General features: G+C 45.3%; 3 protein-coding genes and 1 long non-coding RNA gene across 18 annotated transcripts in view; 1 reads left to right on the top strand and 3 right to left on the bottom strand.

Moving 5' to 3' along the window:
• Positions 1 to 10,647, top strand: part of LOC110477732 (uncharacterized) — a 14,896-nt gene extending 4,249 nt beyond the window's left edge. The window contains exon 4 of the long non-coding RNA XR_002466627.4: positions 9,196 to 10,647. This is a non-coding gene — a long non-coding RNA (uncharacterized LOC110477732). The remainder of the gene's footprint in view (positions 1 to 9,195) is intronic.
• Positions 10,648 to 33,875: 23,228 nt separating this feature from the next.
• On the bottom strand, positions 33,876 to 41,287 carry LHX3 (LIM homeobox 3). 2 transcript variants are annotated; one of them, XM_085556274.1, is made up of 7 exons: positions 41,174 to 41,243; positions 38,490 to 38,661; positions 38,098 to 38,300; positions 37,768 to 37,919; positions 37,510 to 37,681; positions 35,587 to 36,032; positions 33,876 to 35,542 (listed from the first exon to the last, which is right to left on the bottom strand). In XM_085556274.1, the coding sequence occupies exons 1-6, from the start codon at positions 41,241 to 41,243 to the stop codon at positions 35,614 to 35,616; spliced, it is 1,188 nt and encodes a 395-aa protein (XP_085412400.1). In that variant the 3' UTR covers positions 33,876 to 35,542; positions 35,587 to 35,613. The 2 variants fall into 2 exon arrangements, with proteins under 2 accessions (XP_085412400.1, XP_021399471.2); XM_021543796.3 differs by having other exon boundaries at positions 33,876 to 36,032; positions 41,174 to 41,287.
• A 2,480-nt stretch (positions 41,288 to 43,767) lies between these two features.
• QSOX2 (quiescin sulfhydryl oxidase 2) lies at positions 43,768 to 67,812 on the bottom strand. Of its 4 annotated transcripts, none has more exons than XM_085556269.1 (12): positions 67,518 to 67,812; positions 62,938 to 63,038; positions 61,720 to 61,768; positions 60,494 to 60,603; positions 60,226 to 60,315; positions 58,817 to 58,962; positions 58,144 to 58,287; positions 56,279 to 56,408; positions 54,345 to 54,467; positions 53,097 to 53,247; positions 49,467 to 49,655; positions 43,768 to 47,351 (listed from the first exon to the last, which is right to left on the bottom strand). In XM_085556269.1, the coding sequence occupies exons 1-12, from the start codon at positions 67,798 to 67,800 to the stop codon at positions 46,801 to 46,803; spliced, it is 2,067 nt and encodes a 688-aa protein (XP_085412395.1). In that variant the 5' UTR covers positions 67,801 to 67,812; the 3' UTR covers positions 43,768 to 46,800. The 4 variants fall into 4 exon arrangements, with proteins under 4 accessions (XP_085412395.1, XP_085412396.1, XP_077644082.2 ...); XM_085556270.1 differs by having other exon boundaries at positions 60,226 to 60,310; positions 60,495 to 60,603; XM_077787956.2 differs by having other exon boundaries at positions 60,494 to 60,600.
• Positions 67,813 to 70,450: 2,638 nt separating this feature from the next.
• Positions 70,451 to 102,743, bottom strand: CCDC187 (coiled-coil domain containing 187). Of its 11 annotated transcripts, none has more exons than XM_085556257.1 (25): positions 102,503 to 102,743; positions 101,799 to 101,868; positions 100,754 to 101,361; positions 98,876 to 98,974; positions 96,320 to 96,448; positions 95,330 to 95,997; positions 94,877 to 94,968; positions 94,117 to 94,775; positions 93,579 to 93,678; positions 88,366 to 88,541; positions 82,491 to 82,588; positions 81,983 to 82,093; positions 81,593 to 81,705; positions 80,966 to 81,099; positions 80,369 to 80,481; positions 80,077 to 80,246; positions 79,067 to 79,154; positions 78,129 to 78,343; positions 76,801 to 76,984; positions 76,456 to 76,615; positions 73,385 to 75,729; positions 72,681 to 73,022; positions 72,209 to 72,352; positions 71,652 to 71,777; positions 70,451 to 71,371 (listed from the first exon to the last, which is right to left on the bottom strand). In XM_085556257.1, exons 1-25 carry the CDS (start codon positions 102,672 to 102,674, stop codon positions 71,186 to 71,188), a joined length of 7,302 nt encoding a protein of 2,433 aa, XP_085412383.1. In that variant the 5' UTR covers positions 102,675 to 102,743; the 3' UTR covers positions 70,451 to 71,185. The 11 variants fall into 11 exon arrangements, with proteins under 11 accessions (XP_085412383.1, XP_085412386.1, XP_085412384.1 ...); XM_085556260.1 differs by having other exon boundaries at positions 73,385 to 75,195; XM_085556258.1 differs by having other exon boundaries at positions 80,369 to 80,478; positions 102,503 to 102,742.
• Between the last annotated feature and the right edge of the window lie 549 nt (positions 102,744 to 103,292).

The following is a 103,292-nucleotide window of genomic DNA, read 5'->3' as shown; positions in this document are numbered from 1 at the left end:
GCAGGGTCAGGATGACCCCTCTGTGGTCTGGGGTTAATGATCCACATTTGGGGATAATTCAGGAGAGCTGAGAGATGGTGAGAAGATGGGTGCTGACCCCACTCAGAGTGTCCGGGGCAGGGCTGGTGATGTAACTGGAAGTTTTAGATGTCTCCTTTCTGGAGAAACTCAAAACAGCTCTAAAAGGCTCTTCTCACACCAGGTTGCTGCTGGGAACACTGGCTGGGCCATTGGCACTGTGGGGTGGCACATGACAGGGTAGGGTGGCACAGGGCAGGACGGGCTCCTGCCCACCTAGGAGATGTCACACTTCTAAAGTGAGTTTTTTCTTCTATTTCATTGTGCTAAATAATTAAGTCTGTTCCATCTTTACCTAGTGACAATGTGGCACTTAATTAAGTAGTTTAATTAGAAGCTGGCAGCTTTAATTAAGTTTAGGACTGTAGAGGTGATCGGGAGCCTCCAGCCGAGTCGCAGAGCCTTTCCCTGGGGATGTGACGTGGTGGGGGAGAAACCTTTGTTCCCTCGTCCATCGTCCTTAGACACACCAGGGAAGGAACCAACACCAGCTGCAGCCCCCCAGCATCTCCCAGGCACCGAGGGAGGGGTGGTTTGAGCACCCTTTGGGAGAGCTGAGCTCACTGGGCCCATGGAGCAGGAGGGGTTGGCCAGGAGGATGGACCAGGTGGGACAGCAGGAGGGGCTGGCTCTGCCCAGAGGGTGCCCAAGCCTCCTCACCCTGGTGAACCTGCTGAACATGTGGGAAAGGTGACTCTGAGCAGGACAGGGTGAAGGCTGTGGTGGGCTCAGAACAGCATCTGCAATTCTACACCATGCCCAGGACTGTCTAAAAGATGTATTGCTTTTTAATAATGTAAATATGTAAATATTACCGAGGTGCCATTAATCCTCATTGCCTCAACATGATACCACTCTTAAGAACAAATGTAATAAGAGATTATTAATATGCAAAGTAATAGGACATTAACCTGACTAACGCCAATAAATTCCCAGCTTAGCACAAAGCCAGAGGCTGTTCACGGAGCAGCCTGAACCCCACTTGCCTTGGGGCACCCCAGGCTCTGCATCACAGAGGAATCCCAGTTATCCCTTGCCTGGGGATCCCAAACAACTGGGGAGGAGCAAGGAGGCCCTGGGAGAGGAGGAGAGTAGGAGCAGGCTGGGTTAGGCAGACCCTGCTCCTTGTTTTGAACCCCAACTGCTGAGGGTCCTTTTCCAAAGCCTCACATTTTCCCTGAGGGATTTCTTCACCCCTTATGGCAGCAGATTCATTTTAAATTCTAAACATGTATTAGGAAGGAGAGAAGCACAGGAGTGAACCCAGGCTTTGTGCCAGAATTCCTGGCTGGACTTGCTCAGACATGGCCAAGACTCCATCTCCTTGGTGGCTGGAATTTTCTCCCAATTTTCTGCACCTCTATTCACAGCCCTAAACCCCAGCTCTGTTAAAGGTTTCCAGCCTCCAAGCTGGGTCCAGTGCAGCTCCTTTCTCACTGCCTGCCTTTGCTGGTGTGTTTCCTCTTGGAATACAAGCACATCCAGGGATTACACATGGAAACAAGTGCCCCAATTTGCAGGTTCCTGTCTCTTCTCCTTGGCTCTGGCAGGGCAGCCTCTGCCTTGAGCTGTGTGAACGACAAGTGGGATCAGAGGGAGGACACACAGCAGACCAAAAGGAGCAGGGGATGCCATAAAGTCTGAATTTAGGGCTTGAAAAGGAAATTATTCTGTGCAAATGGCTGCTTCAGTTCAAATCAGCCCTGCCTTGTAAATCCTGCTCGTCCCTCTCAGGAGGGAGACACAGTGAAACAGCCAATATTTCAGGAGCACAGACACCCAGAGACCTTCACCTCTGAGTGTCCCCAAGCCCCACACCCAGGCACGGGCCTGGAGAGCAATTCAGGCACGAACATGGTCATGGTTTATGCAAAAATTAACCTGTTGCCCTTACTTGGGTCAAAGCAATTCCGTTTAATTTGGTAATCTGGGTTCTTTAACATTAATGAGTCCTTGGGGGGTGGGGGTCAGAACATCTCTTTTTTGGCTGAAGAGAGCAGCAGAGATTACTGTTAATATTCAGGCTGTTCAATAGAGCAGAAAGACCTTTTGCTATTGACAGTACTACTGGTTTTCATCTCATTGGTGAAGGGAAATTGCCAAATTAATCTCTCATTGGATCTGAAATTAATCCTCTATTTTGTGGTTAATGAACCTCAGAACCACAGATTTACCTGGGTAGAGTATATTGAGAAATTGTACACAGTAGTTGTCTGCAAATAATCAAGATAATATTCTAGGAAAAGAGTAAAACATAGTTTACTTTCTGTAGAAGAATTAAGTGGAACACAGTAAAATCAACAGGCTGATTATTTTTCCCCCCAGAGCATTACAGGATGATGGAACTCACTGCTGGAGGATCTGTGTAAGTTTTCTCTATGAAGGACCTAAAAAAAGCTATGCAAATTTATGCATTATATGTGTATCTACTGCTTTTAACCCAGGAGTCTCTCATCAGCAGTTTGCTGAAGGCTGCAATATCAATTAAACCACTCCAAACTCCCATAGGTAAGGGTTTAGGCCAACCAGGAGAGCTCCAGTTTATCTGCCTGAGCTGTTTTTGTCTCTGTCCCTCACCAATGTCCTCCTTGCTTGCTCTGCCAGAGCCCCTGGTGCTCCTTTCTCCCCTTGCTCAGCTCACTGGAGCTGCTGGTTGGAGTTCACTGTGCTCAACTGCACTTCCCTCTCCAGAGGTGAGCCTTCCCTTTCCTTCTAGGGTTTTTTTCATGCATCACCACTTTAGCAGGCCCTTTTGTACTGGAAATCTGTTTGCCACATGTTAGTTGGAGCTCATCTGCTAAGATCCCCAGTTAAATATTCATGGGGAGAGAGCAGTTGAACTCAGGTTACACAGCAGAGATGAGAAGGGTGCTCTGGCAGAAGAGACCGACTCCATATCAAGTTAAAAACCCTGTGGAAATGGTTTATCCCACGTAAGGCCTGGAGAGGTAGGAAAACATCCCAGGGCATGGAGAGGTAGGAAAACATCCCAGTCACGCCGTGCTGCTGAGGTTCCACCTGTAAAGTGGCAGTCTGGAGCCCTAAAGCACAGCTCTGGTGTCAGGTGAAACTCTGCCTGAGCTTGTGGCTGTTAGAGAAGCCAGAAGGATCTTCTCAACAGGTTGAGCTTTTAATGGGATAAGGAAAATGAAGTGTCCTTGCATTGCATGTGTCCATGCCCAATGGGGAATGGAAACGGGTTGGATGGGGAATAGCATCAAACCTGCAGTGCCAGTCTGAAAGGAGTGACTTGCAAACAGGTGATGCTTGGGCAGGGCAAGGTGCAGAGCAGTGCTGCCTGTGACAGGGCACCGTGCCTTTGGAGAAGTTTGGGGACAGAAGAGTGGCCTCAGCCTTTGGAGGCATGGCTGGGGACAAGACAGGGCCCTGTACCTTCAGAGGAGGAAGCTGGGGACAGACCACCCAGCCAGCTCCTCTCTACTGGCTCTTAACTCCCACAACGCGACAGGAACAATAAGGGCAAAAGGACAAGAGAGCAGAAGTCAGTCTGGGGTGTCGGGTAACCGGTTACCTGAGCTCTGCCTAAAGGTAACTTCCTCATGAATAGCCCAGGAGCGTTCAGCCCAACAGCGACATGCGAGGCTGGTGAATTATGCAGGGCAGGGTGCTGAGCAGATGGCATCGCTGCCGTAACCTGAGCGGCCGCACGGCACAACACGCAAAGCCCAGCAATTAACCTTTTCCAAGGTTTCCTCTTGTCTCGGGGATTAAACCTCCTTCAACCCCCTGCGCTCCACTCCTGCCCGAGAGAAACGAGTAATCCCCCAAATAAATAAGGGAAATAGATTTCGATCCCTCCGGCAGCCCTGGGAGATTGTCGCACGGCTCCCAGCCCTCCACGTGAATAGTGGTGGGTCTGGAGAGGGAGAGCTCCGGGCTGCCTCTGGCACTGGCCCTTCTCAGACCCAGAACAGTCCCACCCCGCTGGGCTAAAGACGGGAAAAAAGTGAATTCCGTTCTCTGTCACTCCACCTTGGCAGCAGCTTGGTGACCACACAGCGTGGCGAGGAAAGGAAACATGAACGTGGGCAATGATTTACTACTTAGATGAAAAAATATTTGCCAAATGTGAGGCATTCACCTAGGTGCATGACAAAAGCTATTATTTTAACTATGATACTTGATCCTCTTTGTAATTAAACTGATTAATTCACAACAATAGAGTCTATATCGCCTAATACTTTTAATTAACAAAGTGTTGTACATATACTGGCAGAGCATTACTGGCATGCTTCCTAGGCAATACACTTAATTCTGTAATAAATTATTAGGACAAATGACTAAGATACATTGCACCCTGGAAGAGACTGTCAAGAGAGGAGGACTTGAGACTCTTGGGCACTGGTTGGACCATCGTGGAGCAGAACAGAGCCTGGGGAAGGTAAATGTGTGCAAGTACAACACTGACAGCTACAGCACCTCCAGAACGAGCTGACTGCAGAGCCAGTCCTGCTCCTGCCAGGTCCCAAGATTGGGGTCACTAGCTACTGTAGGGACACCCTAGGAAGGAAAAGAGTGGTGGCACCAGGGGAAGAAAGCAGCAGAATGGAACTAATCAGCAGGATTTGACCCTTGGCACGTGAGGGACTTCAGTTCTTAGAGGTGACCAAAGTTTTAAAGATCGGTCATTAAGTATAAGAAGGAAACCATGTCTTTAAAGCAATGATATGGAGGTTATGGGAAGGACCCTATGTTTTTTCAGGTTTATTATGAATCAGTTAAGAGACAATACCCTGGGGACACATGCAAAGCAAAATTCATTCCTGCAACTTTTATTGGATCACAGTTGAAGAACCTCACAGTCACAGGTCATGTGTGTTACTCTAAGACACCATCCCTGGGGTCAAGATAATTAGCACCAGGGATCACATCACAGGCTTTTCCCTTTCCTCTTTGTTTCTTTGAGTCCTCTCTGACCTCTGGCCAGAGCCTCCCAGTCACCACTTGCCTCCAGTTTTCTGCCTGACAGACCTGTGGCTTGGCTCAGACACTCAGCTGAAGAAACATCCAGGTTTCTTCCTCTTTCAGTCCAGTTTGGAACCAGACAAGAGACAATTCATGGCAAACACACCTTTATCCCTCTATCCAAATTATGGGAGCCATTTGCTGGAGAGACTTACCCATAACTGATACTGATTGTAAGAGCCCCAGAGCAATCACAGCTGAAGGGTTTTTAGCAGCAGCCACTGGGGCTGAGCACATTCCTTCCCATCCCTGGGCAATGTGGGCCAGCACCACTTCTCTGACTGGCAGCTCCCAGCCCGTTGTGCTTGGTCAGCACATCACAAAGATGAGTTCCATGCAAAAGCTGAGCCTAGCCTCTACCTCATAAATTTGTTATGCATTACATCCAATTAATGTAAATTATTACAGTGGCTAAATAATGGCTCTGTATCAGATAAGGGAATAATCATAAGTGAGCCTGAAAAGTCCCAAGGTCCAACTGTGTTAACTCTTTCCCCTGACTCCACTGGACCTGGTGTGAGCATTGGGAACCAGCCCAACTCCTCTGCCTTTGGAAAAGGGGACATAGACCTGTAGTCCTGTCTCTGAGGCAGATTTAGTGTGGGCTTTGGGGGGATCTGTGGTCAGAGTGCCCCCGGCATCGAGCTTATGTTCATCAGAAATGCCTCCAAGTGCCTGTGCTGCTGAGACCTGGAGGGACCCTGGTGTGTTTCTCAAGCAGAAGTGGTCATCAATGTTTGCAATAATTCCTGGGCTCAGATTAAATGGAATAAAGCCCTGAGTTCCGAGCAATAAATAAATAGTCCTCTCCCTGCCTCAACGTGCTTCTCATGGATTCATTCTCAGGATTTCCTGCCTGTTCCTCCTTGCCTTGCTCGTGCCCAGCTCCTCGTGGTACCTGTTTTACCTTGGCAGAGCAGCCCACAAATCATAGTGACACACCAATCAAGAGATCTGGAAATTTTTACACCACTCTGCCTCTTGAAAGATGAGTCACCTTCTGCACCACGTTCCTGGGCATCCAGATAAATCTGTCACAAACTTCTCCTTCCCTCAAGGTGCAAAATTCTCTCCCTCTTTCAGCAGAGCTGTATTTCTTCCTTTCAAGCTCCTCTTTCTTGCCCCAACACACATTCCCACCCCTCAGCCATCTCAGTGTATTTCTCCCTTTGTTCCTGTTTCACTGACAACTTCATCCTAATAGTCTCCTCAAAGGAATGATGAATGCATAAGCTGCATATTGATCACTGCAGTGATTGATTACTGGATCTCTTTGACAGATGAGCCTACTAAGGTAGTTGCCAATATGGAGGTATGGATGGCAGGGCCCCCTTGTACAACAGTCTAATGGTATCTGACCTGATAGGGCAGAAAGGCAACTCCCTCATTTCAGCAGGAAAAAAGGCCTCTTTATACTCTTTATAAAATAATTCATAGGAAACTTAAAACACTCAGACACAGAGAGATTGCAAATGGGGAAATATGATGGATTATGGGTTGAAAGGAGCCGACTTCTGGAAGTTAAATTGATCCCCAGGAAAATGTTTTTGTCTGCTGTGAAAAATGGGCAATATCTCAGCAGCTCTGGAGGGCTATAATCTGGAAAATAATTTGCTTTTGATTTCCTTTAGTTTCATGCAGGTTTTTTTTTTTTTTTTTTAAGTTGGTTCCTTGCAGGTTTTGTTGCTCAGCTGGGAGAATCAGTGATGAAACAGGCGAGGGATAAGCCATGGACAAATACGAGCTGAGCCTTACTTATGGTTATAAAGCCCTCACCCCACCCAGTGTCACATATTCCACAGGAGATGTTACACCCCCTGCAAACAGCACTCTGCCTAGGAAAAAAAGCAAAGCCAAGCACAGAGTTGGGCATGAGTGTATCTGAAATAAATTAGAGAATCCCTGCCCGTCATCCTGCAGAGTCCTACAACCAAATGTGATGAACACACTCCTTTCATAAATGTCTCCAGATTGCCTCACTAACAAAGAGGAGTAGATTGCACAAGGTTTGCTCAGCCTCCTTACTCAGTCCTTGCTCAGTGAGAAAGCCCCTGTGTGTGATCCTGTGAAATGGGAGGCACAGTTTTGGGAGCACTGCTGGCACCAGGCAGGCAGGGAGAGAATTCCATGAGCTTATTTACTGCTTCTGCCCCTCACCAGGATGTCCTGCCTCTGTAATTTAGGGGCTGGAAAGAGAGAGAACATAGGGGTGGTCAGTGAAGCACATTTAGAAGCTTCTCTTCAGCAGAGGAGTTTCCTTTACTCCCATTTTTTATTCAGCTTCCCGCTTCTACTGCTAATAACGAGAAATGTTTTGGCAACAGCTAGAAGAGTTTTGTCCGAGTTCACAGTGCTAAGAATAAAATTTATAGGAATAGTTACAGCCTCTCTGTGCCTGGAAATTCCTTGGCAGTAGGCTTTTGCTCCAGAGAAATATTGAATCAATGGTGTGCTAACAGCTCAGGAGCCTATTACAATAACACGCATACCTTGAGTCCAGACAATCAATAACTCAGCGGGATGCAGCTACCAGAAAACAACAACAAATTAGTTAGATTTCCATAGACTATACATTTGGTGAGTAATAATCTGTAAGTGGAAATGAACCCAGCCTGGAGAGACCACTGAGGCAAATGGAGATCTTTTATTCATGGCTTCAACTATTCACCGAGCAGGATGTTTGGGGAGGGCTTCAACCTTCTAAATATACATGTGCATGTTTGGCTTTACACATATTCCTACTGAGCCCAGCCACTTTATTGCTACACTGGAGTTCTGTTTGCAAAGGTTTTCCAGTGTAAGTCAGGATAAAGGCTCAGTAGTGAAAGACTGGCAGGCTTAAATTTAATGTATCTTATTATTTGCACATTCCTATTTTGAGGTATGGCTGAAAATCCCTAAATACAGTCCAGAGGTCAAATCTTTCTCAGGTTACATATTATTGCTGCTGACTTATAGTCTTCTAAGTCAGCCAGGATTGACCTCTGGCTGTATAAAGCACTCGAAGTATAAGAGCTTTCAGAAGAGCAGAACCACAAATCACCAGGTCTAAGTACTACAAACAGTTTCAAATCTATTTCCATGGTTTTTCCATGGACAAACTCCCGTTTCCTCTGAGACATCCAAGTTCATTTTTCTCCCTCTGGAATAATGAACACTTGAATTAATTTTTAATCATCGGTGCCTATCAAAAGTTGATTAGCCCTTTATTGCTAGAGCTTCTGTTAAGTAAAGCTAAATGATAAAGAAAAGTGTGAAAAAGCACAGGTGACATCCACACCTTTGCTACTGATTTATTCAGGCCACAGCTGTGCCTGTCCTGTTCCTCACAGATCTGGATCCCAGCTTTTACCCAACACCTGTACAGAAGAAAAGGGCCCACAGAAAATTATTTAAATTACTTGGCTAAATTCAAAGCAGCTCAACTTGCTCATCTAAGTGTAAAATTAGATCAGAAAGTAGCCATGGAGTACCAAAACATTAAATGTTTCTCACGCTCACCTGGCAGGCAGTTTCTGAGGAGGCAGATCTCACAGGCTGGGAGCTGATTTTATCTGCTCAGGCATTAAACTCTCCTATTCTTGGCAGATTTTAAGGAGCCCTTTTCTGAACACCAGGTTTTATTTTGCCAGCTGAAACACAAATACCAAAGAGGATGTGTTACAGAGATATATTTGCTTATTGCTTTTAGTAAAGTCTAAATGTCTGCTGCAAGCTCTCTGGGGAAAGCACATCTGCATTAAAAGTGGCCTTTCCAACAGGAGAGACCCTTCATAGCTACTGTTATTAGCCATAAAACTTTTAATCACATAGTTCTGACTGGACCTAGAGAGTGACTACATCTACAGGTAACACAAATTATTTTCTTCTGATTGTGCAATTATCCTTCATTTATAAGAAACACAAATTTTCAAAGAAAATAAGAATACCTATAATAACCCCAAACTTCTGGATATTTCCAACCCTGCACCACACTCCAATCCAAGCTGAGAACAGACAGGAAAGAGTCTCTTAAATGAATATATAAAGATAAGGCTGTGCCTATCACAAGAACATACATTAAATCCCTCCAGGAACATATGTACCTGTGGGGGTGTCGAGGAGGGTCCAAAATTGTGAATTCCATTTCAGGGAGACATTTTCATATGGATGTGGGGAAGCATTCAGCAGTGTCACGGAGTGATCTATGGCTATTGCCAACACAGGCCAGGCACAAGCACTGCAGTGAACTTCCACACTCGTGCACGTGGAACTATTTTTCATGGATCTGATGAATTCTGCAGCGACGTTCATCGCAGTAGGACACATTATTGCTGCAATATATGACTATCAGTAACACCTACAAGCCTTTAATATTCTGCAGCTGAACTGTGGAAACAGAAGAAAGTCACTTGTAAATGCCTAATTCACAGCGTAAGTGGGTTGTCTGTCAAAATAATGCTCAGATATGAAACTTCAAGTAGGAAGCCTAAAAATCAGAAAAATGCAAGGCACCTCTTGATGAATGTTAAAAGCAGTTTAGAGAAGGAGAAAACGACCAGAATACTTTTCTGTTTTCGTCCTCATCACGGAGTTGCAATTAGCTCTGTCTGTACAGGTATCTAATCACAGGAATTTCTGCAGTCTTAGCAATCATCCTCTGGAGGGTAAAAGAGGGTTGTTTCAAGCAACAGGGCTTTGAATATGGCAAAATGGATTCTGCCCTTCATTTTCCCCCTCCAGGAAATGTCTCCTGCTTATTTCTGTCTCCCAGTTCATTTGTTTCAATAGAAGTGCTGGTTAAGTGTGCCGTGCTCTAGGATTTACACTGCACTCCCTGTTCCTCTGCAGATGGAGTCTCCTTCAGAGCACCCAGTCACTCATGGGAACAAGTCCTCAACCCTACCCCTCCAAGGACATGAAAGTTAGGTGGTGGCAGGAGAATTCAGAATTGGAGAAAGAATGGACTGAACAGAAGCATTACAACATAAAAAAACGCATTTAAAAAAATGGGCATTTTGTGTTACGTGACGGAATCGTCCTCTCCTGCCTCGCTCCAGTGCCAAACGTGCTGTGGGATTTGCAGGCCGTGAGTCCATCAGACTTTGCCTGTTGGTGCAAACAAGGAGCAATAGCTGCAGAAACTGCAGCGCAGGCTGAGGGCAGCGCCCCTCTCCTGGACCATCCAGCGGGACAATCCTGGTTGGCATTCCCGTCACCGACAGCTCTTCCCATGAAACATCGCCCCGGGCTTTGGCAGGAAGTTGTGCTTACCGACAGACTCTCATAGGAGACGCTTGATTATATTAGACAGATAATTATTGATCCAGCTATAGTTTATCCTTGCTGCCTAATTTCAATAAACAACAGCTTGGGGGAATTAGCAAGGGATTCTGTTCCCCCTCCCCCTGCTGCTTCAGGATTTGTCAGAAACAAGATGATTTATGTGTATTCCAGTAAGATTCTCGTTTGTTGGCAGGCTGCAGGGATTGTTTGGGGTTGGAAGTACTAAGCTTTTATATTTAAATGCTTCCATGCAAGTATTCATGGGCCTCACTGCCTTGCATTGTAATATCTGAATAATAACTGTGACTTATGCAAACCAGTTTTCAGCTGTTCATCGGGATCAATTTTTCATTTTAAGCAACTCCCTGCCATTCCAGGGAAAAAAAATAATAATCTGATAGGCAAGAAGAGTGAGACCCAAGGAAAGCAGCAATACTTTTCCCTTTTTAAATAATGTACAACTCATTTCTGAAGCACTTTCAAATGTGTTGCTTTCTATTAAGTATAGATAATATTTTGAGGATGTTCCCCCCTCCTTTCAGGTGAGGTTTTTGGAATAGCAAAGGTCCACAAAGCACAGGCAGGATGGCCAAATAACTTCAGTTCCTTCAGGGAACACCTCAGTGTCATTTCTCCTTTTTTAATAAAAATCTCCCACTTGGACAGTGAAACAAAATTCTTCCTGCTAATAATTAGATTTCTGCAGGTAACTAAGTTTTTAAAAAACACCCCAATTTTATTTCTACTTCCAGGCTCGTTTGGGAGTCCCAGTTGCTAGAATACCGCTTAGGATTTAGTTGTCTCTTACTGGCACAATTTGGAATCTTGCTGTTCAATAAACACTTCATTAAGCACCAGACTGATGAGCTACAACACGATTTACAGATGAGCACTTGGGAATGATCTGCTCACTTCCAGGCCTGGGCTTCCCAATGGGAACCAGATCCCAGCTGGTGCCTTTCTCAGGGCCAGTGAGATTGATGCTCTGGTATTTCAGCTCTGTCCAAGAGTCAGAGTAGCCAAAATTCTTTCATTAAGTACCAGATACAAAGGTCACACAGGAAGTGGCTTATCCATGAAAAATCCCTGATTTGGCAATATCCATGTGCTCGCAGTCTGTGCGGTTAGGAGGAGCCTGGAGTTCTTGCAGGCGTCAGCAAGGAATCCTTTTGTCCAGGAAAATAGGAGGTAAACAGATTCTATATAGGGCACACACTATTTCATACTGTCACTTGATTATTTACTTTACTGTCAAGAAAGGTTTCAGGATAACCTTTAAAAACTGAAAACTAAGAAAAAAAACCCTAAAAGAAACTCAAAAAACTCAACCCAACCTACTTCCCACCTTAGTTCCAAGACCTCCTTGCTCCTGAGTCACAGTCCCTATTATAAATTGTAAATTTTGCCCAGAAAAAAAGGTGAGGTAAATACCTATTGTAGCTGGGAATCCCAAAATGAACTGTAAATCTGGAATGGCACAGCCTGCCCATTTCCTTTGGCCTCCCACAAGAGGAATAAAGCCCTTTTCCAGAAGCTTTTGCAATAGTGGGGCAAGAGAACAACCTTCCAACAGACACCTGGCCTGGTTTTAAAGACTTTTAAAGACATCCCCACAGCCCATGGGAAGAGACCCCAGCAGTGAATCACTAGCACAGCTGAGAAAATTTAACAGGAATTCTTGAAGTGGGACAGTTTTCACAAAATATTGAGGCTTTTTCAGTAGAGACCCTCTATTCTTTTTCACTCTCTTGCAGCACAAGCATCCAGGATCTCTTTTGCTGCATATTTAGTGAACAGCATCTGCAGCATCTTAATTACAGTAGCTGTTCTCATCTTAATCTCTTGCTTCAGAATAAGGTTAAGTGTAATCTGTCCTAGATTCTTATACAGATGGTTCGTTTCTTAAATACTTGAGAGGAGTTTAGTCGATCTTTAATTCCTTAATCTGGGAACCAAGACCAACCAACCTGATTCTGACTGATATTTTAGCTGATTTTACAAGAAAAATGTAGCACACATAAACACGGATTGATTCCTTTTCAATATTTTTTCTTTTGTTCTAATGAAAGTCACTGGGAGTGAGAAGATCCACATGACTCTGATTTCCTCCCATTTAACTCAAAGAACTACACAGCATTATGGATAAAGAGCACCTGAATGTCAGAAGAAGCCAGCAAATATTTTTTTCTTTAGCTGAAATATAGGAGTTTCTAAACAGTTCAATAATAGAATCAGTAGATTTTTTTTTTTTTTTTTAGTCTATGACCAGATTGCTGTCATTGCCAAAAAATACAAATCCTGATTGGACATAGATTTCCTTTCTGCAAGAAAGCTGTGCCTACCCAATTATGGTCCTGACAGGGAGCAAACTGAGACAAACAATGACAGTTTTCAGTCTGGTTTATATTGAAACACAGCAGTGAAAACTGATGTAAAATTTTAAACCAGGATTTTGGTTTTTAGTTATTGGCCCGAGTCTTGAACCAAATTTCTTGACCTTCACACAACCATGAAGAAAATCAAAGGGTAGATTTTTTCACTCAGACTAAGGGAATGAAAACCTCAAGGGTTCACTACAGTTTTTCTTGTCTGCTTCAATTTCCCTTTACAAGCTGAATTGCTCTTTTATTCCCAGTATCGCACCGAGGGAACCCAGCACAGTTTCATCGCTCCACACTTCCTGTGAGAATCAATGACAGCTCCCAAAAGCAGCCAGAGGAAGTTATGAAATGAGAAATCACCACCCCAAAATCCTGTGGCAGTGTCAGCCCAGGATGCTGCATCCCTGGAGTTACAGCACAGCCCTTCTTTTCCAGAGGAAATAACTGTTCACCTCTTTAAGCTAATAATCACGTCACCATTTTAATTCCCCAGCTCTTGGCTTGCGCTTATGATTTCAAGCTTTGCATTCAGTAAGACCCTAAAGAAAGCTCAAGAAATGAGCTCCCCAATAGTCACTTCTCTTGGTGGGCTCTTCCAGAACAGGCTCTGCCCACGCTGACCTCTGGCAATCCTCCAGGGAAGGCATTTTGACACCCTTTCCAGCAATTCTGGGAGCGCCATGTAAGATAATTGAGATGTTTCATTTCCCCTCAGCTGTGGAGTGAGGATTTTTCTGGGAGCATTTTAAAAAATAGCCATGATGGGCAAAGAATCGTGGAACTGTTAAGGTTGGAAAAGACCTCTAAGATCATCAAGTCCAAACGTGCACGAGGAAAACCTGCTAGGAAGATGGAGAAGGACTTTTCATAAGAGCGTGTAGTGACAGGACAAGAAGGAACGGCTTCAAACTGAATAAGGACAGGTTTAGATGAGATATTAGAAATAAATTCTTCCCTGTGAGGATGGTGAAGCCCCACACAAGTCACCAGAGAAGCTGTGGCTGCCCCATCCCTGGAAGTGTCCAGGATTGCTCCTAAGAATGGTGACTCCACTACTTCCCTGGGCACCCTGTACTTATATTTCCACAGAGATCTTTTTCCTAATATCCCACCTAAACCTCCCCTGGCACAACCTTAGGCTCTTTGCTCTGCTCCTCTCACTTCTTTTTGTTGCTCCCCTTTGAGATTCCCAGGACTGAAGCCAAACGCTGCAGGATATCTGCACCCACCTTGCAGGGTGAATGAGCCATTCCCCTAAAACCTCATATTAAGGCATTGATCCGAGTTAACAATAATCTTTATTTATGCCCTTGATAAATCAGCAGCTCCTCAGGCCCAAGCCTCCCAGCAGGACCCCTCGAGAGCCGGGTCTCCCCACACAAGCTCTTTGTCACAGCCCCTTCCCCCTGCCCACACTCGACTTCCCCAACTTCCTAATGTGCCTCTTGGCGAGCCGCAATTTTTCTCCGGGATTATAAATTTCCGCGCTTGCCCTGATCCGGCAGCTGCCGGGCTGCCAGCGCGCCGCGATTGCTCCCGGGTGACACGAGCAGATCGATTTCTCGCCTCGCAGCGCGCGGGCGGATTAACACAGTGATAAATGGCCGGGGATTGATTTGCACTTAATTGACAATTTGGTGAACCCGCTCTAAAACCCCGAGGTTTGGCCCCGGGTAATGGAGCGGCATCGATCCGTGAGGGGAGCGCGGCGCGGGCCGACAGGGGGCGCCAGAGGCTGCGGCACCGTTGGCGCGCGCGGCCCTGAGGGCTGAGGGGGGCCGGGGCGGGCGGCGCCTTCCCGCCTCTCCCGCCTGTGCAGCCGCGTCCCTGACGGGTTCAAAACACACGGATATGGCCCCTGGGGACACGGGGGAGTGGTGATCGTGGGGTGCTGCTGGCGTGATCACAGAGTCACGCGATGGGTCGGGTTGGAAGGGCTTTAAAGCTCGTCCTCTTGCTGTTGGCGGGGACGCCTTCCAGCCTGGTCTGCGGCAGCCGCAAATTCTCTGGGAAATCTGTGCCAGGGCCTCACCAACGTTTTTTCTTTGTAATATCCCATCTAAGCCTACTCTCAGTTTGAAGCAATTCGTCCCATCACTCCAGACAAAAATAAAAGAATCTCCATCTTTCTTGTAGGCTCTTTTCACGTATTAGAAACTCACAATTAGCTTCTCCAGGCTGAACTACCCCAATTTTCCTCAGTCTTCCCTTACCCAGCTGCTCTGGGAGCGGTTCCAAACTCATTACCTCTGACTTTACCTGTGGCATTATGTTTATCTTAAATGTAACATAAACTCCCCCCAGGATCAGTCACCTGTGACTATGGGGCTTTATGGACAAAGCAGGAACGGGCTTGCTGGCAGGAGTGAAAGTAAAAGCCAGGGAGGAAGTTAATTAACAAAAACTGTAACCTTAATTTGCCTTCTCTGTCATCTTTTGTTCTTTCCTTCTGTTGCGCCAAATCCCACAGCTTTTACCCAATAGCCCCACAACACAGCCTGCATTATATGATAAAAGCTCTGTGCAATTCACGACAGCAGAGCAACATTATCCTCCAGTATTTATCTATTATTTATCACAAAGAACTTTAGAGTTGACAAGAGAAGCACTATGGAGTCACCTGTTGAACAACATGTTTCATCCCCACCTTGTGTTTGAGTTTTCTGAAGGGCTGTGTAACTGCATGGCTGTGTCCCCATAGCAAGCACAACTCAGGCATCTCCTGAACATAAAGGATGTCTGAACTGGGAGTTTTTCCAGTAACTTTTAAAATTCCAACGAACCAGAGCTTCAGTTCCAACAACAGCATCCACAAGCACCTCTGCATTTCAGTCTCTAGGTTACAATTGCTGCGTCTGGTAAAAAAAAATTGCTAAGATAAGTCCTTCCTATTGGAGAATACTTTAGGCTTCACCCCTTCTCTTCCTGCTCACCCCAGTGCCACCTTCTCCTGGGAAGCTGATAATGAGTTTCAGTTTGTGAAACAAATGCAGGATTCCAGAAAGCATGAGTTAATGGTTTGACAGAGCAGAGCAAATCCTGCATTCCCACAGTTGTGTTTGCACACGTGTAGAACCCCTCTCCCTGGGACTGCAGAGCTCCTCCTGAGAACAATCACACAAACTGCAGCACACACTGCCCTTGCAACAAACTCTGACCCTGCAAGGCAGCCCTTCTTTGAGGAAAATCAGAGTTTTTCCCAACTCCAGGACTTGTCTCCAGCTCTGCTTCAAGCAAGGATGACCAGTACTACCAAAAAACTCAATCCACCTTGCCTACAAGGCAGCCTTCCACACTATTTTCTTACACTGGTTATATAATGGAAAGGAGATAGAGAAGGAAATTAATTGCATGGGATAAAGAAAAGATCTTTTTAATGTTACCTGTAGCTTTGTGGCATCTTCATACTGATTACAGCAAAGGGAAAATGGATTAGAAGCCAAGTCAGAATGCACCACCAATATGTTTCATTGGAAATGAAAGAACAGGTTTCCTAGTTAATTAAGAACCATATCAAAAGGCAGCTAAAATTACATGGAAAGAAAATCTTGAAATTTCTCTGGCCCCAGAATGACCTCCACTCCTGCCTGCAGCTCCCTTTGTATGCCCCTTACCTGGAGAAACAGGAAAGTAGCTGAGGGTGCCAGGAAGCAAAATAACAGTGGTTGGCATAATAAATAAATGCAGAGTTATAACTCCTGCCATGAAGAGGGTTTAAATAATTGTACGTTCAATGATTTTATCTCCTTGTGCAAGAATCAGGAAGTAAAATAAAACCTGATACTGCTAGAATGAAATAGCACCTTCTGACAATTCCAGTGTGGTAAAAGCTGGTGACTGCTGAGCATTCGTGTTTTAATTATTGGACACACATAGATCATTTATTACACATTGATTTGTTTTTTAAGAATGTTTTGGTAGTGTGAAAACAGCTGGTAATTACCTTGTGATCAGATAGATTCAGCCCCTTAGCATCATCTGAAGGCTTATGTTTACCAACCATTTCACTTTTAACTCTAAAAACAAGTCCAAAGCTCACAGGTTCTTGCTGAAGACATGGAAATGATTTTGTGGAAAGTCATTAAAAATTGCAAGGATTCTCCCTGTCTGGAAGGAACCAAAAGTAAAGATCTCAGATTCATAAGAATTCAGATTGTGCCTGTGATTTTTATTAGATTCCTAAGCTGTATCCAGAGGAACAGCTAATTGTAAAAGCAATATTAGAAGAAATAGCTGAATCCTTGGTACAGCAGAAGTCTGGCCCTTGTCCTCAGTGTCCTTCTGCTGGCTCCAGTGGGTCAGGGTTTCACCCAAAGGCTTGAAAGCTTTTCAGCAGAGAAATTGTTTTATTTACAGCACTGTTACAATGAAACTCTTAATAAAGAGACTTTACTCTAAAAACAAGCAAGGAGGAACGGAAATGAGCTACTTTGTAATCAGCCAAGTCAAAGCAGCGAATGAACCTGGCTGGTTTGGGTTTCTCATTCGGATGCTATTCAATGCCACTGTTATTTCTGAGCACGATGGTGCAGCCAAGTCTGGAAATGGAGGGATTTGAAAAACAACAGGAAGACATTCCATATCCCCTACCTGTCCTGTGAAATGCTACAGGAGACCCGTGGATAATTACTGCCCACGGCAATCTGGGTCTGCACCAGGGGACAGAGGGTTAAGCCCAAGTTATTTTGAACAATAGATTTCACTTTATTTTCCTGTTTCCTACTTTGCAGACTTACATTCTGAGGCTTTACTACTTAATCCCCACTGTAGTAATAAAAATTTTTAATCCTGTGTTTAAAATATGAGATTTACTTGTCAAAATCTGGATATACAGCGTGGAATTATAATCGCTGCTCAGCAAAAGCAATTCCCCTCAAGTTCAGGCTGCTGTTTGGGACAGCCTGTCAGGTGCTTTGTGTCAGCACTGGAGGAATGTGCAGACTGCAGGGTCACAGCAGCTTCCCCTGAACACAAGTTCACACACATTTCATAGGTACCAGCTCAGATTTCCCAGTTTTAGTCTCTGATTTTGTGTTTTAATCCCCCTATTCTTGCTGGGGTGTTAATAGCAAATTTGGCTCCCTCAGCCAGCACCTGCCAGGCAATTACCACCTGGCAATTAATGGGTAAAGCACTCATCCAGCACAAAAAGAAGAGCAGGTTTTTCACAGACATCACAACCACAGCTGGGCACTGCTCATCTCTGCACAGACTTGAGTCAGGGAATTTTTGGCACCAGGAAAACCTTGGAAGCTTCAGCAGGGATCACTCCCCTGCACTGGGCACCCTTAGCAGGCCCAGGATGCCCAAACCAGCCAGGCACTGCCCCAAAGGGTCGAGGTTAAACTCCTGAATTAAAGCTGAGATGCTGACAAGGAGCAGATGTGGGATCTAACACAGATTAACATCCAATTGCCAGCTCTGCCTCTCTGCGAGAGGGAATTCCAGGCTGACCTCACCACTTTATTAATAAACTTGAAATATATTCCTCACTGGAACAACATTTAGTTTCCTCACCCAATATTTATTCAGAGCAGATTTGGAATGTGCCACACCTACCCATCTTGTGTTAAAATAATATTACAAAAAATATTAAACTCCTTGTGTTTTAGTGTGGTAAAATCAATGCCAACATCCCTGAGCTGTTTACTGGATTCTTAAACAGCTCTAAGCTCTCACACAGGTATACAGATATTGGAATAATTCTGTTTCCAACAGAAGCATCTCCAGGAAAAAGTTAGATGCCAATTTATCAAAGGTTATTCTGGATTTTCTTACATTTGATTTGATACAATAAGCTGGGAGTGTTGTATTTATCCCAGTGCCACTCCTCCCAATGTTAATCTTCTCTCAGCTGGAGAAAAAGAGAAGTTATTGCTCGGATTATTTTTTTTTTCCCTTTAAATTGCACCATTCCCTTTTGCAGCTCATCTTCCTTACTAATTACAAAATTTGGTGATAGGAAAGGAACATAAAATGAGCCAACTTGTGGCAGGCAAGGGTCATTACTCTGGGATGTTTTCAGAGTACTTGGTTATTTCTAACCAATCGCTCTTTATCTTGTTCAATGGCAAGAACACTTTCCCTTCCTGGCTAAAAGAAGGTTTAAATATTGGTGAGGAAAAGGAAACCTATGAATAGTCATTAATTTTTCTTAATGGAAAATTATAACTATCAACTAAATCATCCTTCATACTAGAGATGACAGACTTAAGCACTTTGAAGTGATTGATTTTTAAACGATATTACGATTTCATGGTTGAAGCAGTAATACTCCTTGCTTTTCCAGACCCGGTGTATCATCCTATTCCTTACCCAGAGGAGACACCATTAAGTAGCAATTTGGGGCATTTATTACTAGAGATGGAGATAAAATTATGTTCTTTTACTTGTACAATAGCCACTTGTTTCTGCCACACCAGGTGATGTGCACACCCAGGACATGGTGCTGCCCTGCTTTTTTGCTGTTTCCCTGGGAACTGCTCCAGTGTCCTTTTTCTGGCCAGAAAATGAGGACAGAGCTGCTGCATGGGCCACCCAAATGCCACCTGCAGCCAGCCCTGCCTTTCACCCTGTTGGTTAAACCACTGCTTCATTCAGGGGAAGAAAATCTTCAAGGAGCATGTCAAAAGCATTTAAAATGCAATCAGCCCTCAGCCAAATAGCTCACTTAGTTATCCTGACTTGAAAACCCGTGCTGCAGAATCAGAGCTGGGTTCCAGCTCCAGTAGCTGGAATAAAAGATAAAAATAAAGATATTCTCTCTGCCTTGTTGGACTCAGCACAGACTCGCTTCCCAGCACATCTTTGTCCAAACACTGTGACCTAAACTGCTACAAATGGAGCCAACCTTTCCATCAAGAAAGCCTTAATTTATGGTGAGCAAAGAACAACAAATCACAGCCCCTCAGATTTATGGCCCCCAGGATCTGAATTGACCATACAGCACAGCAGCCTTTCCAGCACTCTAGCCATTTCTTTAATAAAGTTGAAAATATCAAATCTGCATGCATGCAGAGCCACCCCATCTGAATTTTATGTAAAGTGCACAATAAGTTTATGGATGGTAGTAACATATTACTCCTTGTAATTTCATTATGTAAAAAGACACAGTTGGGATCTCTTAGGCCCCTATTTCAACATTTATGAATTAAATAACAGAATGTATGCAAGGCTGGAATTGGAGAACAACATTTTCCAACACGCAGAATTGATGAGGAAAGGTTCTCAGTATTTTATGAGGCTGTAACAAACTCTTTGCTGCCTAATTAGAAAGAATCTGACAGAGAAAAGGAGGAAAAAAAACCACAAAGGAAAGCAGAAATCTGTCAAGGTGAGGATGAAGCAAAACTTAGTGCAAATTAGGACCTTTGAACAAACCCACCCTGACCTGCAGATAGTTCTAGTGTCAGACCTGGGTGCAAACTTTAGGACTCATGTCTGTCAGCAGGAGAGCTGGCATCTCCTTAGTCGATCCAGAAGCCCTAAGGGTTACTCCAGGACCTGAGTGGATAAACCTTTGCTTTGTATCTTATCAAAACTATAAAAATGTGGTCATGCCCTGGGTCTGTTCCTCCTCTCACTCCCACTCCCAGAAATCTTGAGTTTAATTTCATTAAAAGTTCACCAGTTTGGTCACAAAGGCTGCACAACCAAGGAAGGAAAAGCCTGGAGTAGTTTCTGAGTTTATGGTGTTATGCATGGGACACCTCATGCTCTGAGTTAAGTAAACTCTAACATGTTTGGGCAATGCCTTTTGGTCCATAGAAATGCCATTATTTAGACTATCACAATCAATAAATTGGATTTTTCTTTTGCAAGTGAAAGGGCTGTTATTTTTCATACAGTTTGTCAATAGGCTCCAGGTTAGGAGATATATGAAAGATATTCTACACAGACCAGAGAGTTATGAGCTCTCAGGCAGATGAATTATTTAAGTTCTTTTCACTTCTATAAAAAAATAAATACAGAGATGGCCAAAACACATGCCATAAATTGTGGATTTGATGTAGGATTTCCATCTTTCCTTGTCTGTTCTAAAAAGCCTGGCTTCTTTGTGCTGAAAATCCTTTTACCATTTGCATCTGTGCAGTGAAAGACACTATTACACACTGAAATAGTGTCCTGTGAACTGGACTTACAGGTGAAGACTCACTGCACTCACAGCTGTTGGGTCAGCCAGGGAACTGAAGTAGCCAAGGATATTTCATTCCCTCCTGCCCATTCCCTCCCTGGTCTGGACCCCAGGAAAAGGCAGGAGGGCACAGCACCTTCCATTTTTTTTCTGACATCCCTGTAATTCCTGCCTTTCTGCCAGTGTAGCCATTACCTGCCTCCACAAGGTACTGTAAAGAAATGGCAAAGGAAACTAATTAATTGTGAGGATTATTTGAAAATACAGCAAACTCTGTGTGATCTGCACAGAGTTCCTATGTTCCAGTGGTCTGAAATCTGCCTTCCAACCTGCCCCTTCTCTTTGCCCCCAGTCTCTCTCAAACCCTCACACCCCAACTCAGCAGAATTTCTGCCCTGCCATTCCACTCTGCCACGATCCATTATTTAATCCTAATGTGCTCTGTATACCTCATCAGCATGTTCAATACATATATTTTCATTTACAAGTCTGCTCTCAAGAGCCAGGACAGAGAGCAGGGCCTCTTTGCTGCCAGATGCTGCAGGGATGTTAAAGCAGAAAGGGAATTCTTACATCCAATCTCATGTATTAGGATATTGGTTCCTTTTCCCCACCAGCACATGCTTGGAGCTCTCTAAGCCAGCCAGCTCTGCCCTTGCTGTTTCCTTACCCAATCCACTCTAGTTAAATACCTTTTTCATAAGGAGTTTTAAATTATAAGTCTAAATGAGGCCAATAAATTATACTTCATAAAATCCTGTGCACATCATTTCCTCACAGAAGAGGCTCCAAAGAAATATTTTCCATGCCACCACCTATGTTCCTATCCCTTTGCAATATAACATTTATTCTAATATTAAAATGGCAGCTGCTCTATAAATTGTGAATCATTAGCACTCTTCATTGATTTTTCCCTCGCAGCCTGCAACCCTGGGCAGCGACTGCGTGTGAATATCAGTCTATTGGATTGAGATTCATATCCTATTTGAGGGTCAAAGACCAAGACCTCGTGAGCTTGAACTTCTATCAGCCTAAAGCTGATCAATACCTGGAGATGTATTTGATCCTGGCTGCTAGCACGGATTAAGTGGCCATAAATACAATCAAAAATGTGAGGCTGCTGGGGGAGCAGGAGCCCAGCCACAGGGATGCCAGCTCCAGTGGGATTTCTGGGAGCAGGGACAAAGCTGCAGGGTTGGGTCCTGTAATTTTGGGGAGGCTCAGCCCAGCATGCAGCTGCTGGAGGAAGAAAGGAGGATTTGCAGCAGACAGGACCCAGTGGTGTTTTCAATGGTGTTGGACATGGGACCTCTTCAAGTTCCCACACCCCAGGTATCCCAGCATGTGAGGGGACTGCTCCTGACATGGATCAGAGCCAGCTGCACAGCCACTGCTCAGCTTGGCATGGACACCACGGGTGGAAATACCAGGAGGATTAATTGAAAAAAAACATTAAACAGATCAAATAAGTCCATTTTTTTCCCTGTGCCCCCTCTCCCCCTCTATCTCCAAGTGAAACTTTAAATATATGATTAAAATGACCTATTAAAAACAAGAGACTCATTCCATTTGAGTATATTAATGGTGATTCTCTGCTGGCTGAGGAAGAAAAAAATCCATAATCATAAGCCTTATTAAAGAGCAATATCCTTCGAGAGCTTATTGTTTTCCCCTTTAGAGAGTGCGAAGCCTTGAAAAATAGACCTGGAAACAGAGAGAAATAAAGACACTGTGCTGCACTGCTCCAGACACCACAGCACTCAGGGAAATTACCTCCCTATTTTTAGGCATGTTTATAACAGGCCTATTTGCACTATTACCTTTGATCCTAAACCCTAATTTAAATTATTCTTTGAAACGCTTGGGAGAGCAAGAGGGGAAATAATCAGAAGTGGCAGGAAGTCTGAAAAAGAAAGAGGAACTTCTCTGCAGAAGGTGGCTGTGAGATGAGGTGGAGGATGCAATTCTGGGCAAGCAGCAGAGGGCACAAACCACCCTTGCTGTGTGTGGGGGCACCAAGCAGTGGCACCATCAGGGCACCTGCAGGATGCAGCTGCTGATTTTAGGAGAGGAGCCTCTGTCTGGCCATAGTCAAACACAAGCTGGTGTTTATATTTACGTGGTTTCATGTCCTTGCAGTGTCCTTGGGGGGAAGAGACTTCATTATCATAAAGAATATGTTTTTATTCCACTACATAAGTACTACTTATTATAGTCTCATATATTTTCTGACACTACCAAGGGGTCTTTATTGTTGTACATCAAGGTCACTGACAAGTAATATATTCAATCTATTAAGTTATTAGGGAGATAAATAATTTGGATGCAAGCTGAACTCTGAACTTTTACCTTTTCCCCTGACAGCCGGGTAGTTTCTTGGCATTCATACTAATCTCAGCTCTGCTTGAATAGTAATTCCATTAGGGTTATGGCTGCAGTTATACATATGCAATGACCTCAAACACAATTTCTTTATGGACATGGGCAATAGGAATATTAAAATTTTAAGCCAAAGAGGATGTAATGTAACTTTACATTATTTATTGTAGACACAAATCCTTTATAATATTAAGGGATAAAGAATTAATAAAAGAAAGATCCCATAAACAATCCATAAAGTCAAATGTAGTTCTTGATTTAATGCAATTGCTTTTTAGTGTCTTGTGGTTACAGACTTGCACTTCATTAAAAAAAATCTAGTCAAGAATCAGGAGCATCCTGGTAACTCAGTGGTCCCTGGGTGGTTTGGAAAGCAGCTTTAACCCTCTGGTTCTGCTTGTGTCAATCTACCCAGGGATGGTCATAAACCAAGGAGTGGGTAAGCTTAATCCAGAGTTATTGCAGTTATTTTAGTCCCTGAAACCAGGACTAACTGGTTATTTCAGTCCCTGAAACTTGGATCTCTGCAGCTGCTAAGCAAAGTTTCACTCTCTGTGAGACCCACAAGCCAGGTCTTCCTGCTGCCAGGACACCTTGGGATTGGCAGTGCCCCAGGGAAAGTCTCAGAATCGGGAATTGCTGTTTCTCTCCTCCCAAATATCCCACCAAGTAGTTTTCACTGCTGACAAACCCAGCTGCAGGGACTGTGTGCCTCTGAAGCTGCAGAGAGGGACCATTATGTGCCAGACCCTGGGAAAGGAAATCATCCCTGGACACTGGAGCAAGGACATTTCTTCCTCCAGGCTGATGTGGTGTGGTCCTGGTATCCACTTTAACTGTGCAAAAATCACATCATATTTGATAGGTGTTGACAACCAATGCATTAAAACTGCTTTCATGGAAATTCTCTCTAATTTAGACCTCTAATGTCAAGAGAATGTAAACCTTGCTGAAAACACCAGTTATCTAAATAATTAGCTAAACTTTGGAGGGAACTTTCTCTAATGAGAACAGAATTAAAGTGGAGAAAATAAACCAACGAGACTTTCCTACTAAATTTCATATTGCAAATACCTGCTGCTGTAACATGTGGCAAGAGAACAGCGATGATTATTATGATTATTGTTTTTTTCCTGTGTTTATTTGGGATTGGAGTTTGGGAGTGTTCTAATTACCTCCTGGGCATTCTAGAACCACACCTGTTAACTAACCTGGATTCTCTTTCCAGAGAGAGGAATTGCTGTGTGATCCTGCCTCTAACTGTCCAGGGAGATGTTTTATTTTTTATTCTTGCTGCTGAAGACAGAAGTCAAACCCATCTGGGGTATAACACTGCTACAGTCAGAGTTCAAGCACTTCTTTTCACATTCTCCATTCTCACTTCTTTTTTTTCCTCCTCCCTCATCCATCATCCCCTGCCCACACCCTTTCACCACTCCTCAGTGTCTTCTTCCGAGTGGGAAATCTCTCAGGGGCTCAGGGCAAGTTGTTCCCCAGGCACCTGCAGCCCCCATCCCCATCCTGGGAACAAAACATCCCCCCCAGCACCCAGCCCATACAGAGCTGCCCAAATCCCTCCTCAGCCCCAGGGCAGCAGGAGCTTTGCCCACAGGGAATGTTTGTGTATGGGGTTTTCACACTACAATGTGCCAATCAATGAGCTTGATCCAGATTTGATGTTTTTCTCCATTTTCCTTTTTCTTTTTTTTTCGGTTGTACTTGTTGGGCGTTTAGGCTGCTCCAGCTCTGCTCCCAGGCTTTTGCCTTGCAATAAATAAAATTCAATTTACAGCACCACTTTCAACACAAATCTCTCATGTGTGCTATTAATTTAGATTGAATAGAAGTATTGCTGATTAAATAATTACCTATTGATTGTAATAGTGAATTGGGGGTTACTAAACTTGAGAAAAGAGCCTTTAAAGCACATAGATTGCAATAGTGAAGCTGTTCTGCCCAGTGGGGCTGGTGACCTGCTCATGAGTGGGCACAAAGCCAAGCAGAGTGAGGAGCTTTGGAACTTCCCCCCAGCAGCTGCTCCCTTCCCCAAGTCTGCTGTTCAATAAATCAGTGATGGATGGGTCTGTCAGGTGGGCACAGCCCTAAAGAACACCCCTGAATTCTGCAGAATGGCTCTTGGGATGCTCCCAGGAATAGAGTTTGGCCCTTCCAAATGAGCATTCCAGGCTGAGGAGGGGTCCCTGCAGCCAGGGTGGGCTGGGATATTCCTGCAGCCTCTGGGGAGCACAGCCCCCCTCTGCTCAGGGAGGGACACACGAGGGTTTAGCTCTGCTGCTGCAAATCAAACGAATGACATGGATTTGTGGCCTATCATCTTGACAGCCTCCTTTAAACTGCTTATTTTAAAACAGGATAAACAGAGGATTAATAACCTTGCAGAACACAGAGAGCCTGGTTCCTCCCAGGGAAGCCTCTGTAACATCCCTCCCCAGCAGCTGGGCAAGGATCTCGCCCTCCTCCTGCCCTGCACCCTGGAAATTGTGTCCCCAGGAGTGAGCTGTGTCCCCCTCAGCCTGTAAAAATAATTCAGGATATGCCCCTGATTCAGTTATAGGAATAAGGTGATACCAAAAGATGATTTTCCTCTGCACTGCTTGATTTAGGAGGGAAGAGGTCTGTGTAGTAAATCTGAATATTTTCTTAATCATCAAAATAAAATTATTTCAAGGCCAACTCATGTTCCCACACTGATGAACAGTCTGTTCCCCCCACCCCTCACTCAAGTTGGATAGAAATGCTCTTCCAAAACATTCTTGGAAGTTAAAGCTGTTGAAAAATTCACAGATTCCTTCCAAAGGAATCCTCTATTTACAAATACACCTGTGTTTACAAGTGAGTAACTCCACTGAGCAGCACAGGGGGGATTTTATCCAAGTCCTCCTGTCACTCAGTCATTTCAGGGCAGGTTTTCCATCCATGGCTGCTGGACAGCCCCACGGATCCTGTGGGTGAGCAGGGAGCACCAGCAAGGTCCCTTTCACACTTCTTCCAGACCTCACTGACTTGAAAATGCCACATTTGCAGCAAAGCAGCAGCACATCTAATAAATCACATCTGCACACTGCTTTATTCACAGGCACTGACAGTTTAGGATTGACGACACCCAGGGCAACCTAATGTCAAGCACTCCTAATGAAAACTATCCCATTTTGCTCCAGCAGCAGCAGCTGCCAACAGACATAATCTACTGGCATATGGAGAAGGCCATGCTAATCCCTGCAAGGTCATTAACAAGAGGGTGAAAATTACATGCAAAGCACCAGCTGTGGCATCCCCCCTGCCTCACACTTGCTGTAGCAGGGGCAACAGAGGTGAAAACTGCAGCTCCATCTGAGCAGGCCCAGAGCTGTGGTAGAGCAGAGCTATTTCCACCCCTTCCTTCCCCAAAGCAGGGGTCAGTGCTGCTGAGATTCTCCCTGGGAAAGGAGCTGGGAGAAGTTCAGGTGTCACAATCTGCAGTGGCTCAAGGAGAGAGGAGCTGCAGGATGGCTGGAGCTCACAGCAGAGCAAGGAGGTCCCCTTGGCACACGCGGGCAGGAGCTGTGTGCCACCTTCCTGACGGTGCCCTCGGTGCAACGGATGCAAAGAGCATCTTCACACCCATCTTTCCAAGCAAACCCATGGAGATGTGGTGCCTGGGGAATGGTTTAGTGGTGGACCTTGGGCTTGATGGTCCTAAAGGGCCTTTTTCCCCCCCCCATATAGCATAGAATTCCAAATGTCTTCCCAGCAGTGAGGGGCAGCATTTCACATGGAAGGGAAGCAAAGTCTCCAACCTCTCTTTCCTCCAACCCTTAATCCACAAATGAGGCCCCTGTCACTCCAGGCTCACCTCAGGTTTGTACATTTTAATGTTTACATGCACATGAGATCTGCCTCCATAATCCCAAACTCACCCCCAGAAACTATCCTACTCCCATATTTACATGTGAATTCAGGATCTCAGTTTATCTTTCCATTAAATTGCACAAACATTGTTATAAGCCATAAATCAAAAAGTCTGTTAAAACCTCTCAGCAACGACTACCTAAAACAAATCTTTTCCAATTTAAATCTCAGCCTGCATAATGATCAATCCCATAAGCCCTCTAATTGTTAGCATTACTTTGGGTAATGTTTAAAAACATTAATTTCAAAAAATGTAATAGGAAAAAAGCTCTTTAAATTGGCAAAAAGATAAATGGTCTCTAGCAGCATGACCTTTCCCCATACCACAGTGACATTGAATCATTTTAAAGTTATTTACATTTTCATTCTTCCCTGGAAAAACGTTGACAAGGCTTTCACCGGCCATAATGGATACTCAGTAACATCTGTGGGAAGTGTGACTGCATCAAGAGCCCTTCCTCGATTCCTCGTCACACCAACCAGCTTTAATTAATACTGGAGAGGTGATTCCAGAGCGAGTTGGGCTGGCTGAGCTCCGGGAGCTGCCACGAGAGGGGTTTAACCAGCAGTGTCTCCCTGCCTCAACTCTACTTTTCCCAGGTGAATTTGGCTCATCGGCCCCATCAGGCTGCAGGTTGGGCTGTGACAGCACAAAAATTCCCGAGATAACTTTTGGCTTTTCTTTCCAATCTGTAGTGGAACATCCCCCTGGGCAGAGGCTGTGTCGTGGTGTGCACACAATGTCCTCAACACACAAAACACACCAAAAATGCTGCTGCAGAGACCCGTGACCTCAGCGAGCTGTTCCCAGGGTAGGATAAAATTTGGCACCAGCCCTGCAATAATTCCCAGCAGGAGGCGGGATAGGCTTAAGGAAAATGAAAGGAACTTGGTTTTCCCTTCCTCCATCCTCTGCTGAGCACTTGGGGCTTTAGGAAGGAAAACATCCACCCTGGTGGAAGCAGGAGGTGACTCCTGAGTGAGCCCTGTCCCCACAGACACAGCAGGGGTGGTGTGGCCAGGCTCAGCCCTGGCTCATGAGCTCTCAGCAGCTTTCCTTGCTATTCCAGCAGCCTTCCCTGACATCCCTGCTGCCCGTCCCAGCCCTGGCATCCCAGCCCTGGCATCCCAGCCCTGTCCCTGCAGCCCACGGCAACTTGAGCCCTGCTTGGCTCCTTGGAATATTCATGACAAGTAATGTGCCAAGCCCCAGAGGCACCAAGGCTCGTGTTTCAGCTGTGCCCAAAGGGGTGACACAGGCTCACCTGGGCTCCAGGGTCATGCAAGGGACCAAGACAGGTGCCAGGCCTCAGGGACTCGTCCTGTGGCTGCACATCATGGCCAGACTGCAAATGTTATTTTGGTGACAGCTCCTGCAAACGCTGGCACTGAGGGGTGGCTGCATCCCTGTGCTTGGTCCCAACACTTCAGCTCACACACAGCCCTCATGATGAAGTGGGACAGAAATATCCCACCTGATCAAAGCATGTCAATTAGCGTTCATCTAAATTAATGAGATGCTTCAACTAACACAAGGGAATTTGTTTCAGAACATAATGGTTTTTCTGTTGGCAAATGTAGTGATAAAAACCTGCACAAATCTGTATTTCAATGGAGCTGGGCTACAGCCTGGCTCCAGACTGGCTCAGGGTGGTTGTGATGCCCTGGTGCTGTGGCATGGCAAATATCAGCATGCCACAATTAGCAAGCAGCTTATTAATCCCCGCAAATAAATGAGCCTGGTCCTCCAGTCCAGAAAAACACTTGGGGGACCAATTCTTTATTTCTGAGTGTATGATTAGTACAAATTAAAACCAGAATAAGTTTTAATTTTGCCACATCAAGCAGGTTCATCAAAACACCCTTAACCCCCAGAGTCAAATCCCAATAAAGGCATAACAAGGGGATGTTTCAACTAGAATGATTAGGATAGTCCAGGAAAATTAATTTTGAAGTCCATGGCAGCCTCCTGTCAGAAACAGGCCATGGTGAGGAGGGAATGTTTGGGAAATGAAAATGAAAAGGCTATGCTAAGTACTGCTGGTGGCAAGGAGCAGGCAGGACCTGGCTCTGCTCCTTCTCAACACTCTCATAAAAGATTCACATCCTATGAAGCCAATTCAACGTGATACACTCAACAACTGCAGCCCAATTCCCAAATACAGAGCCCTGCTGCCCAAATCCTCCCTCGTTTGCTAAGGGCTCCCTGTGGCTCTGATCTGGGCTGCTCAGAGCCATTGGAGCAGGTGCTGCTGCAGAGGGGCCCAAGAGGCTGCACATTGACCAACACAGGGCACTGAGATGTTCAATTCCACTCTCCAAAAAGCACAATTCAAACCAGTTGCCCTTCAGCACTGCTGCCTTCTGCCCCCCTGGCTCTGCCCAGCACACACAGCCTTGCTTTCCTCTATCAAACCCACGAGGCCCCACCTGGGCTGTGGGACCCAGGGATGGTTCTGGTGCAGGGATCCACAGTGCTCAGCCCTCCCTCAGCCCCAAGGAGAGCACCAGTCCTCCTCTTCTGCACACCCAGACACAGCTGGGCTGGTGCCTCTGTGTGTCAGCACCCCCCTGTCCCCAGAGACCAGGCAGCAGCAGACCCAGAGCAGGCTTCCCTCCAGGAACAGGAAAGCAGCAATTTCAGCATCTATCCTCCAGGCAATACTGTAACTCCTTGCAAATTATAATTCACATTTGAGAAAACAAATCCTAGTACAGCTTGTAGCATACAGAAAGAAAAGCAGCCACAGCTCATGTGTGGCCTCAGAAAAAGGAAGCAGCAAACAAGTTCAGCCTCTCAAATCAGGCTGTGTTAAAGTGAAGGCTCATTATACAGCAAGCTGAGATCATCTAAGCTTTGGGGGTTTGTGATGTTTGTTCAGTTTTTTTTGGGTTTGGTTATTTTTTCCAGAAAAGAATCAGGGGTCCCCCTTATCTGTTTTATTTACGGTCCATACAAATGCCAGGACAAATCCCGGGGAAACACCAAACATCCTGAGATTAAATCAATCCCCCACCTCATGATTTTGCAACCATCTCTCCCAAACACAACCAGCACAACTGACCTTCAATCCAGAGGGAAGACTCAATCCCAGATCCTATATGGTCAGAGAGTGACCCCGTGATTGTTGAGAGAAATTAGGAATCAGCAAGGACACAACCCTGGCTAAGGGGAGCCATTAAATAAATCCCCTCTGGCCTCACCTGTGGAGCCTGGGCGGCCTTGGTGAGACCCATCCCTTTTTCCAGGCAGATTTGGGGGAATCAGCTGTTTCAAGTGGGAATCAGCCTTCCACCCCAAACCCTGCCAGCCCTGCGTGGGTGTCTGTGGGAGGGAGGCCCTGTCCCTGTGCTTCCTTTCCCTCCTGTGCTTTGCACTTCTGTTCCCTGCCTGGATTTACCCCGGCACAGGCGAGGGGAGCCCGGCCTTGCACCCCATCCCTGCTGCTAATGAGTATTCCAATGGGCTGCTCCCTAGATTGAGAGCAACATCCTCCCTGGGCAGAACAGAAGTGATTCCTGAATTAATTTAGATTTCCCGCTGCCTTGTTAGACCAGCTGGATATGGCACGCTTCATCTTCCCTGCAAACAGTGCCGCCGTCCCTGGGGGACACTCAGCACTTTATAAACCTGTCAAGCCCTTAAAGCTGGTGGCCGTGAGGCTTCACAACAAAACGTGGGGAGGTTTATGGCCACACACACACCAGGCAGCCCCAGAGAGGAGCTCCGGCACGGATGGGTTGGGACTGAGGGGATGTTGTTTTGTGCTGCGCTTTCATTTCAAAGCAAGCAAGCAAAAAAAGAAAAAAAAAAAAGCAGGAAAAAAAAAAGCGCCGCATGATTTATTTTAAAGCATCCAAGCTGCTGCAGCCTGCGGTGCTTTGAGAGCGTGTGTATATACATGGGAAATGGGAGATTGTCTCCAAAGTAATTTGCATTCATTCCCCTCTCCCCCTCCTCCATGCAGGGAGTGTTTTAGTGTTTTTAAAAGGCCCTATCCTGCAAACGGCTGAATACCTTCAACTTCGGGGTGCAGAGCGCCTGATCGAGCTGGTTTTTATTTAGGAACCATATTATCCTGCCACTTCCTCCATCCAGTGCTAATTAGCTCTCTACTCTTCTTAGACAAGCTTCACAAAATACTTCGTCACACAAGCAGCACTTTGCAGCATCTCTGTGACCCCGCTCAGGCCGGGCAGAGCTGGGAGGGCAGAGCTGGGAGGGCAGTGCCAGGCGATGCCCGGGGATGCTCCCGCTGCCAGAGCCGAGCCCAGCCCTGGGGCACGGGGGGTTCGGGTTTGTCTCCAGGCTCGGCCCGGCCCCTGGGGCCGTGGGACGCTGGCTGTCCCCCAGCTGGAGGCTGCCAGCTCCTCCGCTGTCCCTCGCTGTCCCCTCCCGGCCGTGTGCCCAGCCTGACAAGTCGGCATCTGACGGAGCCGCTGCCGTTTGGGTCCCTCGGGGATTAGAAGATGACTGCAGCAGGTCCCAGCTATTCTCTGCAGCCCAGCGTGTTGTTGCTTCATTAAACGCCAAATTGTTACATTAATTCTAACTGCCCTGTAGAGATGTAGCTGTCAGGAATGATTTACTCGCCTCCAGCTGACTCGGAGCCTTTTTCCAGGCTCTGCAGAGGCGCTGGAAGAGGCCAGGGTCTGGGTGGGAGTGGGATGCAGGACTTGTGTCCAGCCTGACACTGGCTCTGCCCTCCCTGGAGAGATGGGGACACTCTTCAGACCTCAGTGGAAGAAGAGCCAGGGAGCTTAAAAATGTGTGGAATTTGCTTTTGCTGAACTGTGGGTGGTTGGTGAGACAAGTTCCCTGTTGACAGGCAGCAGCTTTGCTGGAATATTTACTGACACCAAACCTCCGGGACTCTCCTTCATGCTACCCAGCAGCTCTGCTGCAGGAGGAGGATCTGGAGGTTTTCCTGCCTTCTTCCCAAGGATGGTGATTTGGGCAGGGGGAGGCCAGGTGGGACATGAGGACAGTGGGAACACCTCTGCTCAGATGCTCTGATACATCTGGGAGAAGCCACCAGAGGGACCTGAGGATGAGCTGGCTGTGCCCACCTTCCCTGCTCCCTGTGGATGAGGGGTTTCACCTGGCCCACCCCCCAAAAGGGGCACCGAGGTGCCCAAGGTCTGTGCCCAAGCTCTTGGTCCCCTTTTGTCACCTCCTCCCCTGGATCAGACTGGGCTGGAGAGGCGTGTCTGTCCTCTGGGCACGAGGGATTTGGTTTTATTGGCCTCACACGGGAAATGCAAATAACAAAAAAATAAGCTGCTTCTACTATTTGGCATAAAATCTAAACATTTCTGTAGGGAGCACAGGTTTAGGCACAAAGGTGAAAATGCTGTTTGGGGGGGGGAGGGGAAATTGATACAGTAGATTTTCCTTATTGAGAAAACAAAACATTTCCTGCCTCTCATGTCATGCACTGCTGGAAATCAGTGGAGGTTGTAAAGCCACCTGCAAATTGAGCAGTGCAAACCTCCGCTCCCTAACTCTGCCTGGGTTTTACAAGCTGTCAGTCCGTTGGACAGTGTTCGTTTTATTTGCCTCTTTCAAATTGGTTTTCTTTTTAATGGGAAGAAAGCATTTATATTAATGGAATCCTTGAGCCTCGGCCCTGAAAGGAGAGGCTGAAATGCAATCCCTGAATTTGAGCTCAGGACACTCGGGGAGCTTTTTCCCCCGTTCAGGGCGGCACAAGCGCCGCCAACTTCCAGCCCCGTTCTGCCCTTCCGAGCAAAGCACAAAGGCAGCGGGAGATTTGCATTTCTTCTTTTCTTAAATTCAGCCATCCCCTGGGAATTCCCGGAGGCAGAGGAACAACAGCACCCGTTATTTACTGAGAGGGAAACGATGAGAAAAATATCTGTAAAACACAGGTTCAATTACTACACTTATTAGACTTTCTCTATAACAACAGAATTTTCCTAAAACCGACTGCATTTCTGTCTTCCTGTTGTTATTTCTTAATTTTTAAGAAATAAGATATTTCAACGTTGGTTTTTTGGTCTTAGGAATACTTGAACTGCCAAAATATTTTGATGCAAAACACCTTCCCAGATTTGGTGAGGGCATTTCTAGACACAGAATTCTTGAAAACAAAAACTCTTCTTTTCTCTTTCAGTGGAGTTCTGCGATCTGCTTGCTTTAAATCCCACCGTTTTCTATTTACTCCATAAATTTCCATAAGAAATGTCCCTGTGATGTAACTACAGGCTGGCAGCAACAGTTGTCTCTTTATTATTCACTTGTGGAGAAGGAAGGAGAAGCTGCCTAGCCCAGCTCTGGACTCAGGAGCTCAGAACTGAAGGAAACAAATTTTTGCCTGCGGTTTCTCCTGTCCCCGCCAGGGCTCTCGGAGTGGATCTCCTGGAGAGAAAAGTGGGATTTCTCTTGTTGGGTGAGCAATCGTTCCTTAAAACAGCGAGCATTTGGGGCATGCTCTGCTTTGGGCAGGCTCCCTGAGAGCAGAACCCGGGGTGCCAGGGGGGAAAGGAAGGAGGGGGCGATGAGCGTGGTGGGCAGCAGAGCCCTAAAACCGCCCCCATGTCCTTTAGAAAAGGCGAGCAACAAAAGCCGGGATGCCCCGGGGGTGCCCCGGGGCACGGGGGCTGTGCCAGGCGCTGGCAGCCCGCAGGGCACCCGCAGGTACCGGGCACAGCCCCGGGCTGGGCCGCTGCTCTCACGGGCACCTGGGAAACCTCGGGACAAATATTCCCCGATTTCCCTGGGGGGTGGGAAGCTCAGAGCCTGCGTGTGTTAAAAAGTGTCTTAAAAAGTGGCTGTCCTCAGATCCTCGAACCGGAGGGCTCAGCACTCTGCTCCCAGCAGTGTGACCACGGACACGTGGATGTGTCTTTATCTGGATATATATTCCTGTGTAAATACAAATATATATATTCATACGTTTGGTCAAACTGACTCCCTTAGGAGTTTTTTCCCTTTCTTTCTGAAAATATTCTGAAATATTTCCATATCTGTGTTTCACAACTTTCTGCAGACAGATAACATCAGACTCTATTTCCTGTTGCTGTGTCAGCCACCTCCTTTGCCACAAACGATGAAAAATAACAGTGTCCCATCAAAATCATGATTAAAGCCAGAACAGTCCTGCTCAGATCTCCCAAGGACTGCCAGCCTCCCATGTCCTCATTTTTTTGTTGTTCCAAAGCATTTTGCCCCTCTATTGAAAGGGAATATTTCAACACTTTGCTTGATCAAGTTTTAAGATCTTTTAGTTTCAGGCTTTTTATTTACTGATATTGATGTGAATTTAGCAAAAGACTATGTAAAGTTTAGCTGACAAATTTATTTGTAATCTTGAAGTATTTGATCATCAGAGAGAAAGCGAGAATATAAATAAAAGACACTGGACATCCACATAATCTACAGTTAATTCCATAATTTGTACAGATAACAATATACATATTGTCTTGCCTTTCCTCACAATCAGCTTGCACGATATCCGTGGAAATACACAAATGCCTGGAGCAGAGACGTGTCCCCAGGGAAGGGGGTGCTCCCTCCAGCAGTGCCTGGGGAAGGGCTCATCCTAAACCAGCCCGACCCCCCGAGAAGGTTTTTGGCAACAAGACATCAGGGTGATTTTTGAGACACTTTGCAGTAAAACTGATGCAAAGAAATTTGAAGGAAAAGCGTAAGATCCACAACCCAGATCCACCACCGGTGTCCCCGGGTCAAGAAAATTCACCTCTTGACCTCGTGATAAACGTGGAATTACTTGGTAATAAATACATCTATTCACGGTTTAATGCTTATATGGAAGAGTCAACCTAGCAATCTACAAATTAAAGAGGGGAGAAGCAGAATTAACATATGATTTTCATTTTACAAAGGAAAAGGGATGTTGATAAACGATTGGCATATTAAGAGCATTTCGTTTTAGAAAAGTTAATGTAAGTTCAAAGTAAAACAAAACATGCCGCATTGGTGCACTTTAAAAAAATCTGTTGGAAGAACAGAGAAGATTCCTACCATGGATTTCTGAAGTGATTCACTATGAACATTTCTCCTATAGAAATATAGACATTGTCACACCTTTCACCGTAGATGAGGATTTTATTTTCCCTTAAAAACGTTTCGGTGTGGATGGGTGCTTTGGAGAATGCACTGACAACAAAACGCAAAATACCTCATATCAAATCTGTAAAGCACAAGTCTTGGTGTTCGGTAAAGACACAAGAATCGGTTTGGTTGGGACGCTCCGGGTGCCGATGGTTGCAGTGGCAGGGCCTTTGTCCACCATCATCATCGCCACCGTCATGGCAGGGTCATGTCCGAAATCCCCTCTGCTCCCTCCGTGTCACGTTCCTGCACCGCTCACGGCTCATCCTTCTGTCCTTTCCAAGAGCAGGTGACATTTAACAGCACCGAGTCCTTCTCCTTCCAACAGCACCGAGTCCTTCCCCTTCCAACAGCACCGAGTCCTTCCCCTTCGACTGCCAGCATCAAAACTGAGCGTGGTCAACCTCATCCAGCCAGGAGGCCGGGCTGGCCGGGAAATCGGGGTACCCGCCGCTGCTGCCGGTGGAGAGGTCGGAGCTCGGTCCATTGCCAGCCAGGACCCTCATGGGCTGGGGCACGCCGGCTCCGCTCTGTGCCATGATGGCCAAGCCGCTGTCCGGGTACACCAGGCTGGAGATTAAGGGCTGGTGGCCCGGCAGGGGCTGCAGGGACGCCGGGGACGGGGCGATGCCGTAGGGGCTGTTGGGGCGCAGGTCGTGGTACTGCTCCTGAGGCGGGATCCCGCCGTGCTCCAGGCCAAAGCTCCCGGGGGTGCCGGCCTGCCGCCCCAGCGCCGGGGAGGCCTCGCTGAGGTTGCTGTAAATCCCGTTGGAATGGCTCATCTCGGACATGGAGGGCTCGTCTGGGAAAGGGAAAAGGACTGGTTTTACTGGGGGAGCAATGGAAGAGCACCAGTCACCCAGGAACTCCCACGAACGGCGGGTATAAATAGATTAAAAGGATGGGAGCTGAGCAGTCACGCTCTTCCACTTGTAATTCCTTATTATTCCCATCCTTGTCAATAAATCTTCATAGGCAGCCATGGGATTAATATTTTTTTCTGAATACAAACAACTAATATATCTTGGATTTTAAAAACATGCATAAAAAGTACTTATTAAAATATAAAACTGTGATTTAAAAATAATTCTTTAAAGGGGAAGTGAATTCGATGTCTTTTCACTTTTTGTTTCTATTTGGTTTTGATGTTTATCTTGAATTTTGATATCACTTTTAGGAGCTACTTGAAACAATGCAAGATAAATTCCCAATTATTCAGGAAAAGAGATATTAAATTAAAATATTTGTCTGGTCAGGACAGGCTAATGAAACCACAGAAACACAGAATGTATTTGTATGGCTTAAAAACACTCCTGAAAAATGAGTAATATTTTTTTAAGTTTCCAGAAAAAATTGTTTGTATTCGTTAGAAGCTTTATGGACAGTGAGAGCTGCTCTGTTGCCGGGGATACAAACCTGAGCTCTCAATAATTGTTCGACATTTTTTAGTTATTATTTATAGACTATTAATATTTAATGAGCTGATACACAGTGTGTATAAACAGACTCGAAAATCAAATTGTTTTTAGGAGCACAGGAGAGGAGCTGAGATGAAAAAGTGTGTGTTTATAAATACACAGTCTGTGTAAATATATACAGCGGCTTGCATTTCAGTTTCTCTCCCATTCCTGAAAATGATACAGAAATTTGGAATGGAGCACTGGGCTGGAGTTGGGATTGTGCAGAACGTGTTTCTGCAAATGTAACCCAGCCTGGGGCACTGTCCCTGCGGGTCTGGAGAGTGTGGGGTGAGCTGCTGCTGGTCTGTCCAGAAATTTTGGGTTTGTCACCAGAAACCTCGGCCCCAAAAAGGGGACACACTGCTGCAGAAGCCGCTTATTTCCTTTTTGCAGCACAGGAACAGCTCCCGCTGAAGAGTCCTAATGAGCAACTGCACAGATAAACCCATCCCTAAATACGACTTAAAAAAAAAAAAAAAACCAAACAACAAAAAAACAAATCACGCTCGTTTTCCCAGAAAAACATTCCGTGCTTCTGGGCTTCCCGTTTTTTGTATTTCCAAGGATCCCTTGAAGAGGCCGTGCCGGGCAGCGGCTCTGGCACCGCCGCGCTGCGCGGGGAGCTCTCCCCGCTCCCGGGCCCGGCCGCTCCCCGCGCTGAATCCCGCGGCTCTGCCCTTCTCCCGCCTCGGCCGCTCTGGTTTATCGCCGCAAATCCCCACCGCGGCCCCGAGGGGTGAAACAGCCGGGGCACGGCAGCAGCTCTGGGGCAGGACGCAGCCCGCGCCCGCAAAGCCCGGCTGGGGCTGCGGGACCCACCTGTGAAGGAAACCTCGGCGTCGCTGTCGGGCCCCTCCTCCTGGATGCTGTCCTTGTCGGACTTGGATGTCCCCCGGGATCGCTTCATATTCCTGAAGTACTGCCCCCACCGCTGCCTCCCCGCGTCCTTCTTCAGCCTTTTCTCCTTGGCCCTGCGGTTCTGGAACCAGACCTGCGAGCGGGGCACGCCGGGGAGCTCGGTGCCTGCGGGGCCGCTCCGCGCCCGCCGCCCCGGCCCGGCCCGGTCCCCGCGCTCACCTGCACCACCCGCATGTCCAGCCCCGTCTCCGACGAAAGCTGCTCCCGGACGTGCCGCGCGGGTTTGGGCGAGTTGTTATAAGCGTTTTTGAGGGTCTCCAGCTGCTTGGCCGTGATGGTGGTGCGGGGCCTCTTGGCCGTAGACTCAGCCTCTGCCGACACGGGGCGAGTTAGGGGCGAAGTCACCACGGGGGACGCGGGACCCCCCGACCCTCCCCGGTCCCTCCCTCCACCCTGCCGCCCGGTGTGTGAGCCTGTCCCGGAGGGCAGGAGAGCCCCGGGCCGCCTCCCTGCTGCCCTCGGGGGTGGAAGGGACAGGGCAAGGGGTACCTCTCTGCTTGGCCGTCTCGTAGTCCGCCTTGCAGACCAGCCTGCTGTCCTCCATGAGGTAGAACTCGTCGCCGGTGGCCAGCTGCCGCTTGCAGACGATGCAGGCGAAGCAGTGCAGGTGGTAAACGAAGTCCTGGGCCCGGCGCACCACCTGGGTCGGGGGGATGCCCTGCTGGCAGGCGGCACACTTCGTCCCGAAGCGCCTGAGCATGGGGGACAAGCGGCGGCCGCTGAGCCGGGCGAGGCCGGGCACGGTCCCCGCCGGGCCCGGCGCTGTCCGCGGTGCTCCTCCCGGTGCCGCTGTCCCGGTGCTGAACCCCGAGCGCGCCCGCGCTGCGACACCCACCCGCGGCCGGCCGCCCCCCGTCCCTTCCCGGGCCGTCCCCACGCACTTGAAGAAGTCTTCCTTGCAGTAGACGCCGTCCCCGCGGCTGAAGCACTTCTCGGCCAGCTGCGTCTGGCAGTCGGAGCATTTCAGGCACTTGCTGTGCCAGTGCCGGTCCAGGACTTTGAGGATGAACCTGTCCACGATGTGCTGGTTGCAGCCGGCGCACAGCGGGATCTCTGCGGGGAGGCAGCCCCCGTCAGCCCCGATGGCCCCTCCGCCTCCCCGACCGGCCCGGCCCGGCCCGCCGCCCCGGGGCTGCAGGTGACCAACGGCGGACGCGGGGGTGACCCGAGGAACAGCACGGAAAAAAGCATTATTCGTTCAAATTCGTTGTCGCGGCGTCGTGGGGAGCAGCGAACCCCCGAGCCGAGCGCAATCCGGGAGAAGTGCCCGGGAGAACCGGGATAAACAAGAAGGGAAGTGATGGAAACGGAGTTAAGTCCCCGAGCGAGCCGCTGGCAAAGCTATAATTATCCCAGGCTCTTTTTCCTTTTTCTAAACTTCCAAAATTCACCTGCGAACAACGGTGGGGTAGCCCGAATGGGGCGGGGAAAGAAACTACCAAAAATTACGAGAATTGCACTGAAAATGAAAACGCGGCAGTCTTGTCCCGTCCCCCTTTAGATACCGACAGAGATTATACAGAAAGAGATAAGGACACAGTTACGGAGAAATAGAGATATAAAAATAAACAGATACAGCAGATAAATGTACAGATATATATAAACATAAATATATAGATTTCAGTATATAGGTAGAGATAGAGATAAGTAGGTGAAAATATGGATATGAGGTACATAAATACGGTTATATCGGTATAGATAGAGGCGGAGAGATGCATGACACGGCTGTACAGAAACAGATGGGTACGGACACGAGAGCATTTCTATGTAAAGATAATTCTATAGATATAGGAGCTGGCTCGCCGTGCACGGGGGTAAGAGGTGGGGGTGATAATCGTTATCCTTAACAATTCACCGCGTCCAAACAAACAACCCCAGCAGCGGCAGCGCTAAAGGCAGCGGCCCCGGCCAGGACGGAGCTCCGGCGCCGGCAGCGGGCACGGTGGCACGGCACAGCCCGGCAAGGTCCCGGTCCAGCCCGCTCCGCGGCTCTTACGCTGCATGGCGATCCGCGGCCGCGGCAGCTCCGCTCCCTCAGGCGGGCCGCGGGCTCTGGCGCATCTCCCGCGGGGCGAGGGCGCAGCGGCCGCTCTGCCCCCGCCGGACCCCCCCAAAGCAGCGGCTGCTGTCCCCCGCTCCCAGCGCCGCCACCCCCGCGGCGCCGGGGATTTAATTCGCTAAAGCGGGTTATTTTTAGACGCCGGCCCTCGCCGCCGGTGCCGGTCTGAAGCGCCGGGCAGGGCATGGCGGCGCGCTGTATTTAATCCCCCCCGCCCCCGGGGCTGGCGGCACATCCCCTCCCGCCGCCCCTTCCCGGCTGCGCCCGGCGGGAGGGACGCGGCTCCGGGGAAACGAGCCCCGACGGGGCCGGCGGCGGGCGGGGGTCCCGCCGGGAGAGGCAGCGCCGGTCGCTGCCCCGAGCTCCTTGTGAGCCGCAAACCCCGGCATTTGTCCCCGGCCCGGGCAAAGCGCCCCACGGTTCGGGCCCCCCGGCGGCGCGAACCCCCCGGCACCGGCCCTCGGCCACGGTAAGCTCCGCCGAGCCCTTCCCGCTGCCTCCCCGGGCCCCGGCGGAGCCCAGGACCGCGGGGCCGTGAACGAGCGTCGTGTCCTGCGGGTAAAACGAATTTGCTCGTCCTTCGTTCTACCGGAGCGCAAGCAGCTCCCGGTCGCCGGGTCAAACGCGCATCTGCCGCGGCCGCGATGTGCGCACCGCGGAGAGCCCACGGGGACAGCCAGGGAAAAGCGAACCGGGGCTGGACCGGGGCACCAGCCCGTTCACGGCGGCTGCGGGGCCGTGCGGTCCGTCCCGCTCACGGTGACACCTCTGTTCCCGCACACCGGGGGGGACCCCGTCCCGGCTCGTCGTTGATTTTTTTTTTTTTTAAAGCCACATCAAAAGCTTTCGATGTTGGTGAGAACCGGGACGGCCCCGCTCTGGGACCGGACCCGCTCCCCCGTTGAGCCCTGAAGCTCCGGCCACGGCGGGGGAGCGCAGCCCGGTTCTCCCCGCCCCGCCAGGGCTGACCCTGTTCGTTCAATGGGACGGAAGAACATTTAAGAGAAGAATTAACGGAGTTTTTCTAAAGTGGGGAAAAAGCCGCGTGGGAGGCGGGCAGGAGGGCGCAGGGGGTCCCTACAATCGGAGGGAACCGTCGGGCGGCGGGAAGTCCCCGTTTTGTCCCTGTCCTCGTTGAGCGGGGAGCGGTGGGACCCCGGGGCAGGAGCCGCCGTTCCGCCGGGCCGGGCAGAGCTCCGGTGAGCTCGGGACAGCCGCCGCTTTTCCCCGGGATCCACGGACACCTGGAGCAGCGGCCGGGGGCAGCGAGGGGGGCTCTGATATCGGGGACGAGGCAGGAGAGAGCGAGGGGCGGGCGGGATGGAGCGGGACGGGCGGGACGCGACCCCCCGATGCCGTCGGGCCGCCCATCCCCGCACCCAGCCCCGACCGCGGCCCCGGCGGTGCCCTCGGGACACGGACGGAGCACGGCCGGTCCCGCGGCTCCCAGAGCAGCCACCGCTGCCTCCGCGGGGGGACGCGGAGATCTGCGCGCCTCCCCCTCACCTGGGCTCCGCGGGAAGGGGCAGAGCTCCGCTGCCTTCTCCGAGCCGGCGCGGACCCGCTCCAGCAGCATCGCGGCCTCCGTGGGCGCCGTCCGAAGTGCGCGGGTGGCTGCGGAGGAGTGGCGGAGCGGCGCGGAGGGGCGCGCAGGGAGCGGCGCGGGGCTGGGCGGAGCGGGGGGGCGCGGGGGGCGGGCCGGGGGCGGCACCGGGCCGCAGCTGGGCCGCGGTGCAGCGCCGGGCTCTTTAGCATCACAAAAGCGGCCGAGGGAGCGCTGTCCCCGCCGTCCCACGCGTGGCCGCGCCCGACGCGTGGGCTCGGGCTGCAGCCGCCGCCCTCGGGTGCAAAGCGGCCCCGGGAGCCCCGCGAACCCCCCGGCGGCAGCACGAAGGGGGTCGGGGCAGCCGCCGTCGGGGGGAGCCTCCGCCCGGGCCCGGCTGCCCCTCGGCCGCCCCCGAGCCCAGATTTCGTTTGTCCCCGCAGTGCGGGGCTCCCCTGAATCCGCTCGTGGGCAGCGGGGGAACTCTTTCCCCGCCGCAAATTAATTAACGAATTCATGCTTGATCCGCGGCCAGCGGCGTGCGGCGGTGCAGGAGGTTAATTGCGCTAATTGAAGACGGGGAGGACACGGACGGAGTGTGCGTGTGCGGAACACGCGGGGCTGTGCGGGGGTTTTGTGAGCGCGGCGGCCCTGGGGCGGTGCGGGAGCGCGGGGTGGGGGTCTGGCCGTGCACACGGTGTGGGGAGCCTGTGCCTGTGCTCTGTTCCACGGCACCTCGCGTTCCCGCGTGTGCGGAGCTCTCGGGGCGCTGCCACGGCCGCGGGGGCCGCGTTTGCCCGGGGAGAGCCCCGTGCGTGTGTGCACCGCTTGCCGCGGGCAGCCGGAGCTGATAATTGTGGTTGTTACTGTGAGCCCGTTAATCCCCCGAATCCCTTTACCTCCTGCTCGCAGGGGATTACAAATTAATAAAAGCAGCTTAAGGGCGGGAGCCTCCAAACTCACATATGCTCCTGCCCACGGCAGCACCGGGACTTTCGCCCGCTCCTGGGGGCGGCCGCGGAGCCCCCGGCGAGCCCCGGGCCCCGAGGCACCCAGCCCAGCCCACCCTCCCCTCCCCGGGTCCTGCGGGGCCGCGGGCCGGGTCGGGGCTGTCCCCTGGGATGGTTCGTCTGGCCGGGGACAGGCTGCAGCCCGCGAGGCTGGGAAATGCAGGGATTCCCTTTGGGGACCAGGATGGAGTCCCCAAATAAAGCACCCAGGAACGCCAGGCGGGAGTCGGGCTCCAGGTCCTGCCCGAGTGTGACCGGTACCGTGCTGCAGTGACACCGGGTGCCACCAGCTCGTCCCCAGGGCCAGGAACATCTGATGACCCACACGGTCCCTTCTAAGCTCGGTTTTAAAGTGGATTTTTAGTCTGAGCCTCTAAGGAAGCGCTTTGAGCAAACCCGGGTGTGGTGGTGCCGGTTTCCCCGGGCACGGGGCAGGGGTGGGGCAGCTGTGGCGGGCAGGACAGAGAGCAGGGGCTGTGTCCCACTCGGGACAGAGGGCAGGGGCTGTGTCCCACTCGGGACAGAGGACAGGGGCTGTGTCCCACTGGGGACAGAGAGCAGGGGCTGTGTCCCACTCGGGACAGAGGACAGGGGCTGTGTCCCACTGGGGACAGAGGGCAGGGGCTGTGTCCACTTGGGACAGGGAGCAGGGGCTGTGTCCCACTCGGGACAGAGAGCAGGGGCTGTGTCCCACTCGGGACAGAGGACAGGGGCTGTGTCCCACTGGGGACAGAGGGCAGGGGCTGTGTCCACTTGGGACAGGGAGCAGGGGCTGTGTCCCACTGGGGACAGAGGGCAGGGGCTGTGTCCCACTCGGGACAGAGGGCAGGGGCTGTGTCCCACTGGGGACAGAGGGCAGGGGCTGTGTCCCACTGGGGACAGAGGGCAGGGGCTGTGTCCCACTGGGGACAGAGGGCAGGGGCTGTGTCCCACTGGGGACAGAGAGCAGGGGCTGTGTCCCACTCGGGACAGAGAGCAGGGGCTGTGTCCCACTGGGGACAGGGGGCAGGGGCTGTGTCCCACTCGGGACAGGGGGCAGGGGCTGTGTCCCACTGGGGACAGAGGACAGGGGCTGTGTCCCACTCGGGACAGGGAGCAGGGGCTGTGTCCCACTCGGGACAGGGGGCAGGGGCTGTGTCCCACTCGGGACCAGCAGTGGCACCTGTCACCCCGTGGTGTCTCACGCTGTGACACCCAGACCCCACAGAAGTCCCTGTGTTGATCTCCCTGCACACCCTCCTGTGCCCTCCTGCTCAGGGGGCAGCAGGCACCAGCCCTGCCCATGGCCTTCCTCACTTGAGCTTCTGCCATTTATAAAAAACAACCATCAATAAAAACCAACCCACTCAAACCTTTCTTTATTCCTGGTTTATTTTCTCTTCCCTCCTTCAGATTCCTCAGCAGCTCCTGAGAAGTCTGGGTTTAAAAATACACCTCCACAGGATGATGGATCTGGTTTATCGTGGACATGTTCATGAGCTGTCCTGGCAATAAAGCTCAGCTCAAAACAATTTGCAAACACAGGTAAAGAGCCAAAACGCATCCACTTTGCCCAAACGTTTGCAGTTTATTTAAACAAGCACATTAATTTACAGTTTAGTACAAAACAGTCACTTTTCCTTCCAAGAGAGGAATGAGACAGTAAAAACCCAATCCAAACAGAACAGACTTGGAAATGTCAAGTTATTGACTTCAAATAAATAGAACATTTAAATTACTGAAATGGTATTGTCACTATTTTCAACACCTCATGTGCAACACCACACCTGGGACTTTTGTTCCCATCCAGCTCTGTGCAGGAACAGCAGGATGGATGCAATGCTGGATACAGAAAATTAGGAGTTCTCACAAATAACTTCATTGGGTTTCTTTAGCACTTGCAGCCTTTGTCTCTCCTGACACATTCTATTCCTTTTATTTTAATATTTCCTATTTGAAAACATCCCAAGAGCAAAGAAAGCTCCATGAATTACAAAGGGCTGAGTGACTGCCCCCAGCACAGCAGGATTCCCACAGGGAAGTGGCATTGCAGGAACACACCACACAAACAAACCCTCCAAGGTTCAGGACGTGGGGCTTGGAGACAATTTTTAAATCAGAGACTTTCCTGGCAGCATCCCCCACGTCCCAGCACAGACTGTATTGTTACAGAGACATAAAATGGTATAATTTGTCATTAGAAAGCCAAAAATAAACCCAAGCAAACCAAGATTTGCTCAAGTGAATTCAAAGTCAAGAAAACCTTCCCAGATGAGGACATTGAAGTGAAAGCCTTGGCTGGCTCACTGGCAAAAGCTGGAGCACCAATATGGACAAGCAACATCTTAATTTCATTAATTTCATACTTTCATAAAGAGACAAAAAAAGCCACTGAAGTTTGAGTATTGATTCATTTTGTTGTTTGCAGCGGGGTTGCAGCAATGTGGAAGTTAAACTTTATTCCAAACCCACATTTGCTGCTTTTTAATGGCAAAATCATCCCTACAAACCTCCAAGGCCTTTTGCTTTCATGTGCAGATGAAAATGAGCAGAATGAGTCAAAGCTTATGAAACCAGGTCTATGTACTTGTTAGAATTCTAAACAACTAATGACTGAATTTCAACTTGAGAATGTGCAATACTGAGAGCAGGAATGAATTAGCTCAACATTGCTGAGCTGGGTTAGTTTTTCCTGGTGTTTGGATTTCCTTTTAAAGCAAAGTGTCCTTGCTGGAGGGCTGAGAACACCCCAAAGTTACCTGATTTTCAAAAGTCAGTGTGGAATCTCCGGGTTTTCCTCTGAATGAGCCTGGCCCTGGGATCTCTCACAGGATTCCAGCCCAAACCCTGCCCTGATGAGCCTGGACCCCCTTCCCCTGAGCTCACCATCACCCTTGTGCTTGCAGGGTGTTTGAAATCCAAGCCCAGCTGCTCCAAGGATGGGAGTCATAAATTCCTAAAGAGGAAAGACCCAGGATGGTTCCTTCTGCCAGAACTCTGGAATTCTGAGGGGCCTCTACGGGCACAGACCCAGCCCCTCTGCAGGAATGTTGGACTGACAGGGTCATGGGAACTGAGATTTCTTCCTCTGACACGTTCACAGCAGCCCCAGAAAGTTGTTCCTCTCTGTGGGTGTTACTGTGATGAACCTCAGCTACAGGGGACAGTGAATCTTTGCACCTCAGTTCTGTCATTCCAACTGGATGCTGCAGAGACCCGTCAGAAAGACTCAATTTTGTGAACAGCCAATATTTGATTATGAAAAAATCACCCTGTGGAGTCTCTGTGCTTTTTTGTTGCCAGGCTTCAAACTTTCTGTGCTGGGGCTTCTGAGGGAAATTAGAGGAGGACACACCAATGGAATAAATCCAGGGAATTGGCCAGGGACTCCTTATTCCTTCTCATGTAACAGAGGAGCCAACAAACCTTCAATTAAATTAAAAGTTGCAAATGTAGAATTGAAAGGAAAAGCCTTTTTATATAACATAATTAATCTGGAGAACTCACTGCCACGAGAAAACATTGAAGCCAAAACCTATTAGGATTAACTAAAGATTAGGTAATGGATAACTAGAACATGCTCAATTACATTGGATAGGATTATAAACTTCACTATCCAGGACGTGAATTATACCCCCCCAGCCAGGATCACAGCAACTCCTACTCCCAAGGATGATTTTGTAATGTTTTTGTGATTTCTTCTCACTGCTGCTCCAAGGACCCCACACTGAGCTGCAGAGGGAACTGGACATCCCAGAATGGGAGAGCTCAGGTTGGAAATACCAAGGGAAGTGTTAATTGCTCTCTTGTGATGGAGAAATTCAACAGAAGAATCTCAGTATTTGTAGATTTTCCAATCTGTTCTGCCACAATAACATAAATCTTGCTGTCCTTCACTAAAAACATTGTTTTCCTTTCCTAGAGTTCATCAGAATTGGTTTCCACCTGGACAACACCATAATTACTTAGCATTCAGAATCAGGCTGCTAGTTGTGCCCAAAACTCTCATCCTAGTGATGACACACACAGATCCTTGTCTGGAATGCACCAGAGAACGGATGAATGATTTGAACATGAAATGCTTCCTACTTTAAATACGTAAATAATATTTCAGAAAGTCACAGAGGTTTAGAATTGATTTAATCAGAAGAGAACTCATGTTTCCTGAAAAGAAACATCAGAATTCCTGCTTCTCCCAGTGAAGCAGCCAAGGTACCATTCAGCACTCGGGGAGGTGAAAGCAGCTCTGGATGAACTAAAAAAAAAAAAATAACACCTGATTTGAAAATACACAAAACAATATCCAATTTCCTTCTCCAGCAGGCACAGCAGATTGCATAATGCAATGTTTACTCTGGAAATGAGTAAAGGATGTTGGTGGGAAGTCATGGAAAAATCTTAACTGCCAAATGCAACGCTCCCGTGCGAGGACATTGACGTGGCCTTGGGCAAAGCCTGGGGATCTCAAGGCCAGCTCCACCTGTTCAGCTGAACGCCTTGGGAAGAAAGGGGCCTGACCCAAGGAATACTGCATATAAAATCCCTGATCATAAATATTAAAGCTGTGTCTGGGAGCCAACAGCCACGTACAGCGAGAACTCCTACACCGAGGAACGGTGAGCCTTCACTTTCCAGCGCTTGGACCTCACCCGGAAAAAAAAGTACATGATCATTAAAAACAAGGATGATGCCACATAGAGGATGACACACAGACTCATGTCTAGGTTGGAAAATCCAATCCCTAGGAAGGACACAGCCTGCCTGGTCCCTTTGAGGCTCACGGATGCAGCTGAGCTTTTGCCGCTACCTTGGACAGGTCCAGGATTTCCCATCGGCTTCTGGAACACCCTGGAGCTTGGATCTCCTGGGTTCTCCTTCTCCTGGAGCTTCTTTTCCCCATTTCCCCCCGAGTTCTTCAGCAGGTTTTTGTCTTTCCCCTCCCTCGTGCCTCCCTGCTCGTTGTCAGCGGGGTCAGTCTGGCTCTCGGTGTATTTGTAGAGAATGTTTTCACTGCTGTAGTGGGACTTCAGGAATTGCAGGACTTGAGCTTCATTCCAGCTGTGCAGCCCTTTGATTTCTTCATGACACGCAGGACAAGTGTCTGGAGTTGGCCACTGAACTTTGGGGAATTTTGGATCTTCAGTCAGATCACCTAATTGGGGGGAGAAAAAATAGAAATGGAAAAAAGTCAGGAGGAATGAAGTGGGAAAGCTGTACCATCAGACACTGCCCAGGGAGTGTTCTGCACTTTCAGTGAGGTTGGCATAAAAAGCCACAGCACAATAATTGAATTAAACAAAGACAATCACAAATTTGGAACTTTTCTCACCAATTCTGACTCTGAACATTTCAAAATACAAACACTAACTCATAATTATTTCCCTTTTCTCACAGTAAAAGCTGCAGCATTTCAATCCCAGCCCCAAATCCTGCAATTGCTGCTTTTAGAAGGCAGGAGCACACAACAGTCTGGGCCCTGCAGGGTTAACCTGAATTATGGTGCAAAACAAACTGCTCTTTTCACTCCTTAATCCCTGTTTTCTGCCTGGTTTGCAAGAGCAGCTCCAAGGGCAGACACCCGGATATTTTCATGTTTCTGTGTTGTGAACCATTCCATCCCAAGCCTGCTTTTCCACAGCTCTGCATCACTACCAGAACAAACATTTGCAGTATTTTAAAAGCCATGCTCATGTTTAAGATGTATTTTTCAGCTAAAAAGCGAGCCTTTAAATATGTAACACTGTATTGAATTAGATCTAATTTTAACATTTCAGATGCTCACAGCTCTGGCCATGTTTCTGAGCTGAATGCTGCAGCTGGTCTCACACTTTGCTCTAAAAACAATATTTTAAAATGTAAATGCACATAATTTTTAGAAAAAAAAAAGCTTCACCTGGTAAAACCCTTAATTTATTAACCTGATTACTACACTAGCACTTAAAATATTTAAAAACAATAATTTTGCATTTTATTCTCATTTTATTATTTTTATTCTTTTTAAAAGCAGGAAACTTCCCCATGATTTTGCATAAAATAGGGATTCAAAAGACATTTAAAAGTATTTGTGTCCTTGATATTTACGAGCAAAAGAGCAAATTGGCTTTTTTATCCTAAAGATCATCCAGCAATCAATTTGTTTCAATAAAAAATGCAGAAACAAAATGTGTTACAGCAAGGTTGCAAACAGAAAACTCCCTGTACTTTGTGTTTTCCTGCCAAAGAGGGAAATGCTGTAAATCCTGTGCATTTCAAAGGAACAGGGAATAATTTAATAGGGCAGAACCATATCCAGGCACCTCCTGACCCCCACCCCAAGGTGTTTTCATTGACCAAACACAATTTTTCACACAGCACCACAAATACAGATGCAGCTTTTAAGGATGAAAATATATCACTGTCCCACAGAGAAATTTTAGCAAACTGAAAAAGCATAATTTAACATTATTATTTATTCCAGTGTGTTTATACTTCTTACTAAAAGGCTGTTTTAGCTGGCTGCTGCATCACCTAAATCAATATCCATGTGAGTTTTCCAATACCTTAATGTTCTAAATAAGTGCATTGCTCCACCACTTGGCAACTCCAAGTCCACAGGAGTTGCCTGTTATAGGAACCAAAATTAGAGGATGTTTTTATTTAATCTCTTATTATTTACTTTTTTTTTTTCTCCTCAGAGAAAGGAGGCAAACTGTTTGTACTCACAACAGTATTTAATTCTTCATAAATCTTGGGAATGCAGCAGGAGCATAATATGAACACAATGCAGCATATTGAAATTGTAACTAATGCTGCATTACCCAGATCCATAACAGCAGACAGGGATTTAGTGCAAAGAGAAACCAATTTTCTTTAGTGCTTTAGTTACTTGATACCTCCATAACAGAATGGATTAAACACAACCAGTATTTTAACAGCACTTTCAGCTGAAAACACAGGGAGCTGGAGGGGGCACAGATTTCATTTATACAGTAATTTTATTTTATTCAGATGCTGATCTGCCAAGAGTTGAGGTTCTTTTATCCTGAGGAAGCCTCTTGTTCAATTGCCATCATTTTCCAAAACGAAACAAAGGCAGGTTTTAACCCTAAACTGCTACAGAAAGAAATGTAATTATTTTTTATCCACTGCTAAGCAGCTGAATTGCTCCTTTGATTTGTACTCCAGAAAGAGCCTCGCCCAGCAACAGGTGACATCTCAGAAGAAGCCAGCTCTGAAAATGATGTTTTTCACTCTCCAAAGCTCTGGCTCAGGAGTTTTTCTCCCCTACCTGCCAGCCTGTTGTTCACCACGTTGTGCTTCTCCCAGAGCCACAGGACAGCCTGGTCCAAGCTTTTCACAGAATCCATGGATTCTTTGGCCATCTCCTCAAAGTGCTGAGCACAAGCCCTGCACCCAAAGAACTGCTGGATGTATCTCCTCATGACCTGCAGCACAATTTGGGGGTTGTCCTCAAGACCTGCAGGACAAGGGACAGACACAGCTCCAACAGCAGGAATTTGAAAGGGGGAGAAGGAAATGAAAAGTTGCTCCATTCTTGTTCCACAGAATTGACACCTGATCTGAAATTAATCACTTTTGCAATTTAGAATGGCTGTCTGCACCAACACACACAACTTATTCAGTCTGTACAGCTGTGCTCAAAGCTACCCTGAACACCACAGTCAAATAGAAGTCAAGTCTAAAGCAAAAGTCTCAAAGTCTACAGCAAAATTTCTCCTTTCAGAGTATCTTAAAATTTGAGGGGAAGACCAAACTTAGTTAATGAAAACCAGACATTATTTTTATCAGACAACATTGTGAAATTGTTAATATGCAAAATACACACTTTCTGTATGCCAGAGCTCCTGTGGAATTAGGGACTTTCTCCAAGCTCTTGCCCAATAACTAAATGAATGTTTATATTATGCATTCACCTCTATATTCATGCCCAGGCACTGAAGTTATGGGGATTTTGCCACTGAAAAATCAAGTCAAACCCCCTCTGGAGAGTCCTGCACAGAGTGCCTGTGAGGGTTGTTTGTTACTCCACAATTCTGAGGAATTAGAGAGCACCACAATCTCATTAGAGTTATTAATTCCATGGCTTTTTTGGCTCTGAATGCACAGAGCAACTGCTGAGCAACACTTTGGAGAATAAACCAGGAATTCCTCCTAAAATAAACACAACCACGTGATTCTTTTTATAACATCCACAAAAAGATAATGGAAAAGAATTATGAATTCAGCAGCAAAATGAGGCCTGCACAGGTTGAGAACTTTGTGGCCTTTCTTGTGTCAGCAGGTAGCTCCTTACATCTCCAAGTGCCTTGAAAAACTAATAGAATTTGTTGAAATCCTAATGGTTTCATCTCTGTCGCGCAGAATTTCCGATTCATGCTTAATTGACCCAGTAAATTATGTCAAAATGTATTTAAAAATGTCCTGTGTGTTACCACAAGCACACACTTGTCAAATTACACACATTTTATGGTGCAGATTGATCAAATTACAGGCTCCTGCTGCTGAACATCACCAGTAATTTACTATTGCTTTGTTTTCTTGGGAAAAAATATCAACAAAACCTGCTCAAACTATCAGAGCACTCATCTGATATAGGAAATATATAAAGATTGTCATCAACACCTCTATTTAGATCAACAGGATTTTCTTAAACACAGCAGCAAAACTAAGTCTTTAAAGCCCAAAAGAATTTCTCCTCGGCCATTCAATATCTGTGATTGAACAGACATGTATAAATAAAAGCTATGAGATTAAAGCAGATTAAATTACTGCATTAAAAGAAAGGCTGGGAAATTATTTTGGAAGTTAAAACGAATTTCAGTAAGAACAGTTTTACCATTTATACTGAAATATGTATTTAGGAAAAACAACAGTAACAAACACAACCAGCAAATTATCTCTTTGTGGAGAAACAAGAGACTCATACACAAATTTAATTTCATCTGTTCTCCTGCGCAATGGTACACCCTTGAAAATTAATTTTGTGAGGAAATCTGTCACATACAGCAATAAATGTTAAAAATGCCAGATAATTTATTATAAAATCCACAAGCCTGTCTTATTCACACCAACACATCCTGTTACCTAAACCCACATTTCTTGTCATGAAGTGTGCTCAGGAAATGATTTCTACAATGATTTTACACATCCTTGGCTGTGAGCAGTTCTGTCCTGAGTTCCCCTGGATCCCTCCTGCTACTCCCACTGCAGGTTCATATTTCCCCATTCAGCATGAAAATGTATCAATAAAACCCAATAAAATCATTTTATCAAGAAAGCCACAGGGAGTTCACCCAGAGTGCCAGGCCCTCGAGCAGAGGGGACGATCAAGAAAAATACATCTGCTTCAGAAAGAAAACAATTGCAAAATGGCTCATTTTGTTTGTTTTTCTCTTATCAGTCCCGAGATGAATCTTCTATTAACATCTGCCATGTATCATTGTGTAATCCTCCTTTTCTCTTTCCTCCCAAACTACTGCAATTCAGGGTAACCCTAATCTTTAAAGTGGACAAGAACCATAAAACCCTACCTGTGGTGGGAAGGATTAGGGAGTACATCATGCTTTTTAGTAGATGGGATTTAAACAAGCAATAAGGAGAGGAAAACCTCCCAAGACATAATCCCACAGTCTCAGACTGACCCAATTCTTTCACCATAAGAAGTGATCATCACATATCTGGCCCGATTTACAGCCAGGGTTAACTGTGCCAAAGAGTTCTCAGGTTCTACAATGTATTTTTAACTTCAGGCTCATGCCTGAAACACATAATTTGAGGGGCAATTTTGTGTAGTTAAATATTAAATTTTTTTTTTTTTTTTAAGATTTAATCAGAAGACTTTAGGACTAAAAGGGGAATTTTAAATTCTGCAGGATCCTGCTGAACAGCTCAAAATCATCCAGCACAAACCCCTCAAACTCACTGGGCAGTGAATGCACTAAATGGAAGAAATTCAATCTACTCCTCCGTGAACAACAAACAAAACAGAAACAAAAGCCAACAACAGAATGATTTGCTATCAAAAAATACCTGTTCTGCAGGAGAATTATTCAGATTTGAAGGATTTTCACTCTGGCTGCAAATACTTGACAAATGTATGGATGTAATGTGAAATGGATGTAATGTGAAATAATAAAATCCTTTTAAACATACAATGAACAACTGGTAAATGGAAAATTTTGGAGTTTTATGATGTCCACGTAGAATTCCCATATTCCTTGGAAAAGACATTTCAAAGGTTTTAAATGAAAACTAAATAGAAGTGTAACCAAACAAAGCACTGTCCTGGCAAGAATAAAAGCCAAATTTTAGCATTAGTGATTCTATTTTCATTGGGTGAGGAGAATAGATTTTATAACCAGCATGTTTCTTAAACAGGAATCATCACCAGAATACTAACACTCAGCTTCACAAGATGCTGCAAATCTAAAAATGAGCAATTTTACAGAGTGCTGGCAAAGTTGTAAATCACTGCAGGGATTAATGACAGGTACATTCAGCTGAAAAAAAAAATAAACCAAAAAGTCATAACATTCAGTATTTAAGAAATAACATTACAGAAGGATCAGCTAATGGCTGTACATCTTTTATAGCTACTGAGTTGTATGGTAAAATCTAATTTTCCTCAAATTTCATTCCCAGTGCAACCTCAGGTAACCTGAACCATTTTCATCCCTTTTCAGGGAGCTCAAAAATTCTTTGTTTGAAATTCTCTTTTTCTTTTCCTTTTTCTGCTTTATTACTCGCAGCTTTAGGGCCACACACTTTATTTAGCACATTTCCAAACCTTCCTGCTGCAGCCAAGCTCTGACCCCTGCTGGTGCAGCCTTGCAGCCGCTCTCCTCCACAAACTGATTCCTTGAGGATTTACACACCAACAAAAATATTTGCTGCTCACCTGTGTTTAGCAAAGCTTTTGGTCTCAGTGCAGCCTGAACGGTGAGGGTATGGAACAGCTTCCAGAGGGAGCAGCTGTAGCCCCTCAGCTCTGGTCTGCTGCCCTGGCAGCCAACCCACTGGACTTTCCTGGGGAGAAATATCCCAGAAATCTGCAAAAAACCAGATGTATTTAAGGTATGTGCTGCTGTTGGGCCTAAATGTATCACTGACTGTGGCAGCACTGCTGATCCCACACAATGTGAAGGTTAACTCATGTTAACCTTCTTATAAAATGCAATTGAGATGATCCAGGGTAAAGAAAAATAAATGACTTTCTGCACTTGTTAATCAGTTCATGCTTCAGGCAAACAAAAATCCTCATGTCTCAGATACTCTGAAGCATCATCATGAAATTCATCCCTTTCGGACAAGATACAAATTGTTTAGTCATTGACATCAAACCTACTAAAATCAGTCTGACAGAGCACACAAAGTAGTTTAACATGTGAAGATTTTAAGAACACAACACACAAAAATATTCCTGTACACTGCCAGAGCTCCAGTTTCTCTGGGCACATCCAAATTTCCCTATTACTCCATAAGGTTTACATGATTTACAGTGTAAAGCCTTAACTGGCTGTAAAATTCCCTATTATTTCTTCTTGGAACAATCACACTCCTAATTCATTGCACCTGAAATGCAGTGCAAGATTTTACTTTCTGAGACTTTTCTCTCCTCTTTTTAGAACACACAGGAGGCTTTCAAATTTCAGACAGAAATAGGGAAGAAATTGTGAAGTTCTGAGCAAAGACAACCCTATGACAGGGCTTTGCTGAAGTGGGATGGGATTCCAGCAGGGAAATCAGAGAGTAGTTTGGGGAAATTCTTCAGGAATAATGCACATTTCACTGGGTTAATTTCCCATCACTTAAACCCTGACCTTCAAGAGAATCCTGCTGACAGCAGGCACAGCAAATCAGAAATATCCTCTGGGAATCTTGCATCCCTGGGGATGACATTAGGGAACAAGTATTGCTGGCTCATTATAAAACCCAGCCAGGATTGCATGTTTCAATTCTCTCATTTCAATTTCTTTATGTGGATGTGGGTTGTTTTTTCCTGCTAATGATTTCACTTTATTTTCATGTTAACCTTCTTATAACTCCATTATGACTGGGGGAGCAGCAGTAAGTGATGTCTTAGACTGATACAGAATCTTATCCTTTCCTAATGCCCTGTTTTATGCTGGAACTGGGAACAGCTTACCCGCATTTTGTTGTTGACCAGATCCAGGATAGCATCATAAGGGATTTTGTCTAATGGAAGGCTCACCAGCCACTCCTGCAAGGTCTCTAACAACTTCACCACAGGCTGACGGCCAGGAAAAAGCTGAGAAAAATAAAAAAAAAAAAAGAAGAAAACATTTGCAAGCACAGATTTCATTAGCAACATGACTCTTTTGGTTTTATACAAACGTTTTTGCCATCTGTAAAATGCTTAATTTTGTTTTTCTGAGGAGCAAATTGTTCTGCTTTCGGTAAAAAGCCAGCTGACACCAGCTTTTGCTTACAAAATCCAACGAGTTTTTTTGTGCAAAATGTTAAAAAGTAAGCAGGCAGGGATGCTACAGAACAACTTGACATTATCTAGGATTTCACATTAAGATAATTCAGTTCAGAATGTTACTCAAAACACCTCAGTGAAACAGAGAGGCTGAAATCCTTCTCATTTTTGGAAGATCAGTCACAAAAATTAATTGCTTTTAATCAGATTTCTGTAAGTTTAGGAGTTATTATCCAGAAGAAGACCTTCCTTTCATGTGCAACAGTGATTTCCAAAGTGATCTGGAATCAGGGACTTCCTTAACTCAGAACTCACAGGAGCCACAGCCTGGCAGATGAGTGTGAGGAACTGCAAATCAGTGGTAAGGCCATTATTTTACAGCAGAAATGCTATTTTGTTTAATAAGGGTTAGAATTATTACAGAATTAAGTCAAGTATCTGCCATTCTTTAGGACCCTTCCAGAGGGAGCAGGATTTCAGTCATGAAAATTCCCCAAACAGGAATCAGAGATCTCTGTGCCTTTGGCCTTTGGATTGACCATCACTATAAACAGGAGAAAAATACAAAATAAATTTTCTAACAGAAACAACTGAAAATATCAATGAGAGAAATGAGGAAAGTGTTACATGACAAAAAAAAAAAAAAAAAAAAAGCAAATAAAGGATAGGACAGGGGAGGTGGAGATGAGCAGGCACCGAAAAGAGAATATTCCCCATTTATCATCAACAGCCAGGGAATCAAATGACATCAGCTGGCCAGGAAGCATAGGGAAGGACAGAGGATGCTTTAGGGATAATATGATGGAAAGATTACCACCACACTTTCTTAAAGAAATGAGGCCAGCTGGAGATTTCTGACCTCTGATGGCTGCAGGGGGGAGCTGGCTGGCTAAGGAACTGTCTGATTTTCAGATAAACCCAGATATTTGGAAATGTTTCATATAGGCCTTATTATTCCCTTAAGAGTTATTAATTCAACACCGTCAGTAAAAATAAAGATATATTGGTCATTTCAGGAAGCTGGCATTATAAAGCAAAATTATTTTAATTTTTTCAAGTCATATCACATTACATGTATTTTCTTCTCATGCAAATGTAACACATAAGCATTTTTAAATTTTAAATACTCAATTACATTCAATAGCTCAGTTATTTTTGAATACCTATTTAATCAAAATCAGTACCTCAATTATATTCAAAATTCAGACAGAAGCTACTAACGTCTCTAAATAGAACAGCATTTGCCAAGTATGCATTAATGAAATCCAAAAGTCAAGAATGAAAAACAAAGGTTGTTTTAATCCCACTGAGTAACAATAGCTACTTATCCTGAAAATCTGATAAATGGACTATATTTACAGTGTTTGTTCAATATGTTGCAGACTACTTAAGCTTTATTTAATTTTGAGCCCCCTAAGGTGAAATTAAATTGCATTTTAACCCTGTAAGTATGTCAGAACAGCAAACAATACCTCAAGAACAGCCTTTAAATAAACCCACCAAACTCTTTTTTAAGCTACTGAGGATGCACACACTCAAACACCGTGCAAGCCATTTTGAGAGACTTATGTCCCACGATAAATTTTCTGGTGGAGTCACTTCATCTTCACAAATAATCAAAGCCCAGAAGTGCCTACCTTGGCAGAGATGGTGACAAAGTCCTTGAAGGTTTTTAGCTCAGCTCCCTCGAGTGCCTTGTGCGTGGCCAGCTCCACCCGGAGCAGGAAATGCAATCCTGACTCAAGGTCAGCCATGTAGAGCCTGGACCTGGAACACAATCAATCCTGGGCTGCTGTGGCAGCCTCCTGCCACCCCTTTCCTCACCACTCAGAGGTAAAATTGATGAGAGGAGGTGACATTAAAACCCCCTCCTCCAGCACTGGTGACCCCACAGCCCTGCCCAGCCTGAGTTTGGACAACTGAGGCACAACCACACATGAGAAAAGTTTTTTTTTAATATATTTGACTGAATTTTTGCCTCCCAGCCAGCTTTACCTTGTGATGAAATTACAGCCCTGGTGTAAGGAAATTACAGCTTCTCTGCTGGGCTGGCCACAAACAGAAACAGGATATGCTCTGAACAACAGGGATTCTGCACAGGGCAGGGGTGCAAACAAGACTGAAAATGTCAGTGCTGGAAAGGACTCAATTAAAAATCCTCTCCCCAGTGCAGCACTTTTGCTGCAGGTCCTTTACCTCCCAGTTAAAACACAGCAGCTCTCAAGACAAGAGTTCTGACAGGTACAAGTAAACCATATAAACCAAATAAAACATTTTCCAAGTTCCTTCTCACAACCAAATATCTTCATAATTAAACTTGCTTTGCAAAGTACAAATGCATCAGGCACACAGCCCCAGCTTTCAATGCTTTTCAGGCAGTGTGAGACAGAGCAATGGAACTGAACAAACAGAAGTTCACAGAGTTCATGCTTCTTTTTAGAATTCAGCAGCACTATTGTTGCTAAAAAACAGAATTAAAAAACAATCATTGAAAAAACTGGCTGCTCCCACCTCCTAAATAACATGCAGGAAAGAACATATTAAAAGACAGAATCATCTATAATCACATATACTACAACTATAATTTAATTTAAGCCACAGACTTATTCTGAATTTATCTCCTTAATTAATTATGTACTCACTTAAGTTATAAAAACCAGCAAAATTCTGCTTCAAGTTTCTTAAATAAAGAGACATCCACATGAATGCAGGAGGCTCTCCAAAAGGATCCTATTTAGAAGATACTTGGAGTGGAGATTCATGTCAACAAGATTTTGCCTTTCTGGAAAGCAGCTCAATTTAACTAAGTTGTTTTGCTAACTGAATGTTCCATATAAAGTATTTTATAATAGTCACTGAAAGAAGATGACACTAATAGTGTCCATGAAAGGAAAATAAGTATTATATTAAAGCACTCAGTCCCACATCTTTTCCATCTAAAGATGCTGAGGGATTATCTCTCTGCAAAGGCTTTGCATCCTTCTCTCAAAGAGGGAAAGAGGGTGAAGATAAACCTCAGAGGATTTGGGGTGATAAACATCTTTTACAGTGACTTTATTATTTGCTATTATACTTGCATTTGACAAGCCCTTTTCAGTGGGCACTGTTGCACTATTGCACACACAGAGAATTTCCTACAGAAATGTTACAGCTTGGTATTTTACCATGTATTTTTTCAGGGACGCTGATCACTTCTTTCAGGTAGTGGGTGTTAAGTCCTTGGTATTTTCAAGGCAATTGAATATTTCACAACACTTCTGGTAAAAACATTCTTTCCAGAGCAGTGCAGACATTTGCTGCTACAACCAAAATACCTCAGTAATTTCACCTGTGAATTGTTTGAAAAACTGCTCACAACTGAACTGAATGGAGTGAAATGAAGTAAAATATGGAACTGCACTAGGATTTTATAATAAATTACGGCACAGCTTCCCACGCGGCAGGAAAAAGCTGCAGGTAATTCTTAATAACCAAATTTATAAAAATCAAGGGCATCACTTACTTATCAAACTCTTTCCACACCTTGATTTCTGTGCTCTCCTCTTTGTTTTCTGGAGCAGGCAGCTGCAGTGGCAAAAGGAGTTTTTTCCTTACACCTGGCAGTGACTTCAAATATGAAGAAAAGAAAGACCGTAGAGGCTTCAAACTGCACATGGACAAAGACAGATCACTTTTAATCTCAGACTAAGTGAATGTGCAAAGCAAATAACTGTATTTATAAAATAAGCTATTCACTTTGGTTTATGTTTTACAGTCCTAGTGCAGCATGGCCTGTCTAGATAAAAAGTGAAAAGAAATAACGTTCAATTTATGAATAACAAATCATTCGGATTAGAGGTGTGAAATTCTGTTCAAAATAAGAACAAATACTAATTATCCAAATGTCAGTTCATCTTACACAAGAAATGTTTTTTTTAAGAACTTTGATGCTTCATATATTTTTTCCACTTATATTCTAAAGTTTTCTTCCTTCCAGAAGTATCAGAGTAATAAACTGGAGCTAGAAATAGGCAACAGTGATTAAGTAAAAGCAGTATTAGGTCTTTCATTGATAATATAGGGAACACACAAGTTCAGGCAGTAGAATGTATTGATGAGGTGTCAGGACATCAAATCCTGACATTTTTATAAGTTAAGTGAACCTCCCCATAAGCCTCTGACAGATAATTACTTACTTGTTAATTAATCCATGGCTGCCATTGGGCTGTATCAGGTAGCATGAGGGGACTGAGGTGACCCCCAGTTTCTCCAGGAAAGGTTTATCAAAATTCAACGCTCTCCTCACCACGATGTTTTCATACTGGACCAAGTCTAAGATAACCTGGGTAACGAGAGGATGCCATGAATTATACATTGTTCAAGGAATAGCCAATCTTGCAGGACAAGACACATAAACAGGTGAAGTGCATCATCCTTTAAGGGCATCATTAAGCTGTTTGCAGGAAGTGCAGCTATGGCTGCTCTGTGCACACGAACAACTTCACTTAGAGAGATTTACTCTTCTTTAGAAATTATTACTTCTATCTTCCTTTTTCTTTATTTTATTTTTTCTTGGTCTAGTCTACTCTTTTCATCCTTCCTTCCATCGGTGATAACATATGGCCTCCTTTTCTTCAACTGTATGGGAAGGTTTGTCCATTTTGTCTTGTGCTGTAAACTTGAAAACAATGCTATTTTCTGTTCCACTAAACTATTCTATAAAGCTCAAATACTACATAACACTAACAAACATTTTTTATCCTGAAAGTAGACTCCACTTTGTGTTAATCAAATTACTCTCTCTTCCCCTCTAACTGCGGATAATAAACAATAAGATAAAAAGCTGAGGAATTTATAACCTTCACATTTCTTCAGTAATGCCCACCTGCATCACCACAGCAGTTCCCAGAAAACAAATCCTGATTCCAAAGTGATCCCCACATTTGGCAGCACAATCTCCTCCACTCACGACACTGGGCCACCTCAGCATCAAATCTAATTAGAAACATTTTGCAGACACTGGATACTTCCACACAGATTATGCTTGGATAATTATGTATTTTTTTTTTTCACTTATCCTACATCTTAGCAGGAAGAGAAAAGTAATATTTGTCTGAGCTAACAACAGGCTCACTGGGTGGGGAAATGATGCCCAATCAAATATTTTATTGGAAAGCAAAACCTAAAGACTTCAACTTCCTCTGTGTTTCAGAACTGGATAAATAATTTTATGCTACCGTCTTAATTTCCCAAAATTTATATGTGAAGAAAGGGAACTGGAGAATTTAGATTATTACAAACAGTTATCCAGAAGACTGAGTACTAAAAATGGTTCTCTAGTAGCAACAAAACAATAATGTAATCTGGCAATATTTTTTTTGTGATCTATAAGATACGACATCACTTTCTGTTGTAAGCAAGTTCCTCTGCGTGAGTGAACACCACAGCCCTGTAAAATCCCTGCGTTTTATGATCCTCCAAACACGTGTGACCTGCTCTAGTGCTGCATTCAGGGAGCTGTTGCTTGGCTAAATAAGCTCAAATCCAGCTGGTTTATGGTGGCATCCACTCACAGTCCCTCTGTCCCTCGCAAGTCCCACGTTACCTCTCGGCCCACGTAGGAGCTGTTGCTCTCAAACACAATGGCTGTGTAGTGGTGGCTGCTCTTGTCAAAAAGAGATGGGAGATCACTGGAAAAGAAAAGCAATTTAGCACAGAATGTAATACACCCACTGTTACTCATGGGATTTCCCTTCACAATCCAGCAGAACTGGTATTAAAAGAAAAATATTTTAAAATATTTTTAGTTTTCTACAGTTTATTTAATTAACTGAGTAAACAGAGAGCAGCTACAGTTGAAAATAAGGAACTTACAACACTGGATCCAGTGGTGGGCAAGCAGGAGGTCTCAGCTCCTGGGAATGGTTCTGGAGGAAGTCAATCATCATCTGACGAAGTGTTTGCAGCTCTCGATCTGCTCCTGCTGGGAACAGGTTCCAAAAAAACACAACCCTTCAGAAAACTGAGAAAAAATGACTCACATGAAGGTTTGCTGTGCATGCTTTTCTGTGTCATTTTTTTGCTTTAAATTCAGACTTAAAACTTAGCATACTATTTGGCAGAAGAAAAGGAACTAAGGATTTTGTTGTAGGATTTCATTTCAATGTTGCTGCGAGATCATATTTAAAAGCTGTCACCCCACCCTAAAATTAACAAAACCTCAAGATTTTTTTCAAATGTATCCATCTGCCTGCCTTGTTGATTTTTTTCTTCAAACAATGCTTAATTCTCAATGTGAACATTTTCACAGCAGTTGCTGTGGGCAACTTCAGCAAGATAATAACCACAAATTAAAATCTGCCAAGATGTATCATTCCTACCAAATGGGGAGCCCACAAAGCCATGGAACAAGAGGAGGAACTAACTTAAGTGTGAGAATATTTTATTTGCTTTAAAAAAAAAACACATTAAAAAGCAGAAAATACTTTAAATGCCCAAGAGGTAAAACTAAGGTTCTCTTGTGCAGGAAGGGTTAATGGTGCAGGTGGTCTCTCCTCTGACCTTTGGCCTTTTAAATGTTCATCCATGGAAAGGGACAACATTACTTTTGTCCCAGACAAACCACCTCAAGCTGTGATCCTGACAAACCCTGGGATAAGCCTATTTTCAGGGAGTCACCATCTGAATAGGGGCTCTCCCAGTGCACCTCAGGATGCCTGGAAAGTGGCTGAGGGATCAAAAGTCAGCACTGAGCAAATTGGATCTCGTGCTGATGAGGAGTGTGGTGGGGAAAAAAGGGATTAAAAAACTAACAAGCCATTGTTAATTGTTAAAAATGAACAATTTGTGAAAATTATGAGCTACATTAAAAAAAAATTAACGTGATTCCTAAGTTTCTTGGAGAAATGTTTTGCCTGCTTAAAATTCTGATTAGCACTTCATAGAGTACTTGAAATATTCTGTCTTAAAGAGTTATTTAGTGTCCACCCCACCCCTGTCCAAAGGAATTGACAGGCAAGGGGATTTTGCTGGTTGTGTGACACAGCCCTGGCTGACAGGAAAACTGCTCTGGGAATTTCTCACAGTAAAATGTTCTTACCTTGGTAATTTTCTCCAGTTGTGAACTGCTTTGTAAATGCTTTGAAGTACTGTGTGGGAGAAGAGAAAAGTCACTGTATCAGACAAAAAAGCCCAGTTTAAGGACAAAAATGGCTTTCAAGAGTTTTTTACTTTCACAGCTCTAACTACAAAATATTTTTATTTATCTGCTCAGGAGACAGTTTTCCCTCTTAGCCTGAGAGCTCCAAAAAGCTGCTTCTCACCTACCTGAGGGCTAGAGGAAAATTACTTTAATGCATAATTCAATGGTGTGTATTGATCCTGCACTGCAAACATTAACCCAAACACAAATGAACTGATCACCAAACCAGTGCTACCAACTGTGTGTGTACTTGGAACACTATTCACATTTTCCCAACTCCCTCCAGTGGTTAAACAGGAGATCTAAGGGAGCTTGGCTGCCTTCTGCTACAAAAAAATAACATGGAAAAGATTCAGTGTTTAATAAAGAGGATATAACAATTTACACTTAAAACTTTTGAAAGTAAAAGAAAATAAAAATATTTGTTTTATTATCAGGATAAAAGATCACAAATCCTGCACTGAAATGTTTCCTGTTCCCTCTCCTGTCCTCAAAACAGTTTATTCAATTCTCTCCATCCACCACATTTTGCTCATACTTAATAATGTGATTAATTCAAGCTGACTGAGAAGGTAAAAATTGCATTTATACTTTAAAATGAACAATGGCAGATACTTTTGGCTAACACGGCATTCTCTTTAAAAGGCACTTTAAGCATTCTATTATGAAAAATATTATAAAATTAATCACAAAAATAGCAAAGGATATATCAAGAGTAATTTTTTAATTGGTCATGCAATCACTGTTTTCATGATGCAATTTCAATGTGTTCCCTTTACTTTCACACACCAAAACGAAAAACATTATCCTGTAATTCTGAATTTGAAAAATATTTATACAAATGGTTATTATCTAATAAATCTATTGAAGCTAGGGGTTATATACATATAATAACATACTTTACAGAATTTTATCTTCTTTCAATATCAGAACTGAATTACTGCTCAAAACAGCTATATCAGCTCTTGCATTCAGCAAAACCCCCTCCAATTAATCTTTTATCAACTCTGCAGTTTTCTCAGCAAAGCAAAACTCCAGCTACAGAACAATGAGTTACACAGTTTAGTTACTAGAAAACATGCATCATTTGCCTAAAGCAGGATGTTCTGCACTTACCCTAAGAGTTGGGTAATAGTGAATCCCATATTCTTTGCACGTCTCATAGTTCCCTTCTTCCCCACAGTCCAGCACTCCAACTCTAATTGCAGATTCCCAGTCTGCAAACAAAGATATCTTTCAATTTTCAGCAGGAGTGACCACAGATCCCAGCTGATGAATTACCTTGCTTCCCATGGAAACCAGCAACAGGACTCTGAGATTCCACTGGCATAAAAATCCAGCCCTGGGTCGATTCTCATTGCCATTCATTTCCATCCCCCAGTGTAATACAATCTACTGATTTTTAAAATAACTAAAACCTCCCTGTTTTTCTTGGCTGCAGCAGTGTTTTCCATGCACCTGAACAAGAGGAATCTCAGCACACAATGCAGCAGATCCAGTGGTGAATCCAGGAAGATGAAATCAGGGCCAATCCAACACTTGCAAGGAATTGGATTGAATTCCTCAGCTTTTCCCATTAGCTGTGCTCATAAAATAGAGCCTGCAGAATTCATATAACTGAATAAAATTCATCCAACAGTTACTCATCCACATGGCTGTCAATTACAAACCCATAAATTTGATGTACCTTGTGTTAGAGCTTTTTTAACAAGCTGGTTTTTTTCCAACTTACAGTTTTCTGAGAGGCCTCAAAATTACACACAGCCCCAGCTCATGTAGTGTCTGCTGAAAGCTGTATTTTTCTGACAGCATTGCTCAGAGATATATTAGTTATACTCCAAAAAATACCTGAGTTTCAAGTAGAGTGTTTAATAGTTGAGTTTAAGCATCACTCTGACTTTCCTTTATAGCAATAATCACGAGAGGTCAAGGATTTCCACAAATATGCTTAAATAACTTCAATAAAAGCTTTTAACTAACAGCTTTTTCCTTCTATTTTTGCTGGGAATTTATCTTTTTGAGCTAGGCTCTGCTGCAGCAATCACTTTAAGGAAGAACCACTCCAAGACAATCCTTAGACAGTTCCTTTATAAAGCAAAGTTAAATCAAACCAGCCGTGGGCAGAATTTGAAGATCCCCCACAATTACCAATAAGTTTTCAAAAGCATTAAAATTAAACCTGCTTTTATAGCAAAGAGCATGAAAGCTTCATCAAGTTCAAGAGCTGATGGACAGTTCTGGTCTGTGAAATTTAGCTTGACCTTTACTTGTGTTTGGAGGAGGCCAGGGCAGCTGATGGAGAGGTTTGTGCTGAACATGCCAAGAGCTGAGCGGGCACCAGGAGAGCCCTCAAACACGCTGGAGCAGATGGGCACCCATTCACAGCAGCACAAAGGACACGACAGCCCATTTCATCAAATAAAATGCAAAATACAACAGAAAAGTTTGGCTTCTGGTTATCTCCTTCATTCAACTTCCACCACTCCTCCTCCTTTTTCCACCTGTCTGGATCCTCCTCCTCGCCATGAATGGGAGCTCTCTGAACATAATGCAAATAACCCCGCACAACAAAGCAGCCCCACCCCAGTTAAACACTCGGGTTAAAGAGCACCAGCTGGGATGTGCTGCTTAGCATTCCTGTTGCTGGAAATTGAGCTTTTCCTTTCCAAGGGATGCCAGAGTTGCTGGAGTGCACAGCCAGCACTCTAGAGTTACTGCGTTACTGCAGCCTGGGCTGGCTTTTTTTTAAAGGCTGATTAATTTTAAATTAGCATTAGTGGTTTTGGAATACTGACTCACAAGCGATGGGAAAGAGGCAGATGAGGGATGCATTAACCAACACAATCTCTGTTTATGCTAAACAAGCTGCAGTGGATGAGGGCTGTGTTGGACAAACTGGAATCCTGCAGGTGGGTCAAACCTCCCATGTGAGAAATGCCAGAGGATTGAGCAGTGAGTTACAAGGAATTCACTTCCTTTCCATAAACCTGGGTGTTTTCCATCAGGAAGTTTCAGTCAGGGAGGCAAAAGGCTCATCACATGCACCTCTCTCTCACAGCTACTTGAGAGCTGTCTATTTTCACATTTGGCTGTTTCCTGAACAAGGTGATTGCAGTTCCCCACCAAATGTGTTCAAAGAACAGTTTCTAGCAGGAAGTCATTATTGCTGGATTTGAAACAAAACCTGCTAAATCTGGACAGTTACTCCAAATCCTGAGGAGTGAATTGATTCTGTGTATAATTCACAGGTTGTCCTATGTGGGATTTCCAAGCGTTTGTTACTACACTTAATTCCAGCCTGTGGATATAGACTTAATCAACTTTTAGACAGAAAAAGGATAATTAACTCTAATGGCCACTTTGGCCACTGCCAAAATGTGTGATCAGGAAAGCAGCAGCACTGATTGAGCTCAAAGCCTGTTCTGAGAGGGAGTATCAAAATAAAAACATAAATTACACAAAAGCAAGCACTGATCCTATATTTTAGGAAGATTATGTTCTGCTGTGAAGTCTGCAATGGTAGTATTGCCAAGATTTAACAAATGAGAAACAAAATTAAAATTAGGTCTATTAGCACAGGCCTTTATTTGGACAAAGTTGTTGCACTAATTCAACTGGAATTTGTTTGGACACCAAATCAGCAAACATAACCCAAATGATTTAGGAGTTCCCTAATGTAAAACCTTAATATCCAACAGATGAGTAAATATCTTTGAAAAAGAAATGTTGAGACAGATTAAGTGGGCAAAATGTTTTAGGTTTGGTTTCTTTGATGAAGCTACCAGTGAAAAGTGTGACTGTTCTCAGTCTCCTAAAATCCACTCATCCAACCTGAAAATGGAAACATTTGGCTGACAACACCAAAAGCCAATAGCATTTGCTGTTTGTGCCAATGTTCACAAACATTCAAAATCCACTTTCTAAATGAAAGTTTTCATAAAAACTCAATGGATTAAAGGAGAGAGGCCTTTAACTGATTGCAGTGATACAAGTGTATAACAGCATCTGCAGGTGAGAAAGAAAATATGTATTTGAAGAAGTCTTTGCAAGTTACAAAGGCATCACACTGCTGTAATCCTACCTAAATCCCTGTTTTATTTTGACCAAAGCTCTGGCCAGTTTGGGCTCTTCATGCTCTCCACTGCTGTGCTCAAAGACCTCCTTGTTACTTCAGAGGAGAAGATCTAATATTATTTTGGCCACGAGCAGATTAAAGCAGGAGAGGAAATGTTACATAAACTTATGCAAATTAAACAGAAGAAAGTTACTGGTTTATAAACAAACCTTCCATGCAAGTAAGGAGCATTTGAAGTGCTCTGGAAACCACGACAGTTCTGTGTGTTTCTCTGCTTTTGAGCTTTCGCTCATCAATCACAATTCCTCAGCGTGTGATGGACCTATTTTAATGTGGGTTTCTATTTCCGTAGATCTAAATGTACACCTAATAATTCACCTTCATTTCACGTGAGCTGTTAACGCTTTTCAGAGTGTCACAGAACAGCCAGAGCTCGTCAGCTCCTCTCAAAGTGAAACCATGAGTGCATTAAAACTGTTGTATTCATCCTGGAAACATCTCCTGGGTGAAATGTGAATTAAGAGCAGTTTAAAAGCCTTTTCACTGCTATATTAAGCATATTCCTACAAATCTGATCTCAGGTTTCCTCCCCAGCAGAAGTACTGAACTTTCATTGACACCTCAGGGGCCTCCTTGTTTCCTTACATCTGCAAATAGAGTAAAACTCTTCAGCACGTGCCAAAAAACCTGAGCAGGCTAAGAGACAGCAAGGCAGGTCCCTCGGGATAAGCTGCAGATGCCACGATTACTTTTAAAGTCACTAATTGATATATCTGAAAACCTGATTCTTACTTTGCTTGATTTTTATATTACTTTCTGGTGGTTCTTTTCCCCCTTTGAGTCCATCCACATTACATTGAATTTGCAAGATATAAATCAAGTGTGTGCACGGCCTCTCCAGTACCACAGTATTTTTTGCTTATCTTCTGAAACAAGCTGCTCTTAGAAGATAAACATCATGCCTTCAAGAGTTCAGTGTTCACAGGGCCACTTACATATAAACCACACTGCTGTGTGCATGCAATGTAATGTTTTATGCCTGGATTCCTTCAAAACCTTTAATTTGGAGGTGTGCTTCCACCATCCACCTCTTGCTCTGTCCCATGTGCTACTTTGGCTGTGTGGCACCACCAGAGCAGGGGATGATGATGATGCTCACACTCCAGAGAAGGAGATGAGGGTGATGGATGAGGATGATGGATGAGGGTGATGCTCACACACCAAAGCATCACCAGAGCAGGGGATGAGGGTGATGCTCACACTCCAGAGCAGGGGATGAGGGTGATGCTCACCCCAGAGCAGGGGATGAGAGTGATGCTCACCCCAAAGCAGGGGATGAGGGTGATGCTCACCCCAGAGCAGGGGATGAGGGTGATGCTCACCCCAGACCAGGGGATGATGGTGATGCTCCCACGCCAAGGCACACGGCTCACACAGCCGCCGGGCACACGTGGCACGGCCCGCAGGTGACACAGCGACCGAGGCCCCGCGGTCCCCCAGCCCAGCGCCCCTCGGGCACCCGCGGCCCTGCACCGGCCCCGGGAGGCCGCGAAGGGCCGCGGCACAGCGGCACAGCGGCCGGGCGGCGGGGCCGTGCGCGGGGACCCGCTCCGAGCCTCACCTTTGACGTCCCCCGCCAGCGCTCGCCAGGTGGGCGCGAAGGCGATGCAGTGGCCGCAGGACGAGCTGTAGAACTGCACCACCCAGGCGGCCGAGGAGTTGAGCAGCGCCGGCCGCACGGAGCTGGCCGTCAGCACGGTCAGCGGGTCGTGCCCGGGCCGGTACAGGCGCGCCGTGGCGGCGGCCGCCAGCAGCACCAGGAGCAGCACCGGGAACGGCAGCGGCACCGGGAGCGGCGCCGGGAGCGGGAGCAGCGCCCGCCGGCCCCCGCCCGCCGCCGCCATGTTGGGACGCGCGAGAGGGGCGGGGCGGGGCCGCGCCATAGCAACGCGCCCGCCATGGCGGCACGGCCTGAGGGCAGCGGGCCCCGCGCCCCTCAGGGGAACGGCGGGCGTCCCGTGTTCCTTGGCGGAGCCGGGATCGCCCGTGTTCCCGAGGGGACCGGGAACACGGACCGATCCGTGTCGTCTGAGCGGATCGGGAACCGTGCCGTGTCCCCTGAGGGGAGCGGGGATTGTCCGTGTCCCTGACGGGACTGTCCGTGTCCCTCAGGGAAGCAGGGACCGTCCGGTGTCCCTGAGGGGGGCAAGGACTCTCCGTGTGCTCTAAGCGTTGCAAAATAGAGAATATATAAATTTTTTATTAAAAAATAATGTTCTTTGATGTTTGATTCAATCCGTGAAACAGAGAGCGACCAGCAAACTCCAAGCGTTAGAAAAGCGCTCGTCACTCAGGTGGCCAAGCACAAGAACAGGTTGCCCAGGAAGGGTTTGGAGTCTCAGAGGGGATATTCCAGAGCCATCGGGACACGGTCCTGTGCCCTGTTTGGAGTTTCCCTCACCGGGGATATTCCAGAGCCATCGGGACACGGTCCTGTGCCCTGTTTGGAGTTTCCCTCACCGGGGATATTCCAGAGCCATTGGGACACGGTCCTGTGCCCTGTTTGGAGTTTCACCGGGGATATTCCAGAACCATCCGGACACAGTCCTGTGCCCTGTTTGGAGTTTCCCTCACCGGGGATATTCCAGAGCCATCGGGACACGGTCCTGTGCCCTGGGATAACCCTGCTGGACCAGGAGCTTGCACTACCGCACCCATTGTAGTCCCTTCCTGTGTTTCCCATTCTGGCCTTCTGTGAGATCACTCGCTGGCCAAATTGATGTGATCATTTATATAGAAGGAGAAGTTTTAACTTCACGAGTCTTCTCGCTGAGCAGAGATGAAAGCAGGGCGGCCTTTGGGTCAAGAGCTCTTTCATCCCTGAGTACCTCTCTCAGCAGGGAAAAGCCTCTCTCCTCAAACTGAAGCTCTGATAAAAGGCTGTGTGTAGGTGGTTCGAGAGATGCTCTGTCCTTTCCACAAATTCAGGATGAGCACCAGTAATGGATCTTAGCACCTTTTCACTCTGGCCAGTATGGAAGTCTTCTTTAATTTCTAAATACAGGCTCAAGAATTTTCATTACCTTAATGAGAAGCAGAAACCCAACAACGTCCCCAGAGAAAGGTTTCAGAGGATTTTAAAATTCAGATAATGAAAGACTAAGGTCTCTGAAAAGATAATTCTTGCTTCTATTGCTCACAAACACTTCTTTTAATCCTTGAAGAGCAAGTAGGGAACAAAAGGGTTTAAATTATTACTTCAGGCCCATCAGGGGAGTTCAGGGTTAGAACTTAATTCATCATTGCTTGTGGCCAACAACCCACAAAAAGAACAAGAATAAAATTCTGCTACTTTTGCCTTTTCCTGACCCTTTCTTTGATTTGACCATTAAATCTAAAATGGTTTAGACACATATCTGTTGATCCATATCCACAGCTACAATCTAAATGGTTTCTTATATCATATTCCCAGTATTGGGGTTTTCTCTATTTTTTCTGGGTACAGCAAGCAACAAAATAGATGGTTACAATAGCAAAGCCCAACTGCTTCCAAGAATTGAAAAAACTTGTAGCAGCTGCTAATTAGGATTTTAAAAATCTGCAGTGCCTAAGATATTTTAGAGCACTTTTTATTTGGAAGAATTGTTAAATGTATGAAGATGAAAGAGATGGATTAGAAGAGAATTAAATGTAGGGTTTAACTGAGAAATAATCATTTTCTATGAAAGATAATGACTCCTCTTGAGGCTAGTATCAAGATTTATTGACCCAGGAGGTTAATATTGATCAAACCCAAGGCAAACAAAATATTAGACCTTGAAGGAGAGTAATCTTGATATTGAAGCCTTGCCACTGAGTGAACAGGTCAATATATCTGGGTGCCAGAATCTCAGGGTTTGAACACAGAATGGTGGAGGATATTAAACACATCTGACATGCTCTGTGTACACACTTTTTATTCTCATCTTTATTTTATAACTGTGTCCTTCCCTGTAGAGCACCATGTAAGGGTTCAGGCTTCACTCACAACCCTCATTGCAAATCTGATGTGTCTCTGCCTCAGGTCCTTCAGCTATTTATTCATATTTAAGTGATATTTTTAATGGATTTCATTCCAAACATAGGGATCCTGCTGCTGCAAAACCAGAGTGAGAATAAACTGAAAAACCAGAGTGCTGCAATTTATAGATTTGTCATTATATCCCACACTCTAAGTCCAGGAAAAAAAAAAAAAAAAAGAGTTAAATTCTGCTATAAACTGACAACAAGAAAACAAGTAACTTATGTGGATTAACTAATCAATGAGGATAAAGTCAGAGACAAGGAAGTGAACCACTAGAGACATGAAAATAGTTTATAGGATAAGATCACCCGTTAAGGTGCTGGGGGCAGAAGTTGCCTTTTTATTTCTGTTCATATGGCAACAAGCAGGGGAGGGTTTAATGTGCCCAGCAAAACAAAACAAAAATGCACCCAATTCACTGCTGAGAAGAGCAGTGTGTGCAAGACAACTGTAATTCTAATTGATTTCAATGAAAAGAAATCAACAAAATAGACCATGTGTATCATTTTATTAAGAAAACAAGTACAAAAAACAAGGCAAGGGCATTTAAAAATACAGACATAAAATGTCTTCCTATTCCCCAAGCAGATTTTAAGTACTATATTTTTAAATCTTAAGTTTTATATATAATTTAACTTTACTGATCCCAATTTTAATTTTATTTGAAAGACCCTCTGAATAGGATTGGAAAAAATCTGATCTCTTTACAATCAATTATTCAATAATTAACAGTTTCTGAATTCCAGTAAGAAATGTTTGCACAGTATTTATTTTAAGAAGAACTAACAAAAATTTGATTTTCTCAATACAAAATAGGTGGGACTACAGCAATTAGCACAGTGAACAATTACCATGCTGAGGAAATGCTTCTATTTCCTTGTCAAAAACTTGATTTTTCCAGTTTTTCCAATACAAAAGCAGTATTGATTTCCTCTCTTTTGTCTATTAAAGCACTCTCAGCGCCCCACATTTGGATATCGTAAAAATTCAATGGGCTCCTGTGAATTGCATGATAAATAACCCAATTACAGGCACACATCTAATTGTTAGGAATTAAAGGTGCTGATAGAAAAAGTCTCCAATTTAAAGTGCATCACATCAGTATTTGCCTCATTTGCATAAAATTATAGACATTTAAGCTGATTGTCTGGCTCCAGGTCCTGCCATTCGCTGTGCCACCTTTCTGAAGCCATCTCCAGGCTCATTTTAACCAGTTCAACAGCATATTAAAAGAAAAAAGATGGTTCACAGTCACCTTTCAAACAGGCTTTTTTCAGATAAATCTTGTTAAGAACTCTGATTGTGTCAAGGATCAAGCTATCAAATATGGCTTCAGTCATCCTCATCTTCACTGTTAATTCATCATCACCATAGGAAGCCCACTGAGATTCTTCTTTGCAGAGCTCCTGGATCTAAAATATAACATGGAAACAAATTTTTACTTCAAAAAGAAGAGCTCCACAGAAGTACTGAGACACTGCACCTAATCCAGCAACTTTACATCTGCATCATTAATTTATATAATTTAAATGACTCACAAGAATTGGAAATACTGGATTATTAATTCCATTTTTTAAAAAGGTAGTTATTTGAAATTCTGAAGTTAAGTAAATGTGATTCTCACAAAAGGTTGAGAACTTCTAGTTTAAATTTAGAGGAAATAAACAAGTCCCCATTGGAAATTCTGCTTACCAGAATAAGGTCCACTCTGTCTCTCTTACAGTTTCCATACTTGGTCATATTTAGGAATTTTCTTTTCATTTCTAAGTCATTCTTTTCCAGGTTCATTATTTTAATAATTTCACCCTGAACAAACGTCTACAAAATAAAGAAGGCTGAAAAGAACTCTCCTCATAAGAATTCTGGTGCTGTGAAGGTTCCAGATGAGTGACAGGTGCCAGTGTGAAGATCCAGCTTTAAGTCCAGAAACATCCCAAAGTTTAGGGGACTGATCTAGAGGTAGCTGATCAATACTGGCCAACCAACACATTTTAATCATAATATTACTTTAGAAGTTACATAGAAAATAGGAGAGTTTAAAGGCCCATTCCCATTCTTAACTCCATAAATATGGAATATTTTGACTAATCAGCACACTTATTTATTCTGACATTTCTGGGTAATACTGTTTCTTCTCCCATCACCTCAGTTACATTGCCATAATCATCCCAAATTTCACATTTCTTTTTGCCATTGCAATCTCTGCTCTTTCCACTCTTGTTCCTGCACTTTACATTGCCAGCACATACCTTGACATCACTGATATCTGTCCTTCTGCAGAGATGTCTGGAACAGAGATATCCCACTTCTTTTTTCATCCATGGGAACATATTTGGCTTTGCAGTCACTTGATATTCTGCACACAGCAACTCACGGCTCAAATCAAATATAACCTGTAAACTCAGCAGGACACTGAAGTTAGGAAAACTGGCTTCCAGTCCCCAGTTTCCACAGAACTTGGCTTTTCCTGCACAGACCCAAACCAGACACTGGGTCAGGTGTACCAAGGTCTTATGGTGGAACTCTGGCAAAAGTCTGGACTGTCTGCAAGGACATTTATTCTACTGGAATTACTCTGCAGCAAACTGCAAAATACTCCTGGGTAGTACCTTTCGGTGTCCCTTTAGTGTTAACAACTGGAATAACATTAAATATTAGCTAATATGATTCAGCCTCCAGAACACTACAAAAGTTAATTAATAGTTAATGCTTTAAAAATACCTGATTATACATCCTCTTGCTTTCTTCTTCCAAATCATTCCCTGAGAGATCACTATATTCCAAGTGCTTTGGCACGTTGATGTTCCTGAAATTTGATTTTATGTTCTCTGGGGTCCATAATTCTTCCACAGCATATGCAGACAAATTTTTAACGTAAGAACTGTTATGTGGTATCACAAGAGGAACTTCCACAGTTTTCTTCCAAGGAGCTGAGTGCCACTGGTCTGATTTGTACAAGTATTGCTTTTGTGTCTGTCTCACCAGCATGTTTTGGTCAGAATTAGGCTGATCAAAATCTTCAGAGCTTCCAAAAACACCAGCATCAAGGATTTTTAAAAGGAGCTTCAAGAGAAAAAGAGACAGATGATATATTCCATATTTTCAGAGGTATTGAGACTATTATTAGCAACTGACGAAGGTTACACTTAAAACCATTTTATTCATGGGCTCAAAGAAAGGCTTACTGATGTATTATTAAAAATTCCAATAAAGAAGTCCCATTTTCTTTGTTTGGACCATACATGTACTATCCAATCGATACAGAATAACTCCTTTAATAAGGAATGGGTCACATGAAGTAAGCAACCTCATTCCTAACATTGATGTAATTTCTACCAATATAAACTGGGCCACACAAATTCTTGCCTCTGCAGACCCAGCTTCAGGGCCAGCACTTGAAATAAAAACTTTCTCACTGTACTTACAGGCAAAGTGGTTGGAGAAGTCTCTGGAGATAAATGAAGTATCTTGTCTGCTTTTGATCTGTGTTTTCTTTTAATCTTCTTATATTCTTTAACTGCATCATCTATAAATTTAGTTACAATTCTGTCTGCTACTGTGTGACAACCATGAATGCAAAGCGTATCAAAATCACCCAGTGAAACATCAGAAACCTTTGCTGATGGTTCAGATAAGGCAGCGACTGAATTTTCTTTGAGGGGAAACAGTTTCTGATTGTCTTCTTGCCTCAGGCCGCTGCCATAATTCATCATATCTTTTTCAAAGGCACATTTATATTTGTGTTGAGCTGTTTCAGAAAATGCAATTAAAACGTCAAACAGAAGTTTTTTACTGAGTTCACTAGCAATATCATCAACAAGTTTAATTCTTTTCTGATCCTCTACCAGGCAACAAATATTTTTGCTTGTGTTTATCTCATCTGTCTTGCTTGTCTCTGGAAGAACATCTGCAAATATAGTTTGTTTTATTTGTGCCAGTTCTGTTTTTTCTTTATCTGATCCCAAGCACATTAAGTTTTTTTGACAGAGGAATTCATTATTGTCACACTGGTTGGAATGAGGAAACTTTTGCCCTTTTCCAGACAGCAAGGCACTGTGTAACCCAGACTGGTTTTCTTTCATTTCTGAACCTCCTGTACTGTTTGTGGCTTTTGCTTTATTTTCTGCAAACCCCACTCTCTGCTCATCATCTTCAGAATACTTGCAGTCTCCTTTGAAGGAGTCTTCGTCATCATGGGAGGAGTCAGAGTCTTCATTCCCCATGTAACTGGAACTATTTTTGCTAACCCCAAACAGGTGTGAAATCTCATCAGGTCTGACAAAGACCCCACAGTGCTGAGCACACTCAAAATACTTCACCCCTTCATAAGTTCCAGCATTGTCACCTTCAGCTTTGTCCAGTGCAACGCCTGCCCAGTGACCAGTGCCAAAATGAGTCTGGCCTTTGAACATCAGAGTTCCAGGCTGGCTCTGCTTAACCAACACTCTGTCCTCACTTTCAAATAATGATAATGGGTCATCACTGTCCTCCTCAGTGTTGAGCAGCTTTTCATACATTTTGCATTGTTTCATTGGGAATTGAGGACTTGTACTTCCACCAGAAGAATCTGTATTTGACACAGGCAGAAAGTCCAAATGCTGCAAAGGCGTCTCCTGTTCTCCATGCTGATTTTCTGATAAACAGCTGGAAAGAGCTGTAATGGATTGTTCTGAGAGACAACCATCCTGAGCTGAAAAAGCACTATTTGTCTCTGCACTGAGCAGGGGAAATTCTTCAGGCACGGTGTTATCAGGTAATGGGGGTAATGCATCCATTTCCAGTGATATATCTTCATCCATGCCCTGACTAGGCTCTGAGCCTGTCGTTTGTTCTGGTGGAGATGGGAAATCATCCGTGCTGGAGGCAGGATCACCATTTTTCATTGCATCTGTACCTAAAGGGGGAGGAGGAAGATCTTCACTTGGAAATGACAAATCCTTTTTGTTAGAGGATGGCAAGTCAGCACTTCCAGAGGACAATACTTCATCCACAGGACACAGCATTTCCAACAAGGCATCCTCATCAGTTGGAGGGAGACCCTTATCACTACTGGAGGTTGCATCAGTGCATGAAGGGCTGGCAGCTGCATCATTCCCCAGTGTTGGGATCTCCTGAGAAGAGGACTTGTTTCTGCTGCACCTTTGTGAGGCACCCAGGTATGGCTCATCCACTCCCTCAGTAGGGTTTTCAGACTGGGAGCAATGTGCTGACTCGGTTCTGGAGGCATCTGCTTTGTCTGCTGGGATAAAGGAAAGCAGATGATCAGTGCAGCCATGATCCAACACATTTCCAGGGTATTTCTGGGAGAGAGATGAAGTCTCAGCTCTGTCACCTTCAGGCAGCTCACGTTCATTGTGTTTGTCACTAGGTGATGTTTCCTTTCCATTGCTTATTGCTATTGGCATCTCTTTTGAGATATTAGCAAACACATCACCACTGTCACAGACAAACTCTTCTGGGACACTGACATCTATGTCCTCTCCATGCTTCAGCTCTAATTCTGGGTCTGAAATGGAACTTTTTGAGCAGCTGATCCAAACTGCAGACACTTTCTGAAATTCTGAGTGAGAAGAGTTTGATTTGGCACTTTCACATTTCAAAAAGAAGTTATTTGACTTGGACAGTGATTCAGTGGAAGTTAATCCCTCAGAAAATACTTTAAAATTTAGTTCATCTGAAGCTTCATTAGAAATATGGTCCAAATGCTTCAAACACCGACTGGAATCCACCCGCTGGATCTCAGAAGGGACAGGCACTTCCACTTCTTTAACTGGAACATTTAAAATAATCTTTTTTAAAAATCAGCATTTAAAAGAAAAAATATTTTATAGAAGAGCTTGCTGATAGATCATTTACAACACTCAAATCTATCATGCTCCTCACTATGATATCTAGGAGTAAATTAGGAGTTGGACTTTATGATCCTTGTGGATCCCTTCCAAATCAGGATATTCTGTGATTCTATGAAATGCATAAAGATTGTTCATTAGAAAGATGACAGAAATAGGAAATACTGCCACAATATGTAAATATTTATATTACAGAAATTATGCATACCCAGAAATATGTAAATGATATAACTGACTTATATATAAACAGACAGTTTTATTTTTCACCTGTCTGACTAAGAGTAAGAAATATGAGCCGAGGATAAAACTTGGAACAAAAAACTCCAGCATGTCCTGTCCAAGTCTATCTTCAACTGATCTATGTTCTTTTAAAAAGAACAGCCTTAAATTCTTGAAAAAGAGAGCAAATTGTTAATGACACCATCAGAGTAAGTTATGATTTTGTTCTGGGGAAGCAGTATAATCATCTCTCTTAATAAACCTCTGAGAGATCCCCACCATCTTGCCCAGCAGTGATTTATACATTGGTTATAGTGAGCAAGACACTTTGGTAATGAATGAGAAGATTGTCTCTCTTTCTGTCTGGATTGAAATTTGATTGAAGTAGTTGAAACAGATTAGACATAATAGCATTAAATATGATTGACCTGTTCCTTCAAGAGTATTTTCTGCCTGAACCAGGTATAAGTTACACCGAGTAGGAGGCATCCCCAAGCCTTTCACTGGGTACTTTCTGCCACATGAATTATCTTCATTATCTTTAGGATCAGGGTGTGAAATAAGTGCTTTTTCCTCCAGCACAGATTCCTAGAATGTAAATGTTTAGGAGACAGAGTTATGTTTTAAGGAAAAAGTGCATATAACCAACACACTTATTTTAACAACACATTCCCAAGTGCCAAATGAGTCTTGTGTTGGTCCCATTTAAATGCAAATGTCATCTGGGATAGCCTTTCTTTAGGCATGAATGGAATTGCAGGGGTAGTCCTTACCAGAAATACACACTTTTGGCCTTTTCTTGTAACAAGTGTGGCTACAGATTCCATTCCAGCTGAATTTGTAGGTTCCAGAGGTAAGAAAACATTATCCTGAGCATTAAGGGACTGCTCCAAACCTGAGAACTCCTCCACCTGTTTCTGGTGTTGTACCAGTGATTCCTTGTTCTCAGTAGAAAAGCTGTAAAGAGTTCAACACTGAATGCTTCATTCCTGATCAATATAAAATATGAACAGACCCATGCAGGTGGATTAATAGCATAATCACCACTCTGCACTCCTACACAGGACAGAGATCTATGGACAATCAGCCAGAATTTGGGTGCATTTGAGTTCCACCAGCCCTTGGCTGCTCCAGGCTGACACCAATATTCACTGTTCTCCTACGAGCAGCCTTGTCAGTAATAAGAAGTGAAAGCACAGCCAAGAAACCTTTTAAAGATTTTTCTGACTTGTAATCAATAACACCATGAATAATAGATCAGTTCCATGCAGGGATTTATTTGAAAGCCTTCCCCTGTGGGGACTTAAGTAAATGCACAAACCTGACTCACCACCCTGCTGAAGCTCTGGGTAACACTGAATGAAAGGGAGGTTTAATTCATATTGATAAATATATGTCTTTAACTGCTTGTTTTCCTCTTCCTGAAGCAAACTAGATTTTTATTCTGAGCAGTGTGGATGCTGTGGGGTTCTCTTTCACACTGCTCAGCTCCTCCAGCCCAGCAGGAAGCAGACAGGGATGCTCCTGGGGAACAGCAGGATGGGGATTTCTCAGTCTGACTAAACTCCTGAATTATATCTCACTGTAGGATTTTCCATGACCTCTCTGTGCTTTAGTTTAAGCCTAAAATTTAGCCCCGTGTATTACAAAATGCTTCTCTGGTTAAATCCTCAGTGAAACACAGAGCAGCTCTGAAGGGCTGAGTGATGCAGAGGCTCAAAGTAGAGGGTGAAAAAGGATTTCCCCAATTAAATCAATACATTTCTACTCATTCCATATGGGTATTGTGAAGCCTCATTAATATATAGTTGCAAAATGTTTGGGTTTGTAGTTAAAAACCACCATGAAAGCATGAACTATCATAAGCTGTTGTGTGGCATCATTAAAGGTGCCCTGAGGAACTCAACATTTGGGACAGAATGATAAGCAGTGATCTTGATTTATCAACTGCTTGAACACAGAAGTTTAAAAAATTTATCACCAATACACTTCCTTTTTGGAATATCTAAAGCTCACACAATTATCTAGAACATACCTGTCTCCATCTTCTCCACTGGATTTGGTCCTGCCTACAGCAATCACAGAGAAAAGTTTTACTTACCCCTCATATTTCTTGCTCTTTTTATGATTTAGCTGGACACAATTGTCTTTACTCCCTGACTTCATAACCTCCTGCTTTCCAGCCAAACTGGGCAGCTTTTCCTGGAGTTGTGCTGTTGAATGCTGCATCATTAAGATTTCTCTCTGCTGCTTTAATAAAAGCTTCCTTTTTTGGTGGGCTGCCCTGTAGATGTTTTTCAGGTGCTGGATTTCTGCCTAAACAAAGCAGAGAAACAAAAGAGCATAACAGAGTGAAGACAATGAAGAGCTATACTTAAAAATATGTATGTTCCTTTACATAGGGTGCTATTAATCCCAAAATACCCTGAAAATTCAATAGTTTCCTTTTTTATAAAAAATTGCAGTTTTATTTTTCAACAGAGTTTCACCTGCGAAAACTGATGACGGGTAAAGGGATGTTTTGATGGCATGTCAAGTGGTGAGACCTTTAAAAATTAATTGTCTTCAGATCACTCAAAACTACAGGGTGCTTGTGGTTTGCACTAGGAATTCCTTTACTTAAATGAGAGGCTCACACTACACAAGGAGCAGGACAGAAATTTTCTGATTACCAAGTGTAATTATGAACCTAGCATAGTGGAATAACCAAGATCATAAAATTAGCTGTCAGATTAATTTAATATATTTCAACATCACAAGCATAAATCAGTGGAAACCTACATTATATGACCTGTTTATTATGGCATAAATAGAAAAAATCCACAATAACAGTAAGGAAGAAGAAGAGGAAAAAAAAGATGTTTTCTTTTATCCAAGATTTATAGACTGCTGACTTTGGCACAAAAGCCACCTCACTGTGGGTATGTAGGAAGCATGCAGAATAATGGATGCAAAGGGATATTTTTTTTAACACAAACCCCACTTGCTCCAGCAACTCCAGACACCTCTCTGTGCCATCTCCTCTCACTGCAGCATTACCTGCTCCCATTTCAGCTCCATCAGGATTTTGTGCTGCTTTGCTGCTGTGGCAAAGGCTCCAGTACTATCCTGCAGGTTTTCCAGAACACTGGAAATCACAAGGATGAGAATCAGAGTCAGATCATTAAAAGCCTTGAATTTATGGATGGGAGTGGAGCAAAACTCCTCTCAAAGCAGCTGTACATATGGAAGGCTCTGCAGAAAACTCATGCACTCAGACATCTCACCACCCTGGGGCAGTGGTGCCTGGACCTCTTCTGAAGCAACTGGAGTCTCCTGAGCACTGGGAGGGTCCTGACAGTGTCTCAGTGTGGTCAGTGCTGAGGGACTCCCCTCACCGTCCATCCCTGAGGGATCTTCATCCGTGCTGAGGGACACCCCTCACCATCCCTGAGAGCTCCTCATCCTCATCAGTGCTGAGGGACACACCTCTCCGTCTATCCCTGAGGGATCCTCATCCCTGCTGAGGGACACCCCTCACCGTCCATCCCTGAGGGATCCTCATCCATGCTGAGGGACACCCCTCACCGTCCATCCCTGAGGGATCTTCATCTGTGCTGAGGGACACCCCTCACCATCCCCAAGAGCTCCTCATCCTCATCAGTGCTGAGGGACACACCTCTCCATCTATCCCTGAGGGATCCTCATCCCTGCTGAGGGACACCCCTCACCGTCCATCCCTGAGGGATCCTCATCCTGGTCATTGCCGAGGGACACCCCTCACCGTCCATCCCCGAGGGCTCCTCATCCTCATCTGTGCTGAGGGAACAAGCCTCTCCATCCATCTCTGAGGGCTCCTCAGCACAGCTGGTGCCTCACACCACCACAGAGGAAGCTGCAGTAGAACTCCACTCTGGAGACACTAAAACCACACAGGCTCCTTTCCTCTCCTCATGCTTTACTTGCTACTTGCTTTCTAAGAAGATTTTACATTTATTGTGCTCCCCCAAAAAGAAGAAAAGCGGTCCTGGCCCAGCATGCCTGCACGGGTGGTGCCCCGTGGCCCTCACCGTCTCCGGTGGCCCAGCCAGGCCAGCTCGGCCCTGGTCCTCTCCCGCAGAGCCTTTCTCCGGAGCTGCAGGAGCAGTGCCCGGTGCCGAGCCCGCAGCTCCTCTGCCCTCAGGCACTGCTCCACCACGGCCAGGCTGGAGCCATGGAAGCGTGGAACGGCTGCACTGCGCTGGGGACAGAGCAGAGTACCAGCATCATCAGGTGAACAGCTGGAGAGAGGGACTAAAACCAAAAAACCAACCAGCCCAGGGAAAGAAGCGCCCCTCAGACTGGTTTGACAGCTGGTGTTACCTGGCTGTCAGAACTGGCCTGGTCGCTGCTCTCCCCAGAGCTCTTCCCATGGGGCAGATTCACCCAAGGTGAATTCGAGGTGCGATGGACGTGCTGTGACTGCCTGGGATCTGCTGGCAGAGATCCCAGAGCAAAGAGTTAATGTCACCAAAAATAAAATAGCTGAAAGGAAAAGACCCAGAAAAACCAACTCCCCCAGTACAAGTTAACATCCATTTCTGAACTCAAGGTGCCTTTGGCAAATATTTGTCAGCCAAGCCCGTGCACTGCCCTCAGCAGGAGCTGGAGGAGTCATCCCTCAGCTGTTCACTTCCAGGAGCAAGGCATGGACATCAACCTCCCTTACGAGTGAAATCATGGCAAACAGGTAAAAATTTTAAAAGGGGCCCATCAACAGGGTAAATAACTCTCAGCTCCCAACATGTTTGTCTTAGCAGGGCCAGGAGTGCAAAGGAAGATGGCCATAGCTTAAATATGCATAATCAACATAAATTTTTAGGTCCAAAATTTCAAAAATTAGTTAGAAAATTGTGTTCCAGACCAGGTTGAATGGGGCATTTTTCCCAATACCACTAAATCCTTTAACATCATGTTCACCTCCTTGAAGCACTGAGCAACATGAACCTCCTCCTCCTAAAGGTTTTCTTTCTTCCAATATTTTAGGATCTACTAGACTGGGATCTCTTTCTATCTTCAATGTAGAGTGCCTCAGTGAACCCATCTCTTGATTACTGAAGGTAAGAAAAAGGAAATATTTTCTTATTGCAGTCAGAGATATTATTTCAATTTCTTGCTTTCACAGCCAAGTCCTCCATGGAGATTGAATCTCTTCAAAGCAGAATGCTACTCATTTTTATGTGATACTGAAAGTTTTACCTGTGAAAAAGTGCCTTTCTGGTAATTGCATCCATAAGACCCTGGAAGCAATTCTCAAATCTTTATGCCACTTTAAATGAACTTTAAAAATGCACATACAATGTTCTAATTTATATCAAGGGTATTATAACAAAGCAAAATGAAGAAAATTATATTTTTCACACACGTTTCAGAAGGGTTTCTACTTTTAAAAGTACAAGATCTCCCACAATGGTGAAAAGGTGTTAATACTGTAGTCCAGGCATAAATCAGAGTGAAAAACACTATATAGCAATTACTTTAGTGCCCCAAAATATTAATATAATCAAACCACAGGCCAAATCCTTGGAGTGCCTCACTGTATCCTACCTCCTGTAGCTGCCAGCAGCAAGATCACCTTCCAGCCAGTGTCCTCTCTGTGCCTGCTCTGTGTGGTAAGGTCTTGTCACAGGAGGATCACTGCCTTTGGAATTCCTGCTGTCCTGCACACACAGAAATTGTCACACACCTCAATGACCTATTTGAAAAGCAAAACATTTATACCGCTTTTCCTCATCATCTTTGGAAAGCCCATGGTTGTAGATAACGCTTTACCTACACCAACAATTCCTAAAGAGTTGATTAATTAATTAATGGGGTGGGAGAAAACTCTATGAGGGTAAGGTGCTACAGCAGATCACAAATTGCTGTGTGTTGGACCTGTTCTTACATGAATTGGGGCCTAGAGGTGTAAACCCAGGATGTGAAATCAGAACTTACCTCTGAGCAGAGCTGCAGCAGGTCCCTCAGAAACCTGTGGCTTTCCTCAACCTCTTGCTTTGCCTTCTCCCTCAGCACCAGAAGCCGATGCTGCTGCTGCTGCTGCTGGAGCTGTGTTAGCAAGTGACACGTTATAAAGTGACACGTTATAAATGGTATCTCTAACCAGGTGACACAACACCTGGGAGCTGGGGGGCAAAGGGCAGGACAGGAGCTGCACAGCCAGCTCCTGCCACATCCTGCTACACCAGGCAAGCAGCACAAATCTGCTTTGGCTGTAGTACAGCAACATCCTCTCACCCACAAGAGCTATAACAACGTCTCCAAACAGCAAATGAGGTATGGCACCTCACCTTTATAGTCCACAGCGTTTATAAAGCTGACTCAGATCAGCTGATGCCAACAGATTATGGCCTAAGCACACCTGAATGTGGGGATAGGGAGCACCTTCTCTCTGGGACAGTAGAACTGGAATTCCTTTTTCTCATTACACAGCTTTCCCACTGACCTTCAGTTTGTGAGCCAGTAGTAAGGAGGTTTGCCTCAAAATGTCCAGGTGACTCCTGTGATTGTCCTCCAGCTCTGTGCTGCCAAAATCTCCCTTACCTGCAGAAGTTTAGGGGATCATCACAAGGGGAATGTGTACATTGTTCTGACTGCATTTCCCTTTTGAATCCTCCCTGAGCCTATTTTTGGAAGCCTCCCAAATGTGACATCTGCCTTTATTACTGAAATAACTTCTCTGCATACATTTACCTCTTCCACCATAACTGTAGAAGGAAAATGTCAGTACCTACAGCCTGTCAAGAAATGTGTGAGCATAAAGTCCTGCAAGTATTGGGAACTGTCAGGACTTAAGGAGAGAGGAATGAGGAACAATTCCTGTTCTAAGCCTGAATTTCAGAGTGTGGGTTATTGTCACTCTTAGTCCTGCTGCTCCTTTGCTGCACCAACAGGATCAGAGCCTTTGGGTACAAAAAGAGAAACTTCCCAACCTTGTGACAAGGTTTCCCAAGAGAAAAAAAATCCCTTTTTTTGAAACTCAAACAGCATCCTGCATGTCCTCTCCATCTGTTGGGATGCAGGCTGCTTCCTCTCTCTTTTGTCATAGAGGGACACAAACCCCTGGAAAAAAGCTTTCATTTTAAATTGGGGACGTTTTCCCTCTTGTTTCAGGTGCACCTTTTTCTTACTGCTACTTCCTTACTGCACCTCCCCTGCCTGTGTGTGTGACAGTGCAGCTGATATTATGTTTACCAGCAAAATGTTCTTGGCTGCTTGAGCTCTTCAGATGAATTGCTCAGCTTATGCAAACAGGTTATGTGTTTATTCTGTGCTGTGCCACTGTCACAGCACCACAGTCATAAATGAATGGAAGTGTGGGTCATAAATAGAAATAGGTTTGATTTGGAAACTTGAGATAAAATCTCTGTCTCTAACCAGGTCACCTGAATCTAAATTACCCCATGGTGCAGGATAAACCCATGACATGCAGAGTTTGTTTTTGCTTTACAGACTGAAGGGTCTGTAACACAGAAGGAGCAGAGATGTGGGCTTGTTTGCATGCCACGATGGGTTTTGTGTTTATGTGGGTGTGAGTGAAAATATTAAATCTTTGAGCCTGGTGCAGATTTTCTATTAGAATGCTGCTCTGTTTTTATAAACAGCTTGATTGCAGATTTCACTTTCCTCCTACAGTGGTACTATACGAGGCTTCTCTTAATGCTCTCCTTTTCAGAGTCAACAGACTGGATGGAAATCTCATCCTTTCTTTTGGTAAAGGGCCTTTCCTGGTTTTGGAGGGTGGTTTGGAAAGGCAAAGTCATATTAAATTATCTAGACATGCCAAATTAAGACTTCATCTTTTTAGAAAGAATTTTTGTTTTAGCCAGTCTTTCTAATTTTGAGGACTGAGTCAGACTCGTTAATGCTGATGGTTAACTAGAGATGATTTTGTGCAATGACCTATTTAGGAAAATAGAGTAGGTGAAAAAGCTGGGTTTTGTACAGGGAAGTTTTATTATTGGTTTTAAGCAATACAATAGAAAAAAAAGAAAAGTGAACAATTCTTCAGCGAGTTCACAGCACTTTCAAAAGCTCCTTCAATACTAATAAATAAGGTCATTTTATATAAAAAAAGTTACAAGCTAAATTTATTGATGATAAGTTTTCTGAGTAGCTTTTAATACTAATATCTGGGCAGTCAGAAATATGATATTCTATTAGGATATAATTTAAAACCTGACAAATATTTTCAATTTGTGCCTCAAACTGAACAATGCTCTTGTTAGTCTGACCAAAGCCCAACCAGTGGTATTGACCTCAAAGTGATTAAAAAGTTTGCTCTGATCTCTTTTCCCTTCTTTTGAATGTAATTTTCCTAATTGTGGCTATTTCCAGATGCATTTCTTGTGTTGCAACATCCTGCATTAAAGAAAACACCATCTGGCTAAACTTCACGTCCTTTTAGGTGATGATGAATGGCATTTACTGCCTACCCAGATAGCTTCAATGTGCATACACTCAGCCTTGTGAAAAAAATGCTATTTATTAAATCACTTTCCGCTGCACCTGCAGAATCTCAGCAAAGCCCTGTAGAATCTCCCTGACATATAATTAAAAAAGCCAGGCTAAAAGTCTCATTTTTCTAATCACTTGAAGCAAGGCAGAAGCATTTACTGCTGCTTTACTCAAGGACAGCTTTTTCTCTTTCTGCCCATGTCAGCAATCAGATCAACCCAGTTATTATAAAAAGACATAGCTGCAACTTTAACTGTAAGCACGATTTTACATTATTCCTGGAGATGTAGGAATATGGGGTGTAAAGTGTCCTGAAATGCTGCTGTGGAGTGGAGCAGCAGGTCCAGAAGGAATTTTCCCATCAACCCCCATTCAGGCAGTCCTTCCTCTCTCCAAAATTACCATAATAGCTCAATTGCTTTATTATTTCAGGGTGCTCTCCAGGTGAAATAGCACCCAGACTTCAGCACTGTCTGTGCAGGAGAGGACCTGCAGTGATGATAGGTAAGAGAGGAGGAAAAAAAGAGGTTTGGTAACTCCTGGTCACAGCTGAGAAATGCAGCACAGGCAGTTTGGCCCTTCAGCATGACCTGTGAGCCACGAGCAATCCCAAAGCAAGAGACTCTCAACATGAAGGCTCTGCCTGTTCCCCCAGGAAATCCACGGGCTGAGCTGCACTCTGGAGTACCTTGGAGAATCTCTAGTTCCACAGCAGCTGGATCAGGTCCTTCTCTCCTCTCCAAACATGTCTGGTGTCCTGCTTGGCACAGAGGAGTGGCTGCTTACCAAACGAGGGGATTAATGTGGCCTGTGCTGCTCCTGTGCTCTGCATATTTTGTATTTATGTCTAAATCCCCTGGTGTGGAGGGCTGGCCTGAGTTCAGCTCCCAGCCAGATGTTGCAGCACATGGCAGTGCCTCACCCTGCTGCTGCCCCTTGTCACATGGAGCTGCAGGGCAGCTCTTGGCTCAGGATAGCAACAGAGCTGGGCCTGAAGCTGGACCTAACCAGAATCCTGAATTTCCATGGAATGGTCCTTCTGTTCCTCACCAGTTATTCTCAACTCTCTCAGTCAATGACAACATCATTGCTGACAACTCCTGAGGTGTTGAAGGCAGGGCTGGAGCTGTGGGAAAGACAAAATGCTGCCAGGATTTGGGAGGGAATATGAAGATACAAATCCCTCCCAGGATTTGGGAGGGAACACAAAGAGCTGCCTCTGCTCAACACTCTCCATCAGAGCACAATTAGCTGAAGCCATGCTGATACATTTCTGCTCTTATTCCACTAATTTAATAATGTCTCCCTCTTCTAGAAGCAAGAAGGCAGCTCCCTCTAGTGATACAAGAAAATATGTCAATCAGCAATTTACGGGAAAGATGATGCATATAAATACATTTTCCTTGTAGTTCAGGTCAAAATTCTGCATTTCAAGAACGACAGAAAACATTCCATTTGCTTTCCTAATGCAAATTATTTTAAAGCAGTAGCCATGATTAAGCTTCAACATTTAGAAAATACTTTTTAAACCATTAGTTTCAGCTTAAATATTGATACCTCTCAAATACAAAAAAAAAAAAAAAAAAGAAAAAAAAAAAAAGAAAAAAAAGTGTGGTCTGATTAAATGAGATTTCTGTCTCATTCAGTTCAATCCATTTCAAAGGCCATTCCCTAGACTGTGGGAAGGGGCACAGGGCAAATGTTGGGGTTTTTAAAAATCATATAGTTATCTTATTTAATAGAGATACAAAAATTTGGCTACTGTGGGCTGTATTTAGAGGACATGCTGGAGTAGCAAGGAAAGTATAGGTCATCTCCTCAGCTCCCTGTGGGAGAGCCCTGGTGGTTTGGCAGGAATGACAGAAAGATTTTACATAGTAGAATAATATGCAAAGCCCTTCCTTATCAGCTCATTGCTTCTACCAAGTTTTGTGCCTAAACTGATGAGAAATTCATGGAAGTGCAATGTGAAATACTTCTCAGCACTACCTGTGGAGACAATTTTTGCTCACCACAGCATGAGCTTATAGGATTTGAAATTCTGTCTTTTATACTGGCTCTGTTTAAAAAGAAAATTCAGCTATTCAGGACAAGTTCACTGTCTTACCCCAGGTAGTAAACAAATATTTTGTGAATATGTTCCTCTCTCTGCTTTAAGATGTTCTAAATGAAATTTGTTATTTTGCCAAGTGTGTTTACTACAGAAAATCTTTCTTTGGCACAGCAGTGGGTGCTCAGGTGACGTGTGTCCCTCTGAAAGATAAATATCTGCATTTGGCAGCAGTTGTAGAATTACACCTCATTATGTTGCGTGTTCACGGTGACTTCTGTGTCCCATGAAAGGACAGAGCCAACTGCTGGGCGATGCCTTGAGCAGACAATGCAGCCTGGAGTCTGAATGCCCCATCCCTGCTCTGGGTGGTGACAGAGCCACTTGTGACCCATATTTCAAACCCACTTTGTGCTGAGCAAACACTTCTGTGCCTCCTGTGCAGCAGCGTGGCCACGGTGGGGATGCTGCTTCCCACTCCAGCCTTGGGCTGGCAGCTCCTGCAAATGCTCAGGGAAGGGGAAGGTTTCTCCTGGCACAGACACGGAGCAGCAGCTCCTATTGTTCCTGTGCTGAATAGTGGATGGCTGGGCCTTGCAGAATTGGGGCCCTCAGTTATTAATAGTAAATAAATAGGTTGTCTTTCGCTTAGGGTAGAACACTTCAGACAACGGCCTTGCTGCCCAATCGTCTCAGATGCCCTCCTGGTCCCTGGGGGAGGAGAGAGAAGCACAGTAAACAATGCTGGCTTCTCCACCACCCCAAAATCCAATATGATGTATAAAATGTTGTGAGGAAAACAATGAAGAATCCTTAATAAGAGCAAAGGCTTTTTGTAAGTACCGTCTTTGAGGAAAGGTTATCTGATCTTGTTCTTTTGTCTCAGAAAAGCCCTTAAAACAATGCACCATCTGCTCCTGTTTGGTGGGAGCAGGCAGAGATCTCTTCAGACAGAGCGGTCTGCACGCTACTGGTCGGCTTTTAACCCTTTCGGCCACAAACCTTCCCTTGTTTCCCTGCAAACCTCTGCTCCTGGCAGGAGTGGCCATGCCCTGTACCCCTGGCCAGCCTTCTTTGGCTCTTGGGAAATGCCTACTCTGTTTTTGGGGGAGGCTGATGCCTTCCAAGGTTTGTGTCCTTGGAAGGGCATCAGTGGAAATCAATGCAGATTCTACAGAAAGTATTGGGTTTCCACAGGAGTGGCCAGCAACACCTGTCCTTCAGCCCCAAGCACTCTGCAGCACATCCCTCCATCCCCCCTGCACCTTGCCCATGTCCTGGGCCTTGATGTCTCTTGCTGTCCAAGCAGGACAATACCCCACACTGCTGAGATGGGGTAATTATGAGCAGTTAATTGTAAGGCTCCCAGAGACCTTCAGATGAAGCTACGAGGTGCTGGAAACATCTCTGAGCTAAATGGGGTTTGTTCCACCTCTAGATGTCACTGGGAGCTGAATTCACACCTGTGACAGCACAGCATGGAAAGGCAAAGAACTTCTATTGCAAGTTTAATAATAATTCCATGAGTCAGAGTCTCCTCATTCCCATCCTGCCTCAACAGTGACAATTCCTTGTAATCTCTTAGATTGTGCATGAATGTTGAGAGGACAATTTTTCATGCACCCTTCTTTCACCTTTGAATTCTGGAAGACAATCATCAATTTGAAATTCCCCCTCGCCCCAGAAGATTTTTCAGCCCTAGGCAGAACCATCACAAGAATTCTGTTGCAATGAGGGACTGTTCATTCTATTGCCACAGCACAAGAAATACTTTGGGAGGCACCAAGTGACCCTCTGGGAGATGCCACCTTACCCAAGTCCTGCTCAAAGCTGCCAGTGCTCAGAGTGGCAGAGGGCTGGCAGCTCAGGCTGTCCCAGATCCTCAGGCTCTCTCCAGGAGATGGGTTGGCCATTTCCTCTTGGTTCTGAACTTTCACAACAGTCTCACATCCACATTGATCCCTCCGTGCCGTGAGTTCTCCCTGCAGGCTGTGTCAAGGTAACAACAACAATTACTAAGTTTTTGAGACGTGTACAAAGCAATCTTTTGAATTTCAACAACAACAACAAAAGGTTATTTCATTTGAACAGAACTATTACATTTTGTCAAATGGAAACAGAAGGCTCCCTGAGAAGTCATACCTGGCAACGAACAAAATCTCCTGTCTTACCTTGATGCTGTCAGGAAAGCTAACAACACTCAGTTTTTACCTACTCTAATTACTGCTCTGAAAGAGCTGGGTATTTTTCAACCTGGTGGCAAATACAAACAACAACCTTGCAGTGTGGAAGCTTAATTTATGAGGGCTGCATTGTACAATCCGTGCCATTGTTGGGACTTGGTTGCATAATCCAGCTCTGAGCTTTGGCAAAAAAATCTCTTTAGAAACACAAAGTCCTGAACTCTGTTCTAATGTTCTTGGGACTTGTGCTGAACATGGCTGTGGCCCAACCAAGATCTGGGAGTGATACATATACTTCAATATTTCAAAACAACGCCAGCACCAAGTCTTGCAGACGAAGACCTCAGCTAACTGATTTTACTTTGTTTTGGTCTGTAACTATCTGAGCTTAACTAAAAAGATTAAGAAAGAAGGTGTGAAAATAAGCATTTATTGATCAAGCCTCAGCTGAACCACACGCAGGGACACTGAGACACTGAAATGGTGACAGATGTTTTCTTTTTTATACAGAAAAATGAACGTGGAAATTTTTTTTATCAGCAATCAGCTTAGGGAAATCTTATTTCATTTTTCTCATTAATAAGCTTTTCTTTGTTTTTCATGACCCAGAAACTGCTAAAACGATTAGTACAGCTTCCACTAACGTGTCTTGGATGTAGTCTTCAGAAAGTGGGAGCAAAGGTGGATAAGAGAGAAAGAATAGAGGAAAGAGGGATTTCTTACAAAGCAGTTCTAATATTCATTGGTTAAATGTGCTGAGTTTTGTCTCTGCAGTTGTGTTGTGATGGTTTTTTAGGCACTGTTTTCTTTGGCTCTTGGGAAATGCCTAGCCTGTTTCTGGGGAGACTGATGCTAAGGTTTGTGTCCTGGGAAGGGCATCAGTGGAAATCAATGCAGATTCTACAGAAAATGCTGGGTTTCCACAGGAGTGGCTGGCAACACCTGCCCTCCAGACACAGCCAGCTCTGCAAGAAGCACCACAGCTCCCAGATGAGGCTCGTTGGGTTTGCACCGAAGAGAAAGCATTGCTGAGTCCAGAGGAGGATGCAGAACTGACTCTCCAGCCACCAGCCTCTGCCCCAGCCCCTGAAGCCACCCAGAGCACTTTCAAATCTGGGCTTACAGCAAAAGCGGGATGAATTTTTTTGACTCTTGAGAGTGTAGCCACTTACTGAAGCAAAATAAGATGGAATTGCCCACACACTTTCTGGCACTTTGGAGAATTCCCATCAGTGAGTCATTTGCATCGGCAACAAACCTCCGCCAGCCGCCCCTGCGGATGGGGGAGCAGCCGGGCATGAAATGGGAACATTTCTTATGGAAACAGGCACCTGCAGGATTTTGTGCATGAACATGAGCTGCTGTTTTCAGAGCTATAATTAAACATGTGAACAGCAAACTGTGCTGTTGAAACTGGCCGTGGAGAAGGTCATGCTCAAGAGCGCTGGGTCTGGAGTGCTGCATGTTTTGTATTTGTGAATGAGGCCAGCACACAGTCAGTTTTAACAGGTGGCTTTGCTCAGATGAGATGTTGGAGAGAGAGAACTTGGTCTGTTGTAGGCAAATGTGGGCTCCTAACACCTTAGCAGTGGAAGTCAGAGCACAGGCCCAACTCAGCTGCTTTTGCCATCACATTTTCTAACCCAGCTCTAGCTACATCAATGAGAGCTCCATAGAAACAGGTTTACAAGACCAAGGACAGAGCACGGACCCCTCCTGCTAGCACAGCCTCTGAAGTTTGCGTGCAAGTTAAGAGCCAGGCTCCCTTCACTGCCTGCTGACATTCCCTGCAGAGAGTTCATGCACTCAGAGTGCAAATGTCCCTGGAGCAGGAGGAATTATGGCCCTGCAAAGCTCCTCAGTCACCTCCTTAGAGAACACTGGTGCTCCTTTATTTGGTGGCTTTCTGTCTGATTTGATCTGTAGTGAATTAGTTGATACCAGATCAACTTCAGGAATAACTTGATCATGGGAGCCTCTCTCTGTGTGCCAAAATCCATTTTTATTTCCTGTGAGTGTGTAGACTTCAGGAGAGGTGCAAAATCAGACTCTAGATTATAAACAAATAAAAGCTGAGGACAAAAGACAGGCTTTTACCCTGAGCCTTTGTATTAATTACTTTACCAGTAGCTAAGGGTTAGGCATGGAGTGCTCTTTCCTTTGTATTGTCCCCTCACTGTCACTGCTGCTGCATCACAGGGAGCCCTCAGCCCACCAGGAGATGAGTCTGGAGCCATTCACAATGCAGCCACACTTTCCACTTCTAATCTCTAAATACAGCGATATTTTATCTGCAAGTAGCTCTCCTCATCTTTTGAAGCAGCACTTGCAAGAGGGTTGTGATTTATTGTTTGAGAGGTTTTATTGGTGTTTTTTTCGGTGATGCTCTGAGGACTTTTTGACTCTGGCTGCTTTGCTTTCTCAGTAATTGCATTGTTCAGCAGATCAGTGCAATCTGTCTTATTTCTCCTTGGTTTGATGCTTATCCTTTACAGCTGGGGGCTGTTCCCAGTGGGTCTGGGGGGGTCCTGCACCTACCACCATTCCTGTGAGTTTGGGTGGTGTCAGGACAAGACTGATGGAGCCCACAGCTGCAGGGCTCTGCTCCCCAGGGTGCAGTGCAGACACAGCTCTGACTCTCTCCACTGCACACTCGGAATGCCCACTGCTCATGTTTTATACATTTGCCATCTTCTGTGACAGAACAGCTCCATAATCCTTACAACCGATCTCTTGGAGCAGAGACAACCCAACCTTTGTGAGTGTGGTGGTTGTGCACAAAGAACAGGGCTTTAACTCTTGGTAATTCCAGTAATTACTCCTCATAACTTTGCTAAGCTCATCTGTCTGGACTTATCTCTCCAATTTTCGTTTTCCTCCTGGTTACTTTGCACTATAAAGCTGTAAACAATCTTCTTGAAAAGAATGCTGGGCCTAATATCCCACCTTCAATTAAAAAGAGAAAAAAACCATTCTGTTTCCCACTAGAGAAGTTTAGCTGCAGGTAATTTGGCCCAGCCAGCTTCTTCCCAGGCACAAGTGCCCATGGAGCAGATCCAGGCCATTCCTGCCTGGGCAGGACCCCACAGCACCAAGTCCCTGTCCTTGTCTCTCAACAGGACACTGGGGACGTGGTGGCCAGTTTGCTGCACATATGTCCTTTCTTTAGTAATGCATGTCCAGGTAATATTTAATCTTCCAGGGCTCAGGGGATTTATTCTCCTCTCTGCAGCATCCTGTGGCCTCTGTGGGAACTCTGGCTTTGTCCCTCTCTGTGGCTGGGCAGGGACACGCTCTGACCTGCAGTTAATAATTGTCCCTTCATGGTGTCCCCTGTCACCAGAAACGACCCAATAGGGCAGTTTACTCTCTAAGGCCAAATTCAAAGGGGTTTCTCTCAACTGCTATCTTCGTTAAATATTTAATTAACGTAGGCTGACAACATGCTGCCAAACCAATTTTCCACAATAATCACTGTCCAAGGAAAGGTGCTGTGTGTGAGCAGGCGCACACAACCTACAGAGCTGCACTGCTGGGAATCTTTCGCCTACTTTTGCAGCAAAGCGAGTGAAAACAATCACTAGAAATTAATTTTTTAATTAATCGCCGCCCGAAGGAGCCGGGGCGGTTTTACCCAGGGGCTCGCTCCGTCCCGCTCCGCGCCCGCGGCTGCGGCGCCCTCCGGTGGCGAGAGAGCGTCATGGCAACGCGGCCGGGATCCACCGGAGCCGCCCGGGATCCACCGACCGAATCCAACCGGGATCCACCGGAGCCGCCCGGGATCCACCGACCGAATCCAACCGGGATCCACCGGAGCCGCCCGGGATCCACCGACCGAATCCAACCGGGATCCACCGGAGCCGCCCGGGATCCACCGGAGCCGCCCGGGATCCACCGACCGAATCCAACCGGGATCCACCGGAGCCGCCCGGGATCCACCGACCGAATCCAACCGGGATCTACCGGAGCCACCCGGAATCCACCGACCGAATCCAACCGGGATCCACCGGAGCCGCCCGGGATCCACCGGAGCCGCCCGGGATCCACCGACCGAATCCATCCGGGATCTACCGGAGCGACCCGGAATCCACCGACCGAATCCATCCGGGATCCACCGACTGGAGCCACCCGGGATCCACCGGAGCCGCCCAGGATCCACCGACCGAATCCATCCGGGATCCACCGACCGGAGCCGCCCGGGATCCACCGACCGAATCCAACCGGGATCTACCGGAGCCACCCGGGATCCACCGACCGAATCTACCTTGGATCCACCACAGCCACCCGGGATCCACCGAATGGAGCCACCTGGGATCCACCGGAGACACGTGGGATCCACCAACCAAATCCATTCAGGATCCACCAACTGAATCCACTCGGGATCTACTGACCAAATCCACTCAGGATCCACTAACCGAATCCACTCAGGATCCACGAACTGGAGCCACCTGGGATCCACTGACCAGAGCCGGGATCCATGGACCGCTCCCGGGAATCCACCAGCCCCGGGAACTCACCATCCCCGCTATTTATTTAACGTCTGTGTGGCACATTCCGCAGAGGATAATACATCCAGCTTTGTTATCCCCCAGTTTCCAACTACATAGGGTTGGGTTTATATTTCCTTTCTTACTTCTGGGAAAGCCTAGGCAGCAGAAGGGGAAGTGATGCGTCCAAAATCAGTGCCGAAGCCACAAATAAAATTATGAAATGTCATTTCACAGATGCAATGAGAGGAAAGTGAAAGTGGGAAGGAAAGACCCACTGCCCTGAATTGGTGCTGCTTATTTTAGATACATGCAAAGCACATTAAGCAGAGAATTATATATCCAGCTTTGTTTACCTTCTAGTGAGGAATCTGTGAGCTGGAGAGGCTGGGCTGGTTATTGGCTTTTCATGCAATAGACTTATGTCCACCTTGGAGCCCTTATTCACTGGGAAACCTTTTAAAAAGACAAATGAAGACATTTAATAAATATGCTCTTCATAGAAATGAAATGGCCTAAGCTTTGGCATCTATTCACTGCCTACTTACGTGTGAGCACTTCATTTCAATACAGCTCTTCTTATCCACAGGTTTTTTAACTACATGGGATTAGGTTTATAATTCTTTTACTTCTGAGAAAGCCAAGGCACCAGAAAGTGACATGTCCAAAATTGGTGGCAATTGGTGGCCACAGATAAATTATAAGATGTGGTTTCACAGGTGCAAGGAGAGGGGAGGAAAGTAAAACCTAGGAGAGCCACTGCTCAGGGATTTTCCAAGGCACAGCATTTCCAATAAATAGCCAAGGGGAGATGAAGCTTAACCCCTGCCTGTAGCTTTGAAAGACCTGAGTGGCACCTGGGCATTCCTGTTGTGTCATGTCGAAAGGATTTACCTTGCAAGGTGTTTCTCAGGTCTCCTGCAGAGCTGAGGTGACTCTGTCCTGCCCTGTGAGTGATCCAGGGCAATCCTTCCCTCTCAGCATTCCCACCAGGCAGAGCAGTTGGCGTTTCCCTCTGTCTGTCCGGGGCTGTTGCTCCCCCAGTGCTGCCCAGTCCCTGCCACTCCCTGTCAGATGTCACACAAAGCACTTCAGGATCTGTGGTGTCCAGAAGCATTTCTGCAGTCGTCCTCTCTTGCCTGTCCCTGGAAGTCTCAGGTTCTGGGGCAGAAGGAGGATCACTGTACAGGTCCAGAGCTGTCTCTGTTGATTGATTCTCAGCAGAGGCTTTAGCCCAGCTGGCTGCACTCAGCCTCTTCCTTGCCACATCAATCTTTTCTTCAAGTTCCCTGCACAGACTGTGGATGGCTCTCACTCGATCCTGTTTGCTTCTCTGTGGAGAAAGTCCAAAAGATGAGTCCTTGGAGGAAGGTTTTGCATCTTCCTGAGGAACAGAAAAGCTCAGAGGAGGTGAATGCAGAGCTGGGAGAGAGCAGTCCCTCAAGCCTTCACATTTCAGAGGACTGAGAAACCAGCGTTCAGATTCCAGTGCTGCTGGAGGACCTGATGCTTCTCCTTTTTTAGGTGATTGAGCTGTTTCTGGGAGTTGATTCCTGTTAAAAAAACAAAACAAAACAAAACAAAACCAAGAGAGAGATGTCTGCAGTGTGAGCTGAGAAAGTGGCTTTCTAGGATGCCTTTTATGTCTGAGTACCTGCCTCTGTGATCTTCAGGTGATGGAGGAGAGGATGTTTCATCCACCCAGGCCATGAAATTCCTTTCCAGTACTCCCCCACTGGTTTGCCTCTGAAAGAGAAGAGCCCAGCAGTGTAAGCACTCAACAGCTGGCAACAGAAGGGTAATGTCTGGCTTTTATTCCACCTAATAATTTGCTCATGTAACTGGAAAACTGCTCACACCACACAGCAAACCTTCTTTTAGGTCAGGCAGTGGAGATTCCCAGGTTTTTGGCCCGAAGCTGAGGATTCCAGCCCTACCAATGAGCCTAGCAGTTTATGCCATAATTATAAGCTAATTGTTCTGCTTTTCTAGATAAACTTTTTCTCCCTGGCACATCAAAGCATTTGTATGAAGTGTTTCATGTCCTACACGGTGCTGCACAGATCAAGATTGGAGGGGTTTCAATCTGCCACTCCTCAGGACTTACTTGCTCCAATTTACACTGAGGATTTCCTTTGGCAGAACCCGTTTTCCCAATGGGTTTGTGCATCTCATCAGGACATGATTTCTTCCCAATAGCTTCTTTTTGTTTCCTGTACAACTCTTGCAACCTCTTCTTCCTCATCTCCGCAGCCTGTGCCAAAGACTTTTTCTCTTTGACGAGATTTTTCTTTCTTTCTGCCTTTTTTCGAGACATAAATTCCTGAATGCTTTCAGGGCTGTAGGGGTGAGGGTTTTTAAGGTTTGACCTTCTCTTTGAAGATTGCTTAAGATTTTCTTCCTCAAACCCTTTTTGTCTCTGAGGAGATGCACTTTTCCCTCTGCTGCAGCTTCCTGACGTGCTGGGCTTGGCTCCACCTTTTGTTAATGAAAGTCCAGGGGAAGGAGAATGGATCCCTTGGGTCTGGTGTTTCACAGCATCTCTGGGGAGCCTGACAGGTCTGTGCTCCTCACAGGACTGCCTTTGCAGGAGGAGGCTCCTGAGTGCTGGGTTTGTACCCTCTGTGGGAGCACTGCTGCCCCTTTCAGCCTTGCTGGGAGCGACCACAGCGCTTTGGGCTCCAGGGCTCCTCCCCACAGCTTCAGCTCCCTTCACCCTGGAGCTGTTCTCCATCACTGGCATTGCCCCAAGACCTCGACCTCCTTCCAAAGGTTCTGTGGGAAAGATTTGGAAACAGCAGTGATGTAATTATTTCAGAGAATAACAATTCCTGTATCTATAGTGTGCATCTCCCAGCCTGCTTCCAACCACAGCTCGGAGGACTATTAGCATTGTCTGTTATAAAATCTGTTGTATTCAAGGGAGAAGAGAAATCTATAAAGTTGCAGTGGCCAATTTTTATTGTAAGAGCCATTAAAGAAAGATGCTCAGAAGGGCCTGGAAAGCTTTTGTTTAAATCAGGTTTAATAAGACTTTTTAAATATTTTTTTTGGGGGGTGTGCTAAAAAAAGCAGTGCTGTAGAAGGACAGCTGTACCAAAGGTCTTTGCTGTGCTCTGCTCTCCAGTTCTGCTCCTCAAATGTGGAAGTGGAGGGGGTGGACCCAGCAGCCTTCTAGCCAACTTCTGACCTTCTCTCCATGCTGAAACACCAGGTAGATTCACACCTGAAACAGAGAGTTTGTATTTAATTATTCAAGTCCTACATGTTCTTTGAAAGACTATTTTAACTCTCTTATTCAAGTCTATTTAATGGTGATTTCCAGGAATCACACTCAAGGTGTGGGGAGATCAAAAAAGTTTCAGTCAGAGAAGGCTTAAAATAAAATAAATTTTAAAATGGTGCTACTTTGATAACAAAAAGTTTTTAAAGCACTGAAACTTTGGAGGCTGCCAGGGTCATGAATCAGATGAGTTCAGGAGTATAAAATGTGAAGGTTCAGTGCTTTCCTAAGGCTTTACTATCAGCAATTATATAATTTAACACTTAAAGTGTGTTCACACAGTCTTACAAGTTTCACTCAGAAATCACTGACTCTCAGAGGTCTCAAGAACACTGAGAAAAGATCAGGACTTCCTGGGTACCAGCACATTTGAGAACTGAAGGGAAGGGCATAACAAAATTGTTGTTTTCCTTCCTTTGAAGTGATTACTTCAAACTCACCAGAGGAAACAAATCCATTTTTAAACTGGTGAGAATCAGCAGGATGTGGTGCGGAAGAATCAATGGAGGCTGCAGGACGAGGGACAATGTCTAATGCAGAAATAAACTCTGCCAAATGCAGCACAAACAAATTACTCTTACTTAATAGGTGCTGTCACATAATAGACAACATTTATCACTGTTTTACTTCATAATTTCAGATTGCATTCACCAGCATGCCAATACTGGCACAATTATGTATTTATTGCAAACACTTCTCAGCACAAGGTGGTTGAACAGGCACTTAGTTGGGTTTTGCATAGAAATTCTACCCCCCCAAAAAAATCTCCCCCGATTAAAATCCTCGAGGTGTTTTTACTAGGAGAGATTTTACTCTGAAATCAGCCTCAGCTCGTGGGGTTCAGTGCTCAGTGAGTGTGCAGGGACACAAAGGGCTCTCCAAAGACTCTCTGGCCAGTGGGACTGCCCTGACATTCCCCTGTGCTTTGGGAACAGCGCAGGGCACTGCTTCTCCTCTGCACCACTGAAGGAGTCACAGCCAACAGCTTTTATTCTTCATCTGCAGCAGCCTCTGAGATGCTCCTGTGAACTGTGTCACAGGCACAATGATGGTTTTCAGACAAGGAAGAGCTGCACTCCCTGTGGGGCTGAAGTCACTTCCTATAATCCCATGGATTTCCTCTGGAAGGAATTATCACCAGATCTGTGCATGGTGTTCACAGCAGGAACACAGAGGGAATTGCCAGAATCTCCTGGGCTCAGAAGGGCTGGGATCCATCCATGTCTTTAAGGAAACACCTCGCTGTGCCACTTTGTTTTTAGCAGTACTAAAAATGCATTTATCTTGTACCATATCTTAGCTCCTCTGAATGCACCAGACAAATTATTTTGTGGCTCTAACAATCTTTGCCTCGCCATGTTGTTTATTTCAATTAAATCTTCTTTTTATCTGTATCTTGTTCATTAACTACAACAACTATGATACTAAAGTTCATGAGCAGCCTGCATTCCTGATGAGAACAGTTGATAGAAGAAACTCTTTTGATTTAAATATTCTCCTGGGTTTTTTCCCTACCTACGAACAGATGAATATTTTATAGCTGTGGTGACTTAATTTTTTGTTAACTACAGCAAATTTATAATTCATCAAATTCCTGAGTACTCTGGCTCTGACCCCTGCCCCTCATTCATCTCTTTGTAGCCCTGCCTTGGCTTTTTCAGTGACAGAAACTAATAGCCAATAAAGACACCATGACACTGGCAGTTACAATGATGAATGCTTCACGTGGCATGGTCTTATTATGACCCACTCTCAGAGGAAGAGCAAGCCATTTTTCAAACAATCCATTAAAACAAAAAAAAAAAAAAAAAAAAAGAGGGAGAAGGAAATTATTACATATTTCATGCATTTTAAATCATACTTAGGGACTACAGCACACTATGCTGATAATTCTATCTGAATTAGAGAGCTTGGATTTTTTAATTTCTGCAAAAAAGTGACTTGGGAACTTGGCAGGTGTAAAGTGCACCCCACAGCACTTCCACTTCTTCCCCACAACATTTGAATGCAACCATTTCTATGCAAAGCTATAGCATTAAATGGGTAAAATGACACCAGGAATTTCAAACTGCCCTTAGAAATACCTGTCAAATAAAACTGAGAACCAGCAATTGAGACTTGGATAATTCATCTGACTTTTCACTTTCTGGATTCAGTCCATGTTTGGCAGCCCAGGAAATCCCTGCCTTTGGTGGCACCCTTAATTAATTAGAGAAGCAACTGAATAGGTGACAGACAGCTCTTCCCACTGAGGATATACGACTTATTTTTCATTTCTGATGAATTTTAATCCTGGCAGGTCTGGAATTCAACTGCTGCAGGCAGTTCTGTTCATCAGTCCTTGTAATTTCTCATGGTGTTCAGCCTTACCTTTCCCTGTCACTGCTCTCTCCAGAACACAGGACTTGGATGAAAGCTGCCTCTGGTGTTCTGTTTGAATTCTCCATGCTGAGCTTCTCTCCCTTTGGTCTTTAATCGGGACGTGAAAATAAAACACAGAAAAGAATTAGTGTATCTAAATTCAAACTTGCTGAACCCAACAATCCAATCCCAGCCCCATTCCCTTGAAATGCAAAACCAGAAGTCTTTTAATTGAAATTGGTCACCAAACACGCAGGACTCCTTCTTTACTTTATTTTTGTTGTATAGATGTCCCAGCAAAGGAAGCAATGGCCTGGCTCCATCCCTGAGGCTCTATCCATGACCCTGCCTACCCATACAACACAATAAACAGCCCTGCCCTAACTCTGCATCCTGTGGGGGCAGTGGGAACCCCCCTTGGTGGCTCTGGAGATCCAGGCCAACCTTTCCACGCAGAGCAAACACTGAATACTTGGGGAAGTTCCCAATTATGACACCTCATTGCTAACCTGGGATCTTTGGGGCTTTTTTATAATCACTTCCTTGTCCAGGGATGGTAAATCCTTCTCTGCCTGGTATTCTGTGCTTTTCATCGGGCAAGGAGAGAACAGAGTTGGGTTCAGGGCACTCAAACCCAGAAGAACAAATGTTGGAGAGCCAGCAGGCTACAAGGAGCTGTGCAGATGCTGGCATTCAACAGCTGAGCTCCTGCAGGTGTGGCAAGCAGCTCTGGGCTCCCAGGGCTGGGCTGCAGAGGGAATACTTGGCAAAGCAGCTGTGACACACTTCTTTCAGCAGGAGGGTACAGGCAGACAAAGTGAACAAGAAGCAGCTGAACTGAGTGTCTGGAGCTGTGGATCCCCAGCCTCAGTCTGTGAGTGTTCCACAAGTGGAACAGTTTGTCTGGCAGTTCCCTCACCCAGTTATGTGAAATGATCTGGGTTAAAAACAAACTGAACGAGCCTTCCCTTGGGAATGTCCCAAGGAGGCTCAGCCTGGACTGTGGCTCTGGCTTCTGGCTTTAGGAGGGGTAACATCAGGCACTGGTGACAGAAAGTGCTGCCTGCTGCAGCTAGAAAGGGACATGTGGCTGCCACAGACCTGAGAGCAGCACCACAACATCCCTGGTGGCAGGGAGCAAATCCAAAGGAAACGCCCCTGGAAGCTGCCAGGGTGTGCCAGGGATGCCAGTGCCCAGTGAATTACCACTAATGATATTACAGCAATGAGATTTATTCCGTGCAGCCTTGCAGCTCCTCCAGTCCCCTATTCCCTCAGTAATCCCCCTTGGCTGAGGCTGCTGGGCTGGCCCTGGGCAGTCCCAACCCACCCTAGCTCCAGCAATCCCAGATCTTGAACCACACTAAACTAAAGTGACACTGTAGATGGACGGTTCTTCAGTCCCAAATTTAGCAGCAAAGCAGGATAAGAAGGTCTAATAATATTTGCTTTCAGATCCACACCAGTTTCCATTGAATGGACTGTGAAATCCCCTGTAATGCCTCTCAACTACACAATTCCTGCTTTAAATACCTGTGGTGCCTCTCTCACTACTGTTCTGCTGGCTCCTATATGATGTTTTATATGTGACAAAAGGAAGGATGTGGCATGAAAGGGGAGAAAAAACAGATTTGCAGCAAATTCTTTACTATTTGAGGAAACGTACGAATTTGTGTATGCTGGGGAGTAAATCCAGTGGGTGGGATGTACAGCACAGGGAGGTTTGGGCCAGCAGAAATAAATGAATTTATCACAAGAGCATGGGTGATGTCCCCCAGATACCACAGGGAGGGGTAGAATCTGTGCTAAGTTATTCAGCTGTGCCAAAGCACTGCTAGGGAATACCCAGTTCCAGCCTTTCTCCAGACATTCCAGACCACCACTGACCTCTGTGAGCTGGAGCAGGAGGAGCAGAGGCCACTCTGCAAACCTTTCTTTTCAGGGCTCTCTTTGGCAGGGGGTCTTTAGCAAAAATCAGGCGCTCCTGCTCGCGGGGAGCTGCTTGCTGCTTTCTCTTCTGCTCCTGGATCCTCTTCTTGAGTTGCTCTAACTTATTTTGGGGTGATTTTCCCCACGGCTCTTCCAGCCTGTGATCCCTGGCCTTGCTGGCTGCTGAAAGGTGGGATGTGGGAGGCAGGAGAGCCCTGGGCACAGGAGTGCTGCTGCCACAGGGGACAGAGAAGGAGCTGCTCCCTGCAGGGCAGCGAGCTGGGCCATGCAGGCAGCAGGGAGATTTTTCCTGCTCTGCTGGGAATCCTCTTGAATCTCCCAGCTCCCTGAAATTGTCCCTTCTTGGGCTGTCCAAGCTCTTTGCAGGTGCCCATGTCCCAGCTGAGCCTTTTCCATGCACAGCCCGGTGCCTGGCAGGGCTGCAGCGTCCTGAGGCTGCCCTGGGGGACAGAGGGGACATTCTGGATGGACCAGAGATCACAGCAGGGCTGCCAGGCAAGCAGGTCTGTGAGCGAGCAGGGGAGAGAACAGCAGAGCTTCTCTCTCTTCAGAAAAAGAGAAACAAGGGTCAGTATGTAGGATTAAAAATTATTAAATCGATCAACACACTGACATGAGTGAACTGCTGAGTTTGTTCGTGTTCTGATGTGACCTCAGCGTCTCCACAGAATCAGCACTTTGCCAGTCACCAGCAGTCTGACAAATGAAGATAATTTTAGGGAAGTACAGTGCAACTTGTGATCTGATATGAGAAATTATGAGCATGGGCAGAGAATTGATATCAGGCACTGCCTCCCTCCATGGCCTTGTTGGTCACAGCTGGGGGAGAAATTGTTTGGTGGCTCTTTTGTTCCTTTTTCCCCCTAATAAACAGTAGGGTGCTAAACTTTTTCTGAAGTCCTGCATTCCAAATTTTAAATCCCTTTACGTGTGCCTTCACCAGCTCACCCCCCAGGGGCTGTATACTCAGGTTACTTTTTACCTTTGGTCTGGAGCAATCTCATTGCTCTTTTTCTCACTCAAAGCTGTTTCATCTTTGTTCCTCTTGCCATCTACAGCACATCAAAACTGTGTCAATGTCAAAATGTCAAAAATATTTCTTAACCATTAAATTCAAAGAGCAACTTTGACTGGGGACTATCCCCCCAGAAAAACTGGCCCATAAATATTAAATAAATATTTAAGGCTAGCAGCTGAAACTGTTCCCAGCCAATAAACCACCTCAGAAACAAATATTTAACAGATGCAAAAACAACAAGAGAAGTCTGTTCTTGTCATTAACTTTTAAGAACATTCTGGAACTGGGTTCAATTTCCTGCTTTTTCCTTTCTCCCACTTCATCTTTTAGAAACGATTTTAAACACATTATGTATTTCCTGCCAAAGTTAGCAAACAAAATGCTGCATTTACATCAGTTTATCTCTAGGGAAGGAACCCTCAGAGGAGAAGCACAGGGAGCTTTGACTGTGCTGTAGCTGGTGGGTGTTGATGCTGCAGCTTTTGCTTGAGCTCTCTCCAGCAAGATGTGACTTCCTGTGCATTGTGATACTTTGAACACACAGAAAGCTGATGAAAATACACACTTGCCTCAAAAAAGAGGGTTTTTCACTATCTCCTGTCATCTTCCCTTCCCTGCAGCACCAAAGCCTTCCCATCTCAGCAGTTTCCCAGTAACTCGGAACTCACCAAAGCTCCTTTTGTGCCAAAGCTTTCTTCTGGCTGCCTGTGATTTGGCACAGCTCCACGTTTGATGACAAGATTTGTTTTCAATCCTTTGTAGCTGTGAAAAAGCAGATTTTTCTTTTGAAGGGAGACATATGTTTTGGGGTTTTTTTCTGGAGACGTTTTTTACTGGCATCCCCTGCTTCTCTGATTAGTTTTGCAGCTCCTAGTTACTGTGTAAATACTGGCTTGTCTGAGCATGTTCCGTGTGGTATTTCCTACAGTTGGAAAGAATGCATTGACTGGGAAGATAAGAGGTGAAATCAGCTCTCTCCTTTATATTTTTGCATGTGTGTATGCCTCAGATTTTTACTGATGTTTTTAAAAACAGCTTTAGCTGGAGGTGACCCCAGCCAAGAGCAACTTCAGCAGTGGGATGCTGCTGTCAGGCTTTGCTGTGCGAGCAACACCCCGTGGATTTGGATAATATTCTGCATTCATCCAAGGAATGTCAGTTATGATGGCAGCTGCTGTGCTCACAACTCCATCATGTGCCCTACTAAGAGGATGATAAGACAGGGAGAATCCAGAGGATGTCCCAGCTGTTGTTCTGCTCAGGGCTTCAAACACGAGCAAGGCAGAGCTTTATCTGTTCCTGTAATTCACTTTGTGAGTGCTGTGAAATTGGGTAAAATTCCTTGCTTTTCCACTTATCCTCTCTTTGTTATTTAGCAAAAAGGAGGTGATGTGTTCACTGGGAAAAAACAAGCCAAGTGGAAGGTTGACATTGCTGTCAAAGGGCAGGGTGACCAGC

This window comes from Lonchura striata, chromosome 17, assembly GCF_050655825.1.
Source record: "Lonchura striata isolate lonStrDom1 chromosome 17, ASM5065582v1, whole genome shotgun sequence".
Lineage (NCBI taxonomy): Eukaryota > Metazoa > Chordata > Aves > Passeriformes > Estrildidae > Lonchura > Lonchura striata.
The sequence above is the reverse complement of the archived record's forward strand: the minus strand, read 5'-3'. Positions and strand labels throughout refer to the sequence as shown.

Bases quoted from the DNA above. Each gene is read 5' to 3' on its own strand.
- LHX3 (XM_021543796.3), bottom strand. From the start codon at position 41,243: ATGCTGCTGGAGCGGGTCCGCGCCGGCTCGGAGAAGGCAGCGGAGCTC. The intron at 38,662-41,173 runs GTGAGGGGGAGG...GCCTCCCCGCAG, and splicing joins CCCCTTCCCGCGGAGCCCAG to AGATCCCGCTGTGCGCCGGC. The intron at 36,033-37,509 runs GTGGGTCCCGCA...TCCCTTTCCCAG, and splicing joins CGCCGAGGTTTCCTTCACAG to ACGAGCCCTCCATGTCCGAG.
- QSOX2 (XM_085556269.1), bottom strand. From the start codon at position 67,800: ATGGCGGCGGCGGGCGGGGGCCGGCGGGCGCTGCTCCCGCTCCCGGCG. The intron at 61,769-62,937 runs GTAAGTGCAGAA...TCTCCCACACAG, and splicing joins ACTATTACCCAACTCTTAGG to TACTTCAAAGCATTTACAAA. The intron at 60,604-61,719 runs GTAAGAACATTT...ACCTGTTCCCAG, and splicing joins AACTGGAGAAAATTACCAAG to CAGGAGCAGATCGAGAGCTG.
- CCDC187 (XM_085556257.1), bottom strand. From the start codon at position 102,674: ATGCCAGTAAAAAACGTCTCCAGAAAAAAACCCCAAAACATATGTCTC. The intron at 96,449-98,875 runs GTAAGGCTGAAC...TCTCTGTTTCAG, and splicing joins GAGAGCAGTGACAGGGAAAG to GTGTGAATCTACCTGGTGTT. The intron at 80,482-80,965 runs GTGAACATGATG...GATCTCTGCCAG, and splicing joins TTGCTCAGTGCTTCAAGGAG to CAGATCCCAGGCAGTCACAG.